The 110135-nt window shown below is 40.4% G+C and overlaps 3 protein-coding genes across 13 annotated transcripts; 2 read left to right on the forward strand and 1 right to left on the reverse strand.

Moving 5' to 3' along the window:
• Positions 1–7136: 7136 nt before the first annotated feature.
• phc2b (polyhomeotic homolog 2b (Drosophila)) lies at positions 7137–48970 on the forward strand. Of its 2 annotated transcripts, none has more exons than XM_020630645.3 (15): positions 7137–7281; positions 19222–19567; positions 21444–21602; positions 21715–21792; positions 22673–22834; positions 24489–24623; positions 25000–25294; positions 33811–34121; positions 35393–35600; positions 40393–40604; positions 41970–42099; positions 43722–43827; positions 43921–44035; positions 45956–46280; positions 47071–48970. In XM_020630645.3, the coding sequence occupies exons 2-15, from the start codon at positions 19280–19282 to the stop codon at positions 47223–47225; spliced, it is 2679 nt and encodes an 892-aa protein (XP_020486301.2). In that variant the 5' UTR covers positions 7137–7281; positions 19222–19279; the 3' UTR covers positions 47226–48970. The 2 variants fall into 2 exon arrangements, with proteins under 2 accessions (XP_020486301.2, XP_065811185.1); XM_065955113.1 differs by lacking the exon at positions 7137–7281 and adding an exon at positions 14231–14431.
• A 1178-nt stretch (positions 48971–50148) lies between these two features.
• Positions 50149–63165, forward strand: LOC109981730 (T-complex protein 11 homolog). The gene is made up of 10 exons (XM_020630655.3): positions 50149–50311; positions 51614–51694; positions 51819–51948; positions 52070–52190; positions 53437–53657; positions 54881–55017; positions 56526–56707; positions 57852–58033; positions 58503–58675; positions 60778–63165. Exons 2-10 carry the CDS (start codon positions 51616–51618, stop codon positions 61008–61010), a joined length of 1458 nt encoding a protein of 485 aa, XP_020486311.2. The 5' UTR covers positions 50149–50311; positions 51614–51615; the 3' UTR covers positions 61011–63165.
• Positions 63166–63912: 747 nt separating this feature from the next.
• On the reverse strand, positions 63913–109178 carry anks1ab (ankyrin repeat and sterile alpha motif domain containing 1Ab). 10 transcript variants are annotated; one of them, XR_010666435.1, is made up of 15 exons: positions 107345–107779; positions 95272–95344; positions 86017–86132; positions 81615–81713; positions 80640–80786; positions 78338–78445; positions 77005–77175; positions 75040–75177; positions 73445–73516; positions 73114–73197; positions 72845–72982; positions 71707–71885; positions 69135–69248; positions 67686–68245; positions 63913–66453 (listed from the first exon to the last, which is right to left on the reverse strand). XR_010666435.1 is itself a non-coding variant. In XM_065955115.1 (15 exons), exons 2-15 carry the CDS (start codon positions 107645–107647, stop codon positions 68020–68022), a joined length of 1968 nt encoding a protein of 655 aa, XP_065811187.1. In that variant the 5' UTR covers positions 107648–107679; positions 109053–109178; the 3' UTR covers positions 63913–68019. The 10 variants fall into 10 exon arrangements, 9 of the variants coding, with proteins under 9 accessions (XP_065811187.1, XP_065811188.1, XP_065811191.1 ...); XM_065955115.1 differs by adding an exon at positions 109053–109178 and having other exon boundaries at positions 63913–68245; positions 107345–107679; XM_065955116.1 differs by having other exon boundaries at positions 68148–68245; positions 107345–107780.
• Positions 109179–110135: the final 957 nt, after the last annotated feature.

Consider the following 110135-nt stretch of genomic DNA (forward strand, 5'->3'; position numbering starts at 1 on the left):
AAAACTCTTCATACTATGAATAGATATTAGTAATAATGGTGTAAGTACACCACGAGCAACAGAGAGGTCAACATACAGGACGCCTGTTCTCCCCAAACTTCATTTTGTCTGTCTTATGCAGCAGGGAGGGGATGTCTGCTGGGACCTGAATCAGACTAAATATCCTTCCTCACAATAGTCATCCCTGCTGTACAAACACAGAGTGAGACAAATCCTGAGCGCTACACAACAATGACAAGAAAACGGAGTAATTCTTGAACTAATAATCAAACTTTGATGCTGGAGGCTGCTCTATCGTCATTCCCAAGCTCAAAAAAAGCAGTTCAAAAAGGCATCAAGGTGGTGGTTCAGTCCAGCTTTGAAGAAAATAACATAAGCAAACACAACAGGACTGACCAGGGAGGAAGTAACTGCACACAGCCTTTGACTTCAGGAATGTATTGTTTCAAGGGAACAATTAATCCCTGTTCCTCGATGCTATTTAAAAAACACCTTTTTTGGACCTGAGACTCCTGGTTTGACACGACCGGAAAATGTAAGTCTCCAATTCTTTTTTTTTAGAAGCAAACAATTCATGGATTTTGTGAATCATACCTACACTGACTTGTGTTTCTGAAGACATCCAGATAGTACTCCACTTTTTTAATAATAAATAAGGGAGTCAGTGTAGGTTTGGTGAGCATGGGTTATTCAGAGTCTGATTTTGTACATTTAAATACAGAATTCAAAATAACGTATTGTCTTTTAGTTTCAATCCTGAACACAGATAATGTGAGATTGTGTCTAAACAAGCCAGTCTGAGCCTGAGTTGAGGAAGCCCTTTGTAGACTGAAAACATCATGGCACCCCCTTGTGGACAACAAATGTAACAACATAAATGTACTGAAAAAAATGAACTGATACTGTATGTGATTTATGAACTGGGGAAAGGGGAAATGTAAATGGACACACACACACACACACACACACACACACACACACACACACACACATCCACATCTACACACACACACACACACACACACACACACACACACACACACACATCCACATCTACACACACACACACACACACACACACACACACACACACACACACAAACACACACACACACACACACACACACACACACACACACACACACACACACTATTGGCATAAAAGGATAAGTTTAATGGAGTAGAACATGCAGATTTTTATACACATAATGAATTAGTCTCTAATAATCCACCGTGGTGCCCTTTGACAAGAAAGTTACATAACGAGCTACTCTCGCTGCTTTTTATTGAGTAGTCAAATGTTTTATTTTTTTTGGTGCACATTGATAGGGAAGATTTTGGATGAATTTTGAAAAAAAACAATTATGTGCAAAGAAATTTCCTGGGCGATAAAAGAGATAAAGACTTTACTCATCTCTAACAGACTGTGCGGTGCTGTCTGCTTTGAAGACGTCAGATGACCATATTCAGTTTCTTCGGGTATTTCCCAGTCTGGATTGTGCATCACTGAAATGTCAGAATTCAGCCGTCTGTGGACATGAAATGTAAGTCAGCAGGAAGGTACCGCAAGACAGCTTTGTCCCCATGAAAACGTAATTAATTGATGGTCCCTTAGGCCCAGCTTACACTGTATTGATTGTATTAAAGTATGTATCTAGTATTAAATACTGTTATTGAAACAAATATAAATCATGGTATTTTATGTTGTGGTATTTAATGATGTGTGCTTTTATTTGGCATGACATTTATTTTTTTTTAAAGCGATCATCTTTGTCTATTTTTCACCTGGGGTTAATGTTCCTCTCTGACAGAACAACTGGCCCCAGTTTGGCCCCCTCAGTAAAAGTGATCTAGAACCACCACTGGTCCACTGTACGACTGACGACAGTCACAAATGTAAGCAGCCAATTATCAGCTGAGTAGCGAGGCTTTATTGTAGATAACCAAAACAATCTGTCGTTTCTAGTTAATCCTAGACTAGAAACTGTTAGATTAATGTGTTAATGTTATCCCACACATGTAACCAGACTTGTGTTGTGGCGATAGAAACGCACCAAATAAATCACACAGGTCATACACTTAGCGGCTTTGAGAATCCTTTAAATAGAGAGACCAATATGCCCCAAAATACTATACACTATACTTCAGGTTTGAGAGGATAACCGTCATTGTTTACTTACTAATACAAAACAATGGTTTGGGAAAGCCAGAATGATGAAACTATCAATCTGGACCGTGCCAAAGTCTGTGTTTCATCATACTTTTGGCCTACGCTGATAACTCACAAGGAACAAAGGACTTAGATGCGTCATGAGGGACTGGATTGAACAATGGAGTCAAAGATTTCAGAGACGTCATGTGAGATCAAAAAGGCAGGCTCAGTTATGGGAATGATTCAATGAGATAAAAAGGAAGTCATATTTAAGTCACATTTTGGGGCGCAGTGGTTAGTGTGCGCGCCCCATTTATGGAGGCCATGGTCCACCAAGCAGCAGCCCAGCCTTGGCTCCTTTCACGCATGTTATTCCCTACTCTCTCTCTCCCATCTCTGATTTCCAACTCTATCCACTGTCATATCTCTCCATTAAAGGCACAAAAAAGCCCCCAAAAAATCTTGAAGTCACATTTTAAGGGGTGTCTCATGCTTGTCTCTTTTATTGTTCTGTTTGTTTGCCTAGTCCAAAGGTCATAGAACTCATTGTTAGACAGAGTTACTACATTTAGGACTGAAATTCTCTGTACACTGAACCCCCTGTCCTTTGTCCAACTCTGTATGAGAGCAACCTTTTCTGAAGACACTGAAAATCTTTCAAATGTATGTCAAACTCTTGTAAGTATCTCTTAACAGACAGCAAGGAGGGACACGTCACAGTTTAAATCAATGATGTCTATACAAAAGTGGAAGCAAAGTTTTTTCCCATTAGCACCAAGTACCGGACCAATGTGTTTAATTTTACAGAAAAAAAGAAATATAAACGTTGATGTCAATATATTTTCTTCTGTACAGCTTCTTGGATTTTTGTTCATTCTTTTGCCATCAATCAACACTTTTACCGAGCTCAGGACATTTCTTTCTGCACGCCCTCTTCGTGTATTTCCTTTAAAAATCAGTCCTGCAGATAGTTACTCACCTTCACGTCATGGTGGTCTTTTGCAGCAGCAGCTGTCTCTCAAGCATAACTCCATGTTGTGCAATAATTGTTACAGAAATAACTGCATCCCTGCTGCTGTCATCCTCGTTCAGTTGCACACAGTTAAGTGTTCCCACGGAGCGTCCTCTTCTCCTTCTCCCATCACCTGATTTATAATGTAATAAAGTCTCAGAGCTGGCTGGTCACGAGTTATAAATCAGTTTGTTTGTTTTTACCTTCAGCTAAAAAAAAAAAAAAAGTAAGAGACGCCTCAACTGCTTACTTTGACTTTAAACTGTTAAACATGGAGGTATCTTCTATATTTATTTTTTTATCATGTTCAGCTGGTATTTATCTATGATAAAACAATGAAAGCTGAAGATTGACAGGAAAGGTGTGGGAGAGATTGAGAACATTTCCATCATGACACACTACAGGCTACTAAACTAACAGGAGTAGCTGTTTGCTCTTCATGTGGAGTATATCAAAAACATAATGGACAAATATATGTGCCTATTTAGACAGAAAAGATAAAACAATGCAGATGATTGAAACTATAAGGTTATTCTAAGTCGTCATTGATGGTGTACATGTTCCCTAGTATCCTATTATGGCAATGTTTGATGCCAGCATCATATCCTGGTTTCAGGATAAATCCTTATTCTGCCTTCTGAATATATCACCTGAGTGCTCTATTGTGGCACTTAATCGATCTCCTTACACAGGTTTATCTACACTCTCTAAAATCCAGAATGTGAGAAGGATAATGATAATAATTAACCTGGATAATGCCTTAATCATTCATGCAAAGTCTTAAATAACCAAGTTACACATCATTCATGCAAACCTCCACCCTGAATATGATCAAAACTAACAGAAAAAGGCTCAAACGTTGCACATGTGCACAACAACACACTAAGTGCAGAAGTTCATTTGTATTTGAAATAGATTCCTGAGAGTCTTCTATTTTTTGTGAGAAATCTCCCAGCAGTCCTCGTAACTTTGAATGATTATCACTGAGCGCTAAGCGACTGTAAACATTTAAGAAAGGGCCATTTGTTTTCTAATGTCTCATTATATTTAAAAAGATTAAATATTGCATGACCATACAGTTTCTGCAAGTCAGCAGGAGGCTGTGGCTTTTTCTTGTATGTTTGTTCTATTGACTGTATCAGGAGCATCATACTCAAAGCATTGCCTTTTTCATCATTAGCTTTACATGAGGGTTATTCATTATAGATTGCTACTCCATGACGAAAGAGTCACCAAAAAAAAAGAACATTTGTCCTTTAAACTATTATGTAATCGATGCTCAAGCACCAAAACCATCCTCTTTTTGTCTCCATTTGTTTGGTAACAACCCACATCTATATGTTTGTTCCTTTTGTTTTGAATTAAAAATACTGAAAGGATCAAAAAGCATTTATGTACTAAGCCACTTGAGCCATCTCCAACCACATAATAGTTAAAGCTGCACATGTTTGAAAGCATTATTACCAAAAAGAGCTATACAAGAGTGTGTTTCACTGAAAATTCTTTGTCATGGTGAATCAATTTCATGATTGTACTCTATTTGAAAATGCTCTGTGTAAAATCAGAGCGCATCACTGTGGAAACACCTCTCTGACTTTGATGAAATGAAGGGTCGACCAAACTGAACACAAATGAGCGCCCACATAAATATTCTGTCTAAATATTCATGCATGTATTATCTACACACCTTTTCATCTGGCTCCAAGGTATAGTGTAAACATCTAGTTGGATGCTTCTGTTTCAGCCCTAGCAGTGCAGTCTTTGAATTCAGTTATACCTCTGCTGCAACATTAATATGACACGGTGTGCCTGGCTGTGAGCCCATAATGTGTCTTTAGGGATTCACTGAAATAATACTGTGTTCATGCTGATACTGCGAGCGAGGTATCGAGGGAGCCATGAACGAGCGAATAATTAACTCAGGGGCCAACCAAATAAGTCATATTCTGATCAATTATTCAGTATTTGCAGGCCGCAGAATGCGCTCCCTGCTCATATTACAGGCAACACATTGAAACATTAGCATTTTATTGCTGTCCATTTTATTACCATGTTCGGTCATTTCCATGCGTGTGCTCACTGTGAGTTCAAGCTTATATGGTGTTGTCAAGAGCAGTATTAGGTCTGCTCATAGGTAATGAATTATTGCAAGACACTGGACAGTGAAGACAACCACAACTACTTTAAGACAAGGGACATCATTTTAACAAAACTACAAAATGTAAAATAAGAAACCCATATCAAATGAATGAGCTTGGATGGTACGAGTCTTATTAAATATTGCAACATTTGGACAAAGGATAATACATAAAAGTTGATGCATGCCTATTTTAATGCTTAAAACGATGCAATATTCGTCTATTTTTGTGCAAACTGTGCAAACTCTACAATGTATATACTAACTTTAATTGTTTTACAACATTTTAAAAAGTTCCTAAAGAAGATAGCCTATTGACGCATCCAAATATCTCAGATGCAGGTGTGTTTTAAATTGTACCTGTATGTCTTAAAAAGGAAATAAATGTAAAGTATGCTCAATAAATTTTGATGTTAAGCAGGTTACACAGTTTGCAGAATGTTCTTTTTTTCAGGGTTTAAAATAATAATAACATATTTAGTTTTGTGTTTAGTGTTTGACCAAAACAGTCAAGTCAATTGTAATTATTCAGTCAAATTTCTTCCAACTGATTTTTATTCATACCAAGCCTAAATATTATTGAAGAAAACTTCCCCTAGGTGCTTTAAAGTAAAGGTGAAGATGACCTCAGTCCCAGGACTGACAAGAAATGGGAAGCGCATTTAGGGCTACTAAATAGACAGAAATAACACAATACAGACAAAAAGAGAGTGACATGGGATAAATTGCATCTTTATTAACACAAAATACTCTGATCTGGTACAGTAAGATGTGCTGCCAAAAGAAGTCAGACCTGATTTACAAGATCTTATCTTCACTGAAGACAGACTACACAGATACACAAACACCAAAGTTCAAGACACAACAGACACAAAGATGGAAAAACAGAACAAGATCCAGGACATGTAAGATGACGCTCCATATGGTTTGAGAAACATATTCCATCAATCTAGATTCCATAAAAAGAAAAAAAATGTCTACAGTTTTTCTATTTGCATTAGACCTGGTTTTCATTATCCAGTAGAATTAGAGGAGCTATTTTACCCTGCTGACATTTTGCCTTGTCAAACACATGGTGTGACTAATACTATTAATGATGCTTCATGCCAGAGCTCTTGAAACATTTTTTTATTGGCACACTGTGGGCTGGAGTTGTCGTGTTATTTGTTCCACCTGTATATCCTCTGCCAAAACTATTCAACTTGGACAAGCTTTCGACAAAGCCTTTGTCTATGTGTCCATAGGCTATCCGAAAATAATCTTAATTTTAAATCAGCATAGTTAATAGATTCTACCTTGTAGGTTAACCTGTATTGTCCTGATGCAAAAAGTAGGACAAAGTAGAAAGTTAAAGAAAATACAAGTTCTAGTGCTTTGAAAACAAAACTTTGAAAACAGTAACAAGGGTGCTCTTTGTGGGCGCTGAACCTGACCTTAGACCTTCCACTGGGACTCAAGAAGAAAGGCTGCTTTAACGTGGGCAATACAATTACTGGTCTTTACACGTTTTTTTTTTAAAAAGAACTAAAATCAACATTTGAAAACTTCATCTTAGCTACGGAGCTAACGCAGGAGGGGGGGGGGGCAAGAGCTGAATCCCTTTTGTTACCATGGCGATAAGGACAGCGGTCGCCACTTGACAGGCGCATGGAGCGGGAGGACAGGAAGGGGGCGGCGGCGGTGGCGGTGGCGGCGGCGGCGGCGGCGGTGGTGGTGGGGGCGTGGTTAGCGCGGGTCCTATTGATTGACAGAAGAAGAGGCGGGGACCAGCTATCATACTGGATTCCCATTGGTCGGCATTGCAGTCACGTTGCCAGTTCGGAATGCAAATGAAAAGAGTTGCTTTGGCCCACCCCTGCTCTGCTCTGTCGCTGCTGCTCTGCACTGACGGATACATGAGAGAGAGAGAGAGAGCCCACATCCAGAAATGGAGTAGAATAACAGGGAAAAACCGCAAGAGGAGCAAGGTTTACGTTAACGGTAAGGCGACGTCTTGTGTCCTTCTTGGGCACGCAAGTGTCACGTTTGGTACGAGGGGGGGTTTGTTTGTGTATGTGTGTGTTTGTGTGTGTCGGAACGCGTGAGGTGAGACGGGTCGCACTAGCTAACATCTTTCTCGGGGGCCCCACAACAACAACAACAACAGCAACAACAACAACAACATGTTTTCTTGTTTTGTTGCTTGCTTGCTAACAATGACGTTAGTTTTGATGGCGAAGTTCAGCCTGCAGACACTTAGTCAGCTTGATTAAAATGCAGAAGTACGACCACGAATAACGCCAACCCAAGCAGTGCTAACGTTAGCCAAGTGTTGTAACGGAATTGAGTGCTCGTAAGTTATGAGGGAGAAAATCAGCTATGAATGAAAATCACTTGCATGTGCAACGCGTGATGATTTAGCATCCTTCCTTTTTAGCTTTTTCAGCTTTTGTTTATCAACCTTAAAAAAAAAGAATTGGAAGCTAAAGTTAGCCAGGTGCTCTCTTGGAAGAACTTTGATCCTCAGGTCATGACCTCTGGCACAGTGGAGCAGTCACTTATTTTGACATGTGTGTGGGTTCATCATAGAGGATGCCCCCCCACCCCAATGCTCCACTCCGGCTTAAGCGGTGTTTCTGTAGCCCTCCAGTGACCCGAATATGGTCAAAATGTAAACATAGCAGTGGTTAAACGTCCACCATGCGTGCCTGTATCTAACCCAGTTCATGGTTTATCCACAGGGCATGGTTATGTGTGTTGACTGTCCTCACTTGGTCTGCAGTAACAGTTGTTTTATTTATCATTTTATCAGTCAATTGTTTACTTGTTGTACTCATATAGTCCATTTTAAAAGAAATCAAATGTCACTAAACAATTTTGGGAGTACAAAGCATCAAATTGACATTCTTGATTTGTCCTAGCATCCTTCATTAGTTGCTGATTTGATGTTTCATCTTTTTTTTTTTATAGCGTATATTTTGACTACCCAAGTTCAATTAATAGTAACAGTAAGTTTACCATCCCAAAACGAAAACGCACCTTAATAACACGTACCAAATTCTGCCGACAAAGTTAAACGAATACAGGGAGAATAAATACAAAATCAGGATACATCTTCAGGACTGAGCATGTTTCACTGAAACTATGTCTAAGGCGTTTTCACAGATGCAGTCCTGTAATTTTCCAGACAATTTCAGAAGTGCACGAGGATGAGAACATTAGCCTTTATATCAATGCTTTATGTAGTCAAACAGAAGAGAGAACTCTGGATACATTTGGAGTACGAAAGTTGTCTGTTTGCCTTCACACATGCAGCTCCTATCAGGAGATTTTTTGCAAGTGTGAAAGTACGATCAGTCAGACTGCAGGTACTTGAAAGGAAAAAAAGAACTCATTTACCTATACCGCATACTATCTCTGAAGTGCATTTCCATAAGAACTTCAAAAGTATAAGAACACCCTTTTTGTTTTGACCTAGCTTTGAAATGTAAACTTTGTTTCCATGGCTAGATATTCTAAAAGAGCCAACTAGAGGTGCATTAGTCCAATTTTCTCTTCTCTTGTGCCCTATATTGCACAAAAATAGGCCATCCTGCTTTAACTCACTTCTTATTGACCTCTGGATAAATGTCTTGTGAGTCTATTTAATAGGTATATCAGGTATACAGCCAATTTGGGCAGAGGGCATTCTCCTCTTTTTGTTTACAGGACAATGTTCATTTTAATATTCTTCAGATTAGATCACCTTAGCCTGTTGGGGCTGTAGCTCCTTTGGCTCCTATAATCGTTTCCTGCGATCACCAACTTCTTCTTATTACCTGGACTCTCGAGGGTCAGATCATGGCGGGTTCTTTGCTCATTCCAAGAATACAAATGAAATGAGACTCAGGGAGAAATCTCAAATATGTTCCTCCAGTCTATGACTGGATTAATTACAATTCAATTCAATTCAATTTATTTTGTATAGCGTCAACTCATAACAAGTGTTATCTCAAGACACTTTACAGAAAGCAGGTAAAAGACCTTACTCTTTGTCTGTTAACATTACAAAAAGCAGGTAAAAGACCTTACTTATTGCTATATTACAAAGACCCGGCCTATCCATCATGAGCACTTCAGCAAAGCAGCAAAAGTTACAGTGGTAAGAAAAAACTGACTTATTAAAAGGCAGAAATCTTCAACCGGATCCCCGGCTCATGATGAAACAGCCTTCAGAGGCCTAGACTACGCCGGGGTTGGAAAGGGATAGGGGGATGCTTCCTTCATCCAATTAATAGCATAGCAAGCTCTTATAATGGACTAGAGGGACTCCTTTTAATCCTAGAATCACACAACCTGGGAAAATGAGCAGAACAATTTCTTACACCCCTGTCCTAGCACTTTTAGCACATTTCTAGCACATTTAGTCAAATGAATATGTGATTGCTATTTATTTACGAGTTATGAACATTCTGATATGTTTATTCCACAAGAGAGTGAGAGCCACACATCTTTGTCATGTTATTTTTAAGCCATCATTTACATGAGAGATGCTCCCACATATAGACCCACTTTACATTAACTTGCTTGTTGTAACACATCTATTAGCGATGCATTGTGATCCCTCACAGAGAGGCTTTTTGTGTTCACTTCGCAGAAACGGATGGACTGATCTTTTTTTTGTCTTTCGTAAAAGCAGCATTCCTGGTCATGTTTTCTTTGGCAGGATACGCAGCAGCCTCTGCTGTTTTGACACATGCATTGCTGAAAATGTCACTTTTACCTTTCACTTGCCCTCACAGCAGGAGACTATCCCCGTAGTATGGATGGGGGGGGGGTCCTGCAGGAGGAAAGACATGACTCAAAATTCACGCTGAGAAAGTGAAAGGGGATGATAACATTTTATGGTGCGCTAATAAAAAAATAAAAAAAAACTGCTGTGAGAATTGACTGGAGCAGAATTGCCCTTTGTTGCATCAAAAGCTTGTTGTCACCCGTCGACAATCAGCGTGACACAGAGGAGCTCTTCAAAGATCCACCTGCTAAAAACGCAGCACAACAAAGATGTTTTGAAATGTTTAGCTTGATCAAATGTCCCGGGGTGAAATAATCGGAGTCAGTGTTTATCCCATCAAGTCATTGCAGACACCTGGAATACGTGGTGTTTATATAAAAAAAAAAACAGGTAACACAGTAGAGATTTAAGTCTTATTCAAACAGCACATGTAAAAAAATTCCATTGGTGGAAACGAGAGTGAGTCAGCGATGTGTTTCACTAGAATAGAAAACATCAACTAAAAAGACCATTTATTTTTTGAATCATGTTTTCAAAGGATGTGGTTTAATTGAGATACACATATGACTGAAATGCTAACATGTCCTTTTGGCTCATTTAATGCTTGTCTATATTACTGTAAATATATTTATTAGTTTTTCAGTTCCTCAGTTTTTCCTTCTCCATACATATAGAGATATTCTTAAGAATTACATCTATGTAGATAGCTGAAATAATTTCCCCTCCTTCTTGGAAACAGTACGTCTCTTTTGACCCAGAAGCCTCTCTGTTGTCCTTGAACGAACTCTAGATGTCTGGCTGGTCCTCTGCTGGCTCTGATAGAAAATGAAAAAGCTTGTTTCCAGCAGAGCCCTACATTTTTCTGTGCTGCTGCTGCTCATCTGGGCTCATACCTGACCTATTTTTTCCCCATCTTGGTGTGATTGACGCCTGAGAGTGATTCCTCAGAGACAGATTTGATTGAAAGTCTGGTTTGAAGCCGGTTTCTAATCTGTTAGCTTTGCAAGAATTGTTGAACTATGGTATTTATAGATCGGAGGGGGATTCTTTGGTTTGCCCGTCAGTTAGCTGCCTGCTTTCAGTTTCTCTCTCTTTCTTCTTTCCTGTCTGCTTCCCTGTTTGTTTTTTTTGTTTTTTTAGAGTTATTACAGTCTGAGTGATTTTTAGCATCACATGGAACAAGCTACACTTTCAAGGCTATAGGGGCCTTGCTAAATGTGGACAAACAAAAGACGGCCACAGCCTGCAGGGCAGGATCAAGTGAAAGTGTTTTGTGTCTTCACAGCATGAGCCTATGTGCACTGGAATGGTACACACGCTCAGCACACTTAACCTGGAAAGCAGCCAGAGTGTCTTTGTGCTGGTCTACTCAGCTGTGGGAGGCAGAGTCCGTCTGAGTCAGATGTCTCAATTACAGCTACTCGACCAATCTCTCCTCTGGATCAGAGAGTATCTCTGTCTTACACACGCTAACAAAGGCAGTGGTCTGCTTGCTCTGTTTGGACAAGACTCATCAACCATTATCGTCCTCAAGGGATGACCTCTGCATCGTAGAGGAAGTGCTGCTTTGTAGAGCAAACGATGTTGGGGCTGACTTTCACAGTCAGGGTTCACAGGGCAGGCCTCATGCTCTATAATGAATTAACCAGCGTACGGGTGACATGCCCTGCTGTCTGTTAAGATTTTGATAGTTTGACAACTTTTCCTCACTTGTCGGTGCGTCTAAGGATTATTTAAATGGATTAATCCAGCAAGTATTCATGTTTAAAGTGATAGGAGGAGTGCCCTCAAGAGTATAGCTTCAACACTATGGAACAGGTCAGTCAAAAGAGAGAAGATTAGTTAGTTTTGATATCATATCAGTCATTTTTTCCAAGTTAAAACTTCAAACATTTACTAGTCTCAGCTTCTTAAATGTGAAAATGTGTTGCTCTTCTTTGTGCATTTTGTTTAAGAATCTATAGGTTTTAAGCAACTATTTGAAAAGAGGCAACAAATGTTTAAATGAGTAAATAGTTGCCCTATTAATTTTTTTTATAATAATGTATTACCCGCCTTGTTTTGCATGAAAAAAAATTATACAACAGCAGCACCCTCACCCTTTTGAGGCAAGTGCCACTGAGTGTGAATTAAAATGATTGAATATATTGTTTGGCACCCTTAGGGCATGGCTGGTTTTCCATTTTGCATGCATATAGATTGTTGCACTATGGTGTTTATGCACATTGCAGTAATAGCAGTCTCCTTTAAGTACTTGCCAATAAAAAGACAGGATGGCAGATCTGCCACTTACTAGAAGAAAAAAACGACAACAACCAGCTTGAACGCTCAATTGTGTCCATAAAATGTAAAGAGTCTGGGAGGCAGATGTTACGTCTCTCCTGTGTGAATGTAAAAATGAAGCAATCAACCAACAATTGAAACCAGACTGACAAACGACGCTAATTAACCCATTCAGCCCCACAAAGGCAAAAAGGATTTCCTGTTCAATATGAATGTGAGGTTTAATGTATGACCTGGCGTTATTTTTGAAACATTTGTCCTTGTGTCACTAAACACCTTTTTGCTTTATCTGGAATATTTTGTTGATTTGTCAAGCATATTTTTATTTTCTATAATAGGTTATAGGAATCTCAAAGAAAGCCTTGCGCAGTGCAAAGATCGTTCATGTTTGTAATGCTCCGGAAAGAGCTTCTCTGGTGTCAGTGTTCTTTAAATTGCTAATGAGCTTGAACGCCCTTTGTACAGTAGGCGGAGTCTGTTTGTTTTTGCTGGACCACCCCTTACATCTCACTTCACTGGGTCCGCTCCCTATTCATTCTTAGAAATCACAGCAGTATGGAGGTCCCTCGCTTTAAGATTCAAGAGTCCATCATTAAGCAGCTCATTTCAAACGGAGCCAACCCATTCCCTTTTCCTTCCCAATTGTTTTGACCCCCATCTGCTGCTCACAGCTCTGTTAGCCAAATACGAGCCTCTGCGTTCCTGGCTGCTCCGCCAGCTAATCTATATGCTAATGAGTAGATAATAATCAATGAGGTTCACGCATGGTTGGCCCCAATCAATACAACATTGCAGCACCAAATGATTCAAATGGCTACATTTCATATATCCAGACAGTTGGGTGGCGTGTTAATGTGGTGGGGCAGACCATAAGTATGCCATTATCCTCTGGTTTAATCTGACCTATTCCACATAAATGAATTCAGCTGTCATTAAAGAGGGGTTTGAATCCAACTATCTCATTTCACTTTTATGAAGGAATCACAATTTTCTACTTCTATTGTTTTGCATTTAATTTCCATAACTGTTATGAATAGCTGGTTAAATGCTTTTCTTACTGTGACCTGGCAAGCCTTCTTAGATTGTGATTTGTTGAGTTAGGGATTTAATGGAGCAGTTTTAGCAAGAATAGGTAAAATTATGCCACAGATTTAGTCGTACACAAACTCACATAAAAAGGCAATTACTGGGTAATGGGCATCTTCAAACACACATAAATTGTCTTTAATTTATTTGAATTTTCTACCCTCAATGTCAGTATTTTTTTCATTTTTTTCCCCATCAAATTGATGGTGATTACCACCCTGCTAGTAAGATAATGGGTTTGATGTTCAGCCTGGACATCATAAATCCCTGCTCCTGTCCTTTGCTCCATGATATGATACAAAATTGTCCCACTCAGAGGTGCAGGATCCTGGTGGAAATGACGCTTCTTATTAATGGTTGGATGGTGGCAACCTGCAGTCAGGGCAATTTTAAAGCACTTAATCGGAAATAGAGCCTTCAGCTTTCAGCTGTCCAGACCTTCACTATGCAAAAAAAAGAGCATGCTATCTATGAGCTATAATTTTAATGGTATACATCACCTTGGATTTTACTCTTTAAAAAAGCCAACCTTATGTTGGAGGGTCCATGCATCCTTAAAAAATTCAGTATTCAGGCAGCAGCAGAGGGGGGAGGGGAGGCACGGAGTAAAATCATTACCATCATCTTCATTAGAGAGGATCCTGTTGTCCAATCAGCATGCTACTCGGCATGGGGATTCCATAGGCACCCCGTTGGCTGTCGCTAGGATACCACATAATCAGGAGGCAGGCTGCGGCCTGGTTGGTGGAGTGGGGTGTTGATGCTGGGACGACGAGCTCGCTGTGAGTTGGGGGTAGACAAGAGGGGCTGAGGGGGTTTTGGATACGGCACAGGAACACGCTCGCACACGCTCAGTCATTCACTCACCCAGCTTGTAGCCAGCCAGTCAGTCAGTCAGTCAGTCAGTCAGCCAGGCAGACAAAGAAGAGCAGCATCCTGCAGGAGGACCGCACGCTCCCGGGGGATGGGGCATCATACCCCTGCATCGCGTTTGGGGGTCAGGAGGAGGTAGGAGCATCAGGGTTAGGGGGGCTTTGTCTCAGCAGCAGAGTTCCCCTTACATGCACACATACACACACAGAAACATACACACACAAAATCATACTAGCAAACATGCTTTTCTCTTTGTATCTCATGGCTATTAAAGCCATTATCACACATTAATTGATTTGTGGTGGTTTTATGTGGGTCATCAGACTTTTCCTGTAGACTGGTGGCTGGTCACTGATGGACGCTCCTGCACTTCCTCACTGTGATCTAAGCTCTGTAGAGACAGCCAGTCTGCCTGACAGCCTCTTAACAGCTTTCATCTTCTTGCAGGCTATGCAAATCTCACAGACACTTTTTGCGGTCTTGTAATGCCAGCATGAGAGGATCAATATGTTCTCTTGTGATGGGCGCAAAGTGCTGAATTTGTGTTGTTATGGTGTTGACCGGCTCTTTGCAATGTATTGCAGGCTGCTTGAGCTGCTTTGATGTGCTCTCAGACACACTGGCTTCACCACTTATCATGAGCACGAGGGTTTGTCCGAAAAAAGGACTGAAAGCTTGATTGTCGTGGAAGTGGAAGAGGGGTTAAGAAGGATTGGAGTGGGGGGTGCTTTCCATCGCACCCTTTCACTGATGGATGGCTGACTCCTCTCAGCAAGACAGGGACTGAAGGCATCATTACCAGAGGGGATTCCCTCCCCTCTCCTCACATGAGGAGGCAATAGGAAGCAGACTGTGGGATGTAGGCTAATGACTGCATACGGGGCAGGCCGGCTTTGGCAGCAGCGATGCTTTGTTTACAACCAGGAGGCATTTCTGCCTGACTTGGTTTCAGCTATAGGGCCATATGAAATCCATTTTGAAATTAGTTTGATTCTGTCATATTGTCCTCAATTATGTGTTTTCCAGTTTGGTCTTACTAAAAGTTTTTTTTGTTCAAGTCTATTTTAATCATGTCTAATATTTGGAGTTACAATGTTAAAATGTATTCAGGCAAAATCTACAATATTACCAGTTTAATGCCATTTTTATCATCACATATTGCCATCCCCCTAAGTGTCTTTCCTACTATGTATTCACAGGGCCCTAGACTCAGCCTTTCTAAATAGAAATATGGCTATATATTTACTAAGTTTATGTTTTCTAACTATGCTGAAAGTCTGTTAGTTGCATCTTCATTATGGTGTTTGGCTTTGGATCAGTGTTCATGTTTTATTAAAAATCAGCTGGGCAGTTAATTAATTGAGCATTTAGTGATCTGAGCATTCGCAGTAAACACATCGCAAACGTCTGAATTCATATCAATAAATCAAAAAACAACTCTAATGTAGCCAAGCAATGCTTTCTCACTTTGCACGTGTGTACATTTGACCTGTGTATAACGACTATGCTGTCGAACCGCTTTGCTGTAGTCAGATGAAGCTAAAGCTAACTATCAGTTACTCTTGTGTATGATTGCATTGATATGAAGGCAAATATTCTCATTATAGCATCATATAGCGGACTCTGTTACTTTGTCGTCTACTTCTGCATCTTTTATTTACGTCTGACCCCCCCCCCCCCCCGTCTGACAGCTGTGAGGTGCATATGTGAACAGCCAGGTCAGGAGAATATCCAGAGCAGTCCTCCTGAAACTATCTAGATATTTTTGGGAGTGTATGTGAAAATGGCTTTAGATTAATTAGAGCCAATTAATTAGTGAAGGGAAAGAAAAGGGTTTTGGGGTTATTAAGTATTACAGAGGGATGTGTTGCAAACCCAGGTGTTCTGTAAAACATGAAGAACAGCAGACAGACAAACTGAGTTAAAGCTAATGCACAAATCATTTTTGTTTATGGTCAGTCATATCATTATCAGAATAGTGCACAATGTTATCACGCATTGACTATTTTTCTCTTATCAGGCAGGCCTTCTTGTGATGTTTTTAAAAAAAATTGAAATTATTAAAATATTATAGCCAAATTCAACATTATTATAAATCCTCATTTTAGCAAGCCAAACTCGCACTTCAAACTCCTTGTTGTATGACAGATTTATTTACTCGCCTATGAAAGGCCATTAAGGGCGGTTCTGCTTGAGTCTTTTGAAGACATATGGTTCAGTAAGATTGCAGTTTGTTTTCACGTCTTCTTTGTAACAGTATGCTATCGAGCTTTGCTTTAACCGCTAATCCGTTCAAAAGAATAATGAAGCGGAGGAGGGGGAGGAGGAGGAAATAGCTTAAGAATTGCGGTGTAGCGTCAGAGTTGCTCCTTATTTAATTACTTCCATCACACCCTCTTACCCTCCATCCCATTTAAAAACCCTCAACCTGCTCACTCAACCTTCACCCCCCACTCCCACTCTGGTCCCCTTCAACCTCCCCCTCTTATAACTTAATGCTCACACCTCTAACCTCTAGGCTAGAAATTCCATCCTCCCCGTTTTGGCCTCTCCTTTCAGCTCTGTTACATCAGCTGTCATGCTGTTTGAAGCCCCCCCCCCCACACACACACACACACACACAGTCACACACACACAGTCACACACACTAATCCCTCCCCCACCCCCACCCGATAGCCTCTCAAGTTCTTGATTAGTGTCTAGCTCTATTTCCTGTTCTACCAGAGCACCACTTCCTCTAAAACTTTTTGCTAATATTGCTGAATCAAAGCGTTGTCTTCTTCTTTTTCTCTCCACACATTCAAAGATCTCTTTTGCCCCCCTTCCTCTTTGCATCTCATCACCTGTCATGCCAGATTCCTCCTGTTTGTCATCTTTCTGGAGAGTGTGAATGGATAGCAGCAGCACCAAGTGATGAACCTTTTAAACAAGCTCTTAGGGAATAAGCCTGAATCATTCATTTGTGCTTTTACCTTTATATGTTATTACTTACAAGAAAAATCTAATTCCGATGATTGAGATACTGTTGATCATATAAACACGTTATCTAAATGTTTGCACTGAAAGATTTTATTAAGGGGATAGAGACTCCAAAAGGCTTTATTCAATAGACATAACTTCTACTCAAGTCAAAGAGTTGTGGTGTTTGTAATCTTTGTATCAACATCTGTACATGTGTAAGGAAGTTAAAGTCACATTTAGATCCGCCTTCCTAAATACTGTAGAACTAAATGGGTGTGTTTTTGTTTCTGTGAAACATTCGATGTGGTAGGAGAGAATACAAATGTCAACCAGCCAATGTGCCTCTTTATTATAAATTCAATAAGCTTAATACGCTTCCTAAATAGCTTCAGTTTCTTTGTGAAATCTTAGAGCTGAGTAGAGAGTTTATTTCAATCGGCTCCTAGATTTAGAATATTTCTCTTATGAATCTGTGCATGAAAATAAGCAGACTTCCAAAGAGTCTTTCATTTCCCAGCTGACGCTCATATCCTGGAGCGGATTTGTGTAAAGCAGAACTTGAGCTTTAGGATAAATGTACAGCAATGAGTCCAATTGCATCGTACGGCAGATAGAGCTTTAGTATTAGCGTAGGTGGGATTTCAGCAAAGAGATGAGTCAGACTTAAAATAAGGTATTTCTCAAGGTTTGTCGATCACATTAATTACCTGAAATGTAGTGATCAGAAAGTAGTTAAAATGAAAGCAACAGGGTCTCATTAATCAATGTAAAGAACACTCTCATCTTTTAAATATTTTTTAAAGGTTTATTTTGCCCTTCTGTGCCTTTATGTAGAGTTGGACAGAGTCAGAAACCGGACAAGGGAGAGAGTGGGGAACGACATGTGGGAAAGGATCCACAGGTCGGACACAAACCCGGGCTACAGCCTCTGTTCATTGGGCGTGTGAACCAGCCACTAGGCTACCGGCTCCCCCTTAATAGATATTTTTTGAAATATTTTATATTCCAAACATTTCAACAAGGACAATAAGTGTGGCATAATGAATAGTGAGCAGGAAGTTGTTGTAGCCCAACGGGGTTAGACAGAAGAGTAAGACAGATGAAGACGAGATCTTCAACCAGTCTTTTGGTCAAGCTTTGAATTTGAATTTACCATGACCTGGATGACTGTGAACCTTCACAGACCAGGGTAAGACAGGTTCGCTGTGGAGTTTTGTCTCACCCTGAAGGGGTTCCTCCGCAAGAACAACCTTCTCACTCTACATTATCCCCTTTTTACATGGCTACTTACGGTACTTACCAAGGAAATCAATCATTTGAAACTAGATATTGATTTGGAATCTTTTTTATCGATTTAAAAAACGATTGACTTCTCCACTCAACAAATGGTCCGTTGGAATCTCCTGTTAGAGCTGAGTCTTTAGAAGCGGTTAACTGTATCTGGCTGTTATTACTCACATTAAATGAACATTTCCACCGATGGTGAAGTGAGACCCTTTTGAGTGTGAGACAGGGTGAATGAATCAGCACAGCGCCTGAATGACTTTTTCTGCCTCGTCGCTGTCAGTCTGTTGACATTTCCCGGTCCTTTCACCAATCTTCAAAAAACCCTTCCTTATCTCATACCGTGTAACGTTCCTTGTTTACTTTAATGTGCCATCTCTAGCTTTGTAGATTTCCGTGTCATAGCCTGCTATTTATGCATCTTTTAGCATCTTTTCTCCGTTACTATCATCTCCTGTCTCTTTTCTCTCGACCGGTTGTAAACTGTAAACTGTTGATAGGTAAACCTTGTATGAAAGCAGCATTTCTTCTTCTGTTATTCTGGATTTAGGAGGAACTGCATAAAGAATGATGAATAGCTGAAGGCAGTATAAAGAATGTGATTGTGGTTTGCGTATTTTTCCAGGTTATGTAAGCTTGGAGCATTTTTCTCACGTGCTCTTCCTCTGTCCCCTCTTCAGGCACAGGAGGGCCATTCAGAAGAGCCGGGGGTCAAAGGTGAGAAGAGCAGAGGGCACCATGGAGAGTGAGCCAGGGGCCCCTGCAGGAGGGACCTCCAACACCACCACAACCACCTCCACCTCCACCTCCACCTCCTCCAGCGCCTCAGCCACAAGCAGTAGTACTACCTCTAACACTACTTCTACAGCTGCTACTACTACTACCACTGGTCCTGGCAGTAATACCAGTAGTGGCAGTATTAGTTGTAACACTGGCAGTAGTTCCAGTAGTACTACTACAGCAGGCAGACAGGCGGTGCCTCAGATATCTGTTTACAGTGGGATACCTGACCGACAAACAGTGCAGGTGAGCTCCTTGTTGTTATGAGATTGTTGACTTAAATTGGGGAATTTTATGAGACACAAACTAGGACCTTTGTGCCAATCAGGCATCTGATGTGCTCCTGAAATGAAATCTGATGATTATTTTCTTATTAGAATTAAATCAATTTAGAAATGAGATAAACCTAAATAAAAAGTTATTTCTTAAGAAGGGTCCAAATTGAAGGCAGGAATGTTTCTGTGCTTAGTGCTCTTGACCCTTTGACCCCAGTGTTAAGCCTTCCCCTCACCCTGAATGAGGTCCATGAATTTAAGTGCTGATGCTTTGACAGCAGCGGAGTTTTTGTTACATTCAGCCGTCTTTCTGTGCTCTCATTCTTCTGACAGTTAAAAGGCGAACACTATTATCACTGTGAAGCCCTCTGAGCTGAAAGAGGTGCTGGTCAGTGAGAGTTGAATGCCTTTTGTGAAGAGCATCTCTGCTAAGTCGCCCTCAGTCCAAAAGGAGTGGGTGTGGATATTTCTGTGACACTTTGGACGACAGGTCAATATCCTCTGTGGTTATTTTGCAACTGGAGGTGAAGGGTGGGGAGAGTCATGTCTAACGGCTCAGCTCCAGAGGATCAGTTCTGTCATATTTAGTTTGAGGAGACTTTTCCTGCAGAGAATGATTTTGGGGACTTTATGTCAGTTTGCAGTGATAACCAGTTATGGACATTTTGTATGCTTTCACTCCTAAGCTAGCACACTTTGTATTTCTTGAAGAAATTCAATTTCTTTCCACAACTCTTATCATTTTATAACTTGGCTAGTATAAAAAGGCTGTCCCAAAAGCAAGCGATGCGAGCTAGCGTCATCGACAAAATCAGCTTAGTTACATTGTTTCCTGTTGGAGCGTTCTAACTGGTCGCGAGTGAAGCAGCGCCATTTTTACTGCGATGCCCCGTTTCTAGTTTCCTTCTTTGTCACTCACGTAGGCAGACGAGGACTGAGTCGACTCTAAACGGCACTGACATTCGCTTTTCTCATTAAACAGAGCTCGTTAGCTTCTTTTTTATAAAAGTGGAGATAGTGGTGCATTAATAATATCCACATCCGCGATTGAAATGTTGTGCTTTGACTGTCAACACCAGAAAATAAACTTTTTATCGGCTCACTTCGAGCTGTTTATTGAAGAGCCTCTGAGTGTAGTGCTCTGAGTCAGCAGCTCATCAATACAAAGCCCCACTCATCAGTTTGTCCACCTTCAGTACAAAAGCACTAGATGTCGTACTTTTTTGCAAGGAGAAAACTGAAACTCACCGAGCAGAGAATTCAATAACTGATTAAGTGTGGACAGTGATGCTTGCACATACTCGCGTGCTGTTAGGACACGGTGTAAGAGTCCAGTATGAACTTATCACAGTCCTGAACTGATTCATTTGAAAGTAAATGTAGAGGCAGCTAAAGTCGGTGCTACTGGTTTCATTCACAAGTTGATGTGCAAAAAAAGTATATATTTATTATGTAGTGTTGTTTGCCTCCTCTGTGCTAAGGTGTGGATTAATGTTTGGACCCAGAATCAGAGGAGGGATCTCACATGAATGAATTAACAGAAAAGATTTAATCCACAACTTTGTAATATCAATGACTACTTTCAATTACATCTGTCAATGGAAGCACAGAACTGAGATGTCTGTGAATCTGGAGTGAAATAAAAGATAAAAGACAAGATAAAAGCACTTCTTTTTTTTTTTAAACGTATAGATATTTAATGAACGGTAACGAGATAACTCTTAGTTGCATCAGTGCAGCAGTATAATCTCTTTCATCTCTGTTTTCTTATTTGCGCTTTTTTTTCAACATTTCTTGTGCATGCTATGCTTCATTACTCAAGCAGCTCTGTCTGTGTGTGTATGCAGGTGTTCCAGCAGGCGTTACACAGGCAGCCGAACACAGCAGCACGGTACCTGCAGCAGATGTACGCTGCTCAGCAGCAGCATCTGATGTTACAAACAGCAGCCCTCCAGCAGCACAACCTCAGCACTGCTCAGCTCCAGAGCCTGGCCGCGGTACAGCAGGTCAGCAAACAGTCCTCACATGAAAGACTCACTCTCACAGGGTAAAGATAATGCTGATAAGTGCAAGCAAGTTCCAGGAAATGTTCAATTCCTCTCTTTCACCTTTTGATAGGCCAGTATCGCAGCTGGCAGGCAAAGCTCTTCACAGAATGGCAATTCATCCCAGCAAACAGGATCAACTCAGGCTACGGTAAGTGTACATTTGAGTATTTAGTTTTCTTCTAAGTCCCTCTTAAGTTTAAGTTTCCTTTATTTATTACATTATAACTGATCTGAGGTTATTTTAAAACCAAGATCGCCTTGTGCTAATCTCTATTTACAGATACAGGGGTCTGTATTGTCAGCATGGGGCGGTGCTTTGGGTTCAGTTTGTTGTACAGTTAGTCTGAGCTCTATTGACCAATCACGGATCAGTAGACTTTGATGTAACGTTATCAATGCTAATGACTTACCAGCGCCAATCAGCTGTTATCTAACGATGATTTCTTGATCTCTATAAACTGATATCTGGATTAAAGTGCCGCTAACATTATAGATCAAACATTTTAGCACGAGCGACAAATCTGCTTGACGCTGTGTCACGATAGACAATCAGCGTTTAGATTTCCCAACTCCCTGAAAAACGCATCAGTTGTGTTTGAAACAACCTCCATTTATCAAACATTTCTCTCTTTTCCTTTTGAGGACAGACCTGACAAAGCTATAATGGTTTGTTTACTTTTTAGAAATCTGCCTCATAATGGTGTTATTTGGGCAAAGTTAGTTCTGCCTTCACCAGAACAACGCCGAGATTAACATCCTTTCCAGAGGCATCTATCGTCTATCAGGCGTGAATCGACGATGATTTCTGATGGGTTCAGAGATTGGCTTTCGGGGAAACTGAGCGCAGCCAGCTGCTCTTGGCTGCTTTTATTTTGTTTTCTGAACTTGAAATGAGTCACGGTGACATTCTGCTGGAGTAAACAATTAATATTAATTTCTGTATCTTGTGTGTTGGGCATGTAACTGTTAACAGAGTATAGTTGTAATAATTAGCCTACCTAACCAACCTGTTTATGTTCTTCCCACAGATCAACCTGACCACCTCCCCAGCTGCAGCTCAGCTGATCAGCCGAGCTCAGAGCATTAGTTCTACCCCGACCAGTATCTCCCAGCAGGCTGTTCTGCTGGGCAGCCCGTCCAGCTCCACTCTCACAGCCAGCCAGGCACAGATGTACCTGCGCGCACAGATGGTGAGACTGCACACACAGAACATGGCCACTGGCACATTGACATGAGTGTGAATATTTACATAGACACACACACACACATCAACACACACACACACACACACACACACACACACACACACACACACACACACACACACACACACACATCAACACACACACTTACTGCTTGAATAACTAGGTACACAATGTCTTCTTTTTCCTGGACACTAATTGTATGTTTTCAGATTAGTGAACATGTTATGCGCACATGCTCACTCCCTCACAGGAAGTGGGGGTCTTTATTTTAATCTTGCCAACAGGGGAGTTTGTCAGGATGACTCGTCCAATCCCAGAAGGCTTATTAAAACACAGAGGGGGAAATGTCTTGTGTGTAGATTGCGTGTGGATAGAGAACATTTTCTAGAGGTCAGGAGTTTCTCTCAGCTGTAGCTTCAGGTCCAGTTTTTTTTTTTTAAACAGATCTGCTTGAGGATATATATACCATCTTTACTGGGCTATTCTTGTGAAGCTACTTGTGGCTAACTTGTCATTTTCATTTTCCATCAGTTGTACAGCTGGCACACAGACTGCTCCTGCCACTTCATTATGACCAAGTGCAAAGTATTTTCAGATGTGTGAAATTCTTCTGGCAGACGGAAACATGTTTGTCAGTTATGATTGCTTTGGGTTTTAGTACTCATGTAGTCTCCAGGCAATAAATCAGCTCATATGATTTGTATTAAAGCTTACACATATATTCTTTTACATGCCTTTTATTTCAAGACATTTAATTAGATATGCACAGCAGTGTTTAACACAAAATGTTGCATCCATACGACCGTTCAAACAAATCATTTTACAGATGGAAATAAAAAGATGAATGTTGTCATAGCACAAGGATCACAAAGGATCAAAATCATTTCATATTCCGTCCTGATCCAATTGCCTCACAATATGATAAACACAGAGGGTCTTCACATCATATTAGAACAGAATGGACTTAAAAACATGGATAAGGTGCCATGTTAATGGTAAGAGGGAAAGTAAATCACAGTTAATTAAGTGAAAATTAGATGAATTAATTCAGATGAAAATAAACACATTACCTAACATGCAAAGTTAATAATCACAGAGTTAAAATTAGGATAAGAACATAGATGAAATTATGATGAATGAAAGGTATTACATACGGAGATTTAACTTGTATAAACTGATGAGTGATTTTAATCAGAAAAGCAGAGTGCCATATGAAAGTAAAATACTTCTTTTAATTATTATTTTTTGCCTTTTATTAAGTCAGGACAGCTGACGTTGGACAGGACATGTGGTATGAGATAGTGGGGATGTGATACACCAAACTGCCTCAGGATTATTAATCGTTGGGGACTTTTTCCTCTTTTCATGGAGCTCCTGCTCTACCAACTGAGCTTAACCAGCTTCCGACGAATGAACTCAATTTAAAAATAATCGTAGCATTACAAAGAAAAGTTAAAAAAGAAGGGAGGCAAAAGTGAAGCCGAGTTTTTAACTTTCTGTTTTACCATTACTTCTCCTATTTTATTGGTGATTAAATAAGAATACAAACCCAGAAGCCTTTCTGACTGAAACAGTTCCCCGTTTGTTAATTATGTGTGCGTGTGTGTGTGTGTGTGTGCGTGTGTGGGGCTCTTTCCAGGCTCAGCAGAGTAACCTGGTGCAGGTGGCCCGGAGCCTTGGTCGGGCTGTTCCTCTGTCCCCACAGCTCATCTTCACTCCAACAGCCACAGTGACTGCTGTCCAATCAGAGAGCTCCACACAGGCCTCCTCACAGGTGAGGTCACTATTTTCGTTATGTAAAGTAAAGGGGCCTGTTATGCTTTTCCTTATTTTCTTTCCTAAAGATAACTTATGTTGAAGTTGTCCCTGTAACTAAAGTGCACGGCTTCAGGTCGCTCTCATACTAGATTTTATTCATGCACTTATTATGCGTACCTTTAACTTAATTTTACTGTAAAAATTCTGCTACTAGACAGTTAAGAGTTGGGGTCTAATGGATTTTTTGAAATGGCATTTAATGATGCAAAACAATATAAACAGTATAATCTTGAGATGCGTCATTGATTTGCAATTAAATCGTTGGCTAAGGAAGAGAAGTTATTTTGTATCGAAAATTTCCAATCATTATCTTTTTATTCTTATTTTTAAAGAATCAGGTCCAGAATCTGGCCATCCGTGGCCAGCAGGGGGCGACCACAGCCTCCTCTCAGACTCACACCCTGCAGGCTCTGAGCCTGAAGCAGAGCCCTGTGCCCATCCAGCCTGCCTCAATGGTCAAGAATCCCAGCCAAGGCACGCATGCCTCTGCAGGAGGGAAGACCAGCTCCTCAGACGGTTCATCTGAAGGAGGGAAGAAGGGGGACAGTTCGGCAGTCACAGAAGTCCGAGCTATTAACATGAGCCGCAATGTCACAGCTGTCAGTGCTCAGTCCCTGATCGCTCCAGGTCAGTAAAGTCCGGCATCCAACAGTCTGAAAAGTTGTTCTTTTGACTAAAAACAACAGAGATTAGAAATATGGGTATATAGTTTAATCACTCTTCACCAATTTATACTGAAATATAGCTATTTAGCTATATTTAAAAAAAATCCTTTTCACATCTTACCTCCCTGCTAGCCTGTGCATTCTCTGAAAATCTGCACAGCTCAGCTTTAAATGTATCACTGGATGCAGCTCTAACAAGTATCCAACCTGAATACTCTCAGCCGCTCACAGGCAATGTCTGCAGTGCCAAGTTTTGATAAGTTTCACAGCTTATCACACTTACACAGCTAAAGTGAGCTTAGAAGTCTTGTTTGGACCCTGATCATTTTACACATTAAACTGTAATCAAAGGATTGCCTAAAAACTTAACTTAGATGAAATATATTTAATCTGTGCACCCCTTTAAAGCTTAACTAAACTCCAGAGTTTCAGAAAGTGCATCTACCCTGAAATTTAAAAAAAAAAATGCCATTGGAACATCGACATATAAATGTGGATGAGGCTCAGGGGAGGGGGGTAAGACACGCCCACTCACACCTTCAGACGGTTACCATCAGCAGCAACATCATACAGTCCGTGCCACATACAAACATGCACACACACATGCATTAACTATTAGCAAGATTAGCTAGGTTATTTAGCCAATAGCTAGCTGAGGTAATTTTTACCGGGTTTGGTGGCGATAACCTTATACCACATTCAGATTCAGATTCTTTATTTTACCACAAGGGGAAATTTGCGTTGCAGCAGGAGCACACAGAATACAAGAAACACAATGACAACATCACTGTAAAACATCAATGAAAACGAATAGAGAAAAAGGTAAAAAAATCTCCATTCTGGCAGACAATGTTGAAAAACAATATTGCGATAATAAGGGGTTTGAATCAGACACACATCAAACCCAGTTACAGACTTAAAACAGACAAAAACGTCGACGGACACGACACACGAGCTGCTGGTTGCCACAAGAGCAGCGCCCGTACATCCCCCAGAAGAGAGGACATGCGTCACAAAACACCAGATCTGCCAATAGAAAAATTTAACTGCAGTAACGAGTTTCAACCAATAGAGGGCAGTCGCTCTGCATATTTCTAACCCAATATGTTGAAGATCAATTCTTTCTACTTAAATGTCGAGATTTGGAACCGGATTGATAAAAAAAACAAAAAACAACACCGTATATCCACATGCAGAGGTTTTCAGCTGGAAATTAAGAAGTCTGTGGGTTAAAGTTACTCTTTAAGTATTGTATAGCCATTGTTTTTGCTTTTGTATGCTGGCAGGGTTGATTGATACTTTGCCTGAAAAATTAAAGAAATTATTTATCTACTGTCAAATACTTGTAAATAATCATTTGTTTGATGGACTTGTGTATTTTAAAACTTAGTGTTAACTTTTATGACTTTGGCAAACCCCAGTATTCCCTGTAGCTCTACCAGAATGTCAAACCGTTCACTTATCCTGTACATTACCATGAGATCTCCTCAGTCGACTGGTTAAACTAGAGCAGTCATTAATGGTTCTCTCTAATCACTTTCATTAGTCCTTGACTATTTTTAACCGTACTTCATCAACCAGCATGGTGATGATGGAAATCATTTTACCTATTAATCATCACCAGCATGGCAGCATTGACTCTGTTATCATGTTAATGTTATCATTTAGCTGTAAACACTGCTGTAGGTTAGTTTAGCTTTAGCTTTGCACATCTGTAATCATGACTGTAGTTTCTTGGTCTGGTCTACATCTAACAATCCACAGTGGTCACACTGTAAATGACATGTAACTTTTATGAACACTGACACCTCTTTGGTCCAAGTTTATTTTCATTTTTGCGAGTAGATAGATTCTACTTCCAGATTGCCTGCTTGCTTATTTCTTTGTGAAAGATGTCCATTGTAATCCTTGAAGTAGACTGAGGGCTTCAGGCAACTGTCACATGTACAACAGAAATGTGATCTTCTGTTTATAGTAAGATAAGATGAGAAAGGCTTTTTACATGTCACCCTCCTAATAGCTTTGTGTGAGTGTGGCATGTCGGGGCCTGAATCAAATACCCATTGAGTCAGTTACGGGGTGAAATCAGCCGTATTACAGACGGCGTGTTGAGCTGTGTCTGGAACACTCGAGCCGCTTTGTGAATTAGAGGCTGTGAAAGGCACACTGCCACGCAAGAGTCCTTCTAAACCACTTATTGTGTAATTGAAAGTCAGCAGCTGTTTCTTTTCCTTTTTTTTTTAGTGTGTGAAGAGTTGTGTAGATGCCAGCAGTACAGGCTGATTAGATCAAATTAAGTTCAGTTTGTTTGCAGGATAAACCCCTTCACATGCTTTATCTCATTCCCCTGATGACACATCACATTGTGCAAAATGTTTTTAGAAAGAACCTAAAATACGTGTTTGCATGCAGCTTATGTGTACTGTATGTCCTGTATACACTGCAGTGTGTTAATGCATTGTATTGTTTGTATATGCCGATTCTGATGTGTGTGTGTGTATGGTTAGGGTCTTGTGCCTGGTAAAGGAAAAGGGGTGTGTGTGTGTGTGTGTGTGTGTGTGGGGGGGGGATTATCTGAGCGTGTCAGTGCACAACAGTCTTGCTTTGTTGCAGTAATGGATTCACATGAAATGAAAGGGAGGATGGAAGCTGAAAATCTGGCTGCATGCTCTCTGAAAAAAAAAAAATTAACATTGGTTACCATAGCAGCAGGCCATTAGGGACAGGTGTGCACATGAGATGCTGTGGAGTTAATACAGTGTGAATGAGGAGGAGGAGAGGTTTCACGGCTGCCTGATGGGATCAGATCAGGTTCAAGGCTCGGGTTCTTGACTCTGCATGGGTCATTATACACTTTGATTTTCAACACAAACTCAGTTTGGGTGTTGACTTGCTACTGTCTTATGTAAATCTGATATTTCACACATAATTCCATACTGGATGTTCAGTGTCCTGTGAATTAAACCAGTAAATTAGCGTCAGGAAACATGACATCTGACTGGTGTCTGATGCACAGTGTCAAATTTTATTTTTTATTTTTTTATAACCTTGGCTTTGATTAGTAGACTATAATTATAAATCTGCTCTGTGTATATTAAGTCAGTTTTATGTTTTCTGTTAATAAAAAGAAGGGAAGTTTAAAAAGTGATTCATTCCTATGTAAGTTGTAAAATGCATTTAGGAGCAGCACCTCCTACGCTACATTACTTTAGCCCTACATCTTTAATGGCTCATACTGGGCTGACACATACTGGCATAATGCAAAATGAAACCAGTATTACCCACATAAAGAGTCTAAATAATGAAGAAATCCTCTAAAAAGCCCTCTGAGTCATGCGTCATTGATTTTAATGCCATTTGTTTAGAATTAATATGAGAGGACTGAAAGCTTAGGGGAAATAGTTTTTCCACCCCAAAAATAAAATGAAATGAAAGGAAGAGGTTGAAAAGCTCAATTACTAAAAAATAGAACCTGTAGAAAGTATCAGTGACCTATGGAGCCCCTGACGTCAAAACGAAAAAGTAAAAAAATATATATTTTTTTCATATCTTGTGTGCACAATAGATTTTTTTTTAGTAACCACACTGATGATCAAACATTATTTTTATTTGATAACATGTTATTTATTTGATTCCCCATCAGCCCCCATGAAGAGCAAACAACTAAACAAATCATCATAATTAACAACAATTTTCGACTCAAAATCCAAAGTAAAAGGGGAAAGAAAAGCAGAGAAATCACTTGGCGTTCAGAGAGAACAGCAACAATAGAAGACGAGTGCTATATTGAGTTAGCTATTTTTGGTTGTCAGTTTTCATCTCCTTCCAAAGAGACAGCAGACAGTTTTAGATTTATGCTTTTTGTTTCTGACAGTCACTTAAAAAGTAATCAAGCTGGACATGAAATTTTGGGCCGTCTGGCTTGTTGCAGTAAGCGGTTGTCATCGCCTCATCTTGGCAGGAGAGAGGCTGCACCTTACTATAAAAACCCCAGCAGGGAACCCCCAAAAGCACTGCGCTCTCCCATTTTAAAGAGCAGATCTGCACATGAAGTCGTTGTATTTGTGTTATCTCCGGCTGCTAATGAGGGTACCAGGTGCCAAGTTCATTTGAAAAGGATTACAGAAAAGAAGAAAAAATAAAAACCTAGACCTTCACTTCATGCAACATATTATGCCTGCTAAAAATACACCAGTACTTGAATACTAACTTTTAGGAGGAGACTTGCTCCATCAGTGACTTAAATAGCTTAACAGTAAAGTACAGCTATTGAGATACTGAAGTAATTCACAGTGGACTCATTTCACTTGTTATAACTTGATAAATTGTCTTTAATGAGTTTTTAAGTGAGGAAAGATGTCATTAGACGGGCTTTTGCTCTGATTTGTTTGAGTCGGATTGTGTTTTCTCAAAGTTAGCCAAAGCAGCAGCAGCCAGTAAGAGTGTGGAAACTCGGGGATTTTCCAGGGCTCGGTGCTATAAACTCATCAGAAACATATACTGTCATCTGTCCCCAGACTTTGCACAATAATACACGGACAGTGTAAGAGGTCTGCATATTTCAACAACTTCCGAAGAGTAGAGGCTCCCTGCCAAGCTCTAAAGATTGTATGACAGCCTGTGTTTATACATGTGTGGGGGCGTGAGGGCCTGAGTCATTCCTGTCCTTAATCCCAAGACCTTGAGGCGGAATAGCATTTCGATGAATTCCCTCGTCTTCTTTTTTTCTTCGTCTCTGTTCCTCATTAGGGGCTTGAGAAAGTTGTCGGGATTCATGAGGAGGGCTCGTCGTATCCGGTGCACTCTGATTCAGAAATTCCCCCTCCTTCATTCGGACAGGGTCTGGGAATCTATCACTACTGTTTTATGATGAAGCTAGATTTTATAGCAGCTACTGTTCAAGTATCAAATTAATCTCTGTCATTATGAAGCAGTTTTTTCTTTCTTTATAAACATATTTACTCTGTTGACATTCAGGATTAAAAGGGTTTTGTGGACAAACTTGTATTACTATTCATGAGTTGTAGAGTGCAGATGTTGCTGCAGAGAGAGTGTGTTGTATATTGTTTTTAATGTGAGTGACAGTGGTTGTAAAGCCAAGTTATGAACATGCCTTGATTGAGTCACAGTCACGTTAACCGATTTCAGACTGGAGGAACTTTTCAAAGTTCTTATTGGACGTTTGAAGACCCTGCCCTTCCTTTGTGTTCACACTGTAGGAACCTTGAACGGTTCATGAGAAAACTCTTAGTTCATTAGAAGCCTGTTAGGGGGGGGGCTCTGTTAGTTCATAGTCTTCTCACTCAAGATGAACCGTGATGGACCTAATGTGTTGGTCCAGACATGGGTTGTCATGACACAAGAAATTTAAACTTTGATACGATACTAATAAAACTCCAACTATATGGATACCGGTTTGGATTCCCACTGCAACAAAAATAGAAGTCTTCAGCATTCAATATTATTTATAGTATTTCTTGTTTTTTAAGGCAAACGCCTGCACACTGTTTACTTTGTACCAATAAGTTTCCAATGTTTTCTGTAAAACATAGACAGTGTTCCCTCTTACACTAGCAGCAGGTTTTGTTTAAAGATATGGCTGAAGATACATATTTTTTTAGAGTGTTGGTACTTTTGGATACTATTGATCATTAAAATAATGATTAATAATAATGAATTGGCTGTGGCTCAGTTGGTAGAGTCGGTTGTCTCTCAACCTTCGCTGCAAGACACTTAGTCCCGAATTGCTCCCACTGCTTCAACGGCGGCGTATGAATGTGTATGAATGGGATTAGTTGTTCTGATGGTCACTTTTCATAGCAACCTCTGCAATCAGTGTATGAATGGGTGTCTCTATAACCTCCAGCATTATTCTTGTTCTTTTGAAAATGTAGCTTGAACAAACAAAAGTAAAATGTCCACCTTCTAAGTTTGAAGTCAGCAGAGGGCCGTGGCTCATGGGATGACAATGTTAGTCTATCCGTTTGATTGTTCATCACTTTGTTTCAGACAGAAATCTCTTGACAACAACTGGATGGAAGCGCATGAAAGATTTCCAAAAGTTTCACAGAGCTTTGGGGTTTGGATCCCACTGCTGGTCTCCAGGGTTTCCTCAGTGCCACTATGAAGTTTTGTGTTCTTATTAGAAACCGACTTATGGATTGGAATGAAATTTGGTACACAGCTTGTGTTAACCTCGGGATGAACTTTAAAGATCCCTGAAAGTTTTTTTTCTGTCCAGTGCAATTTTCACAACTACACTTTCATCCATCAGACTCTTTGGATGATGACTAAATAACCACAAAACTAATGACATCACCACCAGCCTTTCTGGGCTTTTCTCTTATCTCTGTGTAGCGAAATGTGAGGATTAATTATCACCTACTCGTCAACTTTGTGTTTCAGATCTCGCTTTGTTGCTTCACTTTCCGAATGAAGTAATATTTGTAATGTGTATTCTCTGTGATGTTTGGTGACTGACAGCACATTTCAACGCGGTTTACAAATTCATCATCAAAAGTTTCATATAATACTACTCACAAATTCAGATATAGGACTTTTATGCACTTAATGCATCTTATAATCTATTGTTTTTGCCACCCCGAGGCCTAGCTGCTGAACCGGTGGATGTTATTATCCCCTGAAGTGTCTGTTCAAATTGCTTTTCAACCGTGAACAATTTTACTGCCAACATCTTATCCTATTATCATGCTGCCGGCAGCATCCATCCATCCATCCAAGCCTGGCATCCGTCCTGTTCTGAACATTGTTAATAATAAAATAACTCCCTGTTCGCCATTGCTAACCAAGTTTTCTCTTGCTGGGTTCCACTGTGTCTCACCACGTGAGAAAGAAAACACTTTCCAGCAGCTCCTGTAGCATTAAAGGAGCTAATGACATGCAAACCCTGCTGGATAGAAACATGTATATATTCCACAGCAGGGTACAGACTGCGGTTAGTGCCTCACAGGGAAACTTTGAAACCAGATGGAGCCTATCCCACACAAAACATCATGAAAAGAAGAGGAGGCTGAGGAGGAAGAAGAAGGTGGGGGCAAGAGGGGATTCGAGACAAATGCGGATGTACTTGGCAGTTTTCCATGCTTGGAGTAATGGCGGGGGGGGTTCACACGACTCGTATAGCACAAGCTTATTGTACAGTGGTGCAGGGGGTCTGTCATTTCTGGTTTGGGCCTCTGTAAAAAGAACGAGACAATTAGTTGTTTATTGTTTCCTGGCAGAGTTGTTGGAGATCAAGGAGGCAGCAGAGATGCCCAGACCTGCTGACTCAACACTCACTCCAAGAAAAGTGTCATGGACAGTCGGCTCTGCATGTTCGCTCCTGAGGCAGCTCTAATATTACACCGGCCTCGGGCTACTTCCGCTGAACACTCACACGCGCTCCCACAATACAAGATTGATGTGCTGTGTCTTGGGCTGCAGGGCAGGTTATGAGCTCAGGATGTCTTTTTACCCACAGCAGCTCTGACAGGTGATGACAGGCCATTTTGAATAGGTTTGTGAGTAATGCTCAGACCAGAACTTCAACAGCTTTTCAACAAGCTCTTAATATTACATCCTGTCAACAAGGGGGGCTCTCAGGTGAAGCTATAACGCAATAAAACAAGCTGCTTTGTTCACTACTTTAAATGCACACTGAGTTTTGACACATGGTATAAATGCTGCTCATTGTTTGTAAGAAGCTGTAAAAATGTATAAATGTATTTTTCAAATGCCTTATAAAAAATAAAACTTTTGTTAGGAGGGCAGAAGCAGAAGCATTGTTTGTACATGTAGATATGATCATTGACAGTAAGGTTTTATAAATAAGGATCAAAACTTCATGCCAACCCCTCAGAGGTCAGAGCCAATCCTGTCAACAAAGTCTGGATTCGACTCTGTTAAACTAAGGCGCTTCAAGCAGCTGATGTGACTTTAGCCAGCAGGATCAGAGGGCGCTGTTGATGGGACCGAGGGGCAACAACATCAGGGGGCGGGGACTCGAGTTTAACCCAGGTAAAAGTCGGATCACCACGGGTTCAGGTCCGGCATGTGGGTCCTTTCCCACGTCATTCCCCACGCTCTCTTTCCCTGATTGCTGACTCTAACAACTGTCCTGCCTCCACAATAAAGCTATAAAAAGCCCCCAAAATACATCTTTAAACCACTTCTAGGGGTGATATCAAACCCATATGAGGAGAAAAACATAACAAATAATGAACATAGGTCAAATACGAACTGCATGTGAGATAAGAAAACTACACCATACAGAAGTGCTGTTTGCAATGCTGTCTTCATGTCAAAAATCCTGACAACCAGATAAAACATTTACAACCTTTTTATTTCAAGGTTCCTTTTCAGTCAGTGGCTGGTGAAATTAGGACACAACCGTCGAGTCTCCGTTGGTGTTGAACACAGCAGTTAGTTAGCTGAATTCATTAATTATTTAAATGAATATGTCTGTTGTTCTCATTCCAGCATACACGCAGATTCAGCCTCACTCCCTGGTTCAGCAGCACAAGCAGCAGCAGCAGCAGCAGTTTGTGGTCCATCAGGGTCAAGCTTCCCAGAGGACCACGGGGCAGCTGCTGCAGACGGCCTCCATTCAACCGTCACAGCACCCGGTCCCCGTGCTGCCCAAACCTGCTCCACACCAGCCCCCAACGCCCAGCCAGCAGGCCACCATCTTCCACTCCACCATCAGCCCCCACGCGCTCCACACCCCCCTCAACCACGCCAAAGCTCAGCCCGTCCAGCTCACTGCCATCAACCTGCAAATACACCCAACGGTGAGTGCTGTTACACAATCCAAAGTGTCAAACTGCTTATTAACACTAGCTAAGGGACAGCAAGCTTGGTCAAGTCCTTTTGTCAAGGTACTGACTGTGTTTACATCTGGTTCAGGTTAGACAGCTCGGCTCATGTTTGGACAGGTACTGTTATCACCAGGAGCGCCCTCAGTATGCCAGAGTATTATTTAGCTGCCTGAAGAATACGTGTATTTGTGTATCAAATGCAAATACTGTTCATCCTACTGGCTTTGGAGATCCCCTGACTTTTCTGCTTGAGTCGGCATGATCTTCCCATTGGTTGTTTTGGGTGAAATGTCTCATGAGATGACTTGTGATCAAATGTGCTGCACACAGCCTAAAGCTCCCCTTGATAATTAATTTGCTATTGATTTGGTGATCCCCTGACTTTTCTCTTGTGCTTGCAAAAATGGGTTTTATTCCCATCAGCCTCAGCAGTACACTTCGATTGTGAGCGTGGTATAAACCATATGCTAAAATTAGCATGTTAGGATATAACTCGTATTCAATCTTACAGCTGTTGTTTTTGTTTATTTTTAACCTTTTATTTCACAAGGAAGTCCCTTTGTGAGATTAAAAATGTATTTCACAAGAGACATCTGGCCAAGCTAGCAGCAACACAAAACACAAACAATTAAAACAACTCATCCTGGGAGAATCACAACAATTAAAACCAGTGTATGGCAGTACACTCACTGTCTTGTTGAACATGATTTACAGTATTTAAAATGATCCAAAGGCTGGAAAAAGATATTCAAATGTGGATAATAAAGTGTATTTTCCAATGTAAACTTTCAGCATTAAATGAGTAGAGTCACAGTTATGAATGATCTCTGAGGGTGAATACAAGTTGCATGTGATTCTTTTTTTTTTCCCCCCCTCTATTTGTTTCCAATGGGGCATGACTCTCTTTCCTACATTACATCCTGACTTCTTGTGTTTGTTCACATGCTGGTCTTCTTTTTCTTTTTCTTTTTTTTCTTTCTTTTTGTGGGAACCAGCAAAATAAAACCCGCTGTTGCATCAACACCCACTGAATTCATTCCTACTGACACATAATGAAAAAAAAAAAAACAAGTCTTGTGAGTTTGTGATTCTTGGTGTCATATTTTCCCCCTGGTGTGATGTTTTCCGAGCCCGATGGTTTTCGGTTTTCTGACTCAATGTTATTACCAGTCCCTGATTTGTCCTTTCAGCGCCGGCTCTCTAATTTCCCCCCTCTTACCTTTTTATCATACTGTACGTCTTAGGCCTCCAGAATGGTTCATGACTGTAAAGATAAGCCAACGTCACTGGTGGTCAGAGAGACGTGTCCGACCCCTGCCACAACGCAGCAACAGCAGCAACCTCAACAGCAACCACGGCAACAACAGCAATCTGCAGCTGCACCATCGCAACCCCCCAAGACTGTAGAGCAACTGACGGTCAAGCCTGCGACTCCAGCTGTTCAGCCACAAGGTAATGAAAGATTCATCGTGATTATAGAAGCTTCTACATTATGTTTTTTTTACACTTGTGAAACAATAATGAAAAAATAAATCTACCGTCTTGGCCAAAGGAGCAAAAAATCAACACACACCTAAGCACAGGAGTTGTACTGTTCTACGTCACTATTAGCAAACTCTTTCAGTCTTCATCAGAGGAAAAGTAAACCAATGCTCATGCTAACTTGTAATTCAGAGCATGTTGTGTCTGCAGTAGCACATTTAGGGCCACTCTTCTTTGCATCCTAAGTGCTCTGTTGTTGTCTCTGTGATTTCCCTGTGCTATGGCCAAAAAGCTCACCTGATACCCACATTACACCGATTGTTGTGATGTGCACACTGAAACCCACAACATAAAAGCCCTGAACGGCATTGAACAACAATTGCAAACTAATGGATGAATTAAGGAGCGAATGCTGTAATAAAACCAGACTCATAAATGGCTCGATGTTGTGTCTCAGCTAACAACACCAGCAATTGAGTTCAACCTTATACAACAATATATAATATTGGAAATATGTATCACTACTTAATTTGATTGCATTCAATTGTAAACTTCTTAAGGATTTTAAATATCATATTATTAATAACTGCAAAGCTTAGTGAAACTAAAGTACACAGCAAATGGATCACCTGCATTCAGTCTGGGACCAAGGTGGGGATCATGGTAGGGATCAGATCATAGAAGGGATCAATGTAGGGATCATAGATGGGATCATAGTAGGGATCATAGTAGGGATCATAGATGGGATCATAGTAGGGATCATAGTAGGGATCATAGTAGGGATCATAGTAGGGATCATAGTAAGGATCATAGTAGGGATCATAGAAGGGATCCATAGATGGGATCATAGTAGGGATCATAGTAAGGATCATAGTAGGGATCATAGTAAGGATCATAGTAGGGATCATAGTAGGGATCATAGGGATCATAGTAGGGATCATAGTAAGGATCATAGTAGGGATCATAGTAAGGATCATAGTAAGGATCATAGTAGGGATCATAGTAGGGATCATAGGGATCATAGTAGGGATCATAGTAAGGATCATAGTAGGGATCAATTTAGGAATCATAGTAAGGATCATAGTATGGATCGTAGGGATCATAGTAGGGATCATAGTATGGATCATCGGGATCATAGGGATCATAGTAGGGATCATAGAAGGGATCATAGTAGGGATCATAGTATGGATCGTAGGGGGATCATATTATGGATCCAGTTTGAGCTATGCAGGTAAAGCTGTTTACTGTTGATCCCCTGAAAAGAAAAAAACATTTTTTTCCAAGTGAAGATCTACAAAAGGGTACCTCTCAGTCTCCAATAGATGCTCCATGTGTTCATAAACCTCGGTACTGTGAGTGGAACCACCTGAGGAGCCTGGTGATCTAATCATTTGAGGATATGTTTAAGAACGGCAAATTTATTTGAATCAAAACAATATCAACATCCACTTTTTTTAAACATCTCAATGATGTGACCTTACCGACCTCATGTCTAAGATTTGAATTAGTCCCATTGCATCATCAGAGGCTATTTTATGCCACTCTTTAGCTCTGCCACTTGTGTTTAAGACATAAAAAGGCGACCATTGTTAAAGCATGACACAAAAACACTTTCCAAAGGCATCTTAAAACACAGCATGAGGACCTCATAATTTACTTCACTGATGCTTTTAACAACACTCGTGGTCGTTAGTTAACATGTGTCTCACAGAGATCGGACAATGACTTTCCAGCTACAGCAATCAGACGATCTCTGAGGCATGCTTGTCTAATTAATGATGACGACCACAGCTCAGAAGAACCAATGTGTCTAAACTTTGGGAAAAAAAATTAATTTGGGTTGACTCAAGTGCTTTCAAAACTTTAACCAATGAAAAAGAAAGTTTGCTTCATGTGTCCTGAAAACCCTTGACTTGTTGCAATGTCAGTTAAATGTGTTTTCACATGAAAGCTCATGAAACACACTTCGTCAGTCAGGTGATGTGGGATAAAAGAGGTTAAAAGCAGCTTCTGATGAGCGTTTTGAATCCGTAGCTTTGAGATACTCAATGCTGAACACTGAATTGTTTTTGTTGTACTTCATAAATGTTGACACGGATCAGTTTCTATGGTGATATTTTTCCGACATGGTTTGAAATATTTTGAACGTTGTGTTTCATGTCAAATGAAACATTCTGTAAACCACAAATTGCCGTTTATGGGCAGTGAGTTGGGTGTGATGTACAGCGGAGGTGCACTGCTCTCCACCACAGCAGGAAAATATTTCTGTAATCCAGCGGCCTGAGGGGCTGATGAAGATTCACATTTTCTCTCTTTGAGGAACTTCAGAGACAAGATGTTTTTAAGTCAAAGTAAAGGCTTATTTTATGTTCAAGGTAAAAAGCATCAAAGATCAAGTGAGCCGAATATCACGGTGAAGCCACTGACATGCTCTTTGATCACAGATTATTCACTTCTATTTCTATACTTCTATACTGGACTTCCTGGATCCTTGATCAGTCTTACTGTAACCAAAAACATCAACAACACACTGTCCTTGACCTCTGCGCCTCTAAATCAAAACAATAACAAAAGGTGTAGTTTAATATGATCATAAAATAGCTTTGGATTTTTAAGTTTTGAGCATTGTTGTTAAACAACCACTATTAAAATGCATGTGACATGTCAGCTCATTTTGGGATGATGTACAGTTTTACTTCATATACATTTTAGTCGTTGCTATTCCTGTAAGTACTTTTAAAAACTAGTAAGATAGCTGAATTAGTTGGCACGAAAACAGAAACTAAGTGACTTAGCTTCCTCATCTACTGGTTATTTCCAGTGGACCTGTGACTAAATGAACTGAACCGTCAAATTCATCTCTATTGTCAGTTTTGGACATACAGAAAAATCAGAAAATCGTTTATCTCAAACACAATTATGATAATTAATTAAGAAAGATACACTTGTATATAAATAATCTCTCTTCAAAGACCCCCCACCACCACACACACACACACACACACACACACACACACACACACACACACACACACACACACACACACACACAATAATCTCTGGGGGGTGCATTGTGGGCACTCAGACCTCGGCCCTGAAATGTCTCGTTGTGGCCCTGCTGCTTTAAAAGCGCGCTCTGCTGACGCTAATAAGGCACGTAGCTTTAAAACAAGCTTTAAGTCACTGTGACTAAAATAAACCCGTCTCTACATTCAGTGTCTTGGCTCAGGTTCACGGATGAATCATGTATGCATGCAGCTGCAGTCTGAGGAGGATCAGACTGTGCATGTGTGATAAAACGGGGGGGGGGGGCGGACCCTGGTTTAAAGAAGCTTTCTGTTGACGGCGCTGCTGCAGCTTTAAAGCGAGCCACAGTGTGGACCAGCAGCAGCAGGTCTCCGTGTGTGTTTCTCTGTCGGATTATCACAACAGACAAACAAACTAAAGCGAGCATGTTTTCTGGGTGAACACGGCGGACATCTGCGCGGTAAGAAAACGTAACAACACTGCAGCTTTTTAACACGACTGTGGATCTGTTTACTTTCGCTTTGTGTGCAAGTGAAGCAGACACTTAATAGTGGAAGCGATACAGGACGGATTTATTCTGTTATTGATCTTCATTGTGCCAGTAGGTCATATATAAGTGTTGGTCTGTTATTACTCTGTCAGCACTAGAAAAGCGTTTTAAATAATAAGCAGGGAACTGTTACACATGTAGAAGCTGTAATGTGATAAATGCGACTGTTTTGAATATTATCACTTTATGAACTACGTTTCTGACGCATGCGTGCTTTAATCTGCGATAAAACAATAGCGACAGATTAATACATTTCATTATAATTAGCCATACATTTAGTTTTTTTTTAGAAGTTTAAGTGTGATGATAACTTTACATACAGTATTTTAAAAAGGAAATATTTACAGTGGTCTTGTATTGACCTGCCTCTACATTGCTGGTGTAACTTTTTTTTTACTGCTATTTCATCCAATCATTTTTGTTTAATCTAAACAATAAAAGGTAGAGTAAAAATATTGAATGCGTTGCATCTTCCTATTACAGTCTGAAACTACTTAAACATTTGCTTTATCTTCACATTTAATAATCTGGAATCAGAAATTTTTAGATTATTTTAATTAAAAGATTGAATCAAGGACTGCTGGTAATACATATGAATAGTAAATCATCTATTGCCAACTTTTCAGAATAAAAATGATGACATGATCAACAGAAAACACACTTTAAATGTAAACTTACATAATATAATATAGAATATTTTGCAATGCCACTGCTGACAGTTCTTTCATTTTTGCCTATGGAAAAAATTGCAAGTATAGTTAGCATAGCAAGTCTGGAAAAAGCATGCAAAAGCATATCAGTGTATGTGTCCGACTTGTAATCAGAAAGGTGACTTCTAGCTCAAAGAAAACAAAGATGGCAAAAATACTGACTTTAAAAGGGTCAAATACGAACCAATGGATGACATCACTGTGGCTACATCCACTTCTTTTATCCATGTATGTATCTATTATGTAGACGTAAAAAGAATAGTTAAACTGAATAAGAGGATGCACAAAGTTCACACACTGATACCAGATTGTTGGATTCCTTTTTACGGCCATATATGACGAGGGGAAACATAAAATATTGAAAACAACAAATCCATCACTTTTTTTAACTCATACTTTATCCACCAGTGGCAGACTCTGACAGAGTACACTCCCTTTTATAAACTCAGCGGTGCTGTATTCATTGCTTTGTCAGGAGGGGGCTCAGCCAAGAGGCCCAACGCTCCACCTGGGACCCCGCCGCCAGCCATGACCTCAGGGAACGAGAGCGAGGCGCCCACCGTGACGGGCAGCACGCCGCAGAACGGAGAGAACAAACCGCCCCAGGCCATCGTCAAGCCGCAGGTCCTCACTCACGTCATCGAAGGCTTTGTCATCCAGGAGGGAGCCGAGCCATTCCCCGTGTGTGTAAGTGCCTCGACTATCAGAGAGAGAGAGAGAGAGAGTGAGAGAGACACGACAAACAACCAGGAGCAGACTGACTCTCCTGTGTACGCGCCTGCAGGGAGCTGTCAGCAGGAAAACACCAAACCTTCTGTTACTACAAGTAGTGACAGCTCGCTGCTCGCAGCTCCGCTTTGATTCACTCATTAATTATAGTGACGGCAGACTGTGTAGCTGGAGGAGTACACATCGAGGAAGGTGTTTGTGTAATCAGAAGCTCAATGCAGCATCCAAAGCCATAAACAAAATCTCTCCTGTAATCACTCATCACCTTTTAAAACTGAAGATTCTTTATCTTACTTATGGCTGTTAAGTGTTTCTTCCATGTGGTTCATTTTGTATCATCTCATTCTGATTCATCTCATTTAGAGGAAGCAAAACGTGAGTTTGACAAACCTTTTGTTATGGTTCAACATGAACACATGTACTTGTTGTAATTTCAGGCTTGGCGGTCACTGCCTCCTACTGTACACTGGGTGTAAATACCCACTACATGTAATACAGGGCTCAGGAAACACAACTCATTGTGTGATACAGCATGAAAGATACCAGTATTCACAACGATAGTGCTTTTTGGCTTTAATTTATCATTTTTTGTGACATTGAAAGTTATTGTTTCATATTTTCATTATTCATCATTTGTGCTTATTCTATAAAACTGCAGCAAAAATCTAAGAATGAATGATTTTCTGATGAGCAGTCCAAAACCTTCGATCATGCAATTTATTAAACAGATACCAGTCAAACATCTTTCATTTTAACGACTGAAAACAGGGAGTGTATGGCCTTTTTTCCTTGTTTTGACACCTGCTGTGCATCATGATAGTTAATTGAATAATTCAATATTCAGCCCATAGTTTAATCACTGTTGAATCATACTAAAATGTCAAAATATCTGGAGTTGTATAGGATACATATGTTTCTGAAGATTTTCTAACAGCCTGTAATGGTAAATCGAACAATTACAGTAATCAAAAACTCCTTCAGTGTTCATGTAAAAGTTAAAACCAGACAACAGCTGAGACAGTCTGAGTCCAAATTTCATTATTCAGTCAACTGATTTCTTTCATATGATGGTTTCTGCACTACTTTTAATGCGTCCATTTAAAACACAAAGAGTTAAAGTATCACATTCTCCTAACTTCTTCTCTGGTCATAATGTCCTCTGAATTACATCACAAAAGGACATCTTTTCCTTCCAAAAGATGGCATAGCTGTTGTTCAAACGAAGCAATCAAACTCACTGTCATCCCTACTGCTGTTCTTCATTCTTTTACCATGCTCAGTTTCATCGGGTGGATTTTAAAATGAACTTCTTCCTATCACCAGGTGGAGCGTCTGCCCATTCTCATCGACAGCCCAAAGAAGCTCGACCACCAGCTCTCCTCAGACCCCGACAAAACCCCCGTCAGCAACGCAGCAAACTCCGACTCTGAGCCCGAGGACATGAACGAGCCAGGTGAGACGAAGAGTCCTTCACAAGTACAGCAAGGTTTAAAAGACAGAAGCTCTGAGCTGCTCTGATAAATGAAGACCACAACAACCTCTTACAGAAAGGCTGCCCTCAGCTTGATCATGCTTCTTCATCTCTTCACCAAAACAAGTGACCTGTACACGACACGACCTCCTTACTAAGACCAAAACCAACCTGCTAAATGATGACATGGGGATTATCATTTTTAACTCCTGTAGTCTTCTTTAGCCAAGCAACAAAGCTGCATGTTGAATGTAAACATCTTCAGTTTGACAGTAAAAGCTTTAATCTGCCTTCATGTTTAAGTGTTAGCGCTAACATGCACTGTTGTCTGTATTTCGCAGTGGAACAGGAACGTTCATCATTACTGTGACTATAAGTTAATACCTGATCAGCTAAAACCACATTCAGAAATCCTTTAGCAGATTCACATTCAGTGATGCAGACAGACAGATAATAGTGTAACACTAGCAACACTAATCATTGTTGTTTGATAAAAAGAAAAAGAAAAAAAAACCCCGGCTGTAACTTTTGCTACAGAACAACTTGCTATGCAAACATACGCTCCTGGTAATTAATCTTTCTTTCTGCTTACCTCGATAGAAAAGTTTGAATACTCTCCCCACTGAAAACTTGTTCTGTTGAGTTCCTCAATCCATCCTTCAAAGTTTTGTTGTCACATGAGCGTTTGTGCGTCTTTAAAGGATGTGTGAAACGACTCAGCCCAGCCCTCCACATTTACCACAGTGGTGTTTTTAGTTAATCTGGGATAATAATGCCAGTATGAACGCCAAGTTTGATGATAGATAGATAGATAGATAGATAGAGGAACACTAATGATCTCAAACTGGGAGATTGTTGTCACAGCAGCAGCAGGTCAATCAGAACAAATAACACAGAGAGAAGTGAATTCACAGTAAATAAACCTGAGCATCAGAAAAAAGAAATGGACACAGCTGTTGAGTAGAAAAACAATAATACACTCGAATAAAATCTAAAATGTTAACATACTCTAATAAGGGAAGTAGAGGTGTAACTGTCCAAATATACTCATCAAGCGTTACTGATGGATTGCTGACGGCGTGCAGTTTGAATAAGACAGAGACGATCAGGGTCAGAGTTCACTGCTCCTCAGAGGTGAGCTGTTTGTGCTGAGTCATGGCACCATAATAAAGCTGCATTCAGTGGGTGTCATTGAACAAGGCAAATGTCTAGAAAATGCTGATTATTTCATACTGATGATTTTGGTATTTTGGACTACATACAATGATCGACTGTCTCATTTGATAAAGCTAACTCTCTATCTGTGTAACTTAACTTAATCATGTAAATACTGTAACATTATCCTCATCAATCTATGCATACTGCTTATGTACATACTGTAAGAACTCGACCTCATATTTCATCTCGGCATTTTTGCACTACTCACAACTGCACTATTATCTTATTTAGCTTTGTATATATTACTCACGCTTCTATTTTGTTTATATTTAATGTTATTCTTTTGTACATTGAGAGCACAGTTACCGAAGACAAATTCCTTGTGTGTGTCTGAACATACCTGGTCAATAAATCTGATTCTGATTTTATTTGATGTCCGTCTTCAGACAAAGATCAGGAGCCCAAGCTGACGTGTGAATACTGCGGCTGGGTCGACTTCGCCTTCAAGTTCAAAGGCTCCAAAAGATTCTGCTCCATGGTTTGTGCAAAGAGGTCGGTCAAGTTGTTCCTTCTTCTCATTCAGACAGATACTTATTTTAGCTGTGATGTTTTGAAGAGCTCTAATCAATGACATTTGGTGCTCAGGTACAATGTGGGCTGCACGAAGCGGATCGGCCTTTTCCGCCCGGAGAGGAGTAAGCCGACCAATCGCTGGCGGAGAAGATCTCAAGGCCGGCCCAGCATAGAGGCTAAGAAGCAGGTACAGAAATAGACACAGTCCTTCTCTAAAACGTCCTCATCAACACTTTACCTACCCATCAGATCCTGCTTCCACTGCACATTTTATGCCCCGCACATTTCACGCCCCGTGCTTTTTAATGAACTCGAGCACCGTTTGTGTCCGTGCCCGATTATCTCCCTCTGTCTCTGAAAGGGTCGTTAAGCGCTCGATGATCTTTGTCAACGTTTATGGGTGACCAGCGGGAGTGGGGGAGCATTAGTAGAGATTTTCTGCCTCCTGCACAAGTTATAGAGACATCAACAGATTCTGGATTAGCTTATTTTGTTGTTCAATCAGCAGACTTTGAATTAAAGGGAACGCACTGAGACGTTTCTCTCTGCACTAGAAATACATGAAGTTGTATTGATTAAATAAAGTCACATTTTAGTGCATTAATGGCTCATTGTTGGCAATACAATCTGAAATGTAGTGCAAACATGTAGAACAGGAGATCATACTATTAACTTAAAGTAACAAAAATTAAAAAAGTAGTGCATTCAGAAAACAGTAAATATCTGTACATGCACAAAAGATGGCAAAGGAATCATAAACATGGAGAAAACGAATGGTCAGTTAGCAAGTCTTTTATTCCAGGGACATTTCAACCATTTACTCTTGAGTGATAAAAGTCACATGTTAAAGAATCATGGAATAATTAAGGAGAACACATTGGATTTAAGAATGAAAAGAGTGTCCTAGCTAGAGAGTCAAAAGTGATAACAAGTTTATTCAAATGTAATTCTAACAGACATGGAGAGCCAATTAGAGATCCTCCTGTTCCCCCTATTCATTCATGAATACATTATACATTTATATTTAACACATATACGCAATGAATCCTTAAACATGACATTTTTATTTCATTATTAAATATAGAAGTTTGAGGTTTTTCATTGTATTATTGTGTCATACATTCATTTATATGCCCAGCCCGCTTGGGTTTACATGACACCATGAAATACAACATTGAGTGCAGAGTCGCTCTATTCATTGTCATGAAACAAAAAGAGGAAGTAGAAGCAAGACAAACTCTAATCAAACAGAGTATCTCGTCTTTTTTTTTTTACAAGCTTTTGAGACAAAATTAGCAAGCTTGAACAAATCAAACTTAAACAGCCATTCCAGTTTTTAGCACAACTGTCCACCCCAATATTTCAGGTTTTTGGCGAGCTACTTCATGAAACAATAATTCTCTTCAATCATATTTTGTACAACGCCCCTCCTGTTGACCACTCACTCACTTAAAACAATATAAGTTCTCAATTATTTAGTCTATTTGTTGTTCTATGTATTGGTAGATTGTTAGTTTTCCTGGTCTTCTGCTTTGTTGCTGCTGTCTTTGCGCTTGTTGTTGTTGTACTTTTGGTCATCATCTTCCTGCTTTACACTGTTGCATTTTATTATTCTTGAACAGCACATTTCTAACAGTACTTTCAAAATAACTTTTGATTTGATCACATATTTTTGACCCAGTTAAAATCTGTGCTGATGCATCACATTTTCATGCTTCAGGAGAGCCGTGCAGCACACACACACTCCTGGGTGGAGATGAATCTTTTTCATGTTTTCTATTCAAAATGTGTGGAGTTATGTTTTGCCTCGGGGGTTTGGTCGTGACTCTCCAGTGGGGGGGGTGCTTTAGATTTATGTTCAGATCAGGTGCTAAGTATGATAATCCAGAGGGTTCAGCACCTGACAGAGTAGTTTTGAGGCCTTGATATCGATCCAACAACCCTATCCAACACCTGCAGGTGTGTTCTACTCATTCCAAGCGATGTACTGTATCAATCTGACTTGTTACCTCTTTAATCTTTGCTGCTCGGAACACAATGTCCCGACAGTCGTGTAACTTATGAGCCGTTCATTTCTCAAATGTCTTGACGTCATTTTCATTTCCAGAAGCTCTCCCCGTCACCGCAGCAGACCCAGGGGGGGTCCGTGTCCTCGCCGCATCCCTCTCAGCCCAGTCAGGAGGAGTCCAGCCCGTGTTCGGACATGTCCAGCTACGAGGAGCCGCCGTCCCCCCTGTCTGCTGCTAGCTCAGGACCCCCGGCTCCCACTCCGGCCCCTGCTCAGGTCCCCGTCCACCGGCATTCCAGCAGGGCCTCGGACCAGGAGGTGCTGAGTGGGAGAGATGACCCTTCACCCTGTCAGCGCTTCATACCCAACGACCCCACCAGGTGGAACGTGGAGGAGGTGTACGAGTTTATCCGCTCACTGCCAGGTCAGTAAAGTAAACAAAAATACACAACAGACTCTTTGACCGATTGTGGTTCAAGAGGCTTTTCACTGACGCGTCTTTGCCCTCCAAAACAAACAGCTTACCATTCAAATATAATGTCTGTCCAAAGTTCTTCAGCCGACAGATGTGTGAAAGCCTCTTTCCCTGCTCGGGATGCAAAAATGAAAGAAGTCAGTCTGATGTTCACAACATATCCAAGATGGCTGATTAAGCAACTGATTGTGTCTCTATGATGACAGTTTTTGTCTTTATATCAATGCTAATATAGTTAGACAAATCCACAGTATGACCAAATGAGTGGAAACTCTTGCATTGAATACTCCTGAACATCACCTGCTCGGTTCACTCTATCTCTCTTACATTTCATCAGGAGGCTGGCAGCAGGCAGTCGTGATGAAGTTGTAGGAAATTTCCACGTGTGCTGTGCATGTGTGAAAGGAGCTAGCCAAGTTGTCTTCATGCTAAATCATGATTTATTAATAGTTGATTGTTTTTTTTATTTTGTGAGGATTTATCGAAGGTCTTTCTCTGTTGTCTGGTGTTCAATACAGAGCACACAAAAGACTTCTGTTATTTATTCTCCTAACCAGGCAGTACCAAAATGATAGCGTTCATTTTAAGTCTCACGCTGGTATCAGATCAGGACTCGTTTTTAAGATTTTCATTCATCAGAAAGGCACATGTTTTGTTCTTCTCTATTGTGAGTCCTGTTTTTGTTCTGTGACTGACTTGCTGCATGCTCTTCTTCTCCTGCTGTTTTTTTAAAATGCAGGTTGTCAGGAGATCGCAGACGAGTTTCGCTCTCAGGAGATTGATGGACAGGCTCTGCTGCTGTTAAAGGAGGACCACCTCATGAGCACCATGAACATTAAACTGGGACCCGCGCTCAAGATCTTTGCACGCATCAACATGCTCAAAGACTCCTAGCAGAAAGTGTGTGTGTGTGTGTGTGTGTGTGTGTGTGTGTGTGTGTGTGTGTGTGTGTGTGTGTGTGTGTGTGTGTGTGTGTGTGTGTGTGTGTGTGTGTGTGTGTGTGTGTGTGTGTGTGTGTGTGTGTGTGTGTGTGTGTGTGTGTGTGTGTGTGTGTGTGAAAAGAGAGCAGAATATAAAAGTTTGGCACAGGGCAGGTGATGCGTCATCGCAGCACTGACAACACAGACTGACAGCACTATGACCTCACCTTCTCTTCATTTACTGCTGGACGGGTTCCTTTTAGCGAACATTCACTTTGACCTGCATCGGCTCCAAAAAAAAAAAAACATTCAACGTACCTGCCTTTCTATCAAAGTGGAGCTTGAACACTGGGAGCTGTGTTTAAATACTCTCACAGGGGTTAAGCGCGTCTTTGCACGTGTGAAACTATACGTGCAACAATTACATCATCTGACATAAAAATCAGCTTCCAGTTGTGTGTGTGGCAAATTCCAACATGTTGTCATATAAACGAGTAGATATTCTTGATTTCCTGCAGTTTTGGTGTCTAAAGCGACACGTTGCCTCCTTCTCTTAAAAAAATAACTCATCCATAAATCAGCAATGCTTCCTTTGACCTGAAACATGCTGCCATGTATACCTATTTAGAGGGTTAAGATCTGATCTTAAAGCAGGCATGACTTTAGATAACACAGACACTTATTAATGCAGGGTGAAGATGCAAATGTATTTTGTCAATTTCATGATAGATAACACTTTTGGATACAGATTTCATGATAACAGCAGGTGTGAAAGGGCTCTTTGATGTGGCATGAGACAAACTCTGCTGAAGTTAAAAAAGAATAAATTAAGAGGAGAACACTGTTAAGTCGTGCATGGGTGGGGTCATACTGCAGCACAGTCTTTACTGAATTAAGACATTAAAACAAAAACAATAGAAGTCTGAATGAGTTATTATTCATATGAAATTATAAAAGAGGTTTTTGTACAGTTGGGTTTGTGTGTGAATGAGAGAGGAGTGGATGTATGTGTGTCTGGGAACAAAAGATTGCTTCATTAATTTGCTCATTTTGATTCAGAAGATGCTCCTTTTGCCTTTTTTTTTTCTCACAATAAGACTCTCACCGCTCCAGAATACAAAGCTCCAGTGCAGGAAGAAGAAAAAAAAAAAAGGTTTGAGCAGCTTCTTCTCTGACATTGATTTCCCTTCCATGAAGAACTCTCCTGCTGATTTCAGCAGCTTACAAATGATTGTTGCCGTATTTGAAAATGGTGGACTACATAAGGACTTTGATTTCTTGTCTAAGTTTGGTAGGAGGACACTAAAGTATCCAAGGTACAATTCAGGTCTGCTGTCTTTATGCAGACCTACTTCTGGCACTTATTTCCCTTCTTTGTTTGCTTTAATTTAATGAGCACTGGCGACAGCAGTGCAAAGATTGGAGTTTGTACATAGCAGATTGTGTGAGGGCAGACGACTGAAACAGAGTGTGGAACTGTCTTTTTTAAGTTATGCTTGTTGAGACAAATTTAATGTGGTTTACTATTTTGAAATATGCAAATGTATAAATATGGCCCAGGGTTGTTTTTTTTCTCTGTTGTTTTTTTTCTAATGAAAATATGATCATATCTATTTGTGTGTTTGTGGATGTAATGGAAGGTCAACTTTTTTAGATGAGGCTTGTATTTATCAAACGGTTTGTAACAACATTTTGCAACCATAAATAATTTGCAGTACAGTTCTGTCTTCAGTCCTTCTTTATGTGTGTCTATAAGATTCAACAATTCAATACAATGGTACTTTGTTATTTTGTGAAGCTTTCTTACTTGTGTTAACCCGTTAAAGTTCTACTACTGTTTATCTCGATCACAGTCTCTTCTCATAGGCTTCAGAAGTTCCTGTTTTTAGGAACTAACGACCCAACACAATGAAGTGAATCATCGCACAGTTCTGCACAGTTGTGCAGCAAAACATCTGTATAGAAAACCCGGTGTTTTAACTTTTTACTTTAAGATATATTTGAAACAGCTTATCTATCATTGATGTTTTATGCTCTGTTAAATTCTCAAATAATGTAGGATAACCTTTTAATTCCATGAAGGGTAATTACGTAAAAAAAAAAAAAAAAAATGGATTTTAATCACATCATCAATTAATCATTAATCTTTATTTTTTTTTTTAACTCATTACAACATTACAAGTCTATTAAAACCGGTAATGTTGGAATAAAATAAGTCAGAGACAATTCAAAAAGTGGGGAGGGGTCCTATTCGTTTTTCTTTAGATATCCTAAAGACAGTTCATAAAAGTGTTAAAAGGGAAGCATTCATTTCAGAGGATGAGAAAGACTTCAAACACGGACTGTGAAGGAGTGTTCTGGTTTAAAAAAACAGCGTTATTGTTCATATTCATTCACGGACTTTGTCTGTTTACATCACTGGTTAACATTAAAGCAGAGGGTCCCGTTTCAGTGCACAGACTCGAAGTTCCGGGTGTTTTATAGGAAACGTGACTGATTCCAGCTATTTATCTGTAACAATGAGCCGCTCGTGCGAACACAGCTGCTGCTTTCTGCGTTGTTTCCAGTGAGTTACAAATTCAGATTCAAACAATAAACAGGTACGATGAGTTTTCTTTCAAACGCTGTATTGTGTCAGCTGTTTGTACCGTCAGAGGGGCGAGAGCAGACACGACCGACCCGCCCCCCTGTTTTCATTTGAGAACGGACCGTACCAAGTAAAGCGTCGCCTTTTACTGATTTCTGTGTACAAACGAATAAAAGTAAATCACTCTAAACATGTATATTCTCCTATCAATCGAGTTACGCTGTTTTAAGTTGAATTGAACATGTGTTACAACGATTAAAGCGTCCTTTTTTTTGTTTAAACCACCCCCATATCTAAATGAGAATGGTTTAGTCCAGGTTCAAACTCGATGATGTTGCTGTACGTGGATTTTAAACGGCTGATACATTGTTACCTGAACGTAACAACAACGTAACATTTGAATGTTACAAAGTTTTACATTACATTTTTCTTTTGTTGAATTTCTTTCAAGGTCAACGAAAAGCCAACAACAGGTAAGTTTGACCGGATTTTCAATAATTTCCTGACATAATGGTAGATTTTTAATTACAGATGTTTTTACCAGGTGAGGAAAGAAACTACTCAAAACACTAAGATATATATATATTTTTTTACACAATTTTAAACGTTTTACTTTCACATTGAGACTAAGTTACAGTACGAATCAAAGTCAATAAATTCAGTTTCATTAGTTATAAGTTAGGAAACAAAACTTCATTACTCTTTCTCGGTAATTCTCAGATTGGTTATGATAAAAAGGTTTTGAAGTAGGATAAATGACCATGCCTTTAAACTAAGAAAGGTAAATAATAATCCACTACACTGAAACGGGCTTATCTGCAGTAAGCTTTACTCATTGTCTGTAATATTTATAGATTGATTGTGATTAATTGCATTTATTTATGTGTCATGCACACAAAGTGCCCAACCCTCATGGGTTTATAAGACACTAAATATTCAGTTGCAGTGGTTTAACATTTCACAACAATACAAAGTGAAATGTTCCTTTTACAGTTCAGTCTTAAACAGTGTATTTGGTCTTTTCTCCCAGCATGCTTTGCAGATAAAATCTGCTACAAAAAAGGTTCCTCTTCCAATTCAAAACTCAAATTTTTCATAATCATCTAACCAGAAGAAATCAACATTAATGGAAGACCTTTTCCAAAAAAGAACATCCATTATATCATCATATGTCATTAATAGATTAATGTAATAAATATTACAGTTCTTTTATGGACTGAGTTCATCCTCCATCACGGCTTATTTAAACTAAAATCACATTGTGACGTTTTTAAATGACAGTTTTAGTTTCTGCCAATAAAATTATATTTTTTGAACATTGTTTTTATTAATCGTCAACTACAATGTACAAATATATGACCACATACTGTAAATGAACCATCACTCCCTCCCTAATACAATTATTTTTTAGGGTTTTAAATGGCTTGTTTTCATTGTTATGAGGCTGCTTATGGGTTTAATGATTCATGTGTTATTGCCTTGCTGCCCTTTGAGATGTACTCAGATTTGTTTGATAATCCAAAACAAAAATATAGAGTTCACTGATGACAAAGAAGAGCTTTGATTTACACATTTGAATAGTTGAAATTCTGTCATTTTCTGTTTTGCAGGTATAAAGCCTATGTTCTGTTAGATGTGTCACTATTTATTCTAACGATAATTAGACTTAATTGTATTTTTCTTTGTACCCAATGTTACATCCATTTCGACTGATTTCTTCAAGCTCTGTTGGGTTGATTGTTCACCGAGTCATTTAAATGTCTATGTTGTTGCAGAAATGCCGAATCAAAGAGACGAGGCGGCTGGCGATTCCCCCGCTGACCTTCCCTGTCTGGAAAAACTTGACTCTCCTACGGGTAAGACGCTTTATGACGCTGGTTATTGTTTTCAGGCACGTTCAGGGACCATCAGTAATTGAATTATTACCACGGTGGCAGTTTTAATTATCTGTGGGTGTGTGTGTCCTGTCGGTGGTGTCAGGGAGCCCACCCACCGCCTCATTATCCAGTCTGATGGAGCTGGAAAATTGTGTCTCCAACCTGAGCCTCGCACACGAGATAGTGGTGAACAGAGACTTCTGCTTCAAACCCAAAAGCCCTCCTACAGACAGGCAAGAAAAACACTCTCCATCACAGCCTGAGTGACCTGCGTTGATCTTATTACCCAAAATAAATGGATGGTTTAATGTCTTTGAGCTGTTCCTCTGATCTGTTTTTTTTTTTCTTGTGTAGCCTGGAGGGCAGAGTGACAGAGATTGTTCATAGGGCGTTTTGGGACAGTCTTCAAGAGCAGCTGAACACTGATCCTCCAAACTACAGCCACGCCGTCGTTCTGCTCCAAGAAGTCAAGACTGTGAGTGTTTTATGGTATTAAATCAGAGGCATTAGAGACAAAGGAGAAGGGTCTACTGAGCTCTCTGATGCCATTCATCCTCATATATTTACAGATCAGCACAACAGTGTGTGAAATATAGACAAATGACGCATAGATGGGCATGATTTCAGACCCTATTAGAGCTATCTATTAGAGCGACTTGGAAATAAACATGATATATTTACCAGAGTTTTATTGCTGGGGCGGCTGGGGCTCAGTGGTAGAGTCGGCCGTCTCTCAACTGGAAGGTTGGGGGTTCAATACCCAGCTCCTGCAGCAACATACAATGCTGCTGTTTTTATCCTGCACTACAACGGGCCAAATGCAACGAAATTTCGTTCTTATCTGCACTGTAAAGTACAAGTTTGAATGACAATAAAGAAAGTCTAAGTCTAAGTCTAAGTCTAACATGTCAGATGTTACCTTGGGCAAGACACTTATCCCCAAGTTGCTCCCGCTGCTTGGATTATTTAATACTAATGGACACTTTACATATAAACCATTACCATCTGTGTGAATGTGTAGGTGTGACCTGCGGTGTAAATGCTCTTGTTTTCACCATCGTGGGACGCCAAAACTGAAAATGAATCTCGATAAATTGCCCAGCCCTACAGCTTATGCTACAGTTATTAATGTGAGAAATACTTGTGCACTAAAAAAAAAAAGGATGCACACAGACACATGCTTTATCACGGGCAGGCTTTGTTACTTCCTGGAATGTCCACTGGTCGCCTGGCAACCTCACACCGACTAAAGAACTTCTCTGAGTAAAAAAGCACACAAGTGTAGACACTGTGGACTGTTCTTCTCAGTGTGATGACGATTTGTTTCCTGCGTTGACACAGAATCATACAGTGAAAAAGAATCAGATATACATACTGTATGTATTATAATTAAGGAGCCTCTGTATGAACACATGGTTAATGAGAACTCCGTGTGGGTCTGTGCCTCAAACACATCTTTGAACAGCATGTACACAAACACAACACTATCCCTCTTTAAGCATAAAAAAGCAAATCACAGCACCAGCCTGCTGATTAATCAGTTAAGCTCTACCAGGGATTAATTTTATTAGATTTATTTTGGATTACATTCGTAGGATTAACTGATATATATAATCTGTTTTTATGTCGAGTACCTTGTTATAATCCACAGCACTGATGCTCTTAACAACATGAACCCTGAAGGATAAACAGACTAAAGACAGCCTCTCATGTGTTTCCAGATGCTTCAGTCCCTGCTGCTGCCGGGTCACGTCAGACTGAGGTCCCAGCTGGATGAGGTCCTGGACATGGATCTGATCCGCCAGCAGGTGGACCATGGAGCTCTGGATCTCCACAGACTGTCTGCATACATCATCAACACCATGGCCTCTTTATGCGCACCTGTACGTGACCCACACATCCGAGCACTCAGGGACCTGCAGGACCCTGTGGAGCTCCTGAGGTGAGGGGCCGGTTCACATGAACCTTCAAGAGAATACCTGTGTTTAAAAGAAGAAATATGTACAACTCATGGTGGTTGTATGACCTATTCCCCAGTCCTGTAGCTGAATGCATTTCCCTTTATAACAATGCTAGACTGCATTATGGCCTCCAATTTAAAACACTGTCTTTACTCTAAAAAATAAAACAGCTGAGTTTCTGACCTTCAGATCAATAATAGGCCGTAATAAAGTAATGACATTTTACATCAGCTGCCAGTGCAGCAGGGTCAATATGCTGCAGGTAACACAACTTTCTGCTGTTATTTTTCTTGACAGGATTTTAATAATGAAACATTCTTCATTTATTATCCTGACTGGAATGCAACAGGTGTAAAGGTCTCTCTCCAACTTTGTAATTAAAGCCTCTCCTCAGTTCTTAGTAAGTTCTTGCTATTCTTAAAACTAGTGAATGACAAACTTCATGCCACCCCTTCATAAGTCTGTGCCAGTTGAGTCGGTTGGGCCACCCATGCAGGTCAACAGTCGGGACACTCCCCTGAGTCATTTAGTCTACCTTTTGATCTCAATGTTTTGTAGTATGAGCTTTTAAAAAACGTTTAAAAAAAATGTTGGTTTCTGAATTTTAGCCTGACAGGCACCTGTGAAGAAAAGCAAACAAGATCCGCACACCAAGAAGGTCCCATTTGAAGGATTTCTTGAGTGATGTTTTGAGCCAACATGCACTCCCTCAGATTGAATAGAAAGGGGAACCACTTTGTGAGTGGACTAATGATTTTTTTTTCACTCTGAAGCTTACAGTACACCATACTACTCATGCAGATGATGAGAAATCTTTAAGAAGCATTAAACAACCATTAGGCATTGTGAAAACACTACAGAGTCATCTTTTAGTCTGTAAATGAGGCGCAAACTGGAGCTAAATCTGACTCGCATTCGGAGGTTACCAGTAAATATTAGACATCAGTGATTAAAGGAAGCCTGCCAGCTTCACTTGAGATGCTGTACATCTAATTATGCATCCATACCTCCAGTCACTGAGAAGAAGACCTTTATTTTACTTATTGGTTTCTTCTTTCCCTCTGTCCCTCTTCCTCTTCTTTATGTAGAGCACTTCTTCTGTTTTCAGGATTGGGTATGACTTAAAAAAGCTTTCTTGGGTTTAAACGTTTTTCAGTAACTTACAACAATACACTCGCATATAATCCTCCTGCCTGTTGCTCAGGGAGATCTTCCGCGTCCTGGGTCTGATGAAGACAGACATGGTAAACTTCACCGTCCAGAGCCTGAGGCCTCACCTCCTGCAGCAGGCCGTGCAGTACGAGAGGACCAAGTTCCAGCAGATCCTGGACCAGCAGTCAGGTAAGGACGAGGAGGCGTGATGGATGAGGAAGGTGACTTTCTGGCAGTAAAATATATGGTTGTGGCATATTTCACTTTTCAATTAAAGTGATTTTGACCCTTGACGCTGTAAAGCAGGAGCCTGCCATTTCTCAGCGTTTCATAGATTAGGTGAAGAGCATGACAGCCAATCAGTGAACTTTATTCTGTCTGAGTGCAGCTGGCAGAGTGACAGGACCCTCAGTGCTGACACAGTGATGTTAGCCCTGCTACTAAAGAGTTTATTTTATCCCCTATAAGTAAATCGGGGAGAATTGGTCAGCAAATGTATTTCAAGCATTTTTTCATCTTTGTAGAGTGAAGCAAATGTGCTGCATACAGAAGCCCTGAGAGGACCTGCATCCATACAATTTATCTTACATTGTGGTAACAAGTAAACATGGTTTTTCTCAGGATCTTGACTTATTTATGTTGTAGTCTTGAGCTAAGAATTCTGGTGAGATAATGAGTTGATGCCGTGTTCTCGAGAACTCAAGAAAACCAGCCTTGTTATCCTGAAGTTACCAGATGAATACGTCAAGGTCTGGAGAAAGCTACCGGGAATTATTTTCTCAGTTATCACAGGGAAAACTGAGTAAAATAATATCTGTGGATTTATGTCAGCCCGGCGTCGCCGTACGACTGAATTGTTTACGATGCATGACCAAAACTCATGATTCATGTGCTCACACTGCACGACGACCTGAGAGCTCACACTGTACGAGTAAAGTCGTGATGGAGCATTCACAATTATCAATAGAAAACTCCCACAGACGGAGGTTGAAGTCTGATTTATGTGTATTTACATTGTTTCATATGCTTAGCTCAAACATTCACACCTGCCAAAACGCTCTCTCTCTCTCTCTCTCTCTCTCCCACACATCAGCTTCTTCCATATACACAAGTCTACTAGCAGCTAAATGACAACAAATATTCCCTTTCAGTTAGAGGTCTGCATACATTTCCTTTCACTGTTTCTGTAACGATAGGAGGGGAAGACACATTTGAACAGGCATGCCTGTTATTGTCATGGTGATTTTGTCTGCTGTCTGTCACTTTTTGCGCAGACACAATTAGGGAAAGAAAGCCCTGAAGTCGGGGGAATTTGGCTCGTGGCTCTGCACTCGCTGTGCGTGTGTGTGCAGTGGTAACAACCAAAAATATCAAACATGCCAGAAAATCATCCGAGGGGTCGGGAGCAGCTGATCGGGACGCGATCAAATGTCCTGCCTCGAGTCATAAGACTCAAAAGCGGGTTTTAAATCGGCCTGAAATGTACGCCTGGCGTTCGGGCTTCTCTTGCTGCAAACACAATAAAATTAGTTTAAGTTTTAACACTTAAAACAACTAATTTATTTTAAACTGAACAAGAAACACCTTGTCTGTATATGGCAATAACTACCTTTTAAATCTATTGATTAAGTGTAAATACGTGTGCCTCGTGTACCTGTTGATGTCTTTGTCATCTGTATTGTATTGTTTTTCTCCAGCCTCTCTGGACTACACCAGCGCTTGGCTCCTGGCAGCAGCGTCAGAGGAGGCGATGGCCGTCAGAGCTCAGTCTGACTCTCCCGCTCCTGACAGCAGAGGTCCTGTCAGCCCCACTGCTGTCCTCACCAGGGCCTACATGCGCCTGCTTCACTGGGACCCACACGACCAGAAATATCCCGAGGTCAAAAATTATGTCACACAGCACTCTGTCTTTTTTCATCGCGGTGATATTTTATTGATTATGGGGGAATTTTCAACTTTCCCTACACACTCCTCCTCACCCTGCCGCATGTTAAAGCATGTGACACCACATTAGAGCTCATGTGGCGTTGTAGATCAGAGGCTCACAACCTTTTTTTTTTTTTATCTGAGGCAGCCACGCAGCCCTGTCAGGTTGAATCAAGTACCCCTTCATCAACATCAGCCAACATGATCCTAATGTGTTCACTGGAAATGATCTCAAAAACTGTTATTTCACACCATAAATCATGAAACATTATAGATCTATATCAATTTATGTTCATGATACTTAAAGTTTAGGAATGTTTTCACATTGAACTAATAAACTAGTCAGAAGTCATTTCTATTTTTACTTTTATCTCATATGCTCATGATCGACAAGACCCAGAGGCCAAATGATCATCTTTTAACTGCTTCTTTTGTCTGATCAGCAGTGGGTTTCCAAACGTCTCGGCCCATGACCCCCAAAAATAGGTGCTAGAGACTGAACACTAGAACATTAGAACACAACAGTCTGAACAGCGTAACTAAATTTTAGTAATGTATTGTAAGAAATACTACAAGTAGAACATGAGTCATTTCTTGAACTACCTTTTTGTATATTGTCACAATAATGGTTCAAATATGCAATTTTAAGTTTGTATATTTTTATATGTTTTGGAAGAATTTTCACGACCCCCTTCTTAGTGTCTCTCCCAGGGGTCCCAACCCCCACTTTGAGAACCACTGGTCTTAAACACAAAGACAAATTAGTTTTCTTGATAATAAAAAAAACTTATCGGTGGAGGGTCTAATATCTCTTTCTTTGAGCTAAAAATCTCAGCTGTTGATTTTTTTTAACTTCATTAAGGAATTAAGGAACAGCTTATCTATTTGACTTTTTCAAATGATTTTTTCTTCATAAGCTATCATTGTAAACAATCTATTTTAGCCTTAAACAATTTCAACCACATGTCTATTACTTTACCTACTTAAGTAGGTTTACCCATCACTATAAGCTAACTGTTTCATCTATGTGTCCACAGGAGTTATTTTTTGGTTGTTTATATATTTGGCTAAATTGAGCTGTTTACTTCCTCACACAGACTGCTCTGATGGACCGAGCTCGCCTGGACGCTCTGGGACAGCAGCTCCAGATGTTGGTCTTGGAGGCCTCGGTGCTGCTCTTGACCAGCGCTCATTGTGGAGGCTCTGTTTTCTCCCTGCAGGGGTTTGTAGGTAAACTCAGGCCCGCCATCGCTGCCCTGCTGGAGGGCAGTCACACCAGGTAAGAGGAGGATTTGGTGATGCTTGTACTGGCTGTCATGGAGAACAGGTATTGTATGAGAAGGAAACCAATGGAGGTGACAGCAGGCTACTAGCTTGTCAAGACCGATGCAGCTAACCTCATTCTTTCTGTTCGAGAGAAGGGCCGTCATGATTAGAGGATAAATGTGGAGCAGCAGCAGCAGCTTGTGATATTCAAAGCCTGCTCACACTCTGGTCCAAGCTGCAATAAAAAAGTAGCACAGGCTATTTCTCCCTTAATCACCTTTATTAAAATGTCCTTTAATTTAATCCAAACCTCTTTTGAGACTGTGATGCTATTAAAGACCCTCATTTATTGACTCCCCCCCCCCCCGAGTTCCTTTGCTCAACAGTACTTATAAATGGATACTCTCATAGCCCTGTGACCTGATACATATCTAATGAAGCCTGCTGGTGATTTGTCTGACGCTGGTTTTGTGCTGCTGCAGGGAGGCTGAGCTGAAGGCTGCACTGCTGGGGATCGGGGATGTCGTACTGCAGCAGGTGACCGAAGCTGTGAGCGGCCAGGGAGGAGCAGCGCTGCCCAAGGAGAGCCTGGATCTGCTGAGAGGACAAATATCTGAGCTGTGGAAGCACAACAACCCTGTCCGCACACTCATAGGTCAGCCCGAGAGAGCGACACAAATTTAATTTCTACCAGATTATTATTTTATGGTTCTTTATTTAAGATGTGGTTAAGAAAATGATGATCCATCAGACAGAAGAAAAAAGAAAACTTCCAGAGCTATTTAAAACTATTACAGATAAAGAGAGTGAAGAATATTTTTACCTGTCAGAAGATATCAGCTCTCAATCAGTGTTTTTTTTCCCCCTGAGATTCATCTTCCCATCATTTACGTGAATGATGTTCATGTCTGAAATATATATTTTTTTAAAGTCAAAGGTGTTGTGTGGCTATTCCCTTGAGGCCAAAGTGACGTCCTTGTATTGGTTGTTTTCTCCAGTCGACACTCCAAGTTAACCTCCAATCACCATCGTCATGTTTTATCTATTTCTATTCTACACTAATTATTTATCTTATTATATTTAACGCCTCTGACTGTACTTACTAGTTGTCTTCTTTTTTTTACTCTTCTTCTATGTTCATTGTACCTTCACAAAAACACAAAGGTCAGTTCCTTATGTGTGTAAACCTACTTGGTAATATACCAGATTCTGATTGCGATATGGAGAAAAAAACAAAAAACAATTCTTATATTTAATGAGCTGGAACCAGAGAACTGTTGGGTTTTCTTCTCTTTAAAAATGAATCCAATAATTTAGTCAATATCAAAATAGTCACAGAATAGTATTCTGTTAACTGATTAATTGAAGCACATCACTTTCAGAGTTGTTATTGGTGAGTATGTAAGTGTAGATAGATGAGTCCAGGTCGGTCACTGTTTTTTTTTTTTTTTTTTTTTGAGAACTCTGACTTTTTAGGGTTTTTATTGGCTCCTACAGCCACATGTCCGATGTGTTCTTGGGCAAGACACCTAACCCTAAGTTGCTCCTGCTGCGTCGCCGACGGTGTATGAATGGGACTAGTTAAAACTGATGGACACACTCAGCAGCCTCTGCCATCAGTGTGTGAATGTGTAGGTGTGACCTGTAGTGTGAAAGCGCTTTGAGTAGTCAGAAGGTCAGAAAAGCTCAAGTCCATTTACCATAAAAGCCTTCACAGCCTGGTTGTATATTTTAAAATGTAAGAGATGCACAAACTTCACTAAACAGTTGAAACATGTATCATGTAAATTAGTTTAGGTTATCTTTGTCTACATGTTGAAATGAAATGTGTGCTGCTGCAGAGAGCTGACTTCTCTCTCTGTCTTCTTCCTTCCTCTCTCTCTTCTTCCTCCCTCTCTCTCTTCTTCCTCCTTCTCTCTCTTCTTCCTCCCTCTCACCCCTCTCTCTCTCTCTCTCTTCTTCCTCCCTCTCTCTCTTCTTCCTCCCTCTCACCCCTCCCTCTCTCTCTCTCTCTCTTCTTCCTCCCTCTCACCCCTCTCTCTCTCTCTCTCTCTTCTTCCTCCCTCTCACCCCTCTCTCTCTCTCTCTCTCTTCTTCCTCCCTCTCACCCCTCTCTCTCTCTCTCTCTCTTCTTCCTCCCTCTCACCTCTCTCTCTTCTTCCCCCCTCTCTCTCTCTTCTTCCTCCCTCTCACCCCTCTCTATCTCTTCTTCCTCCCTCTCACCCCTCTCTCTCATCTTCCTCTCTCTCTCTTCTTCCTCCCTCTCTCTCTCTCTCTTTTCTCCCTCTCATCTCTCTCTCTCTTCTTCATCCCTCTCTCTCTCTCCTCTTCTTCCTCCCTCTCACCCCTCTCTCTCTCTTCTTCATCCCTCTCTCTCTCTCCTCTTCTTCCTCCCTCTCACCCCTCTCTCTCTCTCTTCTTCCTCCCTCTCTCTCTCTCCTCTTCTTCCTCCCTCTCACCCCTCTCTCTCTCTTTTTCCCCCCTCTCTCTCTCTTCTTCCTCCCTCTCACCCCCCTCTCTCTCTCTTCTTCCTCCCTCTCACCCCTCTCTCTCTCTCTCTCTCTTCTTCCTCATTCTCACCCTCTCTCTCTCTCTTCTTCCTCCCTCTCACCCCTCTCTCTCTCTCTCTCCCTCTGTCTCTCCCTCTCTCTCTCTTTTCTCCCTCTCATCCCTCTCTCTCTCTTCTTCCTCTCTCTCTCTCTCCTCTTCTTCCTCCCTCTCACCTCTCTCTCTCTCCTCCTCCTCTTGATCAAACAGGAGAAAGGGTACAGGGCTTCCTCCAGGCCATGCTGCAGGGCGGCCCTGCTAAGAGGAGTCCAGAGCTGCCTGCTTCCCTCAGGCTAGTGGGCGCTGAGCTAGCCGAGCTGGGGACGGCCTTTGGGCGAATCGTCCACTTCAACAGAACGGTCTTTGGTCCTTTCTTTGCACCCATCCTCAGGAGGCTGCTGCTCCCACCAGGAGAGGCCGAGACCGCGGAGGACTCACGCTGAGCTGAGGGTGACCCAGACAGCGTCCCGGTGAACTAAACATAAGCTGCAATTTGATGGCTAGCATTAGCCATGGAGTGTAAATACAGTGTGTGGGAGTGTTTGAGAGAAAGACGTTTATAGTCACAGAATATATGTATATTATATTTTTTTTAGTTTTTCAACAAAAAAACATTTATCAGTTCATGAGGCAGATGCTGAATCATAAGCAGCAGAAAAACATGAAAACCTAAAACGCCGTGTGAAAAAAAACAAGCCAGTTTATACCTGGACAGAAAATAATGAATAGTTCTTTGTAACGTGTTAATGAGACATGGCATTAAGAGTTGTTACAAGTACCTGATGTAAATTCTTAAAACCTTTTTGTGCACCTTTTTTTAATTTTCCTGTTAAACACATTTGTTAGATTTCAAACGATTGAATTCATCTCGAGATAAAAACACACTCAGGAAAACACAAAAGTACCAAAGATGATGCTAACAGGTTGTAAATAGTACTTCTCATTTTGAAATGATGCTGGTTTCTTTTCTTAGCTTGACGTTCACAGATTATTTTGTAGAATTTACCAAAGACAGCGTGCACTTTCTTCTCTTTTCTTTCTTTAAACACCTTTGCATATAAACCCAAAATGTACTCAGTGTTTCCCCTGAGGTTGTAGGGGTTAGTGGGGGAGGAGCCAAAATAGAACTAATAGAATAAAAGTATTAATATCCTGTGAGTAACCATGGTTACACTTACAACAGGCTGAGTTAATCATAAAGGGAAGCAAACTAAAAGCTTTTTCTCCAACAACGCAAAGCCCAGGATGTAACAGTGAGGTAAAAAACAAAATGGACTGACGTTGAAAAGCTCATGATAGATAAGGAGACGTATGGAAGGCCTGGTTTGCTGCACAATCCAAATCTTTGTCAAAACTCATCATTTTCAGCTTGTAAGTCTCACTAAGTGGCTGGAAAGTTGAAAACAATAACACACATTCAGCCTAACGGGAGGACAATTCAGTCTTTGATGTGCGACCAACAGGAGGGTTTTATAAATATGGTCTACTTCCTGTGAGTGTGATTATTATAAAAGCCTGTGAAAGCTAAAACTTTGAAAGGAGAGATTGGATGTTTTGTTCCTCCAGTTCCTTCCTTTGCATTTCTGTTCAATCTTACAATCATTTTACAGACTTGTTTTATGTTGTATTATCCAACAAAGAGGACATGAGGTTTATATCCATTTTAATCAAATTCAACAAATTGATAAGAACGGTAAACATTGCAGAGAAAAAGACAGATGATGTAACTTGGAACAACTTGGGCAGAAAAAAAATGTTCACTATGATAAATTATAAAACTTTCTTTTTTCATCAGTGATCTATCGTATTTCTGTATCTTAAAGCAACATTATGTAGGGATTCAGTTTGGTGTGCTTAGTTTTGGCGCCCTCCAAAGGTCTCAGAGTGCAACTGCACCATTGTGAAACACAAAGGAAGCTGTTACTCCACCTCTTCATAGACAGCATGTGTTTGTTGGGTGGCGTGAGAAGCCAAAGAAGCATGTTGACTGACTAGATACAGTAAAATAACCAGATTTTGTGCAAATCTGACTTTTCTAGTGTTATCATTCTGTTGTTTGCAAACTGTTTGCAGGTGTATTCAGCTGTTACCTCGATGTCTACAGGCTGTGGCTAGACGGCTACATTGGGGAGGCTAACTTATAATGCGAGTTGAGATAGGTTTGTACGGTTCCAAACTTTAAGATCGACACACAACTTTTTTTTTTTGCATGAGACGCAACTTGGGTTAGATGAGTTTCTGCACCCGGTTCAGCTGCTAAACTCGAGGCAACGATGACACAGATAACGTTACAGCCTAACGTTATGGCGCTATGTGTTATAAATAAAATCTGCAGGATTGTCACTTTCCCATTATCAGTGGGTTACATCGTGCAGGTGACCAGGGCGCTCAGTGGACACATCAGAAGCCATCCTAAAAGTCGAAAGTTTATTGTTCTATTAGATCGACTTTGAAACTTTTGTTTTAAGGTGGAAAAGTGATATAGTGTTGCTTTAAGGACATGAATACATACGAGTGGATAACTGAGATACTAGTCATGATAAAGTGTTGTGTAATTCCAATCGTGGTACGCAAACTAAAATGTGCTAAAACTTTTGAGCCAATCGCTGTTGTCCTTTGAATTTGCTACATCTCACAGCAGAGGGATGAGGAAACCTGCAGGAGTCACAGGGTTAAGCATTGTCTCAGAGATTGTCTCAGATTAATGCCTTGCAATCTTTTGAAACCAATCAGGTCTTGCAGCAACACTCCCCTCTGATTTAAAGATTTTCTGAATCGTCAATGACTCCTCCAACCAAGTACGAATAAGAACATATTCAGTCTACTGCAGCATTCAATTTTATATCTAGTGTTATTGTGCAGTGTAGAATAATTAAAGGCAACATTATTATAAACAAATGATAAAATGTTTTGCAATTCAAGCACAGATTATGTGGATTCCTGCTTCATGTTGGGATTTGTTCGGAGGAGTCAGATCTCGGGAAATGAGCTGTAAATCTTTTTTTAATCATGCAGCACACCAAGTATTTAGCATCAAAATGACAGAGGACTTTTATAGGATTGTGATCAGCAGGCACTTAAGAAAATGGGATGCTTAGCTCTGTGACTTGAATTTAATAGAACACGATAATCACAAACCAGGGCGTTTGTTGAGATTAGAAGTTGAACCACCCACTAATCTCCATAGCAGGGAAAACACTGAACGTGTAATTGTACAGTAATTAGCCTGGTGTTGAATTTGTCACTTTAAAATCTGAACAGCTGGTGTAAAGTTTCTCTCTGTGTTTGTTTACTCGATGATAAAAAAAAAACAAACTCAAAGTTGACAACAGACTGGAGAGGGGATTCTTTTGTCATTGTATTATTTAATTTCATTAATATAATATTGCTTTGAAATTTGAAACAGTATCACATTTTCTTTGACAAACCACACTCTGTCCACAAACATGGGCAGAGCATTGTATGCTGGTACAGTTTCTTTTTTTTTTTTCCCCCTCGACATTTCATTTCCCTTAATAATTCCCAGTTTCTATCTCCAATAGACCTGAATCAATAGAAATGCTCAGTAATGGTCTATATCATAAATGGTCTACAGTGCTCTAAACATTACAGTACCTACATGACAAGATCAGAAAGTCACTTAAGAGGCCAGGAAATAGACTGAGCCTTTCCGACTGGCCTCTCTAAAGACAGGAGTGATACACAGGTCCTGCTTAGCCAGACAACAGGTTTACCGTTTGTCTGTGTGTTTGGAGTCGTATCAGGGGGCAGTGGAGGACCAAAGGGGATATACAGAGTGAGATCTAAAATGTCATAGTAGCGCTGGTTTTGGCCCTGCATGTTGCATAAGGCTTACCTCTCATTTTCCTCTCCCTTTTATTCTCTTTTCCACTGCTCTGCCCGCTAACTGAACACACGCTAAACACACTTCGCATCGGCTGCTCCCCTTCAACTCACAGCTTGGTATCCGGAAACTTGAACGCTGGGGTGAGCTACACAAGGAAAACACCAATGTTAAAAAAGACCGGTACATGCACAGCCATATCATGCCACCAAAACTTGCTTTAAATAGCTGCTGCTCATTAAAGTGTAATGCTTTTACATTATGCATCCATACTAGAGCAGGTTGTCTTGGTGACACACAAAATGGAAGAACATACGTGACAAAATGTTGGAGGAATGAAAGGCAAATGGAGACATGGAAGGGATGAGGATGAAACGCTGTATTTTTTTTTTGGTGAGGGAACATAAAAAGCAAATGGCAGATGAGTGAAGAGAGACGAGACACTGCTACGGTACATACAAAGACTGCTCAGGCCGAGTGCATCAAAGGGTACAAAACACAAAGAAACACTGCCATCATGCATCATCAGTGGAAGCTAACAGTTAACAGTCAGAACAAGGTGGCAAAGACACAGCCACGGTACCACACACAGACCAGCTACATCTTTTTAACAGTCAGTCTGCAGCCACACAGGAGCTCAATGCCTCCCTTCTCCTGCAGCACACATGAAAAAACAAGGACAGCGGACAGTGATGTTAACAGTCCAAACTCCCATGAGGACAGACAAGGAACAAGGCATACAGCACGCACAGCAGGTAGTGCACACGGGGGAGAACCCACAGATTCGTGTCGACTCCACAACGAGCATTTTTGAGTCACAGTGCAGTGAGGAATTATATTTTTTAAAGGGGGGGGGGGGTTGTTCTCGGCATAACAAATCTATTCTCATTAACATGACACCAGAGCAGCACTTGGATTTGGCTCCTTTTTAATGTGGTGGCGTTAAAACCTTTTCACTGCCGTTTGTCCTCAAGTGACATACTTTTGCATGAACTGAACCGAATTTTTAAATTGGTGTGAAACAGCATGGATACCTACCCATGTAATCATGATAATAAGATGCTATGTTGGGCGACATGCGGCAAATTGTGCTCGAGGCTCATTAATACAGTCGTCGAGTCAAATGAAATCGTGCAGACTGGAGGATGTTTTTTGTTTGGATTACAAAATTGTGAAATGTGCAACCTATGTCGGTTCACTCAATACGCTTGTGTTATCTATGTCTTTTGGGTTGTATCATGTTTTTTTGTTTTTTTGCCTCAATATCCGGATACTTTACGGTCCCCTTTTATTCACTCTTCTCCCCCCCAAGTATCTCAGTCAGACCTGGTCTATCAAGAAGCATCACAAAACGCACCGTTTGCACGGTAAGAAAAGAAAAGAAGAAAAGATATTAAAAGGGATAGTGCCATGTTTTAACACAGTGATTTCTTTTTTTTAATTGACAAGAAGAAGATGCTGTGATTATCTGCAGTCTCTCATTGCTACCATGAATGCTGAGAGACTGCAGAACGGGCAGTACAAGGCCAGGGCAAAGGCTCTCATCTGGACAGAACTGTACCATCATTAGATCACCGTCCCAACGCAGCGGGTCACAGTCATTGAAAAACACCAGGAAATCAGCAGTGTCGTCTTTTTTTTTTTTTTCTTCTTCTAGAAGCAAGGGGTTGGCGTGCAGTTGTTGGGTTGTGGTGGGTGTGATATTCAGGAAGATTTGGGGCTTAAGTTGATTATAGATAACCCGAAATAAAGTAAGGCTGTCGTCCTCGGTAAAGTGTGGTAAAGTTGTCCTCCTGTGTGTGTACACGGGTTCAGTTCTTGGTCCATATGAGTTCAGACATCAGTGATGGATTCATGATCGATCCATCGGGTTGTAATATGACTACTGTACAAATGAGTAGAAAAAAAAAACAGGTTGTTTTGCTGCATGTTGCTGTTTTTTTTATCTTTCATTGATTAATTGTCCGTCTTGCATCCCATGCTAGCAAAGCAGCCTCCTCATAGTGCCTCACAGTGGTAGATGCCTGGTAAGACAGGACAGGCTAAAAGATGGAGAAAGAAAAAAATAAATATATAACTGTCTTGAGGCAAAACAACCAAACAATCAAATAATTCATTAAATTAAAAAAAAAGAAATGATATTGAAAAAGAAAACTAAAAATAATCATTCTTCTGTTTTAAAGACTTTGTATCTGAAGTGTCTGTTCAAAGAAAAGTTAAAGATTCACTGGAGTACTGTTAATATCCCTCAAATGCTTGTGTCTAATAATTGAAGCTCCCACCAGGAGCCGGCAAACTGAGCCTAAAATAAAGACTGATAACGGGGAAGCAGCTCGATTTGCACGATGTCAGGGTTAGAAAAATCAACTGTACTGCTCACTAATTCACATGCTGATTCTGCATGGTTTGATCCTTGCAGAAAATAAAGAGTAAAAAGTGAAAATGTTGTGTAACGTTTTGGGTGGGGGGGGAACGTGCTGGACTATTTCTTGCAGACTCCCAGTAATTACGTCAAACCAGTTTGGATTTCTAAATAAAGATCATTTTCCTTGAATAAAATACTAATATAAAATAATTCAATAATCTGAAAGAAGAATAACATAGGAGGGACTTCTGGGAGCTATAAGGGGGTTGCAGTCTCACTCAGGAAAAGGAACTAGTTCAGCATGTAGCACTTCTCAAAGCACCAATTTGTCATTTTTGTACACATAGGGGTTACAAGATTTAGTGTTTGTGTTATTTCAATGCTGGTTCTTATCTTTTGTTGCTTTTTTTCACAGCCAGGCTAGCTGTTCCTCGCTTATTTGCAGTCTTTAAGCTAAGCTAAATTAGCTGGCAGCTGGCAATAGCTTCTTGTAAAGGAGATTAGATCGTAGCTTTATAGCTTGTATAGTTCTCAAATTTGTCGGGATGAACTTTTTTTTACATGGTCCCAAGACAAATAAAATAATAAATCTAACAGTTCAGAAGAGAGGGTGATATAGATATATTCTGATAGAGTTCTGATCAAGACGATCATTAAGCGTACATTTTTTAAACTTTTCTTTTAACAGTTACACAAACTGTAATACCTTAGATATTATATGAAACTGTGCAACTCTTCTGTATTCTTGAAAGTGCAACCTCAACCTTCCTGAAATATAAATTTGTTGCGACTTAAAGCCAATCCGAAGTCTACATAGAGAGCAAAATAAAAATGAGCATGCTCGTTTTGCCTGTGAAGAATCAATGTTTTTTAAAGGCCTGAAAGAGAAAAGAATAATAAAGATGCAACCTCTGGGATCTATCTGGGATTTGGAGGCAGATGCAAGTTGTCAGGAGGAGGAGGATGAGGAGGAAGAGGCAGTTTGGTTGAGAGAGCAGGGCCACTGTAAAATGACATCGGTCCAGGATCATCCGGTCCAGGGCTCCGGCATGGGCTGTAGCAGCAACAGGCGAGGGAGGCTGCCAGGTGGGGAGGAATGGGGGGGGGGGGGGGCGCAGGAGTGTTTGTCATGACGGGTAGAGAGGTTTGTGTGGGTCGCTGGGCAGGGCAAAGGAGGTTGCAGGAGTGGGCAGCCCTGAGGGATGCTATACCATCACAGTGAAAAGGCACGGGGCTCGCATGTTTATGTTTGAGTGTCTGTGTGTGTGTGAGATAAATCAAGAACCGGATGCAGGGGGGAGAGAGGGAAGCACGAGGGGGTGCAGAGGGGCGGCTGTGGGGATCCCGCCTCAGAATATGGTGGTCTCGTACTTGGTGCTGACGGGGCGCCTGTTGGAGTCCCGGTGGTCCAAGAGCCAGGTGGTGCTGCCCAGGGACTGCATGTCTGGGTCCATCTCCAGGGGGTCAATCTGCCGGAGGGGAGGGAGGGAGGAGGGACGAGAGGAGGGTGTGAGACGGGCAGCAGCCGAGGCCATTGCGTCACACTGACAAGTCCTCAGCTCACACACGTGCATGTGGATTAGAGGTACAGTCCAGTGATCATGTTATAATCACAGACACTCAGGGCTCAATCCACAACATGGATGATGTCTGACAGAAAATACTCTGTGTTAGACGCAGCAGTAAACCAAAGCCACAACCCTCTGGGAGTAAAAAAAAAAAAAAAAAAAAAGCCCTGATTAGTTGTTCAAAAGCAATGTCTGCTCTACAACAGTGGCTCCTACAAACATGGGGGCTGTTTTCATTATATAAGCAGTCAAAACACACACACTGATAAATTTACTGCGAGCTAAAAATGAATTTTAAATGGCTAAAAAAACCCTCTCAAGATAAGGCATTTTAATATATTTTTAATTCCCTGCGAATGGATGACATCTTCAGCTCAAAAAGATAGTAACACAAAGAATAAGAGCGGGAGCTTAAAACCATCCAACAGACAACTTCAACCATCTTGTTTACGAACCCTCCCTGGCACAATTAAGCCAACAGTCCTCAGAGAAGCGTAAATATAGAGGAAGCAAATCACATCAAGAAGCCCTTTTCTTCCTGAATGTATTTAACCACAGAAATGAACTAAATTCTAAAATGTGCAATGAAGATGAGAGATGGGAAAGTAAAGGGATGAGAAGAACATTTATGCCTGATATATAAATATCCGTATGACAAGGAGACAAAGTGCATCGCAGCACCCGATCAACAACAACCGAAAACAGAAAGAAAAGAAAGAAGAGGAGGGATAATTGTGTAAGCTGATGTGTGGTGATTACAGGTTTAATAGAGGAAAGGAAAGAGAAGGACCTGGACTCCAGGGCTAACAGAGTGCAACGGGAGGAAGGAAGGACGGTGGGTAGTACACGTGTGACAGTGACAGCAGCGGCATTCGAGCAGAGGGGCACCCTGGGAAGCAGGAGGACCAAGAAGACAAGAACAAAGACATGTTAAAAAAAAATGAGAGAATAGAGGGACAGAGCATTAAAACGCACCAAACAGATTATTAAATAGCGGCAGTAGGAGCTGTTGTCACCTGTCTGGAGCTGAAGAAGGCAAATTAATCAAGAAAATTATTCTGCTACTTCTTGTGTTCTTGTAATTGACATTCGCTACAACCCTCCCCTAAAGAGTGCCTGTCCAATCACAGCTTAGCAACCGTAACTAGGCACGGCAGGTCTGTCAAGGTTTGGATTTGTACACATGTTGAAGCGGTGTGCTGAGGCTCTTGTAAGGATTTAAGATTCTGGGAGTGTAGTGTCTTTTTTTAGCCTTCCGACAAACAAACAAATAAATAGTGAGGAGTTATATTTTCAGTGTTCATCTTCTGTAACGTGAGCTGCTTACATTGCATGCTCCGCTAACTAGGTTACTACTGTAGCCACGCAGTGTTACTGCGGAGGCAAAGAAGCACATCATTATGTAACAGCTTTATATGGTTGCAGGATTTTTTTTTTGAAAAGCCTGGTTCACATACACATAGTTTCCCACAGTGTGGAAGCAAGACTAAAATAGATACTACTCAGTGAAAGTTAACTTCAGCAGCCCCATCTTTCTTTTGACAGAAACGAACACTTCAGCAACCGAAGCTGAAATGTATGAGCATGTTGCTCCTCACAGAGTAAGGTCCTGTTACACCAACTTTCATTTCTACAAATGAAAGCATCATTTCAAAATAGGTGTGTAAAAATAAGCAGCCAAACCAGGTTATACAAACACTTTGAGCTTACATGAGTCCCGATCATGATTTAAATACCAGGACTAACTAGTGGTGTTTTCATACAAAAAAAGTCCAGATTTACCTGGAATTCTTCCGGTCAGCATCCTAGTAAAATGTTTGTGTGAAGTTGGGGTCAACCAATGTGTAAATGCAGCAGGAGACATGTAAGAAAATCCACTGCCAGCATGCAGGTGGAGGCAATGCAACCAGTGCTGTCATAGTGCATGTAGTGAAGCAGCAATACTCTTTCCTGCTCCATGTACTGTACACTTACTCGTTGATACTGTGAATATGTTCAGCAGTGTAATATATATGTAAACACAGCAGTGATAGAAAGGCAAAAATAGCATCGGACTTTGTTGTCTTGTCCGCCGCTTCTGCATCGCCCTTTTAACATCATGTCCTGCCTGAGACCCCCCCCCCCCCCCCCGCCATCTGACAGGGAGAGTCTCTAGCTGTGAGTTGCAAATGGAACAAGACAACTCAGAAAGATTTCACGGCTAGCTTTTGTGTTGTTGTTGTTGTAGTGCATGTGTAAAAAGTCTTAGCTTTACTTTGCAATACAGTACAACTGTCTTTCTCCAGCAGGAGCTAGCTTGTTCAACACACTCCCTGATCTAACATAATCCTTACAGCCCAACTAGCTTCAGCCGATAAATTCTGCCAGCAACACTCGTTTTTACAGCAAGACTCATTTCGACTGAAGCCTGTCATTGTGCACTTCTGTTTGAAAGCAAGGACCGATTGTTATAAAAAAATATTGTTAATTTAATTGATTGTGCCTTGCAAACTACACAGCTGTAGCAGCAGTAACTCACGGGGTGGGAGCTAAATGGTCGGTCAAATGACAAAAAACTTTACGGCTAAAACATTTTCTTTTCAAACTGCTATTTTTTTTTAGCATTCACACAGCCATAAAACACATTAAAACAAATTGCAGGAGATAGAAGTCCCCCCCCCATCTCATTTAAAACTTAAACAACCAGCCAGACTCATTACGCAGCTCTGTGATTACTCCATATATTATCCTCACAGGCAGGTAGTAAAACAAAGTGATTTGTCTCTGGAGAAGCATGTGGTCTAACAGTGTGCGTGCTTCTGGCTGTGCAGCTCTCTTAGGTGACAGTGATCACAGAGTGCTCATTATATGCAGCCTGAGAGGTCAATGCATCACTGCGTGGCTCAGAGTATACGTCGACATTTAGGCAACACACTTAATCAATAGTGAGGTAGCAGTGGATCGGTCTAACCAACAGGCCTGAGCCCTCAGGAACGTCCCGGAGGAAATCATAAACCTGCCTGTGGGCAACAAATAAAAATCCTCATTCATCATGTTTCACATATGCACAAAAAAAGAAATCTCCCCCTGATCTGAGTGACTCAGATTTGAGGGGTGGGCGTGATGAAATTGTTAGCAAAGTAATGACTCATCACTTCCAGCCACATACACAGCAAATCTCACTTTCTAGGAGGTCTTTTGGGGTTTCAGGAGGGGGGAAAGTCAGTCACGAGGTCGGTGAACCTTTTCTGAATCACGATTACTTTTCTACTTTACCTCTGTCCCTTAGAAAAGTGGAGCAAATTCAACACACGCAAACACAGGAACACACACAGAAAACACATTCAACAGGTATTTGTAAAGAGGTTGTGAAGGTGGTACTCACTGCTGATCTCCGCATACTATTCCAGGACTGAGAAACAGGACGGCTGGTTTTGGTTTCTATGACCTCTGGGCTCAGAGACGTAGGAGGGACATATTGTCTCGCCCTGGTCTGCATTGCCATCTGATAGGCCACTTCAAATGCCTGCCCCAGTGTGAGGATGATCTCGTAGGTCTGTGTCTGTGTGAATAAAAAAATAAAGTGTTGAATCAGTATAATTTTTAGTATTGACTCAGTGATACAAGACAATAATTTGCAATGTCAGCTGGTGTTTACACAAACAACTTCTTCACAGCGTTTGTCGAAGATAAGCCATTTTTTTACAAACCTGACTAAACATTTTGTTTTTTGTACTTTTTAGCCAAGAAGCTTGGGATAATACATTCAAAAGTTAATATAATTTGTATGACTTCAGACTCCGTCACTGTTATTTAATTGGGTTTTACAAAATCTTTAACAATTATTTGTAGATCCCACAAAACAATATTGTTTTGCATACAAAAGTGCTGCTCCTCACGTTGTCAGGATAGTGACTTTGTGTAATTATATGTTGGGCTCTTGCTTGAATATCCCACGGAGTGTTAGGGAAAAGCCAGAGCTATTAAACAATACACTGTGCACATGGAGCAGTTGCGTTAAATTAAAATAAAGAAGGCAGAAAATTGTGTTGCGGCCTCGTTAAACTTAAAAAAAAAAAATCCCTGCAGTTAACAGACACTTGACGGTGGTTCATCTGCCAAAGATAAAAGATTGCCATTGACCTTTACAGAAGCTCAGACACAAATGATATAATTTTCTATGCCTGTAAATGGAAATGCCAAAATGCCATGCATAGCAGGAGCAAAACCTCAATCAAGTAATTCGATGAGCCAATCAAGGAGATAATGTCTGCAGGATGCTTCATGTTGTTTTAACAGCGGGATACCCGACATCACACAAAAGAAAATGTTCAAGACTAGTAATTGATGAATTTCCGTCATACATCTCAAATATTATATGAAGACTGAGTAATTTTCTCAATGGATCGTGAGGAATCTAATGTTTTTCCAGATGAAAGTGAGTCTTAATGCTTGTGTTTTGAGTAGACAGGGATTGTTAATATTTGTCTCCCTTTCTCCAGAGAGAGCTGTACTACTCACCACTTCCACAGTGCTGAAGACATGGCAGAAGTGGTGGCCACTCTTCAGATCCTTGGTAATATAAGCAAAAGTGCAGAGGTCATCTGGGTCCTGAGCGGCACATGAGATGTTCCTGATCTCGTGCTCCGCAACTATGGTCTAATGGAAAGAGGAGGGGAGTGAGTACTACCTGGAAATCAGGTCCTAATGGGGGCTGAGAGAGTTCGCTGAAATGTTTGTGATTAACAAATCAATACACACTGAGACACACAAACATTCTTTCCCATTACCTTTGTGGCTGCATCAATGAACTTGACCCCTCTATAGGTAATGGATAGTATGACTACTGGACCCTTTCTGGAATCCTTTGATTTCTGCAATAAGGAGTGAGTGGTTAGTGTACACGGTAAAACAAAACACAATGGTTCTAGCACTATAAACAGTAATATTTATGAACTACGACGTGCACAGAATGGGAACAGTGAAAGTCAGTTTTGTTTTTTCTTCTCATGTCTGACATTTTTATAGTTTATTTGCTGGAATTTACTCAATTTGATAAAACACTTAAGCTTTTGTTCTTTGAAGTGAAGGGAATTGTTAAAGCATTTCAGTTTTACTTACCCTAATTTTGGCACAGGCATCTTGTGTGGATTCAATACCTCGAAGATCCCTGATTATCATTGATCCTAGGTACTAAAAGAACAAATCAAAACACAACAAGGTTGGTTTAATACTATTCCAACATGGGTTCTGACCACAGAATGTATGAAGAAGTGAGTGTAGCTTAAAGTTTAGCATTTGGTAGCTGCCATCTTGTTTTTTGGGAAGTAGAAGTACCATATTTGGGTGTATATGCATCGTTATGTTTCTATACTAACTCAGACATTCCAACGAGAGAGTGAAATTTCACTCACAGGAGGCCATGCCCTTAAAGGGATACTTCACCCATTTGCATTAAGCTTTGTATCATTAGAAACCTGGTAGTATTTTTTAATGGTTGTGCATCCCGCCCTCATTTTCCCCTGAGATGGGAAATCTTTGTATTTCTAAATCTGATAAGGAGCTTCCAGTGACACAAAATGACGATTTTTGCATCACTCGAAGCTGTTGCGGTTAGCAGGGTGAAACTACAACGCTAGTTCCTCATATTTTCGACCACTGAAGCTACAGACCTATCACAGATCAGTGGGTGGGAACTCACTCCCAGAATCGAAACTTAACATCCGCCATATTTCTTAGAAGCTATGCTAACAGGCGCTATGGAGAAAGCTGATAATGCCAAAAAAATATAAATATAGCGGTGAGACGGCTGCTGCGACAGGCCGGTCTGTTTTGGGAGCTTCGGCCGCTGGCTGCCGTTTTACGGCTATATTGCTATACTGCTGTCTGCCGCCGGTGCCAGCTCAGCAACCGAGACATAATGCCTGCCTGTCGGGGGCGGTGAGGACGAGGAGCCCAGGGCGGCTCGAGCTGGGGCGGACTGGTAGTGTCGGTGCTCTCACTGTTTGCCTATGGACACAGACATAGAACCTGTTTTTTGCCAGGAATTTCCAAGATGCTAATTCCTTCTGGAAGAAATCCCGGAATCAGTTGAGGAAACGGCCTTATGTGTTGAAGTAAACATGTCTGTAAACCTGACCTTAGTGGAAGTGTCCTGCGGTGCTGTGCATTCTGGGATTTGGTGTCTCTCATCCACGAGTCAAAAAAGACACTTTCTGCCTTTTCTCAGCCAAGAAGGCACCAACTTCAAAATTGATTTCACATTTCTACATATGACCCAATGTCAATACAGATTCATGTTTCAACGGGTGAAGTATCCCTTTAAGGATACCCTTATTTATCATCAATAAATCGGACCATAATTAACTAAATAAGAATCATGCTGTATTTAATAACACTTAAAACTAGTAATTGGGAATCTTAAAATGTTCCATTTTTCAAATGGGCTTCATACATGGGACAACCAGTGCAGTCTTCTCCTGCTGGCCACAAGAAAGAATGCAGGTTTAAGTCACTTTTGCATTTGGCTTCAGTTGAACTAGAGATTACATCCACAACTTCATATACAGCCTATGTTGCTGACATGCTTCAAACTGACTAAAGAGCACAAGATGGAAACACTTCAGTTCAGTTTTTAGACAAAAAGCAGGAATATGGTATAAAAAATTGCAGGTCTGTGTCCTTGCTAAAAAAAACAGACAACAAAAATGACTTACAGTTGCCTCGTATCCGCAGGATTCCAGGATGAGTTTCTCAGGCTGGTGATGCCAGGCGGATACGGTGGCGTAGGTAGCAGACTGGCTCGGCGGCCGGAGGTTTAAACGAGAGTCTTTATGTCGTTCACTCTGTCTGTCCTGTACAGTGAACGCACCAGGAAGAGGAAACATTACCAACATGTTTTACTTGGAAAAAAAGCTTACGGAAATGGCAGTCCTCGCAGTTTTAACCTCTCATCTATTTTTTCACACATATACAAAGCTGAGTCTGTATAAAGGACTATTATTATAATCATTACTGGAACTGAACGTTTGTAGAGACAATGACTCCATGTACAGTTGCATCTCAGTCAAGGTAGTGAGGTACAACATCTGACTGTTGCACATTAGTGTAAAAGCAGCTGAAGTCTGCTTGGTCAGCGTTTCTCTAGAAGTCCTTTATGATCTGCTGGTTTGCTCATGAATATTCATGACAAGGTTTGGGCCTTTTGGTCAAAGTGGGCTTTGCTTGGCTCTCTCATAAATCACTTGTCAGAGTAAAATATACCATTGGAAATAATCCACTAAGCATTTGGGGGAAATGATGAGTATTGATTTTAAACTTAATGGATCCCTGTGAGTGCAATCAGGCAACATTTCCCTGATCTGTGGATGCTCCCATGTGTTTTCTCGTCGGCGTCTGTGAGTCAGAAAAACTAGGGCTGCCATCTTGACTTTGAATGTGTCGTAAACTGACCTTAAGCAGTTGGTCGAATTTGATCACTGGGTTATTCTTGGTTTTTATTCTTCAATAGGAATCAAAGAACTTCAGGGAAGCACAGAGTAACTGAATATTTCTTCAATCACAGAGCTGATTTGAGACAATTCTCTTACAAAGCTTCTCTTTTCCCGAATGAGTTTGCTTTTTGTACCTTCTTCATCACCAGTTTAATTTGTTTTGGTTTTTTTTGTGCTAAAAAGAGTGGATGTGACGTCAAGAATACCAGCTCTGTTTACAAATGCAGCTCCCGAAACTTTCTTCACCAAATAAACACAGTAGACCAAGAAAGGCAAGAGTTAACGTAATGAAGATTAACACAAATGATTGAATCTGGGAACAGTGAAAGAACAGACTCTGTTCTGCTGCATTCTGTACCAACCTGCGGGATCTTTGCCCCGTTATACGTAAGTCAAATATGGGCTTTGGTTAAGGGGCAGGACATCTATACTGTGGCTCCACCAGCCAGATCCCTTCTGTATATGTCTTGGCTCCAAATGACATAATCCAGCACAATAGCTCAATGCCCGTCATGGGAGTATTTTGGCAGAATTCATACAAAAGGAGGGGAAGTGACGCACTGACCACAAATATATATACTGAATGGGTAAGTTCCACCCAGGTATATTAATGAGTTACGAAAGCTATCACAGTGTCAGCATGTGAATCTCTAACACAGAGTTTGTACAGCCTAAAAAGAAAAATTCAAGCACTCCCAAGCTACCAAACCAAATTTCCAAACTCTTAAAGTCTTTATCATCACATCTACAATCTATTATACCAGCTACTAGACAAAATTGTTTCTTTGTTTCATTTTAGCTTTTTACTCGTGGTGACTCATAATGTAAATGCACACAAAAGCAGCCATTTCCCAATGAGCATATTCAAATTCGAGCATTATTTTATCCTTGAAATCATAATGTTTGAAGTGAAGCATTTTGAAGCCATATCATATTGCTGTCTTGTATCTTATGGAAAACCTTTAATACTCCTTTAAGGTCTTTATTGGTTACAGTCTGATGTGGCTGTGGTTCTCTGGGTTAGCCCACTGCGTCAGAAAAATGTGACTACAACTCCAACAGCATGTGACAAGACAGCCTGACACATCCGGCTGTGTACAGCCTCCTCCTCTATTATTCAGCCAGTCGTTCACTGAAAGTCTGTTCTTTGGTGTTTTCCCAGAAGAAGATAAAAGAGGAAGGACTCACTACAGAGCGCGGCCTCTCGCAATATGAGCGCAGAGAAACACTACAGTCTTGGTCGACTCCTCTCCGCCTCCGGTCCGTCTCAGTCAAGGGCAGGAGCATGTCCATGGAGCGACTGGTGTAGGGGTCCATCTGACTGAGGGGGGATGTGGTCTGGGACAGGAGGTCATGAAACTGCCACATACAAACAAACACACAAACAGCACAAATTAATGGTTTGACAGCACTGTCTACACGGCTTTTTTCCCTGATCTACAGCCAAGACTAATCCTCAACAAAAGAGCCTCTTCCAAGGAGATACTCAGTTCTTTTCAGGCCAGTATAATCTGCCTGGGAAATCAGCCCTGAGTATTTAACTGTTGTGAACATAATGATATTGAAGAATCTCTTTCCAAAATTAGACATCGGTTGCTAAAAAAAAGGATCCATTTTCTCACAAAATGATGTTGGCATGGAAATAAAGCTTCTCATGAAACGTTGTTTACCTTCTATCTGAAGCTCTGTTTGGATTGTGGTTCAAAAAGAAAGATAACAGGGTGTAATCACTGATCTCTATTTAAATACTGAGCACTAGAACAACATATGTGAACCCTTTTTTTAGCTTTTTTAGTGATCACTAAATTTGGGTTATATTGGAGAGTTGAGCAGACCTACCACTTTTAATTGGCCATATTGAGAATACCCATCTGTTAACTTAATTAGCATTAACATCATGTTTCCGCACCCTAAATTGTAGATCTAACAATGCTGATGTCTGATTTACACACTTGTGTGACTAGGAGCTTTAAAACATTGTTTTCAACTGCACTCTCTTTTTTTCTAGCTTCAAGGAAGGGTCAAGATCAAGTCAATGCCACAATACATGCATTCATTTTCCTCTACCATGAGGCTCAGGGTAGGAGGCTCAAATACTTATTTATCATTTTGAATCTCTGTGTTCCTGATTGCAAGTCCCAAAAACAGAAAGATTCTGACAAATTTTCGTCATGATCACTTTGGGTATAATGCTGAGGTTAGCTTTTTGAGTGACAGTTGGTAATGGGTTTTTTCAGGCCAAATATCCCTTTGGATTATCACTGTTCATTGTCTTTTTAATTTCTGTATAATCGTGAAGCTGTGAAAAATGGTGCTGATTTTGTGGATTCCATACCAGTAGGATTGGCAACCTGAAACAGCAATCTTTTAATACACTTTTGATATCAGTAATTGAGCTTCCTTCCTTCCTTGAGCGTGATGTCAGGAAAAATGCCACCTTGATAAAATGGCTATTAAAGCACAACAATAAAGACTTCATCACAATGCAAATGAGTATCAGGTTCTATATCACCAGTCTTACCAAGATTGGAGACAAACGACGGGACTTAGAAGGAGCCTCTTCATACGGTCTCTCTGCTAAAGAAGCAATGATCCTCTTTCTGTGGCCCAGGGGACCAACCTTAATAACCTAGAGAGGGAAGTTCAGGGCACATATAAGGCAAGCTTCTCATAAATATCTCAAACACACACATCATCTATCTACTGTGGACTAAGCTAATAGAGATATATCTAAAATACACTGACACACAGTTGGTGGCATGAACCCCTCTCTGGCAGGCTTCCACTAGCAAACAGAAATGACTCTCGTCAATAATTCAGCCTCAATCTGTTTTGCCGTAAGCTTAAAGTACAGCACTGTCTCCTTCCCAGGACGCTCTATAATTCACGACCCATTTTTTTTTTTTTTTTTACACAGTGCTTAAATAACAGAGGAGAATTTGACGATTTATGGGACAGAATATGTAAATAACCATGCCATTCAAAAACTGTTTTGCAAAGACCCATTTCATTTGTCACAATTTGGATATATGTTTTTAATTAAGGGAATTTTAATGCTGCAATTTCACCCTGTCACACCTCTATCCCCAGCATCTCTGTCTCTCTAAACCTTTTACAAATTCTTTCTCCGCTTCTGTGGCTAAAACCCACTGAGGAGGTAGTATAGGTTAATTTTATGTAGTCAAAACTCATTATCCTAACACTGTATATTTGCATAATTGGCTATTAACATTCATGCTCATCCAGTGAAGGTGGATGTCGAGTGATTAATGTTACATTTGTAATTATGTCGCTGGTACAAAATATTCCATAACAGGCTCATATGCTTCTTTGTCTGAGGGCTTCAATTATTTATTCAGTGAGAGTCAGAGGACGGAGATGCAACTGGTCTTTCCTCTGGATCTCTGGTGCTGTTTTCATTATTTTCATGTGCAGAATTCCACTGAGGCCAGTATGCATGAGGTATGTGATATAGGAGAAGATTTAAATACTAATAAAGAGCCGTGGGATTATATGGGAGTGTAAACCAGCCCATAGATCAAATTGATGGTTCCTACTATTTGCTGAAAGATGCTAGAGAGGCTGAAGGAAAATGAAATGGGCAGCGCAAGTTCTGCCAAGATGCTCAGAGGCAGTTCTGCTATTCTGCACACTGAAAGTAATGTGCCCTGCTCTCACACCCATCTTTCTGTACTAAGTCGCGGTCTGCTGGACACCATCCCTCTAACACTGCATACTGTATGTCTGGCTACTGCTGCTGCAGCAGCTGTTGCAGCTCTCTGCCATTTTGCCACCGCTGTCTTTGAACTTATCGCAACAAAACACACATGGAAATGTGCGGATAAGTCGGAAAAATATGATCTCTGTAAAGAAGCTAATCACTTCTCAGACGCTGGTTATCAGCCATGTTCGAGCCTGTTTGGATTGTCTGGTAGCCTGTCACAACATAAACAATGTATTTGTCTACACTATTAGTTTTTACTGCTTTAAGTCTTAAACTTTAACAAATATAATGTCAGCACATCATTGTAATCAGCTTATAAAGGCTTTAACATCAGTAGTGACAAATTACCCAAATAAATATATCAATCAATATATTAATACCACTTTAGGAGAAACTTGATGGTCTCTGCAATGAAGTGGAAGTAAATTGTGTTTCATTCCACAACAAATAAGGCATTTCAGATAAGTAAAAAAAATAGACTTTTTATAGCATATGCCTTAAGTGTCTTTCCTCTCCTTCTTATCATCTTACAAAGGCTCAGAATCTCAGGAAGCCATGGGGACACCACTGCTTTAGTCTGAACACACACAAACTCACTAACGGACAAACCAACCGAATTCAGCATCATTTCTCCGTCCCTTTCACAAGTTTATTCCACCAGAAATTATTGCTTTATAATTAAAAAATTGGCATACAATTTTACTTTATTGCCAAGAAGATTAAAATGAATCGTAATCCCCCGTCATCGATCACCACATTGCTCTTCAATTTAGATTGTATCAGCTAAGTATCTACTAATTACTAAGCGATGTTTCTGTTGTAATTTAATGCAAACACTTTCATTATTGAGCATCTCTCTGTTATTTCAGGATTGTTTTTTAAAAAAACCTCTTAATCTCCAACATGATCCATAACTCTGATAAGACCACTCTATGTGAGACCACTCTGTGACACCTGGTCCTGAATGTCTCAACACATGAGGCCATGAACAATCCTGTTTTTTTAAGAGCTTTAGAGACAATTTAATTCTCATTCCATCATCCAGAAGAGGCCAAAATCCAACATAGTCCTGGATAAAATAAAAGAGACAGCTTCTTACATTGACAATCTCCAGCTCCCACAGGTTCTTCACACACTCCAGTGTGCGGTAGCCACTTGAGAGAAAGTTGGGCAGATATTCATGCAGACCCAGACCATCTAGCCACGAGGCAAGAGATGTGCTGCCATCACAGCCCAGTGCTTTTACCTGCAGTGAAGGGAAAGACAAATGTAGGAGAGCAGCTACTGTAACTTTCTCTACGGAGAAAGGGACTTGAAGTAGGAATGAAAATATTATATAATTGCTTAGAAATTTTGTTCATAAATCTGCTTTTCCTAACGTTTTTTCTGAAATCACCATCACATCAAAACTGTGTAGTCAAATACTTTTGTTCTTGATTAAATACCTGAAAACCCAATGCTATTGAAAAGCAGCATACGTTATACATTATTTAAAAATGTAGCATGCAAACTTCCGTCTATGCTTTATATATAATACATATCAGAATTGGAACGGAAGGAAAATAACCTTTATTGTGTATTTGTTAATTCAATGAAAATGCTCTATGGTTTCACAAGTCAAGCTAAAACCCAAGAATGAAGTGAAACCCAAACATAATCGCAATACCAGTCTTCTTCAGGATGGGACCTGTCCATGTTTTTAAGATTTTCATAATGAAATAGCCAATTGAGTAAAGAACTTCTACTTTTTTAAAAGGAGAGTTCCTTGTTTTTTTTCTCCCCTTTTGAAGTTAATGTTCAAACCTTCCAATTATATTGGGGTTTTTTGCCTCTAAATCCAAGTGTCTGTGGTTAAAAATGGTAAATTATGGACTGTTTATTCTTGGGTCGTTGCTATTCAGGTAAACAAAACTGCATTTGTATTTACCGACATCCACTAAAACCTTGTTTTCCCTTTACTGTTTATTTTGCTTGCCATTATTTTGATAAACATCCTGAAATGTTGACCTCCTCCTGAGACCCTGTCAGTCACTGTTTCTCCTCAGTGCCGAGGTTAAATTATGATGTTAAGTACCTTGGGCAAGCTGCGTGCCGCATGAAGGATTTTCTTTCTGTGTCCTGGGTCGGTGATCCCCATGTCTCTGAGATCCTGGTCCTCCATCACGTTACTTCCCTGCACGAGCACAAACGCAAGAGACACACACAAGTAAACGCATTCACGCACAGGCACACACACACACACACACACACACACACACACACACACACACACAGAGCCATACTCAAACACATGCAGGCAAACATTCACACACACACACAAGCGAAGGCACAGAAACAATACACAATAGGGACATACAACAGTACAATATATGAAAATAATACCGTAATACTGTGAATCGTGAAGTGATGTACATATCTGCACACTCAGCAGAGTCTTCACATGAAATATAGTACTGACATACATACATGAGGACATAGGTCAATCAAAATATCATGACTTGTTCTACAATGCAACTACTACTTAGGCATAATGATAGCAGTGCAAACACACTCATTCTTATAAATTACACACATGAACACACAGGCAGAATATGCACACAAGCAGAGTGGGAGGACAATGAAGTCAAATGAATTGAGCATGCCAAGAGTAATCAATCTGATCTGGTGCGACTCAGAGGGAACAAAGCCTTCATAGCTGCAGCAGCATCTACTGGATCTCTGTGCGGCTGTGTTTCGTTGAGGCAAACCAAATTCTCAAAGAAGAAGTGCAGAACATTGCACTACACTTTGTACAAATTTCTTAATTTAGAACAACGAACAACAATCTTTTTCCACCTCCTGAAATCTTCCCTGACAAGCAGATTCTTGTCTATTTCATGTAGCCGTACATATTTGCCGCTCCAGCTGCTTTGTCATCTTATTCTGGTTTATAGGCAGGAATAAAGATACAAGGAGAAACCCTGAAAATGTGGAGCTAAGCGTTTTTTCCCCACTGGGCTGCCGCAGATTGATTCTTCCCGGCCAAGAATGTTAAAATGTTCTGTAGTCTTTACTCAATCTGCTCTTACTGGATTGGTTTCAGAGCACAATGCAGCAGTGTTCACAGGCCTGTATCAGGGTGCAGTCTGGAGATTACTCACTGATCGCGAGAATAAAGGTCAAAATGAGGCAGGGTCTGATGTAAGGGAGGCCCAAAATAGACTCTCCACTTTTATTAACACGGTTTGAAGTTTGATGATGCCTCGGGAGACTCTGTAAACTTATTATTTCATGCTGCATTTGAAACATGTAACGGGAATGTATGGTTCAGTTCTTACATAGCTTATGAGCTATCGTGGTTTGATTTAACATGATACGACTTGCAGATGCAGCCATGGTAGAAGTCCTTCATCTCTCTAAATGCGCTCAGTTAATTCAACAGTGAATTAGAATTGCTCTGCTGCTCTGCACCACAGAGGAAGTGTTTGGGAAAAAATCTAATTTTGTGAGTTTTTCCAAAAGTCATATGTGTAACAATATGGATGTTCAATTCTACATTCTAACATTTTAGAGAGAGCAGGCTGCAGGATCTGATGAAATATTAATGCAGAAAAGATGCAATGTAAATGCACGATGGGGAACTTTTTTTTGCCTCGTTTCAACACAAGTTAGGAGATCAGAGCATTCAAGTGATGTTCAAGTCCACTGAGATTGATCACATCTGAACATGTCCAGCACATTCTGAAAGGGCAAGATATAAAACATTCACCATGTCTGTCTGACTACTCTGACCTTTCCCTTGTTTGCATCTTCTACATCCTTGTAAATATCCATGGGTAATTTGCCTTGTGAAGCTAATGATTTATTTCCCTGATACATCAAGTCCCGAAGACACATTACTTGTGGCGTGAAAATGAACATCAGAATGACTAATGATCCATAGTCTTCTTCAAATTATATTCCAGAGATCTCCAATGTCAGAATCTTGCAACACAAGAAGATAAAAAAGTTGCACTGTTTTTTATTTTACAATTGTCTGAATAATGTGTAAGGCAATACAATGACATACACCAATACTTTTAATAATAAGCTTGATAATTATTTGATACCTTGGGCTAAATTGGGCTATTGAGAGAAATGTTGCATGTCATTAAGCAGGACTGATTTATGGCACTGGGTTTACCAGTGTTGTCTATTAATTTAATGATCACGTTGGTTGGTTAGGGGTTCAATTTAGTGCATTTGTGAAACAATAGTATTCAAGTTCTGACTATAGAGAGAGATTATAGAAAAGCCATACAAAAGCCCGGATGAGAATTGAGGAGGATAACAATAATAATAATTTTAATATTCTAATATTAATATGATGAAGGATCTTTGGGGTCCAGGTGCTCCTGTGGTAAAGGTGCATTGCATTTTTTATGAATGCATGATCATTGATTTGGTAAGAGCCTAGAATCCTTTGTTACATACCATTCCTGTTATCTTTTCAGTGTGTATATACGTATACATTTACAAATCAATATGTGTTAAAGAGTAATAGTACCACTGTTAGTTTTAAAAGCCAATTGTTCCCTGCAGAGGTGCAGTAAAAAAGACAGAGAAGACGGATTTATGTTGTGTTTCAGTAGCATAACGATCGGTTGATTAGGCATAAAAAAAGCTGCTGTGTGTTCATGTGAAAAAGGCATGTGGAATCCAAATCAATCAGGGATGGGCGGGTTGCAAGAGGGGTGGTCATGGCTAACGGAGAAGGGGGAAGAATTTCACGAGCTTCATTGGAAGCCAAATAATTTAAGTTGCTTGGAGTGAAAAGCAAAGTTATGTTTGTCTAGTTTTGCTTAAAATTGATCCAAACCTGGATTAAAAATGATGATTTTATCTGAACCATGGATTTGGTGATGTGTTGCTACAATATTTCTTATTTGTCTCTGTCTGAGAAACTATGTAATGTTGACTCTGTCTCTTAATACCATACAGTATATTTTGGCATTTGGGTACTGCAATGTCTTGGTGCCTTTTTGTTTGAGACTTACACCAGCCATGATGATTTCTCAGCATCCATATCATATTGTAATTATTTGATCTGACTATATTCTCTGATGTGAAATACTACTGCTCAAGTCAAGTTGCAACCTTTTGACAGAATATAATCCAGTTGTGATAATTCTACTTTTTGTGGCATGGAGTATGTGTGCAGGTTCAAATACATTTCTGACCCTGTTTTGTAGTAAGAGGTGTCACATGGTCATAGAATTACTATTATGTGTGAACTCATACCTCACTAGAAAGAAAAACAGACCAGAGAGCAGCGGTCCTCCACTGAAACACTTTGTGAATACAACCACTTTCCCTCTGAGCTTACTGGTCCCACTTATCTCAGCTCAACTGTGAGAAACTGATGTAACATACAGCCTATTGTGCTAATGCAGCTCTGTGGTCTGAAAAATGTACAGATTTGCCCTTTGGGTCTAGTTATTTACAGTGTACTGCCATGTTTTTCAAAGTAACATCACCTGAGGATTGAAAACGTAATTGTGTTTTCTACAATCATAGCTAAATGCAAAATCAAGTTCCCTTACACACGCGCTTTTACAGGAAACATGATAATGCTTTTAGTCAAATTTTGGACGTACTTTTGGCTGCAGTTAAATGAAATTATCAATATGTAATCATACAGAGGCGTTTAAAAATGCAAAGCATCATGCAAAATGTGTCAATGCCTTTCAGAAACACTAATCTGTCTGATCATGTCTTCTAATCCATCACAGCGGACAAATAGCTTTCCATAATTTACTTACTATTCAAATGATACATTTAGAAAATAAATGTTTCATCAAAATCTAAAAATCTTGAGTATTCAGTGCATAAATACAGCATTCGAGCACGCTGCTGCAGTGTAATTATACACTGTGCAGTCTTAACAAGACAGTCTCATAAGCACCACGAGCAGAGCACTATTTGAAGAGGATTTAATGAGATTTGGTGATCAACCATGCAAAAATGTATTTAACTAGAGTTTGTTTAGACTGAGGACAGTTTTTGCAGGTTTATCTGGGTCAAGAGAGGTCAAGTGAGGTGACAGTAAATCAGAAGATTGGCTATTCAATTGTACAGTGAATGATATTGCATTATTGGGAAGGCTGAGTGAAAGGTAATAGGTTTTGGTTGTCATTTGTCTTCCCTTTGGTGAGAGCCCATAGTCCTTACAGAGATTCAGTGTGAGGCCATTCATCTTAGCAGGAGCAGGAGGAGCATTGCACAGAGGTAAAGAGGAGTTATGAAGGGGGAAGGAAGGGAAAGGGTGCAGGGGGGAGTGAGAAAAAGGAGAGAGGGGGGGGGGGGGGGGGGGTGAGTGGAGCCACTGAGAGACATGCAGAGGGTGAGAGAGGAGAGCAGTGACAGAAAAAGACAAATGCAACTAGGTTGACACAGGCAGAGACAGGGTGATGTAAAGTGGAAGCGACCCCTGAGCTGACGTGCTGCAGGTGACTCACCATGAATCGTAGGTCGTCGAAGCCATTGAGCAGGAACTTGCTCTCGTACTGCGGCAGCCCCACGTGCTCCAGCCACTCTCCGACCGGCTGGTCCAGGGCTTTACCACAGGCCCCATCTGCCGAGAGAGGGAAGCGCTTCAGCAGGGAGAAGCCGTTCAGCCGGTAGCAGCGGCACTCAGAGGACGACACATGGCATTGCCACATCATCCTCGGCCAGCAGAGGCAGAGCCGAGTGCAGCAGCACCAGGCGGGGTGGGGGGGAGACAGGGTCCAGGCCGGGGGTGAGGGGCTCCCAAGGTAAAGGCGGGGGCCCAGCTAACTCAAACACAGGAGGAGGGTAGGAAGTGCTGCAGGCCAAGCTCAAGCCCTGCAGGGGACTGACTAGGCTAATGTACACCCACTGGTGTTAATGTGACTGACTGGAAATGTCAGGCGAGGGTGGAGGTAGTGCAGGGAAGGAAGCCCATCTGAAGCTTGGTAACGTTAGTTATGTTGGACTAAGCCACTACGGCATCTTCCAACAAACAGGGTTCACTAAACATTCCTTTAGTGAGCAGATGAGCGAGTGTTAAAACAAGTGTCTAGCTAGTCCATTAACATAATACTACTGAACACGACAAGTCAAGAGAGTAAATAATTTTCAGGCTTAGGAAAAATGGAAATATTATCATTATGTCAGACATTTTCATACATCACAAATGTTTACTCTGCTAAAATTATCCCCGCCATTTTTTTCTAAAATTAGAAATAACACCATCAGGCTATAACACAGAAATATTCAGTTCCCCCAAAAGAAATCTGTCAGTGTTTTCACCACATACTTGTAAAGCTCTGGCTGAGTCCCATGGCTTCATTGGTCAACCTCTTTGAGAGCTAGGACACGGCTCATACAATGAAGGTAGCAGCATTCTAATGTACTGTTGAGGTACTTGTGTTATTTCTGATCAAGGAATACACATTTGATTAAAATACTTCTCTTCCTTACTCCAGACCCACAGGGAGTACGCTCAGGTAGACATATTGTAAGATCCTACTTCAAAAAAAGGAAGAAACGTTGGCTTAGGATTTCCACAGTGATACCAAACTCCTCAATTCATAATAAAATCCAAGAACAGGTTCCTCGATAAAGCTCCAGGTAAGCTGTCTACCAGTGAGAAAAACCTTGTTGTCCTTGGTGGTGCCAGTGCTTCCTTTGCTGCCCAGCATTCACACTCTTCTCCGGGCTGCTGAGGAGAACGTGCCTCTCATCTCTCAAAGCAGTAAATCCAGGTTCAGATCCAACAGACGGCAGGTGAGCCTCTGAGACTCTGAAAGCGAGGATGACTGCAGGACCACAGCTAGCTCCTTCCTGAGGCAGACGCCCCCCCAATCCAACCCCAGCCCACCTGGTTCTTCTCCTTGCTGGGTACAGCTAGCAGCCTGTGTGCTCAGGGCAGAGCTTTGCTGCATCCCCTGCCTGTCTGAGACATGCAGGCAGCGCAGATGCAGTCACAGCAGCTGCTCCTGGCTCTCACACGCTACCCCTCACTGCTCGCAGGGCATAACGTCCTGACGCCGACTACTTCTACACAGGAGACCTCAGATCTGCCTCAACCTCAGCCGCTGCTGCTGCTGCTGCCACGTCCTTCCCACATCCACAACAGGCAACGGACTCAGTGATCATCCCCCCCCCCTCTTCTCATCCAAGCAAATCCCTCAAGCCCTTCTTTTTTGACTCCCTCCTTTCTCACTCTCGTCTCTCTCTGCTTTCTTTCTCTCGCTCTCGATCTCATAACCCCATTCCCATAGTGTGTGATCGCACTGCAGGGTTGCCGTATGCTGCCTGATGAAGTGGGGTGCTGCTCCACGTAACCACTTTTTCTCTCTCTCTCTCTCTCTCTCGCTCTCCCTCACTCTCCCACTATATCAATTCCCCTCCCTCTGTCTCTCTCTTTCTCTCTCTCTCTCTCTCTCTCTCTCTCTCCCCCTTTCTGGCTTGCACTCTCTCTCACTGTCTCGCTCTCTGCCTCTGGTTCTCAAACACACAGACAGATGCACACACTCTTTTTCTCTCTCTCTTCACCATCTATCTCTCCTCTCTTTCCATCTCACCCCCCTTTCTTCCTCATCCAAATGCACACACATTCACTCTTCTCTGTCTTTGTCTCTCTCTAACCTTACCCCACCTCACCCCGTCTCTCCCTCCACTGCACTGATTAGAATTGCACAGAGGCACTCTGATCTTGCCAGTGCAGAAAGGACACCACCATCAGAGGCAAGGAACAAGCACTGAGAGCCTGGAATCACAGTCTTTTCTGGAAAGGATGACTTGAATGTAAAGGGATGGCTAAAAAGAGGATCCTCTTCTGCAGGAGGAAGGCCAGTTTTTTTTTTTAAGCTAACAAAAAACCTTCCGAAGCCCCTGCTTTATTATCAGATGGCTTTAATTCATACATCTTACTTTGATGAGAGGACAAGGGGGGGCAGCATTGACTCAAGTCAGCAGAAGTCTCTAATTCACTTGTACAGGAGATGAAGAACAGGAGAGGGGCAAAGACACACTATCACACTTCAAGCCTTGTCTTCTTACAGAGTCATAAAGCAAGACAGAAAAAAGGAAATTCCATTATGTTCTTCCAGATGCTTGCGTCAAATCAACCATTTGAAGCGCACAACAGAGGATACTTACTGGTTAAACAAGCGAGATAATGTAAAATTTAGATTTAGGTTTGGGTAGAAGGGATCCACAAAAAAAAACAGCGTCATTAGACTCTGAAAGAATTGTAACAGTCTACTCAGGGAGTGGTAGGCTTTCAAATCCACCCACCTATGCAGGGTTGCTGGATGCGTCCATCACTAGTGTTATCTGGGTACAGCTGCAGGCAGAGCGTAATTATGCAGGCTTTCAAGCTGCTTGCAATAACCTCACACACTCCCAGATGGGCAGTCAGTAAAGCAGTCAGGGCAAGGAGAGGCAATGCCAACAGAGGGAGGCAAAGTGACGGGCTATTGATTGAACCTCCCCCGTAATTGGCCGCCCGTACCCCTGTTGCTCTGGCGTTAATGAGCAGGTAAAAGGCCAAGTCCGGTCTCCCTGACCTGTCCACCAGGACCACTGCACATTGCTTGTTATCAGGAAGAGAAGCTGCCGTCAGGAGTGCTCTGACGGAGGAGTGAAATGATGGATGGATGGAAGGAGCGAGAGAGAGACAGGAGAGGGAGAGAATGAGCAGATAAGAGACAGAAAGAAAAGACGACTGAGGGAGGAGGTGAAGAAACATATGGGCGAGATAAGATGGCAATAGAACGTAAGAAGGATTGAAGTGGACTAATTATGATTCACAACCTGATCCCACAACTCCTCCTTCGTTATGCTCTTCTCTTGAGCCTCAAACCAAAGTCAGCTCTTGCACCACAATATCCAGACAAACACTATTAAAACATACCAGCCACCTCTCCAGTTACTTCCATTCATTTGGGAGAGTAACACCTCCCACAGTAGTAGGATTTAATTACTGACTGTCAGAGTATCCACTACTCCTTGGGGGGGGGGGGGGGGGGGGGGGGAACTGGAACACTGTCTTATCCTCTTTTAAACAGACCAAGCTGTCAAATCTATCCGAGTGGGTCTTTGCTTTTTGAGAACTGCTTGGTCTAGACTTGACTCCGAGGAGCGCCCGGAGAGACTTTTTCACAGCTGAAGAGGAAGAGGTTGTGCCGAGATAAACACCGTGCCTCTTTATCAGGGCAGGAGAAAAGCACTAGCTCCTTGTCAACACACCCAAGCACTGAAGAAAATGAGCCGCAAAGCTGAATTAATTCAGGGAAACTGAGGGCGGACTCTTTTCCTTTGAACGTCAGAGTGTGCCTGTACACAAACTGAGCTGATGCCTCCTGTGTGCTGTTAGCTGAGCTCTCTCTCTCTCTCTCTCTCTCTCTCCACTGCCTCTGTCTGTTTAAGCTCATTTACTCATTGCTCTCTTAGCACACAATCGAGGCACTGGTGACGGGCACACAACACAAACAACCTCATCCTTGAGCAAGCAGGGTGACACTGAATTGCAGGGCTGGTTTTTCAGCAGCAACAAAAATCTGGTGTTGAGATATCTGAAGATGAATAGCTGTCCTTGACTGCTGATATGAGAGGGACAATATACAAGGAAAAGGGGGCTGGAGTAAGAATACACAAAACAAGTATAAAGGATAAGGTTTTCCCAGTTCTGTCACAATAGAAGATAAAGAGACAATTTAGGTTTTGATCTTTGTGCAATCCCCTTCCTTGCTCTTTTTTTCTTTCTCTCTTCCTCTCACAGTGACAACTCTACAGTGTATCTGATTGTTCTCTTTCAGATCATGTTTTTTTAAATGTGACCTCTTTACCAAGCAACACCTACAAAAACGGTAACGAAACCATCCTTGCAAACTCAAGATCTTCTTGTGCACAATCTCAGATTAAAATCGGAGCAGCATCTGTATGACTCAGCTGAATCTGGGACACTTTCGGTGTCTATTAATAGCACACACCTATACATGTATGTGTGGAGGGGGGAAAAACAAACACAGAACATATTGCCACTTATGTAACATGGAATAGCCTCAGGTCTGAATGGTTAGGAAAGCAAATAATATAAGAATGCCTGGGTGTTCAGGAGGACAAGTAACAATTAAAATCATAAATTAGCACTGCAAAAAAAAAAAACTGTTTTGCTTCAGGACTGCTTAGCTAATATATTTTCTCCGTTTAACCTAAAATAATCTTGTGAATAATACTAATAAAAAAAATGTATTCCTCGCTTGCTTCTAATGAAATGGATTCATATATTTAAAAGGTTGTTTTGGTTGTTTGCTCTTTTTATTTATGAAACAGCTTTGAGCTTAATTTTGTTTATGAAGAAGCTTCATCATTAATGATAGCTTTAATCTTATTATAAACTTACAATTCAAACATTTTCATTTACTATCACATTCAGGTATTATTTATCCCAAGGACTGAATAAATCAGCTCTCTTCAAACACCTTATCTATGTGTCCATTTCAAGAATAAAATTTGATTTTGATTAGACGTGATTGCCTATATGTCTATGTACATTTATGACCGCCGCAGTATATTTCCAGAAAATATTTCCTGAGTCCTTTTTTTATCCAATAAGATCGATAAACAAGGAGACGAGCTGAACTCGTTGTATATCTTTGAGGTACATGTTACGAGTGGTGTCATATTATGCTCTGCAGATAATCAGAGAAAGCAATTGTTTTGTGCAGCTGGTTGCAGACGATGTTATTCTTTTTTTCTTTTAATCAACATATTCTTATTAAAGCAAGTTCAAAACATACAGTGCAATTGGTATACAGTCAACAAAGATGATGTCATTCTGTACTCTCAGTTTTGGTTACGTCATCAGTAACAAGCCTCCCTGCAAGCCAATCGCCCGTTGTGATAACGGCATCATGAGGGAAACTTTTTGAAATGGAGGTGTGTAGTTTGAGCGCATCTATCAAAAAGGTGTGTGAAGATTGATGAAGATTGTCAAAGGTGAAGTGTGTGTGTGTGTGTGTGTTGTGTGTGTGTGTGTGTGTGTGTGTGTGTGTGTGTGTGTGTGTGTGTGTGTGTGTGTGTGTGTGTGTGTGTGTGTGTGTGTGTGTGTGTGTGTGTGTGTGTGTGTGTGTGTGTGTGTGTGTGTGTGTGTGTGTGTGTGTGTGTGTGAGGAAAGCAAGATGAGCAAATTAAAGTCATTTTTTTTTGCTTAATTAAGGCTAAAAAGCACAATATAAACATGATATAATGACATAATATAAAACCTAATGTGATATAATAGTTTGTTTTTAATTAAATATTTTCAAGAGGAAAACTAAATACCTCCCCCCTCCTGGCGATCACCACCACCTCAGGTACCATCATTCTGAGTGAAACATTGAACCAGCGTTTACTTAATTGCAAACTATTCTTTACATTTATCTAGTTAAAGTCTTGTACATCAGTATTCAGACCTTGTAATGGGGGTTATGTAAGATAAGTAATGTAAATACCTCTGGCACTCTGACACATAAAGCGTTAAATGCTGGTGCAGCAATTAAAGTCTTAACTCACCTAATTCCAATGTCATATCTTTTCTCTTTTTATTAGCCTTTACTAAATTTACTTTTATCACGACTACACTTTTACAGTTTCTGTTCCTTCTTAAGCTCAAGTGGTTTTTACGCTTTGCTGTGGTCAGCAGATTTTTAATCCATGAAGGTCCTTCACATTACTAATTAAAATATTATCTTGAAAATCTGATGAGGCTGTGCATAGGCCGTCGTGGACGAGCTGTTATACAATACAGTGTGATGAAACCACCTTATGGCAGAGTATCTAATGGAGGTAGGTTTACACTGTAGCAACTCTGGAGTGTAATCTAAACAAACTGAGCTGCTGCCAGCTGGCTTCTCCCTCCGCACCGCCTGAAGGACACCTGATGAAGCGTACTTTCAATTCAGACCCTATTGAGATACATAGTAACTCCAGGAAAAAATGTGACAGTCAGTGAGTTGCATTTAAAATTAGATTTTCCATAAAGCGGAAACATCGTGAGTGAAAATAACAACAGTAATGTGCCAAACAAATGTCAGCTTGAATCTCTGTGATTTATAACAAAACTACTCTCCATCTCTTCTGAGGATTTATTTGAATACTAAACAGCAGCTCTTGGAAGAGCTGCACACAAATGCAATCAGATAGAGGGTGAACAAAGTTTGGTTGCTGCTGACGTTATGTAAACATTCAAATAGGGCTGACCTCTAAAACTCAATGATACAAGTCAAGAGTTGAGCATTAGTGCCCACTGCAATAAGACTGTACAACAGCAGCCTATGACAACAATAACAATCCATCCTTGACACGAAACTTCACCCCCATAAAACACTACCCACATGACCTGCTTCATTATTATCATTGTATTATTGTATTATTATTATTATTTAGGTCAATATATATATATACATATACACTGTACAGTCTATATATTTTATTATTGTATTATACTAGTCTATATTATGTAACATTTCATTATATTACACTATATTGTTCATATTGCACTATATTATGTTATTTTATTATATTATACTACATTATATTATATAACTGCACTCTGCAGTACTGTGGTACAACACTGCCTCTCTTCTCTGCTGCTTACATGACTTGCTGCTATTTATCATACCAAGTCACTTTAATTACTTGTCACTTTATCTTGTCATTCTCTGCGAATACTGTCTCAATTCTCAATTCCCCCCAGTTAACTTCATCATTCATTTTGTACTGTAGATACTGTAGATAGATTTTTATTATTTATTTATTTTTAATTTTATATATATATTTATATTTATTTTCATTTATTCTGTTTAATGTGTATTTGAGCTTTCTTGTCTGTGCTGCTGTAACGCCTGAATTTCCCCTCTAGGGATCAATAAAGTAATATCCTATCCTATCCTATCCTCGCTCGTTGAATTGCTGTATTTTATTAGCGTTGTCACTGTCCATTAGCAATGAAGAAAAGCGTAGCAGCATGACAGGTTAACGTCTGAAAATGACTAAAAACACAAAACCAACTGTGATGGAAGCGGTTAAGGATGATGCTTTCCTCATGCATGAAAGAATAAGGCCTCCCAGCTATACTCATATGTGTTTGCTATTTTGAGTCACTCTTCTCCAGTTGTGATGTAAATTATGTCCACTAAACCACTTTTGAGCCAGATGGTGGTACAACCTCCTGTACTGCTTGCAAATTTGACTGACTCTTCAGGTGACAATACTGGAAGCAGCACAGCAGGAGAGAAACTCCAGGGTGTGCTGGGGTTTATAGATGACCATGAGCAAGAGTTAAGAGAATATCTGATGCAAACAAGTAAAAATAGGAGACCCTGAGTGGCTATAGTGAAGAACATTAAAGGTCCCATCTTATGCTTTTTCTGGTTTTATATGCCCTTTAGTGTGTTTTCCAAGTGTCCTGTGCATGTTTAGGCACATCTATGTGCAAAAATTCAAAGTCTGCAGAAACGCGGCTTCTCCTACCTCCTCCTGTTAGCTGTAGCATTAGCTGCATGTAACGCTCGGTTCTAGCCCCCCTCGATAAAAATTTGTCAGTGCGGCGTCATTGTCAGTGTGAGATCACTGATCTAAGCCCATTGGCTCGTTGTGGCAAGCCCTGCAGCTCATGTTGAAATTTCCGAGACGCGTGCTGAGCAACTGACCAATAACAACAGAGCGGATCGGCAGACCAATCAGAGCAGACTTGGCCCACGTGGGGTCTAACAGTGTGGGCTCAACAGAGTGTAGCTGACGGACTCAGAGCATAGAGGGAGCAACGAGGAGCAGTACATGAAAACAGACACTTTTTTGGAACATTAGCTGTTGTGAACGTACAAAAGTAGGAACATAGATTAAATATACAAACCCCAAAAAGGGCAGAATATGGGCTCTTTAAGTTATTTTATAAATATCTTTTTTTGGCTGAATCTGAAATTAGATCTGATCCATGACCAAAATCTGTGATGTGATCGAAACTGTGAGATTTGTGATCCGTGTCACCTGTAAATTTCACCAGATGAAGGATTACAGTCATCAGACATCATGAAGTCAAGAGAGAAACGAGCTGAGCTTCAATACCCCGCAGCTCGGCTCACAGCCCCCCTAACAGCCGCTACAGACTGTCTCGCTGAAACTTGAAGTTTTAATCACCAGTTATGTTTTTGTTTTTGGAGAGGAGAAGCGCTCCACTGATAATTTGTCTCCCGATAGAACTTCTCTAATTAATAACCTTACCAGATCAAATTATTTTGAGTATAAATAAGTGAAAATCAGAGCCTTTAAAAATGTGTAAGACAGCCCAAGTGCACATCAATTACCATTACTATGAGGTTCAACAAACAAAAAGTGTCTGGTTTCTTCAGGCCTCTATATGTTAGGAAGAAAATCTGAAATAATTCAGCATAATCAAACCACGACATGAAAGATCTCATTAAGTATAGAGCAAAATCATGATCGGAAAGTCTGTAAAGGGTACATCCCTACACAAACTATGCAGCGTATTATCAAAGCAGCACTGAGGGCAGATAAGAGCTTTATAAATGGTTAATGCATAACACTCACTCAATCCCCCAGACCCACTTGTCTTTTTACATTAACTAACCAATAAATTACACAACACATGGTTATCTCTGGAAGAAAAAAAAAATCCACTAAATTCAGTATGAATTAAATGCTCCACCAGCATGGAAATGTAATAGTTTGAGAAGCTTTACCTGAACTTGGTGTGGGCTGTTTCTTTTTGGACGTTTCAATGCCTGCTCCAATCAAGTTCATGATCTTCTCAATCTGTTAGAGAGAACAAATATAAACCTTTAGACAAAAAAAGAACGCCGACAAACTCTTGCATAAGAACTGAATACAGAACAGTGGGCATTCGATGTTGATCTTCACTCAGTATCTTTAAACATTTGTTATTAATTCAACACATCCAATGAACTCCTATCTAGCCCTCCTCCTTTCAACATATCAAAAATAAAAACAGTAAGACTGGAGGAGTAGTGCTGTGTGAGGGGTTAGGAGAGAGAGTTGCCGCTGGGAGAATTGGGAAGATGTCCTGGATAACAAGTAACATTCAAACATGGAGAGTAATTTATTGAGCAACCCGCAACAACTCAGCAAAAACACAGCAAGGTGATAAGGTGAATTACAACCCAGAAGCTTTTAAAACGCCAAACTGTTTGGGCCTATTAAAGACAACCTTGTATTCAAGTCCAATCCGACCCTCCAGAGATTCAGATCTGTTTCTGACTGCTTCTCGGTGAGGATTTGATTGCCCTCTCAGACCTGTATTATTTAAGCTTCACAGAATAAGGCAACAGTTTATTGCAAGGTTAGTTGAGCACAATGCTGCATGCAGGAGATTACAGAGGAATTCAGAGCAGAGTTGTTTAGGGGCTTAGAGCCACGGCTGTTTATTCAAATAGTCTCTGACTTTCTATGCGAGCAAAAATACATTTCCAGGTGGTTTACTTTTGTTTACTTTTCTTGTCAGCTGAACAATCACAAGTTCCAACAAAGTGCTTTTGGTGCAGTACATTATCAAACACTGTTGGGGCTAAAGCAGGACATGCAATGGCATTTTGCCCCAGTTTAGTGGAAAAAAAATGTTTGTTTTTTTCGTGGGGGGGCTCCCTTGCCAAGTTTTATCAAAATATCAAAACCACTCTCATTTCTGTCAGTTAAATGAGAGAAGTATGACAGAGGGTGCTTTGTGACTGCACTATAAATAACTTCCCGTGTGAACAAATCTTGATGAATTCACTTCTACTCTGATAAAAAATAAGTGGAAAGACCAAATTTTTTCCCATTAGGAATTGCTTACAGGTCAGGGTCACCGGACATTTACAGTACAGGACATGACAGCATGATTGTGCACACTCATGTAGGAAGTAGTGTGTGCAAAGAATTGTTTCTAATGTCTAACCTACGCTTACTGATATCAACAGTGTTGATAATGATATTAGACACATTTTAGTTCTTTCTGCGAGTTAGATGAGAAGATTTGATGGCACTCTTAGGGTTGGGAAAAGTCAATTGTATTGACATGTGAACCTGTCTAAAGGGAAACACTAACGTTGGACAATGATATTCTTGCAGGGGAGCAATGCAGGAGCAACAGCATGAGCAGGCTTTTGAAACTCACAAACCAAATCTCAAAATAAACACAAACAAAAGCAAAACAAAATAAAGATAAAAGTCAGTTTCTTTGCGGCTCTGATGCTCCCCTGCTCAAACAAAGTCTGTGGAGTCCATATCTGCTGTTTAACTAGACAATTGTGGCTACATAGTTCGGGTTTAACAAGGAGGGTGAACATGTTACCTTCCAAAGAATGTCCTGAAATTAGATGCTCTCAAATCCCAGATAAAGAAGAAGACTTAAAAAGTCTCACATTTCTGGTGGAAATCTGATAAATAAAGATCAAACAATGACTTGTCTTTGTGTATATATTGCGAGGCTTTTTGCAAAAAAGGATCAACACAGAGCTCTGTACACGACACAACTTCAGAGTGTTCATGAGAAACAAAGTTGTTTTGCAGCACCGTTATCCCTCGCTGGATGCAGATGAGTACCCTCCCTGTGTGAAAGGGAGGCAAGCTCAAGGTCGCACGTCAATTAGGAACTTACTGACATGGATACTTTGTACCAGGGAGTTACATTGGATAGACACAAACAGAGATACTCTGATGCATTCAGGTGGACACTTTTACTGACGTGATTGAAAGAAGACTTCATATAAACTCGCTAAAATGGTTTAGAAGGACATAAACTCACTAACATGGTTTAAGAGGACACCCTTGTTCCCATTACACATTTTAAACTGAACTTAAATAATTGAGCGATAGTTGTGTGAAGGGGGCTTTTAAATCCCAGTGTTGGGATTGCAGTGTCAGTGGTCGATGACTGTCAGGTGATGTCAAGTGCTGGATAATGCCAGCCACGTCCATTTGCCAAACCCTAGTCTCTTTCATGAACACCTAAGACCTTAATGATGATGGTGACAATGGGTTTTATATTATTGATGATAGTAATGACGATGGTTTGTTTGATAACGACAATTTTTAAGATGGTTTCTATACTGATTAGAGCTCTCAAGAAACCGCAGTTGTGCTTTGCCTTTGCGCAATACCTGTCGGCACCTGTGTGTCCAATCGGACTCAAAGCTGATCATTTGCACTAACTGACATTGTTTCCTCTTTTCTAGACCCTTGGCATCCGCTAAAAGAATTGTAGAATTGTCCTCTGTACAGTTAAATGAAGCCACAGCCAGCAGCTGATTTGCTCGTCTTAGCACAGAGCACAAACAGCCAAGCCAACTTGGTCAGAAGGTTAGATAACCACCAGTAAAACTACCAGGACTTCTACAGCTGAGTGATTTACTGTGTCATTATGCATCTCATTTGTTTAATCCAGACAAAAAGAAAGTAAAAAAAAACCAGCCATCTGCTATTCTTCGGGGGGGTATCAGTGACTTCCTGTCAAAGTCATTGTTTTGACAGCAAGTCACTGTTTCAGTTTTACAGTTTCTGTTCCTTTACTCACTCATTAAAGCAAAGTGGCTACAAGGCAAATGAGAGAGCGACAGCTGAGAGAACGGTAGAAAGCTTCTCATTGACTCAGAAACCAAGTAAGTAAGCAGTACACTTCCTTAAATGTCAACGTACTCTTTTAAATACAACAGCTTGGGAACTGAGTAGGATGGGGGCATTTACATCAGATGTAAAATATATTTATCCCAATCTGTCCTGTTTCTGTTCCCTCTTATACGCATTAATTAACAAGGACTCTCTCTCATCAATTCGCTTGTATTAGCTTGTATGGATCTTAAGTCTTATTCCTGATATATAACATATGCAAGCAGTCTGTGTCTTAACAAATATATGGCATATTTTAAATAATACATACATATCTTGGCAACTTATGTACAGAGCAACACACTGCTGGCTGACACGTCATGCATCAAGGACAACAGGACCTCATGCACAGAACAAATGCAACATTTGCCCTATCATAAAATATCCAACAATACACACTAGCATGTGTGGAAAAGAGTATATCTCAGTCTTCATTTGACAGTTTTAAAACGAGGCAAGTAGCAGGCTCAGCCTGGGAACACCTTTAAAAACATCTTGCAAATCAGGCTGGAAACTAAATTTAGAATCACTGGAGTAGTCTATTCACAATCAGTGAGGAAGATTTTTGCAAGCCTGAAAAGCTGATTCTGCTTTCACTAGTGACACCAGAGACACAGCCAGGCTTATTTGATGTAATATTTAGTGTTTGAAAAAGCCCCATGCACTTCGCTAGTGGCATCAACACTGTGGAGAGGCCTTGATTCATTTGGAAGTCAGGCACGTGGGACGCGTAGCATACGCCTTAAGCAATACAGACCTCACATTACTCTCTGAATTAACCCAGTTACATTCTATATCATACACACACTCAGCAGGACTGCATTACATCTGAACCTAAGTGCACCTTATCATAACCTGTCACCAAAATGCTGCGGAGGGAAACCAGCAGCATCATAGTTAGTGTGCTGACATATGTTGTATCAGCCGGAGTCACTGTATGAGTAGCTCGATGTCTGCTGAAGTATAGTTTGTATTTTGTTTTCCAATTAATTGTTTTCATCAATTTAAAGTTGCCATGTGAACTAAATTCAAGTGCTTCATTAACCATTTATTAGATTTATCCATCTACCCCAAGAAGTTCGCAGAGGGCTGAAGGCATTTCCAGGTGACAGTGGACCAGACATTCAGTATGTCCTTTACTTTAACACTCAGACCTTACAGGTATCTAGAATCGCTATCTAACCTTTCACTGTGTGACTGTACCAAAACACCTAGAGAAAGAGACAAGGAAATCGGTGGGTACAATATAATGCAATTAGAGCTGCAGTAACCAATTCTTTTAGTAATCAAGTAATATATTGATTATTCTGGTGATTTACTTAGTATATATATATATATATATATATATATTAAGTATTTTGTTCCTTTCGACAGAGTGCCCTATAATAGTCCTGACTTAAACGAAGCCTTGAGGCAACAAAAAATAACCTTGAGGCTTTTTAGAAATCGAGGTCCTAATTTGTTTCGAGGAACCGTTTCAGCCCTATATGATACTACACGATGCTGTCTTTGTCTTTTTCTATTTTCTGTTATAAGGCTGTCAGTTTCTTCTGTGGCAAATTAACTTCTGTTCACATTACCCTCAGTCCTGATAGTCCTTGAAAGTCCCTATCCAAAACTATCCAAGCCAAATACTAAAATTGCACCATGCCACCCCATTCTTTTTTCGACAGCTGACTTTCTATCAACATCCTTTAACAGCAGGTACCAATAACAACCCGTTTATATCAATAAGAGGCAACAGAAACATCTCTGTATTATACAAATGTTCAACAGGGAAACCAATACAATCCCTTAAAGAGACTTAGTAAATGTACATGGGATAACATTTTAAGTTTAAAGACCCCAATCTGTAAACCAGCTCTAAACCGAAAATTAATTGAACTCAAAGACTGCTCTCCAGTGAATGTCTGGTAGCAGGAAGGAAACTATCAGAGGATCTATTCACACAGAAATGTATCTGACGGTGCAGTTATGAATCAAATGGGGCTCTGAGTGGACTGTCATTAAATCAGCAGTGCTCAACTCTGACTGATAGCACTGTATCCTGAAGTGATTTACATATTAATACAGGTTGATCTGCTCTTTAATACCTGCACACACTGCAAAGACTTTCCATTTATGACTTGTTCTGTTCAAGCTTGAAACAGGTGGACAAAGAAAATGAGTAAAATCGCAGACTGACTTTTTAATAATTACAAACTATGAAATCAAAATATCTGAGAGAAAAGTTAAGAGAGATTTCCCGGGGCTCACTATGGTCTGAAAACTGGTCTTGTTTAAAGTTGATAGATCAATATTAGAGCATAAAAACTTGATGGTCAGATAACTTTCTCACAGTCTAAATCTAAAGATTATATACTTCATGTTTTTAAAAGCCCCTTTTCCAAAAGCCAGAAAGGGCTACAGAAGGACAACAAAGTCTGATTTAACACAAGTTTCTACTGAAGCTGGATTTAGGATTTTGATTGGCCCAAAAGAAGCCAAAGATAAGAAGAGCGACATATGCTGCGTTCTCTTTTTTTTCAGTAAATCAAAGGACAACAGATTGTTAACTGAGCTTGTTAGTGTAAAGCGATCTCCATATTGGCAAAGAGTCCATCAGCCTCTGTGAGTTCCTCAGGACTTATTATACTCATTATATGCACCCTAAAAGTACTCTATATGTGGAAACTCAAAGCTCAAGTCACTATCCTAAAATGCTTGCATAATGTTAATGTTATACACAGGTATAGCCTTAGGTTACAGTCACTGATGCATTGTCCTTAGTTAGTCAGATTTTTGATTCATTTTTTATGTATCATTCAGTGTGTGGTAGGATTGTCATGGTTACTTATAGGAAGAACTGTTTTATTTAGTAATGAACCCATATGTAGTGAGTCAGTTTCATATCAGCTACAATACAACGTTACTATACTTCATAATTTGTGCACTACCTGTTTGAGATATGAGCTGTCCATCACACTGTGACTGTGAAACACGACAGCCAATTAAACTTAACAAGGAGAAAACAAACTGTTTACTTTCTGTTGCTGCAGCTGTCTCATGACAAACTGTTTGTCAAGCTGTGAACTGCTTCTCAATATCCTAATAAGAACGTAGTTCATCACTACACCAATGGCAAGTTGAGATAATTTGCTATAAATACTGACAGATTTGAATTACAGAATTTTGTCACTTTTTCAGCATTTAAAACCATAAAAATCTCAAAACTGGCAGGAAAATTACTTTAAAAAATGTGACACAGCAAGTGTTTGATGTGCATTATACATCTTTAAGTGAATCCAGGCATATTTGCTACTTTCTACTTACATTTAACCTTAAAAACACCTACTCCGAGGAGTCATGGTTACCCTTTCAGTTTGTTTGTTGGTTCGTTAGGCTTTTAGCATGATTACAGAACACTAATGGCAGGAAGTTCATGAAATGTGATGAGAATTTTAAACGAGATCTGGATCGGACAAATAAATCAGCTATCACTGGATCAAAAAAAAACATTCTCAAAGTTTTAAAATTCTATCCAGAAACAGGGAGTGTTTTTTTGCCTGCATATCTGAGTATCATGGAAGAGCACTGCGGACTATTGACCTATGTAGGCGGACGTGTGTTTTCTCGGCATGCCCTTTCAGGTTTTTTGCATCCAATTGCTCCTCTTCCTGCTCTCTTCTTCTTTGTCTATCAACACCTGAAATCATCTTAAATAACGTACTTTAAAGATGAAGAGTACAAAATTGTTCTGGGAGCAAATGTTTGCAAATAAATCACAGCAATTCAGTTAAAAAAATGGAAATGATGGCTGGATAAAAGAAACTAACCAAAATGGCTTCCTGCTTCACTGGCTCTGCTCTGGAAACAGGATTACCGTCTCAGTATCACTGTCAATAAAGACAGATGGGCCAGAAGCTCCTCGCAATACAAGACCCAGATCCCCTAATTCCATCCAGCAGTGCTCATGATTTGGATTGATTTTTATTTATTTGACAGCTTTGAAACCACACAACATAAATAAAGCAAGTCGCCCCGAAGAATAATAACAGTTAAGCCGTGATGGCCTTCATGGCGTCCTGTTAATGTGGCCATGAGAGATGACAAAGGTGCGGCGTTGTGTCTCTACATGTATCATCTGTGTATGGAGAGGAATTTTTTTATCTTAAAAGATTCTCTTATTTCGGGGTGCTAGTGGCGCAGTGGTTAGTGCGCGCGCGCCCCATGTATAGAGGCTGTGGTCCTCCAAGCGGGCAGCCAGGGTTTGAATCCCACCTGTGGCTCCTTTCCTGCATGTTATTCCCTGATTTCTGACTCGATCCACTGTCCTATCTCTACATTAAAGGCAAAAAGCCCAAAAATAAATCTTAATAAAAAAAAAAGATGATCTTATTTTAGTTACAACTATTTTATTAAGTAGTGTCAAACAGATTGATTCTTATGGCCTAAAGGTCAAAAGAAATTGCATTTCTTTAATGCTCTCTGTATTGATTTTTGTCAGTGATTCATGGTGACGACCAGCCTCGTTCTTCAAACGCTATTCAATGCTTTCTTAAAATGTATATTCTGGCAGTGCCACCTCTGCTGAATGATCCGACATACTGTAGTATCCAGCTTGTCAGGTAGAGCTTTAAATGGGACTTTATGCTGGGTAAAGTCAGATTATAATAAATAAAATTCCTCCGTTCTTATTGTTACACCTGTATACAAAACAAGTTTTATCACCTTGATATGTAACTGATGGATAATAAGAGGTCAGGTCACAACAAAGAGCTGTTTTCATTTTTGAATAGTCAGACAATTATTTTTCTGATTATAATTTTGGAAACAAAATGTAATGTCTTCAAAGGTCTGGTTTTGTCAAGAACCTTAAAACATCCTTATAATATTTATTTTTTAAAGCAAAAATGAGAAACATTTGCTATCAGATATTTGAGATTTCTGTTGTAAATTATGAGCCTGTTATCATGGCACACACCAATTTAAATGACAAACCAATTACTCTTATAACACCTCTAAAAAGAGCAGGATTTTAATATCAAGGAATTTATTCAACTTCACTTACAATATTACTTTTTTTTTTTTTTTTGCTAGTCTTATTTCAAAAAATGACGTAACAAAAATCTGCTTTTGATACTTTTGAACAACCACATCTGGGGAGTAATTTTACTGCCTCATTTTGTTTCTTTGAGACGCTGCACGGTTCAGGTATCCAAAACCAAAACTTGCCTCATGCTACATAGTACCATCTGACAATAATCTGTTTAAACAGCTAAAACAGAGAGACAAAAGTAGATTAGTCAATACAATTCATGAAAATTAAATCTGAGTTTTCAGCTGGTGATCATTCATAAGCAAGCAGGCTTTAAGTTTGGGATTTACTTAAATTAAAGAAAAGGTTTCTTTACTTATAAATGATCATTTAAACATTGTGAAACTAGGTTACCCTTGTGACTGCAAATCTAAGAGCCTGTATTGTCAAACTGGCGAACATCCATTTTTAAAACCACACAATAGCTTAGGTGTAGCTCTTGTATGTTTGGAATTATAGATACAAGGTTAGATGCAATGTGGTTTCTCATGTGTTACACGCAATGATAAATTTTACGGACAATAAGGCACGTGAAAAAGGACCACTCCCCCCCGCCCAGCATCCCCCTAACACCATCACCTCCACTCTCATATTCATGTACCACATCTGTCTAACCAGATCTTGGGATGTGTTCACTCTGCCGTAGCCCTCTATATGAATTATAGACCAGCTTACACATTACACAAAATATTCCTGCTTTATGAACTGAATTTACCGACATTAACACACTCCTTCTTTTTCATTTTCATTGTGGCCATTTCCATTTCATAAACAGTGAAACGTAATGCAGGATTAGAAATCATAACAAAGCCTCAAGTTGATCTGTTTAACACTATGAGTTTAAAATAAATTCATAACAATGGCATACAACACATATTCTTATTCTTAAAGATTAAAACATAACATAATTATATGTTCTTTAAATCAGTCACCCTAATCTGCATACGTTTGTGTTTAGTAAAACCACAGCCATTACAGCCACATATGAACACAAACACATATTTAAAAGCTTGCATGTGTAATGAACTGAGGAATACCACTGGGAAATTTAGAGTACGCACGAATGAAGCCACTCAAGCATCTGTAACATGTGTTTTTTTTTAACCTTTGCCTTGTGAGTATATGGAACAGCTGTGATGTAGACGTCAATCACCTTAATCATATATGCTGCTTCATTTCTGTAATTAGTTAACTGTGTGATGGTCAGTTAAATGCAAGATCCTTACATAATAAGGTTATTTTTAGTATCAAACTGAAGGGCATATAAAAAATGCATCAACACAAAAAAAGCAAGAGTGGATGTACCTTGCACTCATAGATCCGTTCTGTGGTTTAGTGGTTATGTTTCCTTTTTTTTTGAAGATTACTGGCCAAAAATCGACGGGAGCATGTTGAATAGTTCCAGTCAGACACAACTGAGTCTAACAGGTGAAAGAAAAATTGCATATGCTTAATAACTTGTTTCACTATAAGCTTTATTTTAAATCATAAACCAGTTAAAGTCAGCTTTGTTCGTCAGGAACTAAAGGCTAAATGCTCATGAGTTTAATCTTTTAGCTATATATTTAAGGTAAAAGACAGGCTTTGTTTTGTCATTAACATTCACTGCTCAAACTAGTATAAAGTATAAATACATGTGCGGGGGGAAGTGAGATGCATAAATGTATGTTACATAACAACCCATCTTTCAGAACAGCTTTTGAGTTTTGTTTTTTAGGAATAGTAGTGTTTCCTCTGCACGTTATTGCTGTTATTGTGCTGTGTCCTACACTATTCATATTTATTTTTGCTGCGATATAATCAGTCTTTTATTTGAATAATTGAAAATGTATATTTTAACAGAAACATCCAGATTCTTTATGGTCCTTTTTATATATATATATATATATATATATAGAGGCATATTTTAAGGATATAAATCTAATCTAAATACAATACCAAGGACATTTAATACAGTATGAGGTGATAACAATAATAAATGTTAAATTTATATGCAGCTAAAATGTCAATGGGGTTTAAAGGTTATTTTCCATCTTGTAAATTTCTTTCTAAATTAACATCAGAATGTCAGCATTTGTATTCAGCACTGCTTTATGTGAGTGCATGTGCACATACAGTATGTGTGTGTGTGTGTGTGTGTGTATGTGCCCGACCATGAGCTCAGCCTCCCTCTGAGCCTCGTGTGTCACTTTTAATGTGTGGTGGTAGTTGATCGCTTCATGAGATAAACTCACCAGGCAGAGTCATTTTTTGCCCCTCGCCACCCACACACACCCTCACACAGAAACAAACACACACATATCGCCAACCCAAACAAATCCCTTGAAATCTGGAAGAGAAACAGACACTCGGTAGCAGCTGCAAAACAGGATGCCCTTGAGAACAGGACACCCCACCCAACGCGGCCTGAATAAACATGTCTGTCAGAGGGCAAAGGCGTGGAGCAGAGAGCTAGCACTGGACAGAAAGCCCTGACAAACAGAGGGGCGCAAAGAGCCAAGCTAAAGTTCAACATGTCTGAAGTGACACCCGACTGCCCTTGTTGTATGCACTGAAGAGCTACATGCTCCAGACATACTGTGAAAGAATGACCCTGCTTATATGACCATGACCACCTTTGAGCATCGCTTCACCAAAGCACTTGTAAAGACTCCAAGAGCGATCGCTAACCAAGTCCAAGTCTGTGCGGTTTTGAGATCACTGCAAGTTCAAGTGCGTTAAACACTGGGCCACGGCAAGACTAAGACAAAATGATACAAAGTAGTTCAATTATACTCATCGTAACTACATCCTTACTATTGTTTACAGCAATAGTCGAATAATATACTTTGGATCACTCAGTCATAATTCTGTGAAGTAATTATATATCCAGCAGGACCACTACTGTTTAATAGCTTCTAACTATTTGTGCTCTATTTATTGCTCATTGTTTTGATTAGGGTCAAATTCTTCCCATTCCTGACAATAAGATAATGATTCTGATTCTGAAAAAACGTAAAATAGTTATAGATCCCCCTCGAAAAACAATAAAGTACATTCATTAATAAGCCCGTCTTATTGCGTGCTTTTACTGTACTACAGCAGTCACCATGGTAAAGGCTTTTTTCTTTAAGCGTTCTGAATTTTACTCAGGGATGACTAAACCTGCATTACTTATTTTGGGGGTATTTTGTGTACCATATGCATACTTTTAACTTGCTGTATGAATAAGATAAACAGTTTTTGATTTGTGTGTGATTGAGGTTTCCAGCACTCACTAAACAGTGTTAGACACGTTCTATTTTTCTGAAGACGTTTTTCATGATTTCATAATTTTGCCTGCAAGCTGTGTACTGTTATAATAATAGCCTCAGTCATTGTTCCTAAAGGTTTCAATATTTATGTGTGTTAAGAAGTTTTGGTAAAATGTAATAATTCATATTTGCATTGCTTTAAGGTCTGCTGCACTGATGCTCCATCGTGCTAAAAGAAATTCACAAGTTCAGACTTATGGAGGGGCAGGACAGGGAATCGGGGTTGCTCACAGTGAGCTGAAAGTAGATGGCGCAAGACGTAGCAAAGGATCCAGAGGAGTGCAGGAGGAGACAGAGGAAGCGTGGGCCGGCCCCTGAGACATGTACTGAGTGGATGTGGGATGACAGCACAAGCCCAATTAGTCTTGGATGCCAGGGCTGCTACAGGGAGGTCGGTGCAAGTGATCAAGCCATTCATGCATTCAAGCACTCAGCCGCAGGCGCTCCTCGCCAACAGCCTGGGTAAAGTTACTACAGTCTATCACTGCTGGACTCCTGATCGCTCTCCAACTGCAGCCTCTGCCCCCCTCCTCCTTACTCCTTCCTTCCTTCCTTCCTTCCTTCCTTCCTTTCTCTTCCCTGAAATGTATTGCCTCATTTTCTCTCCTCTTTTTTAGCTGCATCTTGTTTTTTTCTAACACTTTCACACTCTTTAACACACTCCCTCTTAAAGACATCAACTCTGCTTGGAAGTGTGCCCATTTGTTAACCCCGACAGTTCCACTCCCTCTCTCCTCCACATCCTCCCACTTCTTTCCCATCCCCAGAGAGCTTGAGTATTACCTCATCCCACTCGGAGGCAAAAGAAGGCATGCGCTGCATGGACGGCTGCCCAGAGCTGCAGTTAGACACGGACCCACTGCGGCCGGCTAGACCTCCTCCATCCTCCTCCCCGAGCGGTGACGCCAACAAGTCAGAGTCCGACTTGGACATGCTTCGAATCAGCCCCAGGTCTGAAGGTCTGACTTTGACCGCTGCAACAGCTGCAGACTCAGCTGAAACTCCACATGTGTCCTTACAGTCAGCCTTGTCTGCATTCTGGATCACCTTTGCGGCTGGGTTTGTGTCCGGTGTGCACTCTGCCATGGTTTTGGAGCTGCCAAGAGCAGCTCAGTTTCCTGCAGGATTCAGACTTTAAGTCAGTCAAAGGCAGCCCTGATAGACACAGATAATTGAAATATCAGCGCTGACTTGAGGAATCAAAGGCTCCAGTCGACTTTGAAACATAGAAAGTGCTGCTGTTCAGAGGGAAAGTGAGTGTGAAAGTAAGTGACTTGTTGTGTGTACAGAAACAATCACAAAGGTCCACCCACATGTTGTATCCTGTTACCCCTCCCCTTAGTGACTCGCTGCCTCAAGTATACCCCTCCTTTATCCTCTGAACTGTGACTTCTTGTTAGATTATCTTAAACAGAGCACATGGTCAGACACTTTCATTTCCACTTTGACCTGTAATGTGATGGAACTTTTTAATCCTCAAAGACATTAAGACGTTGCATTTAACATCTTCATATTCATATTCAGTTTGGCTTACTAAAAAAATAATCTTCTAAAACAGAATGTTAAACTAAACCTTTGTCATGAATTAGTATATAAGTGGAAGTTTCAAGTATTCAAGTGCAAGATTTAAAATGTTAAAGGTTTGTTTTTTTTCCTTTTATTTTCTTTTATCTCTTTGCTGATTTTGTCCTGTACATATGCAAGAAGAGTTTTTAACAAAAATCTAATTCTGCTTTCTTTAAACACTCAAATGTATCACTCAAGGCGAATCTTTGCCGTGGAAAATGTAGGAAAAAGACTGTTTCTACAACATGCTGTGACACCTTCCCTGCGGCAGTGCAGACATTCAAAATCACTTTATAGAAATAATCAGATCTTGTCCAGCTGGTTTAGATTAATTATGCAGCTGATAGAGGGCCACGAATACTTATTGAAGTGTGATACATAACCACCTAAAAACTCCTCACATGAGGTTTAAGTGCTTCAATCATCAAGGCAATAATCCCAGAAGAAAGAATGAAAACTTTTCTTTTTGTCCTGTTCATATGAAAGTTAAGTTTTTATTTAAAAAATATAATTCTGCTGTCTTTAAATGGTCAAATGTTTTACTCGTTGAGAAGCTGTCTCTGCACCATGCACTGGTCCAGGACACTAGAAAGTTTCCTTTTTCTGAAATAGGAATCAGACCTGTATTAAATGAATACAGAAGCATATCATTTTGAAGTTTGTTTATATTTATCATTCATAGAGATTTTCTGTCTATTTAAAAGTTTGACATGCTGTTAGGGTTGGTTCAACATATTACAAGAAGAATATAATGACAACAATCCTTCTCCTTTACTTCATATCTTTACACCTAAGTGCAACCCTTTCAAACACACGCACAGTGTTGTACTTGAAGATAAACCAGACATGATGGTTTTAAAACTTAAACTCATTACTATCAACTGAAAGTTAAAAAAAAAAAGTCAACATTCCTGCATCCTCTTACCTGCTGACTTGTTTCCCCGGTGCTGTGTTTTTCGTGTCTGTCTTGCTCTTATCCTGTTTCCAGACTCTTCAGGAGGACCGGCTCTGTCTCGTTCTGAAGACCGGTGGACGGGAGGATCCAGAAGCCTGGCCTTATTCAGACTGACAGCTGGGGTAATCAGGTTACGAACGCGCTGGGTGGCTGCTCCATTTTAAAGGAGGGAGAGCCGGGATTCCTCCTTTCTGACTGCATGTGTTTGAGGGTGTGTGTGTGTCTGAGTGTGTGTGTGTGTGTGTGTGTGTGTGTGTGTGTGTGTATGTGTGTGTTTGCATGAGACAGAGGTCACTGAGTTTGATTTTATTGTTGTTGGGAACACGCAGCGTAAATAAGTTAACCTTCACTTCTCCGGTTGAGTTTTGTGAAATGTTGAGTTTGGTGTTTTTTTGAAAGGTTGATACTTGCTTTTTGTTGGTGCCGGACTGTGAAGTTGTGCTTTAGTAATAGTACAGTTGTTTGTTACATGTTGCTTTGTTCTCTGTGAAATTCTGTTATATCTGGAAAATATCTTGATTTTGTAAAATGTATATTTTTTATAAAATGCGTTTTGTGAAATGTATCAACTGTAGCGTTACAGAGTTTAGAGATGCTAAGACGCTAACTAGTCATCTCCTTACTTATACTACAATCTATTTTATTTGGCATTATTATATGAATTAGATTGGCAGTTATTTGAATTACATTTGAATAATTAACAGTTTTGAATAGTAATGCATCCATCCATTACCTTCAGCTTATCCAAGGCCGAGTCACACATCCCTAAATGTGGCTGTGTTCAGAATAACGTTGTGCTCTCTAAAACAATGTTTTTAGAGATGTGATTGTTTGATGTGTGTCTTGGCCCTCAGGGCTGTCTGTCTTAATATGTAGGTTCATTTTTATCCATACATTTCTGCTTGTCATAAACTGTCATGCACATATTTTACACAATTTCAGTCAGACCAAAGTGGTGAACCTTCTCATCGACAATCACCTAGATGTCAAAATCATTTTACTTCGTCTTATTTTTTAACTTAATTCTGATGTACTTGAAGGAAAATTTCACAT

This window comes from Labrus bergylta, chromosome 5 (genome assembly GCF_963930695.1).
Source record: "Labrus bergylta chromosome 5, fLabBer1.1, whole genome shotgun sequence".
Lineage (NCBI taxonomy): Eukaryota > Metazoa > Chordata > Actinopteri > Labriformes > Labridae > Labrus > Labrus bergylta.

Coding starts and splice junctions, on each gene's coding strand:
- LOC109981730 (XM_020630655.3), top strand. CDS start 51,616: ATGCCGAATCAAAGAGACGAGGCGGCTGGCGATTCCCCCGCTGACCTT. Junction 51,695..51,818: donor AAAACTTGACTCTCCTACGG/GTAAGACGCTTT, acceptor CGGTGGTGTCAG/GGAGCCCACCCACCGCCTCA. Junction 58,034..58,502: donor CTGGAGGGCAGTCACACCAG/GTAAGAGGAGGA, acceptor GTGCTGCTGCAG/GGAGGCTGAGCTGAAGGCTG.
- anks1ab (XM_065955115.1), bottom strand. CDS start 107,647: ATGGCAGAGTGCACACCGGACACAAACCCAGCCGCAAAGGTGATCCAG. Junction 95,345..107,344: donor TTGCCTCCGAGTGGGATGAG/GTAATACTCAAG, acceptor TCTCTCTAACAG/ATTGAGAAGATCATGAACTT. Junction 73,198..73,444: donor ATGCCTGTGCCAAAATTAGG/GTAAGTAAAACT, acceptor TCCTTATTGCAG/AAATCAAAGGATTCCAGAAA.
- phc2b (XM_065955113.1), top strand. CDS start 14,388: ATGGGGCATCATACCCCTGCATCGCGTTTGGGGGTCAGGAGGAG. Junction 34,122..35,392: donor ACCTGCAAATACACCCAACG/GTGAGTGCTGTT, acceptor TGTACGTCTTAG/GCCTCCAGAATGGTTCATGA. Junction 46,281..47,070: donor GTTTATCCGCTCACTGCCAG/GTCAGTAAAGTA, acceptor TTTAAAATGCAG/GTTGTCAGGAGATCGCAGAC.